General features: G+C 45.0%; 2 protein-coding genes across 7 annotated transcripts in view; both read left to right on the top strand.

The window, feature by feature from the left end:
- Positions 1–31,825: 31,825 nt before the first annotated feature.
- On the top strand, positions 31,826–90,474 carry NMRK1 (nicotinamide riboside kinase 1). 5 transcript variants are annotated; one of them, XM_088464059.1, is made up of 10 exons: positions 31,869–31,905; positions 33,310–33,369; positions 37,452–37,505; positions 43,719–43,809; positions 48,236–48,284; positions 48,603–48,768; positions 63,631–63,702; positions 66,438–66,544; positions 81,629–81,695; positions 90,234–90,474. In XM_088464059.1, exons 2-10 carry the CDS (start codon positions 33,323–33,325, stop codon positions 90,262–90,264), a joined length of 684 nt encoding a protein of 227 aa, XP_088320185.1. In that variant the 5' UTR covers positions 31,869–31,905; positions 33,310–33,322; the 3' UTR covers positions 90,265–90,474. The 5 variants fall into 5 exon arrangements, with proteins under 5 accessions (XP_088320188.1, XP_088320185.1, XP_088320189.1 ...); XM_088464060.1 differs by having other exon boundaries at positions 31,876–31,905; positions 33,288–33,369; XM_088464062.1 differs by lacking the exon at positions 33,310–33,369 and having other exon boundaries at positions 31,826–31,905; positions 37,414–37,505.
- A 22,689-nt stretch (positions 90,475–113,163) lies between these two features.
- The window catches only part of CARNMT1 (carnosine N-methyltransferase 1), a 54,087-nt gene continuing 53,785 nt past the window's right edge, over positions 113,164–113,465 (top strand). For both annotated transcript variants that reach the window (XR_015875824.1, XM_088464048.1), the window contains exon 1: positions 113,164–113,465. This exon is cut by the window's right edge and continues 117 nt beyond it. Coding sequence is in view for 1 of the 2 variants with exons in the window: in XM_088464048.1 (XP_088320174.1) it covers positions 113,353–113,465 (113 nt within the window). In the remaining variant the exon portion in view is untranslated.

The raw sequence follows: 113,465 nt of genomic DNA, 5'->3' as shown, positions 1-113,465 counted from the left end.
CCATCGCTTGGTAATCGCCCGCAGATCGGGCAGTAAAATGTTAAAAACGACCAACGATGCGCGCGCACTGGTCGTTTTTAACATCAATCATCGCCCGGACATTACGGTCAACCTTCGACCACCGTCAGGCTGTCATGTTCGGGGATGATTGATCTGCATACACTGAACGTTCAGTGTATGCACTTCACCCCGCGGGAGGCGACGGCGTCGTAATCATGCTGTCGTCCCCGCATCGTGTAGAGGATGGGCAGCATTACACTCAGGGTCACCAGTCCTTGGTCAACACAAAACAACAAAATGAGTGGTTCAAGCTGTTATACCCCTTTTACATCGCTTTTGGCGGGTCGCATCTGAGATTTGTACATGCGTCGATACCAGGAGCGACCTGCCCGAGACCCTTTTCAGACTGGTGGCCCGTCCTGGCAATAATGCCGGGTCGATGATGTCACCGCCATCATTGCTGAGCCCGCTGTCAGGATGCGGCCTGTGATCGGCTGCTACTCACCCCTACACCGTCATCTTCATGTTTCGAGGCATGTGGATGCCAGGCCTACGTGCGGTTGCGTATTCTCCCCGGAGTCTGCTAGAATCCTCATGTGCGCGTCTTGGTTCCATGGGCGCAGCCATTTTGGTTCAAGTCATCTGACTGCTATCATCCACTGGTAGCCTGCGGTCGGTCAGCTGCTTCATTCAGCCATTGACCAGCTACCTAAGGGTATTTAAGCTTAGTCTTTGGACAGGAAGTTGCCTGTGCAACTTCGCTTCTCCCGTGATCATTTGCTGAGACTGCGTCTTAGGCTGGGAACACACCTAAACAACCGGCAATCGTGCCAATGTTCAGGGCGATTTGCCTTCATCCCTGGACATCGCATAATTGCCGGCACATAGTTGAAAGATTTAATGAAAGACGGAACAATCACTGTTCTGTCCTTCATTAACATGTACAGGCTCACATGCGATAGGGTGTGATTGACTGTGCAGCACAGCCAATCGCACGTTATCGCATGCGACCACGGGTACGCGCAAATTGGTCATACACACTGTACGATATGCCCGATTTGTCGTTGTGATTTGGCTAAATCGGTCAAATCAGGTCGATATCGTGCAGGTGTGTATGCACCCTAAGGCTCAACACACTATCCTCCAGTGTTCTCCATCAAGTTGCTAAACCTCGTGTTTTTCTCTGCTCAGCGTCTGGATTCCCAATTACCATCGCTATTCAGCATCTCATATCAAGTGCTGATTACCATCGGTATTCAGCGTCTCATATCAAGTGCTGTCTACCATCGCTATTCAGCGTCTCATATCAAGTACTGATTACCATCACTATTCAGCATCTCATATCAAGTGCTTATATAGTCATCCCATATTTATCTCTGCGTTTTCTACAGGTACCTGGCCCAGGGGCCGCGACTTGTTCACTTGGTGCAGCGAAACTCATATCCCGCTTGGAGGGGTCACTGGTGAATACCATCAGGAGGACTAGACTCCGCGCCTTTCCACACCTGGGAGACACGTATGAAGAGGACATATATATTGCCTTCCAATTTCTTATCACCCACTGCCGGTCTTAGGGCCTGATTCAGAGCCGCTCGTAAGCGGCCGCTCGCTCGCTCCGAGCGATGTTCGCACATCTGCGCATGCGTATGGGTCGTAATGCGCATGCGCCAACCAGTCATTGTGGTCGGAAATCGTGCGCTCACAAAACAGCGAGGGCCTGCTAATTTGAGTGACAGAATGAGACGTTTGTGGGTGGTAACGGGAAGGTGCTTGAAAACGGGAAGTGGAGATCCGAACGCAGGCGTGCCAAACGGTCAAAACGGGCGTTTAATGGGTGTGCATAATTAACAAAGAAGCGTCATCGACCACGTCACTTGGTTGTCTTTTAGCCTGAACTGCTCGCAGTGATTGCGGGAAGTAAAACTGTGAGCAGTTCAGACGCCTTTCGATGTACTCGATTAATCTAATAAATAGCGGAGATGATGTATGATGCGAACAGCCAGGGGGCGTCTTTACAAAATAGCGAGCGCATGTTTCGTTCGCTTGCTCAGACATAGAGGCGTCAACAGACTTTAATGAGCGAGCGCTCAATTTAAATAGCCGGCCTCTTTTTCTGAACGACCGTTCGCAAATAGCGTCCGGCTCTGAATCAGGCCCTTAGTTCCTGCAGTTGAAGCCATCAAACATCCGGGCTTGACGCCGGCGCGTGCCGGCTCTACTTTGCAGTGAACGGGACCTGTTCACATCGCACCGTGAGCCGGGTTGAACTCATGTTCAACCCTGCTTTTTACCCAGGTTGAAATGCCGGGTCGCTCGACCCGGGTTATTTCAACTGGGCCCTTCACAATGCGCAGTAAGCCAAGGTTGCTGCACGTTCATGTGCAGTAACCCGGGTTATTTGATGGCAGTGTGAAAGGGGTATTAGTGACTAGATACTCTACTGTAGATCCTCTGTATCCACGATGATAATATACAGGTGTTTCTCCATTCCTTTTCAAAAAGAAGAGAACTGAAGAACCACTGTGCATTCTTACACAATAATAGAACCACTTTATGTCCATACTCACCTAAATACGGGGAGAATGTGCATCAAAAGGTTTTGTTACTGTTTCTGAACTCAAATACTGCTGTTATATTGAGTTGTAGTGTACCTTACCCATTGGTTATCCTTTCTGTAAGAATAACACTCACCTGACAAAAAGTGCAGAAGTCCATCAAAAGGTTTATATATTTGCCCATGGTATAAAGCATCAGCCAATCTTACAGATCAGTATATCCACAATGGTCAACAAATTTACAATGGATATCCAAACATAGGAACAAAGCAATGTCTTCATAAAAATGGATTTAAAAATAACCATAAAAAAATTCCACCCAAGGCCAATGGTAATCAACAAATGTCCGGAAGAAGCAGGGGGGTAAAGCACCAGGTGGTTGGAAAAGTATTCACAGATCAGATTACCCATGCCCTTCTCTCACCAATGGTTTTCAGATTCTTAGATCCTTTGAGTATGAGGGGGAGCTGACCGGCATCCATATTTATACCGTTATCTAGGTAGATGATTGGAAATGGAATTGCTTACACCTGAATCTAATACAAAGCCCATACCTATATAAACTAAGCAAACCATACAATAAACAGTGTGCAAATTAAAATACAAATATATTAAAATATTCTAGAAAAAATATATACGTAATTCTTGCATTTCTAATCATATTTAAAATGCATACTGTGGCAATTCATAAATCCGGAGTGGCTCCACCCCTGGCTTAGATGTATATATAATTCATTTTAATGAAAATTAAAGAGATAGTGTACCTGTAAATGTCATCTCCCAACTCCACAAATGATTTGTGCAGCATGGAAGAAAATGGACCATTTTTTTAAATTTACGAAGAGAGACTTCCAATGGGGTTGAAGGTTTCCGAATATTAAATTATATTATTGGGCTACGCATCTCAGTCAGGCTGTAGCATGGTTTTTTTCCTGCTGCCTCTCTAATGGGTGGAATTGGAGACTACTGCTTGTAAGCTTGTTTCTCTTCCCTCTATGCTTGGGATCTCCTCAAACCACTGCCCATTGTCTGTCTCTTCTCACCCAATAGTCAACTTCACTTGCACTGTTTGAGATTACTGTACTCGAAAGTTTCAACTTCTTTCCACTCCTCCCCTCTTACTTTTTTCTGGAGCAACCCATTGTTCACTCTTGGTATGTCTTTTTCCCAAAGGTAAATGTTTTCACCTATCTTCAGCTGGATAGGTGGATCTTCTTGTTTAATTACTAATTTTCTCTCATGGACCTCACTTGCTGTATGTCTACATGGATGGTTAAAACTCCCTTGTTTCCCTCTGTTTGATACCCCACTTTTCTCTTCTGACCTCGGGCAAATTCCCTCCCCCTTCCCCCTCATTTCCTCACCCCTTCCCTTCCTTATCTACATTAGCATTTTTCATCTATGTCTTTGTATTCATTTTCTATTGTTTTTATGCTTATGTACTTGTTATGAAACCCAAAGCCTGGTTCATGTGAACCCCCTAGAACTCAGGCTAGCAAGGTCTTCTGCCAATAATAACCACCCGTTGTTCCCTTAGAACTAGGTGACGTTCACCGGTACTTAGGCGGCCACCTGGACTTATCACTCGGGGTAGTAGGGTGTCATACGAAGAAATTATGGGATTCTCTGGTGAGCGAATCAACCAGAACAGAAGCTGGTCCACAATAGATGTGGCTTTGGAAGCCGCTGGTGGGTCTTGGAGCCGGATGCAGAGGTGAATAAACCGATGTGGCTTTGAGAGCCGATGTGCAGCTTGGAGACAGATGCAGGAGTGAGTAATATTCGATGCGGCTTTTGAGAACCGATGGTGTGGCTTGGAGCAGAATACAGGAATGAGTAGTGGCTTTAAGAACTGGTACACAAGTTTGAGTACCAGTTTGTGCACTGATCAGTGTGCTGAGGGCTTGTTTTAGACCCGCTCGTGAGCGCATTGCACTCGCAAGCGGGTTGATGGTGGGCCAGTGCGCACGCGTGGCGTGCACGAGCCCCGTAGCGAGTGAGTACTTCACTCGCTCCGGGGCTTGCAGCAAAACGGGGCGACTGTCGATGTTGATCGACAGCTCGCCCCGTTTTGTAGGCGGGTAAGGGGGGTAGCTGAACAAACGGAGGCGTTCCCGAAGGAACCCCTGCCATTTGTGGGCGGCCCTACTAACATCACTCTATTAGAGCAGGAAATCCACTCGGGCTTGCGAGACCTGAGACCCTACCCCAGAGTCTCCTCGCAAGCCCGATGATCACGATAATCGCGACCATCTCCTGCCTGCTCGCACTAGCTGTGGGTGGGCACCCACAGCTTAGCAAGTGGACAGGAAAAAATAAATAAAAAATACTCCCCGCCCTGATTCAGAGAGTGTGCTCGCAAAAATAGCGAGCACCTCTGAATCAGGCCCTGAATCCACAAGAGTTGGTACACAAGTTGGTGTACAGGTTAGTGTACAAATTAATGTACTGCATCCTTAAGCGTTGATACCAAAGTTGGTGTACAAGTTTGAGTACAAATTAGTGTACTGCGACTTTAAGAGTCAGTACACAGGTTGGTGTACAAGTTTGTGTACAAATTAGTGTACTGTGGGCCTGATTCAGACCTGGCATCCATCGCTCCAGGTCTCGTACTAAAGGGGGCGTGCTGTCGATGTTGAGTGACAGCACGCCCACTTTGGTGGGCGGGCCGGGTGGGGTGGCTGCCCAGACGGAGGCGTTCCCATGAGAATGCCTACCGTCTGGGGCCGGCCCCACTGACATCACAAGTGATGTCAGTGGGAGAGCTTTCGGCTCTGTTAGAGCCGAAAGCTCTCTGGGGCTTGCGGCAACCCGACCCTACCACAAGGGTCTCGTCGCAAGCCCAATGGTTGCAATGGTCTTGACCATCGCGACCATCTTCCTGGCCACTCGCTATAGCTGTGGATGGTCAAAAAAAAAAAAAAACGGGCCCTGATTCAGAGTGAGTGCAAGTTTTGTGTACTAGTTAGTGTACAGTGGTATGACTTTGAGAGCCAGTGGCAGCATAGACGCTGCTGATGCGGCAAATGAGCCGTTGGAGAGGCTGGAGAGCCGGTGGCAGCACGGATGCTGATGCGGCTAAGGAGACGTAGGAGAGACTGCTGAACTGGTGGCAGCACAGATGCTGTTGATGTGGCTAAGGAGCCGTTGGAGAGGCTGGAGAGATGGTACTAAGATGACTCCGCTGGAACACACTTCCATGAGGCAATACAGATAGCTGGTAATGCGGCTGGTAAAGCCTAGAAACAGGAAATCCATCATCTTAAAGAATTCTATATAGTGGCAGCACAGATGCTGCTGATGCAGCTAAGGAGCCATAGGAGACACTGGTGAGCTGGTGGCAGCACAGAGACAGCTGATGCGGCAAGGAGCCATTGGAGAGGCTGATGAGCTGGCGGCAGCACGGACAGTGCTGATGTGGCTAAGGAGCCGTAGGAGAGGCTGATGAACTGAGTGAACCGGAACAACAGTGTCATGAGAAGGTAAACTGCCAGAGAGAGACAAGTGGTGGCCGCGACTTGTAACAGTACTGCTAATTTGAAAATGCAAATTCCACGATGGGAATGGGAGTTCAGTCCATTTGGGTGGAAAATCCATATCATATAGTATTGTTGTCCATTCAACAGAACTCCCAGCCTCACAGTCAAGCCTAGAAATGAGAAATCCATCATCTTAAAGAACTCTTTCCGGGTAGGACCACTTTTAATTGTGCAGATCCACTCTTGTACAGTTTGTCTCTCCTGAGAACAAAAGTATCAGTCATGGGTACTAACATCACACTACCAGTCTTTGGAATGCAAACCGCAAAGTGCTTAATCGGCAGTGGAACGCAAACCGCAAATAGGGCTCCAGCATAAATAAATCACCTAACCATGTAAAAAATACAATAAAAACAAGAGTTACTGTAGGCCAAAATCACAGGTTAATACTTCTCACAATAAACATTTCTTACAGAATATACTGTATTTTGTTACAAGAATCACTTTGTTTCAAAATCAATGTTTAACCCCTTATTAGACAATGAGCCTGATTCAGCAAGGATCGCAATTGCAAAGCTGCAGGCAGGCAGCTTTGCAATTGCGATCCTTGTAATAATGCTTGCGAGCCCAGGACACTGCGTTGATCAATGTAGATCCTGGGCTAGCCACTTCTGGAAAACAGACAGGGTGTACATGCCCCCGTTCCCAAGAACGGCAACAGACCCCCATCCCCACCCCTTAAATGCCCCTGCCTGTCAATCAGGCAGAGGCATGCAAGGGTTTGCGTGCAACTACGCAGGACCCATTGTGTACACTCGCAGAATGGGGCCTGTGCATGCACAGATTCCCAGTTGCGTTCACTGCTGAATCAGGCCCGATGTTTTTTAATTCATATACAGCAGGTAAAATAAGTATTAAACACATCAACATATTTCTCAGTAAATATATTTGTAATGGGGATATTGTAATGAAATTTTCACCAAATGTCAGCAACAACCCATGCAATCCACACCAATCCACACATGCAAACCATAGATGTCCATAAATTAAGTTATGTGAAATGACAAAGGGAAAAGTATTGAATGCTTACTGAAATTAATTTAATACTTCGTACAAAAGCCCCCCCTGGTAATTCCCCCATAGTAATGTCCCATTCAGCAGTGCATCTATAGTAATGCCCCCTGAGGTAATGCCCCTGTAGTAGTGCCCATATAGTAATGCCCGTGTTGTAGTGCCCTCATAGTAATGCACCTGTAGTGCCCACATGGTAATGGCCCATATTGTAATGTCCCTGTAGTGCCCTTATTTTAATGCCCCTGTAGTGCCCTTATTGTAATGCCCCTGTAGTGCCCATATAGTAATGCCCCTGCAGTGCCACTTTTTATGCACACACAAAAAGAAAAAAGAAAAAACCTTAAACCCTGCTCCTGCGTCCGCCGCTGTCCGGTCTGCCCAGCTGCTCCTCGGAACTATGGGAGAGACGTCATGACGTCTCTCCCATAGTGCCTGGGCCATGGGGAGAGCGGGAATCTGGAGTTCAGGAGAGAACTCCAGCCTCCGGCCACCACAGCGCTGCAGGGAAGGAGCTGGGCGCCCACTGATAATAAAATCTTAGAGGGCATCCGACTGGGAACCTCCCTGCAGTGCCGGGCTGGAGGACACTGGTACTGGGTGCAGCGGTGCACCCAAAGAACGTACACCTCCAGACCCCCCCTAGTTGCAGCCCTGTTGGTAATGACAGTTTCAAGACGCCTCCTGTATGGGGAAACTAGTCGCATTCATTGCTCAGGTGTGATTTTGGCCCATTCTTCCACACAAACAGTCTTCAAATCTTGAAGGTTCCGTGGGCCTCTTCTATGAACTCTGGGCCTGATTCATTGTTACTCGATGTTACCGATTGTTTAATACACTTCCTGGAGATGACGTATTTTACGAAAGGAAAGCGGGCGTCTTGTGTCAGGCCGGTGGGCGGCAAAATACATATCGCGATCGCACGGCAAGACATAGTAGGCATGTGCATGTCTTGCTAGCGAGCGCAGGATTTTCATACTTTGACAGCTGACGGCTGCGTGTGAACACATCCTAGCGAGCGGGTCTGAATCATGCCCTCTGATCTTTAGTTATTTCCATAGATTTTCAATTGGATTCAATTTAGATGATTGGCTGGGGCATTCTAGCAGCTTTATTTTCTTTCTCTGAAACCAAATGACAGTGTCCTTGGCTATGTGTTTGGGATCATTGTCTTGCTGAAATGTCCACCCTCACTTCATCTTCAGCATCCTGGTAAATGGCAGCAGATTTTTAGCAAGAATGTCTTGGTACATTTTTCCATTCATCCTTCCTTCAATTACATGAAGTATGATGAAAAACAGCCCCACACCATGATGTTTCCACTTCCAAACTTCACTGTTGGTATGGTGTTTTTGGGGTGATGCGCAGCGCCATTTCTCCTCCAAACATGGTGTGTATTATGACATCCAAAGGGTTTGATTCAGACCCATTCGCTAGATGCGGCCGCTCACTCCCTGCGTATGTAAATTCATCTAAGTGACATCAAGGCAGTCAATACTGACTGATGGATGCCCATTCTTGCCTAATCAATACTTGGAGTTTGTCAGAATTTGTGGGTTTTTGTTTGTCCACCCGCCTCTTGAGGATTGACAACAAGTTCTCAATGGGATTAAGGTCTGGGGAGTTTCCTGGCCATGGACCCAAAATTTTGATGTTTTGTTCCCCCAGCCACTTAGTTATCACTTTTGCCTTATGGCAAGGTGCTCCATCATGCTGGAAAAGGCATTGTTCGTCACCAAACTGTTCTTGGATGGTTGAGAAACGTTGCTCTTGGAGGATGTTTTGGTACCATTCTTTATTCATGGCTGTGTTCTTAGGCAAAATTGTGAGTGAGCCCACTCCCTTGGCTGAGAAGCAACCCCACACATAAATGGTCTCAGGATGCTTTACTGTAGGTATGACACAGGACTGATGGTAGCGCTCACTTTTCCTTTTCCGGACAAGCATTTTTCCAGATGCCCCAAACAATCTGAAAGGGGATTCACCAGAGAAAATAGTCTGTCCCTGATGTTTTTCCTTGAGAGAAGTGGCTTCATTGCTGCCCTTCTTGACACCAGGCCATCCTCCAAAAGTATTCGCCTCACACCTGCCTGCTGCCATTCCTGAGCAAGCTCTGCACTGGTGGTGCCCCGATCCCACAGCTGAATCAACTTTAGATGGTCCTGGTTCTTGCTGGACGTTCTTGGGCGCCCTGTAGCCTTCTTTACAACTATTGAACCTCTCTCCTTGAAGTTCTTGATGACCCGATAAATGGTTGATTTAGGTGCAATCTTACTAGCAGCAATATCCTTGCCTGTGAAGCCCTTTTTGTGCAAAGCAATGATGACTACACATGTTTCCTTGCAGCTAAGCATGGTTAACAGAGGAAGAAAAATTATTTCAAGCTCCACCCTCCTTTTAAAGCTTCCAATCTGTTATTCTAACTCAATCAGCATGACAGAGTGATCTCCAGCCTTGTTCTCGTCAACACTCTCACCTGTGTTAACAAGAGAATCACTGACATGATATCAGCTGGTACTTTTGTGGCAGGACTGAAATGCAGTGAATTTTTTTGGGGGGGATTAAGGGCCTGATTCAGGTTGGTTCACAAGGCTGTGTTTGCACGCACCCTGCTCGCTGCTAAAATATGCTAATGAATGCAATCGCAGCTCTATACCAAGTTGCCCACCACTGTATAAAGCTGCCCACTTCCCATGACATGACAAGTCAGCGGTAACATTGAGTAACATCGGTACCATCCGCACAGTTGTGGTAGACCTGACCCTACTGCAGAAACTGCTAAACTTCCTGTCACCATCTAGACCTCTGCCAGCATAAGCTGTAACAGGGGCTTAATTATGCATGCCCCTGTAACAACGTTTTAACACCCAGGCACACCTACGTTTCTCTGACCACCCCCCGTCACCACTCTCAAATGGTTACTTCCTGTCAATCACCATGTGAAGGCCCTGCGTGCTTAATGCAATCGCTTTCCGATCGCAGTGGCCGGTTCGCACACGTGCAATGCGTCTAATATGCATGCGCAGAATGCAAACATCGGCAGCCTTGCGATCCAACCTGAATCAGGCCCTAAGTTCATTGTCATGGCAAAGAGGAACTTTGCAATTAATTGCAATTCATGTGATCACTCTTCATGACATTCTGGAGTATATGCATATTGCCATCATAACAACTGAAGCAGCAGACTTTGTGAAAACCAATACTTGTGTCATTCTCAAAATTTTTGGCCATGGTTGTAGTCTCTGGGAGACTCCGAAATACTTAGGTAGTAACCAGGGCTCCAGAAGAGTGGGTGGTCCTCCTGGATCCATCAAGGGGATAATTCATTTAGATGCTAATTTTCCATATTGTCTTGTCGAATATATTTCCACATAAACGTTAATGTCAGTGTTGGGGGGAAAGCCAGACAGTGTCAAATACCTGTGACAAATATCACAGTGAAATTATTAATGCACTTATTTTTGCTTGCACCTACTAGGGTGGTGACATTTTTTCATTATGAAACTTCAGGTGAAAATATAGAACAGCCAATAGTTGCCTCCTTTAAAAAAAATATTTAAAAATTAAGTTTTATTATAAAATAAAGCAAATCTAGGCAATCGCTTATCCCATGCATTATTATTATTATTATTATTATTATTATTATTACCATTTATTTATATGGCGCCACAAATGTTCCGCAGCGCCTTACAAAGTACATAAACAAGTTGTAGACAAGCGACTTACAGAACAATACAATACAGGACCAGGACATGGATTATATATATTGCTACATTAGTGACCATAACCCCCAGATAAGTAACAGAGCATAAGCAACCAAGTGTTAGGTGCCCTAGTGGTGAGTAAGAAGTAGATGAAACTAAAGTAGGGAGAAGCACAAGAGGGTAGAGGGCCCTGCTTGTAAGAGCTTACATTCTAAAGGGGAGGGAAAGACAAACAGGAGTGACACAGATGGGGTAGATGGGGAGGAAGGAGCATGTATCAGGGAGTTAGAATGATAGCTGGAAGGTTTTGATGAAGTCTTGAGAGCCCGTTTGAAGGTTTGCAAAGAGGTGGAGAGTCTGATGGGGAGTGGGAGAGAGTTCCAGAGGTGGGGAGCAGTGCGGGCAACATCTTGAGGGTGGGAGTGGAAGGAAGTAATCAGCTGGCATGAAAGCGGCGTGCATTAGTTGAACGAAGAGAGCGGAGAGGAGAGTGAAGGGAGATGAGATCAGAGATGTATATGGGGGAAGATTGGGTGAGGGCTTTGTAAGCGAGCGTGAGAACCTTAAATTGGGTTTTAAAAGGGAAGGGGAGCCAGTGGAGGGCTTGTAGGAGAGAGGAGGCAGATGTAGAGCGTTTGGAGAGGAAGATAAGCCGTGCAGCAGCATTAAGGTTAGACTGGAGAGAAGAGAGATGGGATTTGGGGAGGCCAGATAGGAGGAGGTTACAGTACTCCAATATGGAGATGACCAGTGAGTGTATGAGGGTTTTTGTAGCATCCTGGATGAGATAGGGTCTGATCTTAGAAATATTTTTGAAATGGAAACGACAGGACTGTGAGAGGTTCTGGATATGTGGTTTGAAGGAGAGGGATGAGTCTAGGATAACTCCAAGACAGTGCACCTTGGGACTAGATGAGATAGTTATTCCATCAATTGATAAAGAAATAGTGGGAAGTGAGGTTATGTGGGAGGGTGGGAAGATGATCAGCTCTGTCTTAGACATATAAAGTTTAAGAAATCGCTGAGACATCCAGGAAGAGATAGCAGAGAGACAGTTGGAGATACGAGTCAGAAGAGAGGGGGAGAGATCAGGGGAGGAAAGGTAGATTTGAGTATCATCAGCATAGAGATGATAATGGAGGTCAAAAGAGCTGATGAGTTCACCTAGAGAGGAAGTATAGAGGGAGAATAGGAGAGGTCCAAGAACAGAACCTTGGGGAACACCTACTGTAAGAGGCTGTTGGGGGGAAGAGGAGTCATGAGAGGAAACTGAGAAAGATCGGTCAGAGAGGTAGGACGACAGCCAGGAGAGGGCAGTGGGCCTGATTCAGAGCCGGACGCTCTGACTAGAGCGCTTGCTCTGAATCAGGGCCCTCCTACCTAAAAATGGAGCGGCCTCCTGGCCGCTGGCATAGCTGTGGTGACCACCCACAGCTTATGCGAACGGCCAAAAAGATGGTGACCATCGCGACCAACGGGCTTGCAATGAGACCCTGTGGTAGTGTCTTGCTGCCGCAAGCCCAGGAGTGCTTTTGGCTCTATCAGAGCCAAAAGCACTCCCACTGACATCACTAGTGATGTCAGTGGGGCCGGACCCAAACGGTAGGCATTCCCATGGGAATGCCTCCATCTGGGCAGCAACGCCCCCGGCACGCCCACCAAAGGGGGGTGCTGTCACTCACCATCGACAGCACGTCCCCTTTGGTGCGAGACCCATAGCGACAGCTTGGCTGTCGCTATGCGGGTCTCGCGCATGCGCACGATGGAGCTACCTCCATCGTGCGCATGAGCATTATGGCACCATCGACCCACTTGCGAGCGCTTAGCGCTTGCGAGCGGGTCTGAATTAGGCCCTGTGTCACGTAGACCAAGGGAGTGAAGGATATGCAGCAGGAGAGGGTGGTCCACAGTGTCAAAAGCAGCAGAGAGATCAAGGAGAATGAGAAGAGAGTATTGGCCCTTGGATTTGGCAGCAAGGAGGTCGTTGCTGACTTTCGTGAGGGCAGTTTCAGTGGAGTGGAGAGAACGGAAGCCTGACTGAAAAGGGTCAAGTGGGAGGATAAAAAAGCGGTAAGGCATTTGTAGACAATCCGTTCAAGGAGTTTGGAGGCAAAAGGGAAGAGAGAGATGGGTCGGTAGTTAGAAAGAAGGTTAGGATTAAGGGTAGGTTTTTTAAGAATGGGGGAGACAAGGGCATGCTTGAATGCAGAAGGAACAGTGCCTGATGGGAGGGAGAGGTTAATGAGGTGGGCAAGATGGGAGCAGGCAGAAAGAGAGAGGAAGCAGAGGAGGCGGGAGGGGATAGGATCAAGAGGGGAGGTGGAAGGGGGGAAGGCCATGACTTCCTCTCCAGATACAGGGGAGAAGGATGTTATAGTTGGTAAAGTTGATTGGGAAGGGTGATCTGGGAAAGGAGGAGGTGGAGAGCTGGGGGACTGGTTGGATATGATGTCCTGACGTATGGAATCAATTTTAGATGTAAATTAGGTAGCAAAGTCAAGGGCAGAGAGCAAGGAGGGGAGGGGAGGAGGGGGGTGCATAAGAATAGTCATGTCTGTGTAATGAGTAAATGAAGATGGGTGTTAAGCTGGGTACTCACCTGAAAGATATATCTGCAGATGATGGTTGTTCATACTCAGTGAACAGCTATCACTGCCATCTGGCCAAGGGTTCCATCAAGCCCCCTCTCCCCGGAAGCCTGTGCAGCAAGTGTACAGGCGTCATCTAACCTCCCGTACACACAGCATGATGTGCAGACTAATTGCTGGACAAAATCTCTGCAGTTCTGGGAAAGGCTATTCAATTAAATAACCTTTTTCCTGCACCCAAAAATGGAGACTCATGTGCTGAAACACACTGATACCACGTAAACTACGGAATCAATGGGTTTTTACCCTGCGCGCAAGCCTGATTTGGTGTTTTTTTCCAATGCAGGGACTCACAAGCCAGGTAATCCCCACTAATTGAATAGCTCCGGCGTGGCATAAACCCCACGGCTAATTGAATACCCCCATAATGTTTGCTTCATCTATACTAGAAGGTTCAGCAAACCTGTTGCTAAAGTCATACGTTAGAGTTAAGGTGGGAGTAAAAAATTCTGCATGTTTTATTTAATGTAGAGGTTCACAAACTCCATCATGAGGTACTAATTAAGTCACCTGTGCTCAATCATGGATATCCATAAAACCTGGACTATAATGGCGGAGTTTGAAAACCTCTGATTTAAGGTATGATAAATACTCCTCTTACATCTATGTTGGTTCTTGTTCACTTGCTATTTTATTCCCTTATCACATACCAGACATCAGATTTATTTTATTATTAATGCATACACTCTGAATTTCCGGCAGCACATCATGCTAAATTGAAATTCCTAGTAATACCCCTTTTACACCAGAGCAAAAACCTGGGTTATTGCTGGGTCTACCCGGGTCGCAGCTCAGTGTAAAAGGGACCCTGAATAAGAACCCAGGTCAAGTGACTCCGCAACCAACCCAGGTAGCTACCAGGGTCGGATCCAGGGTGTACCTGGGTAATGGGTCAGTGTAAACGGCGCAACCTTGATTATCCAACCTGGGTCATGGCTAAAAAGAGCTGATTGGTGGTTGTGGAGCAGTCACCTCCCACTTTTTATGACCTCACAAGTTTAGCAGGGCAGACCCAGGTTCAGTGTGAATGGGGCTGACCTGAGAATAACCCAGATCAATGGTGCTGTGTAAACGGTGTCTGACCTGGGTCTAACCTGGGTTGGAACCATGTCTGAAAACCCAGGTCGGACCTGGGTGTTTGGTGGAAAAGAGGTATAAGTTTCTCCTCATCCACATTTGATTGTAAGCAGTCATGCATGCTCTTTGTTTTTTTAAAGTGTGTCTGTTGTTTTTTGTTGTGATATGCTCAACGTGAGTGCTGCATTGTCAATAGAAACCACTCATGCCTGGCTTCAGTTATCAAAGTTTATTATGACAATTTGCCAAAGACATTACCATTTATTTATGGGATTTTTCTTCTTTCAAACATCACATTAAACCTACCCATGTCCCTCACATAGGACATAGGAGCTCATTCAGACCTGCTTCTTTCAAACCCAGGTTATGCAAATTCAGCTAAGTGACGGCACGGCAGGCAATCGCACGGCAAGGCATAAGCATGCCCACTATGTCTTGGTGTGCGATCACTTTGTGTATCCAGACGCCCATCAGCCTGTCTTAAGATGCCCACTTGCGCACGTCATCTCCAGGAAGTGTTTGTTACCATAGGTACATCGGGTATTGTCAGAAGCGAACGCAGCACTTGAAGTTGACTATACCCTACCTCAAGCACTGCAATCACTACAGTGTGAAATACAATCAGGTGACGTGTACTATGACGCTGCCTGTTAACTATGCACGCCTGCGTTTGCATGTCTACTCCCCCGTTTCTAGTAGCCAGCCCCTGTCACCACCCGCAAACGGCTTCTCCTGTCACTCACTCTGCTGGGCAGTCTATGCGCAACGAGCAATCGCTTCCCAATCTCTAGCTCTGGTTCATGTACTGCGATGCGTAAGCATGTGCAGAATGCCATCATCGGCCAGCTACAAGCAAACGCTTCTTAGTGTCCGGGTCTGAATCAGGTCCATAGTTTAATGCATTATACACACCTTGAGTTGTACAAGAACTACCGACCATGAAGTAAAAAATATAATGTGAAGTCTTTGAAACATTATACACTGATGAAAAGCTAATTGAATTGTCCTGCAAGTGTGTGTCCCAAAGTGTATTAATGAAATTCCCTGCAATAAATGTTTGTGCCACCAGATGGCACTTTATGGGATTTGTGTTATGCATGTTGGTTGAATAAAAAGTATGCAGCATGCAAACTGTTCGGCAGTGTCTGTGATCTAAGCAGAGATAACTTTAAATCCCTTGCAGTACAAACACAAACAGATAGGTGTCTAGCACTGAACTGTATGTAATTCCAGATAAATTAAATGGAAAAAATGTGGTGTGTTCTGTGCTCCCTTTCTCATCTAGATGCATAACTAGACAGCCGGGACATTAATCCCCCAGATAAAATGTGGACCAGCACTAGGATTATCAGCAGTGGTCTGGTACATCCATCTGGAAAAGGGCTGCGATAAAAAAAAATGCCCTCCTGTATGACAGGGAAGATGCTCTGGCTGAGGTCCCTGTCCCCTTTTGAAGAGGATGATAGAATAATAAAAGCAGGTATCTATTTTTCTTTGGCCTAACATTTAAGTCTAAATTGGTAGCATGTGTTAAAAAACAAAAATCATCTACAATTAATTTCACACTATCCAATTCCTTAAAGCTTCTGGGGTCTAGGTGGTACCCAAGTCCCTAGCAAGCCGGGTGTGATGTGTTCCCCTATTTATCAGACACAATGGCAGACACTTATCAGGTACAATGCTATTTTATTATGAAGGGGAAACAAAAACACTTGACTGTGACATGTTACAGCAACACATTATCTCAATCCCACTTTCTGCAAGAGGAATTTGATACAATATTTACAAAACTATAACAAATTCTTACAAGATTTTAGTTCAGAAAAGAAAGCAACTAACAGGCCCTATGCAGAAGACCACTTACAAATATTCATTACATTCATTTCTTTACACTCAGTTTACAGCAATTACAGTCCAGCGCTGAAGGAGCAAGGAGGAATTGCGCAAAGTCCTTTGCAGTGGTAATTTATAAGCAAGTACAGTCCTTTGCAGTGGTAAGGATAAGCAAGCATGTCCATTAGAAGAAACCAACAGCATTTAACATTGAGTACATTTCTTTGCAAGAAATCGGTATGATTTACCGCCGGACCCATGCCCGGTGGTTGGAATCCTGAAAGCGGCATCCCGGCAGAGGAGGAAATCCCAATCGTCCAAGGTAAGTATTCTCTAACCTAATTCTACCCTCTAACCCTAACCCCCTCTTAGGGGTGCCTACCCCTAACCTTCCCCCTCAGTGCCTAACCCTAATCCCCCCTCTAAGTGCCAAAACCTAACCCCCCCTTCCCCGCCACCTAAACCTAAGTCCCCAGGTGGGGTGCCTAACCCTAAGTCCCCCCCCCAGGAACCCTAAATCTAACCCTCCCCGCCCGGCGTCCCTTCGATCGGGATGCCGGGCGCCGGTCTCCCAGCATCGGTAAAATGACAGGCGTCTAGATTTAGATTCCTGTCATTTAACCCTCGCCAGGATTAAGCAGTCGGGAAGCTGGCTATCGGGATTAGGTCTGCCGGCTTCCCGACTGCATACCCTTTGCAATACCCTTAAGTTTGGACTTCCAATAAGCTTTTAAGCATAACTATAATAGCACAGTACAAATAGCAGTCTCTCACCCAACGTTATACAGGTACAGTAAGCCACTGAAAAGTTAAATAATAAGCAGCCAGTATCATATTCAGGGAATTCCATTAAGCAGTGTTGGAAAGCACAAAACAGTCCTGGACACATATACAGACACAAATTAATTAGCATCTCTAAATAACACCGGGAGCCCAACCTAAAATAACAGGGTGTAGCCACCGCTGGTCAATACCTAAAGATTATGCACTAAACTGGGCTACCAGCACTATATGGGTCCTACCCGTGGGGATTTTTTAACTCCCACCCTGCCGCTACACCGGGGGCCTCTGGATTTCCCCCACTAGCTGGCATATAGAAAATAAACCAGGGGAGCTCACCACTTGCTGAGGTGCTTCTGCCACCTGGGTATTTGAGCACTGTTCGGGATGCTAGGCACTGCACCGGGCTGCGCTCCGTGACCTGAGTACTGGTTTCTGGGGTCCTTGGATCTGGGTGCTTGTCCTTCCTGCCTGATCAACTGCCATATGTCTGACCACCTGACACTGGTCATGTGACCTCTTCAGCCACTGCAGAGGCTGCTGGGATTTGTGGTCTGTCTGTGTAATGTCTGTCACATGCAGTGTACAGTGTCAGATGTAATACCTCACATAGCGGTGTATTACACACAGGGCCTGATTCAGTCCCACTCGCAAGCGCTGAGCACTCGCAAGCGGGTCGATGGTGGCCCAGTGCGAGACCCGGATAGCGATGGGCAAGCCGTCGCTCCGCGTCTCGTACCAAAGGGGGCGTGCTGTCGATGTTGAGTGACAGCACGCCCCCTTTGGTGGGTGGGCCGGGGGCGTGGCTGGCCAGAAGGAGGCTTTCCCATGGGAACGCCTACCGTCTGGGGCCGGCCCCACTGACATCACAAGTGATGTCAGTGGGAGTGCTTTCGGCTCTGGTAGAGCCGAAAGCACTCTAGGGCTTGCGGCAATGAGACCCTACCACAAGGGTCTCGTCACAAGCCAGATGGTCACGATGGTCTTGACCATCGCGATCATCTTCCTGGCCGCTTGCTATAGCTGTGGGTGGTCACAGCTATAGCGAGCTCTGCTCCTGAACTTCCCATTTAATATATGATTGCAGTCACCTGTGTTTAAACATTATTCTCATCCATTAACTAGTTCAACACAGGTGACTGCAATCATATATTAAGTGGAGATGTAGTTAATAGCCCGGTGATCGGGATGTCGGCTGCCACAATCCCGACGCTGGAATCCCGACATTACTGGGGATGCTGACATCGAAATCCCGGCAGCTGGCATCCAATCGCAAGGAGACCGGGGCAAAGTAAGTATTAGGGACCCCATGGGTACTTAGGGTTGAGCTGGCCACACACTAAACCAACTTACATCCAACCAGCCAACTTGTGTGAAAATCTGGAAACGTATGGGAGTAAATGATGATCAGCAATTTGCTCCTAAATGCCAGAAAACAGATGAAAATGGTCATTCAGACAAGTTTGCTAAATGTTTGATCTAAACTATTTGTTCAAACAACAGTTTTGGTTCATTTTCCAGCGCTTGGGAGCAAATTGCTGATTGTATACCTTACCAGATTTTCATTCCAACCAATCAACTAGTTGGCTGGTTGGACAGATAATCTTTAGATGTGTGGCCAGTTTTAGGCTGCGGTAGGGGGGAAGTTAGGCTCCAGACAGGGGGGGTTAGGTTCAGGCACCACCGGGGGGAGGTTAGAGTTAGGCACTAAGGGGGAGGGTTAGGTTTAGGCACTTACCAGTAGAGTTAGGGTGCAGGGCAGGGAGGGTTAGTGTTAGGGTACAAAAAAGGAGGGTTAGGGGTTAAATAGGACAGGGGAACATTACTTACCATTCCCCTGTCGGGAATCAAACCATCGGTATGCCGCTGTCAGTGTACTGACAGCCGGCATCTCCTCCGTCTGTATTTCATACCGATTCCATTAAGTGGGAAGTGCAGGAGCAGAGCACTGTGTATCTGGTGGAAGGGGTATGTTGAAGGGTCTACTATCACATTTATCCAACTTCACATGTATGTGTAATTGTAGGAAAGAGTCAAGTGATGGTGAGGACCAACAGCACCAGTTTGTTTGAAAGAGAGAGTCACTCCTTCACTGCTAGCCAGTTACAGCACTTGTGACTGGCTAGCGGTGACTTTTGACAGTTACCTCCACTCAGACCACACATGCTGCCGATTTAAGTGATTTAAAATTAAGTTTTTAAAATATTTTATTTTCAACATCTGGCAACTGCAGTTCTCACAGTGATGTAATATTTGCAGTAGGGGTTAAAGTGGGCCGGAACAGGGCAGAACTGCTTTCCATTAGTTCTATTTGGAGATGGAACCAGTTCTGCCTCCTCCAGCCCATGTAACCCGGCCTGTTAGCACTGCGCCGCAGGGAATTGCCGGGTGCTCGCTGAGATTTTGTTACCAGCATACGCCCTGGCTCCTTCCCCGCAGTGGCAGCCTGAGGCTGAAGTTCTCTCCTGAGCTCAGGCTTCCGTCTCCCAAGAGTGCACTATGGGAGAGACGTCATGATGTCTCTCCCATAGTTCCGATGAGCGGCAGACAGCAGCGGACTCAAGAGCGGGGCTTAAGGTAAGTATTGCTTTTTTTTAAGTAAGGGGCATGCCTTCTGAGGTTATTACTACAGGGGGCATTACTATTGGGGGCACTAGGGGGCTTTACTACTGGTGTATTACTACTGGGGACACTGCATAAGGCGCACCACTACTGGGGGCATTGCATAAAGGGCACTACTGCAGTGGGCATTACTGTGTGTCATAACATGAATAAGGGACACTATTATGTGGTGTAATGTGAATCAGGGGCACTGTGGCCCTGATTCAGACCAGCTCGCTGCCGGAGGCAGCTCGCAGGTCTGAAGTGCGTTTTTTTTTTTGACCGGCCACAGTTTTAGCGAGCGGCCAGGTGATGGTCGCGATGGTCCCGGCCAATCGGGCTTGCGACAAGACCCTTGTGGTAGGGTCTCATCTGCCGCCAGCCTCAGTGAGCTTCCGGCTCTAATAGAGCTGGAAGCTCACTACTGAAATCACTCATGATGTCAGTAGGGCCGCCCCAAACGGCAGGCGTTCCTTCGGGAACGCCTCCGTTTGGCAAGCCACCCCCCGACCTGCCTGCAAAATGGGGCGAGCAGTCGATCAACATCGACAGCCACCCGTTTGCAGCGAGCCCCAGAGTGAGTGAATTTCTCACTCGCTCCGGGGCTCGAGCAGTGTGCACGCCAAGCGTGCACACTGCCCGGCCATGGACCCGCTTGCGAGCACTATGCACTTGCGAGCGGGTCTAAATCAGGCCCTATGTACGGTGTAATGTGAATAAGATTGTGCTACTGTGAGGCGTAAATTGAATTGGGGATACTATTGTGTGACCACGTCTCTTTCTTTTAAGACCACGCCACGTCTATAGGACCACTTTAAGCACTGATTTGCAGTATTTCAATCTCAAATCAGGTTGAACGGTATATATATATATATATATATATTATATATACATATAATCAAAATTAAATGCACTTTGATTTTAGGTTGTGATCTTCTTTACCTGACTGAACAATAAGATATAATATTTTACAACCATTGAAGAATCATAGACAATAGAAATATTGCAAAATTATACCCAGTTTCCAGGTTCCTAATTAGACTGTGGACCTGATTCAGACCCGCTTGCTACATGCATTCGCTCGCACCCCGGGTATGCAAATCCAATGCACACCCAGCAAGGCAGGCGATCGCACGGAAAGAAATAGCACGCCCACTATGTCTTGGCATGCAATATCTTTGTGTATGCAGATGCCCACCAGCCATTCATAAGACACCCACTTGCGCACGTCATCTCCTGGAAGTGCATGTAACCATTGGTACATCGAGCGCCATCGGATGCGATAGCAGCGCTTGAGGTTGACTATACCCTGCCGCAAGCACTGTGATCACTTCAGTCTGAAATACAACCAAATGACACTGCCTCTTAATTATGCACGCCTTTGAAACGACATTCACACCTCCACTCCCCCGTTTCTAGTGGCCTGCCCCTGTTACCACCCACAAACGGCCTCTCCTGTCACTCATTCAGCTGGGCTGTCAATGCCGGGCGAGTGAATGCTTCCCGATCTTTCGCAGTGGTTCACGCACACGCATTGCAATGCATGCGCAGATTGCAAATGTCGGCCAGTTACGAGCGTTCGCATCCTAGCGAGCGTGACTGAATCAAATCCAGTGTGCAAGAACTTATTTTTACATCATAAAACCCAAGCAGCACAATGTATCCATGCACTGTTATAGCTGCATTATCCGTTAAGAAGGGATGTAGTTATGTGAGCGGCGGCCACAAGGCCGCCGGTCACAAGCCAGGCAGCGGAATGCCTGCTAGGGATTTATGATAGGCGTCGAAATACCGATGCCTATTGTAATCCCGACGCCGGAACACCGAGGATGGCATCCCAAACGAAGGTAAATCCGGGGCGCCCTTAGCGTTAGCCGCGCAGGGGGGTTAGGATTAGTGAGTCTAGCAGGGTTGGCGTTAGGTTTTGGGGGGAGATTAGGGCTAGGTACCCCTAGGGGGGAGGGTTAGGGTTAGGCACTTCCCCCGGGAGGGTTAGGTTTAGGGAGCGGTAAGGTGGGGTTAGGCACCCCCGGGGGTAGGTTAGGGTTAGGCACTAGGGGGGGAGGTTAGGGTTAGGCGCCACTAAGTGAGGGTTAGGGTTAGGGGGGGACAGGGGAGGTTAGGGTACTTACCTGCCTCTGTCGGGATCTTGATCCTGTCGGGCATCCGCTGTAGGGATTTTAATCCCATTACGTTAAGAAGCTATTTCCAGAGATATTGGCTTCCCAAGGCTTCAGCCACCATCTTTGCTCAGTGATTCAATTTTGCTTAACAAAAATTTATTTTCTGACAAAAAAGTAAGTACCTTGTTAGGCATATTGTAAATATTATACAATAAATGACAGTTGTTGCAGATAAAATATTTTAAAAATGTCATTTTAAAACAATAAATCGGTAGCACTACCATCTGATTGGAGATACTTCAGTTTGACAAAGGGCCTAATTCAGTAAGGATTGCTATTGTGAATGCAATAGCGATTACACACGCAGTTTCGACTGCTTTAGTATGCTAATCCATCGCTATGCCGCCGCAGCACAACAGCAAAACCATCGGTACAATCGAGTACCATCACAGCCTCACACACTTGCACAAGGTCAAATCTTACTCGGGAATTGCTAACTTCAGTGCACGCTATGAGTCCTCAGGCTGCGTATGCCATCGCAGTGCATAATTTATGTACACCCCTGCAACTGCGTTCAAACGCACTGGCAAGCCTGCATTTAGCCGACCACTCCCCACGTCATCACCCACAAATGATACTTTCTGTCACTCGCACTGCGATGGGTCTGCGTAGTCATTGCGATTGCAGTGGCTGATTTGTGCACGTGCACTGTGATGCATGCGCAGTGGGTAGCGATCAGCCGATTGTGCGTATTTGCAGTTTCGATCCAAGCTGAATCAGGCCCAAAGTCCACAGCAGTGGACAAAACGCGTAGCTGGATAAACCCTAAGTGCACCCCTCAAGTGCAGCTTCAAGCAATTTGCAGCACTGGAACTTTGGGTGTACTCTACGTGGTCTCATGGACCTGTAACCTACAGCAGAGTTGCCCACCCTCCCGCATTCTGAGGGAGCCTCCCGAATTAAGGTGAGAGCTCCCGCTACCCCGCAAAGTAGCCTGAATCCCCCGCATTCCCACTGCCCTGTATAAAAATCCAGATTGCGCATGCGCGAGTCCGGAGGTGAAGGGGACTGGGCCTGAGCTTGACTGCGTCAAGACTCAGGGGCGTACTTGCCATCGGTCACGGGTACAGGGAGTCAGGAGTGCAGTTGCTACTGTGCCCAGAGATGCCTCCCCGTGCACCCAGCTCACTCACTTGCCAGCCAGTGATAACAGAAGACGGAGGACTGAAGAGTTGCATGAGACTGTGGGCCTTATTCAAACCCAGGCGCAAGCGCTGAGCGCTCGCAACCCGCTCGATGTTTGCTCACTGGGCATGTGCACGTCGGAGCCGGCTCTGACGTGTGCAAGCGCGAGACCCGGCTAGCGACGGGCGCTCCGTCGCTACGGGTCTCGCACCAAAGGGGGCAAGCTGTCGATGGTGATTGACAGCTCGCCCCGTTTGGGAGGCGGGCAGGGGGGGTGGCTGGCCAAACGGAGGCGTTCCCGACGGAACGCTTGCCATTTGGGGGCAGCCCCACTGACATCAGCAATGATGTCAGTGGGGAGCTTCCTGCTCGATCAGAGCAGGAAGCTCCCTGGGGCTTGCGCCTGCCGAGACCCAACCTTAGGGTCTCGTCGCAAGCCCCAATGGTCGCGATGGTCCTGACCATCAACCTGGTCGCTCGCTAGAGCTGTGGGTGGTAACCCACAGCTTAGCTAGTGACCAGGAGGCCGCACTTCACACAAGCGGCCGCCCTCATTCAGAGCGACCGCATGTATCTAACGATCGACTCTGAATGAGGGCCTGTGAGTGTCAGAGCTGCGTGCGGAGCATTCTACAGACATCTGCAATCTCCCTGAAAGTGGTTTTCAAAGGTAGGCAAATATGACCTGAAGTACCCGCGGAATCGGCGACAACTCTGTGGATCTCCATTTAAGATGCAGACAAGGACTACTGACAGTGAGGACTTTAAAACTAACTATAAAGGGTATATTTACTAAAGCTTCTAACACAGACAAGTGGTGATGTTGCCCATAGCAACCAATCAAATTCTAGCTATCATTTCTCTTCTGCATTATAAAAAATTATAAATAGAATCTGATTGGTTGCTATAGGCAACACCACCACTTGTCTGTTTTAGAAGTTTTAGTAAATCTACCCCTAATCTATCGTACATAGGGCCTGATTCATCACGGATCGCAGTTGCAAAGACGCACTCAATCGGTCGATTGTTGCTTTCTGCGTATACATTGAGGTGCATGAACTAGCAATTGCGATGGGAACTGCGTCTGCAGAGACTACGCAGACCCAGAGCAGAGTGATTGAGAGGAAGTACCTTTTGTTGGTGTCCTTATGTCTGGCTGCGATCGCAATGTGAATGTACACATTTACATAGCACCGCTGATATTAGCAACTGCATTGCGTGCGTGTAAGCAGAATAGCGATCCACAGTGAATCAGGCCCATACTCAATACATCAACTTGTTAACTGCTATTAACAACATTTAACATCTCCCTGCAGTACTAACATAAGACTGCTTAATAATAATAACATAATAATTGGACTACCTACCGCAGGTAACCTGCATTTGCGTTTTTCAATAATAAAGAAACTGCTTCTGTTGCACTTTACAAATATGGATCATTTCCTGCTCGTTTATAAGGATTAATTTAACATGTGTTGTTAGTAGTGGGGCAGATTTAAAATGTGCAGAGAGATTTAGATTTGGAAAAGATGTGCCCAAATTGAAATCTAAATTGCAGTCTTGTATATAAAATTCAATTGTCTGTATGGTTGTCTGTCTGGTTATGCATTTGGACATTGCTGCACTGATTGGGATGAAACCAGTACAGGGTGGTCCAGTTGGATTCTGGCCATGCTTACAGGGGTTAGGGTCCCGGTCGGACCTCCTATTGGTGTAAGCTGGACAGAACTTTGACCCGGGGAGCTTTTTCTGGGCGTTCCACTGGATGGATTCCCCTCATAAAGTGATTGACAGAATGTGGCCATTTGTGGGTGGAGATGGGGGATGGTCAGAGAAACGCAGGTATGCCTGTGCGTTTGGACGCCGTTACAGGAGCATGCATAATTAAGCCCCTGCGACAGAAGACGCAGCTCGAGTACTAGATGAACACAGGAAGCGGCCAAAATCCTGAGTGAGGTCAGGTCAACCACTATTATGGTACACGATATTACCGATGTTTACTCAATATGGCGAGGTATTGTGGATTCAATATAGTCAAGTTGGTACTGAGCACTATCGGAGTAGGAATGTTAAGATACTAAAAATAAATTGAATAAGGAGTAGCAATAAATATAATAAAAATAAATATAAAAAAAATTAAATAAAATAAAATAAAAAATGAAACAATGTGGGAAAACCAAAATAAATTACACTAAAAGGAAGCATATACTGTAAAACGTCACTGTTTATAGGGCAAATTATATGTGTAAGCAATGTTTTATAGCCTTTATAGGAAAATTTGGGGTGCAAAAATTTGGGACTCGGGTTAGGTGAAAGTTCGCTTGGTAGAAGTCCGCAAGTATATGGTATTGATAGAAGTTACTGTATATGATTCCTTTTATTGTATTTTCATTTGCTTTTCCCATATTGTCTCATTTTTTTTAATTTTTTTTAGATTTAATTTTATTTATATTTATTTTTTTCTACTCCTTATTCAATTTATTTTATATTATCTTAACATTCCTACTCCGATAGCGCTCAGTACCAACTTGACTATTTTGAATCTTAATTTTACATAGCTGCTCTAAACACACAAGCACAGCAATACTGTTTCTTTGTACCATGAGGTATTGTGGATGTAAGTAAAGGTAAGGTGGCGGCATTATGTAGTGCTGGACATCTGTATTTTGAGCAGTGGCGGAATTGCAATTGCATCATTAGTATTTTTTTGCAGCGGCCGGGTGCGTACGTATGCAAACTTGCGTTCAATGCTGAATCTGGCCCTTAATAACTTGAAGATTTAAACCCGGGCAACGCCGGGTACTTCAGCTACTGTAACAATAAAGCTGTCCAGCATTTATGGGCTACAAGCAAAAGCATATTTACTACACATGCACAAAAAAATTTATGTATTTGCATCCCTTGCCATACTTGCCAACTTCTTTGATGTCCTTCCCTATATCATTAGGGCCCGCCCCGTCACTGCAAACTGCAGTGAATCGCGGGCCTGCGGGGAAGGTTGGGGCTAAATGATGCAGTTTTGCATCATTTAGCCCTGCCCTCTCCATACGGAGCTGTGATTCCCGGCAAAAATCTCCCCATCCTACCCACTACAGTAGAAAGTGGGTGGGATGCGGGAGATCGGGACACTTTTTTGGGGGAGCGGAGGAGTACACGAGAATTTGGGAGCCTCCCACAACTTTCGGGAGAGTAGGTAAGTATGCCCCTTGCATTGCAACATGGTTTGTTCAGGTACACAGTTACTTGCCCTATCTTACTCTATTCACAAATTTGAAATAGGACCTTAAGATGGGTACATGGGCATAAATAATATAGGTGTCTAACCCCCTTTTTCCACTAAAGGGACACCAGGTATCTAACTCCTATGATTTCAAATGTCGTCTATAGTGTACCCATCCTTACCTCCCGTTAAGTGGTAGACATACTGCTAATTCAGTGCCTCCACCCAAGTATAAGTATATAGTGAGGGGCTACTTGGGGAACCATATATATATACATATATATATATATATATATATATATATATACAATTTGCTTAGTCCCTTTGTCTGGAACGCTCTTTGAATTTGAATCTCATAGACTAATTAAGATATTAATGTGATTCTTTGGCAATGGATTTCAATCAGCAATAAATTACAGAATTTGTAATAAACTGTATAAAATTTGATGAAAAAAAAACATAAACAAAAACCATAATAAATTCTTTGGTATAGCTAACCTTAAAATGTCAAGAAAACTACAAGATCACAGAGCCGGCATAGTGACCCGGGGGAAGCGGGATAGGATTGACCGCCGCCGGCTGCTGTTCTCACGCATTACTAGTGGTCTGTGCTCTCGCATGGACCCGGTGCCCTAGCCATGTGCGGACACGGTTTACATTCTGCCCAGTTCAGCTACTGATTGGCCGCTGCGTGACATAACAATTATATAATGAGGGAGGGCGCACGGGCGGCACAACAGGTGAGGCTGTTGCCGTAGGGGGCGCTCTTCCCTCACCTACTTTCTCCAACACTTTGTTTTCAGACTCGCAACTCCCAGCCAATCAGCACCTGGTTTGCACCTCGAAAGCAACACCTCTTTTCTCTGCTTTCCACGACAGCTGCCGCCTGCCGCTGAATGGTGGGAGGCTGGGAGACAGTGAGGCGGAATAAGAGTGCATTATCACTTGCATTAATGGGAGCTCAACTTGCAATACCCCTGGAAATGGTCCATTTTGCTTAGATATCACTTACTCCATAATCTGAGTACTGCTCCTTGGATGATAAAGTTTTTATGATATTATAAGTGGTGTAACTAGGGTATTTGAAGCCCAGGGCAAGTTAAAATACGGAGCCCCCTGCCCCAAGCATGTGAATGCTGAAAAAGTGGGTGTGGCCCCTGAAAAATGGGGACGTGTCAACATGACACACCACCATTTCTCGAGAGTCTAGGAACATTCCTTTCCATTCCATATGCACCTTAATGCCCCTAGTAGTAGTGCCCCCTATGCAGTGCCCACTGTAGTAGTGCCCATTATGCAATGTCCCCAGTAGCAGTACCCCTTATGCAATGCCCCCTGTAGTAATATCCCTTATGCAGTGCCCCCAGTAGTAGGGCCCCTTATGCAATGCACCCTGTTGTAGTGCCCCTTATGCAGTGCCCCCTTATACAGTTCCCTCAGTAGTGCCCCTTATGCAGTGTCCCTTATACAGTGCCACTTATGCAGTGCCCCCAGCAGTGGTTCCCCCTATGCAGTGCCCCCAGTAGTTCCCTTTATACAGTGCCCCCAGTATTGCCACCACTAGTGCCCCTATACAGTGCCCCAGAAGTGGTCCCCACTATGCAGTGCCCCCCAGAAGTGATACACCCTATGCAGTGCCCCCAGTCAGTTGTGCCCCTTATACAGTGCCACTTACATATATAACACAAAAACACACACAAAACTCTTACATGAATCTGCTCCTGTGCCCGCCGCCGTCCGCTCCTCCGTTCTCCTGCTCGGCACTACGGGAGAGACGTCATGATGTCTCTCCCATAAACCACTGCAGGAGCCTGAAGGCAGAGCTCATGAGTGAGCTCTAGCACAGCTTCGGCCATGAGTTCAGCAGCCAATGAGTCTGTCTGACTCTGTGGCTGCTAAAACAAACACACCACCGCTGGGTAGTACACTCACTGTATTATCCGGTGCCGGCGGCGGTGTCTGTTTTACTGTAACCACTTACTAATGCCACTGACCTGTACCAGGGCCGGCGGCGCCCTGCACCCCCCTACCCCTACCCCCTGTGCCGACTGCGTCCAGGGCACGTGCTCCGTCCGGACCCCATCCCTAGTTACGCAACTGACTGTTATAGATCAGCAGATTCAACGACAATAACTTGCGTAGCAATTGATTTTATGTCATAACAATTTAACATTTATTTTTAGTATATATCCCTACTAATAACGAGAAATATAGCTACTTAAGATATTCCTATACTAATATGGTGTTTACTCTATGTTTTACAATATTATTACTTACACCTTTAATTATATTATAGAAATAAGAGTATATTACAAATTATCTTCTGGTACCAGAAGAACACATAACGGCTGTATTTATATATGCATATTTAGTTTAAACTTCAAAGGGTGTTCTAGTCTCTAGAGTAGTTGAAAGTTCACAAGTCATGTATCTCCAATAAATATATAGCTATATATTAAATGGTACTGATCCTGAGGGTTCCAATTTGGGGCTGTATTCAATTAGAAGCGAAAAGCCGAGATCAGCAAAAAAGTATTGTCGATTGCGACTTTTTGCCTGTCGGAAACTTAGGGGGTCATTCAGACCCACTCGCGAGCGGCAGTCCGCTCGCAAGTGGGTCGATGTTCCCCACTGCGAGCCAAAATCACTCCTGGCCTTGCGGTTGAGAAACCTGACCACAGGGTTTCTCTCGCAAGTCCGATGGTCGCGATGGTCAAAACCATCGCGACCATCTTGTTGGACGCTCGTATATGCTGTGGGTGGTGACCCACAGCTATACGAGCGTCCAGGAGGACGCTCCATTTTAATGGAGGTGGGCCCTGATTCAGAGCGAGCGCTCTGGTCAGAGCGTCCGGCTCTGAATCAGGGCCTTATTTCCATAATCAATTCCATCCGCTTTTCGCGTACGCGGACAGTCAATGCAATGTAATAGGCGAAAAAGATTTGCCTCTGAATAGCAGGAGAAAAGAAGTGCAACATTTTTATTTTGGGGTGCAAAGGTGGGGAAACCACTCAGAACCCTTGCGACAGCGTGTCGCCGTTTTCGCGTCTTTTGGAATTGAATAGGGCAAATAGCTGGTACGTGCATAAGTTTCCGAGGCTAAAATACGCGATGTAGGTGAAAAGTCTGGCATGCAAAACTTTATTGCGGGTGCGAAACTAATTAAATACCGCCCTTAGTTGTTAAAATGTAGCAATTGCTTCAACTGGCCACTAGATGGGAGTGTTGCTTGTCTTATAAACATTGGCAGTCAGAACTATAATGAAGATTTCACTCTGGACGAAGTCTTTGGTAATTTTAATAAACTGACTATTAGTTTGTACATCTTCTTTATGCATACGGAGAGCAAGTACTATACTGCATTGTTTCATATGGCTGCTAGTATTTAGTGCCCTGCATTTCGGAAGTTTTCTTACCCTGCAGACTATCAGTTCCTTCTAATTGGCTGCCGGTCAGGCACTCCAACTGCCACTCCTCTTCCCCAGCTCATTACACTGGAGCTGTCTGTAGGCAAGTATGCCTCTGATACTGTGGTCATTGTCTATGTGAGTGCAATGCATGCAGGAGCGTATCTATAATGGGTGCAGGGTGTGCGGTGCACACGGGCCCCTGGGTCCAGGGAAGCCCGCACCGCACACCCTACACCCTTATTATCTAATACCTACCTCCCGCATCGGGTGTCTCAGCTCTGCACAAATGCTAGAAAATGGCCGGCGTTTTGCGCATGTGCAGTGAGGAAATCACCGGGTAAATGGCGTGGCTGCACATGCACAGACTAGTCCCCAAAGTCTACTGATGCTGCAGTCGCTGGTCAGCCGCGTCAGTCTGCTGCCGGCTGCCGAGGAGAGACGAGGGGGCCCCAGACGGGGAAAGCACAAGGGCCCCCTCCTCTCAATACGCCCCTGCATACATGAGTTTACTCACTGTTAGCTGGGCGCTGCTGCCGCTGCTAACTTGTCCACCAAGTGCCTCTCTCAGCTTCCTATCTGCCCTCTCTATGACTGCTGCTGGGCTGTCCTGTAGGGAACTGCCACTGGCTGCTCCGCCTCCTACACTGCAGGCACGCCCCCTCTCCTGCAACACAGCCTTACAGCTGCTGGCATGTGCTACGACTCCGCCCCCTCAAAGCTTTGTTTTTGGCACATCCTAGTAACCAGGTAGCTTCCTTATCACCCAGGCTCTCCCTGTGCTGCACCATCGCCGCGACCACTGCAGCAATGCTCTCCATTCTGTCAGCGGTAAGCTCCTCTACTGACAGCCACCACTAATGCCTCCTCTCCGGCTCCACCCCCTTGCTCCCAGCAGCCCACCACGGTCACGCTGCCAGGGTCACAATGAGGTGGGCACTTAACGAGCGGAACGCTAGACTGGCTGCCAATGACCGCCGGCAACTCTTCTATACCCCTAGCTCTGGTGCCATGTGACCCGTCTTTGGCAACGCAACTCTTTTACTGCAACTGCCAGTCAAAAAAGACTGTAATATTTTAAACATAGCCTGTGACATGGCAGTTACTGTGTCTCTTAACACTGCTTAGTAATAGACCCCTCAGTGAGGAGACGGTGCATGGATGCAGTAATTACTCTCTCTTCATAAACTGAGTTATGCATGATATCCATCAACACAAAAACACCTTAACTAATATATGACATATCCACCGACGAGGGTAATAATATTCAATATCAAATCATATACCTGTGCCATCAAGATTTTTTCAATATAAAACTCCTAACGAGTATTTTTATATGTGACTGACAGTTTTCTACATTGCACAGAGAGATTCTAGTAACAAGTAACGGGTCATTGTTAATTCATTTCGACACAGTTATCCTTGAAAGGAATATAAGCCAAACTGTATCCATTATTTGTGACTTTTTATTATTGTTGTATGTGTATATACTTTTATCTGTGGGATTGTAGCAATAAATGTGTTTATAGTGAATATTTTGTTTGGGTTATAACAGGATTGCGCAGCCAGTTTTTTTATTTAATGAAAATATCTTTAGCCACTGTAGCCTATGGGCTACACTATGCAAAATTTACCAGGGGGGTCTTCCTGCCAGTGGCCGACGCACTTGTGTGGTCAGTAGACTGCTCATACACAGGAGTCCCGATGGAGGCGTGAATTAGACTGCTTATGCAGTCACTCACTCTGAGCACATCACAGAGACTGTCACTGCATGTGCTATTTGATACATTTGGGTAGTATTATAACATACTGCAATGCGAGTTGGAGCGCTAATATCGCCCCCAGATCGCATTGAGAATGTGATTATTGATAAATGGACCCCTAAATCTGCAGCCACTGTGTAACACTGGGGAAAAGCATATATTATGCATGTTTTCATTTGGTAAGATGGAGAACATCTATGTTAAACTATTTAATTTTCTGTTTTACGCTGCCCATATAAATCTGAGAATGAACTCCGTACAAAATAATTGTTGTATGTGAAACATACTCTGAGTTTATCTTTATAGAATGCTTGTTTATGTATCAGGTTCTCTGATAAGCTAATCCCCTCCTCTCAGCAGCTTGTACTGAGCCACATGACCATGTGTAACTGTCCGGCCTCTTAAACCCAGCTGACAACAGGGAAGAAGAGCATTACTACTGCAGGACCTCACATAAGGTAAACAGTACATTCATTCCCTATTGTAATATGTAATATTGTTATGCAAAGTCTAGCCCCTGCAGCTGTTACAGATAGCAAATCAGTCCTGCTAGTTTATTGATTGTTGCTTTCTGATAGGGGCTTATAGCTTAGCATTGCATAAATGTTATCTTATATCAATGAGTGAGAGGAAAAACAGGAGACCACAGCATGTCTGGAGGAAAAAGTAATACAATGATGAACAATATTCACTCTCTTATAAATATTCAATGGTTATAGGTCCTCATTCAGACCTGGTCGCAACCGGGTCAATGTCTAAGCCCTGCGCACGAGCAGCGGCCGAACTGCGCGTGTGCAAGCCCCGGAGCGAGAGAGAATTTCTCTCGCTCCGGAGTTCACTACAAAAGGGGCGGCTGTCGATGGTGATCGACAGCTCGACCCGTTTTGTAGGCGTGGCGGGGGGGGTGGTTTCATTCACAAACGGAGGCGTTCCTTAAGGAACGCCTGCCGTTTTGTGGGCGGCCACACTGACATCAACAGTGATGTCAGTGGGGAGCTTCCTGCTCGATTAGAGCAGGAAGCTCCCTGGGGCTTGCGGTTGCCGAGACCCAACCTTAGGGTCTTGTCGCAAGCCCCGATGGTCGTGACCATCGCGACCATCAACCTGGTCGGTCGCTAAAGCTTTTTGTGGTAACCCACAGCTTAGCTAGCGACCAGGAGGCCGCACTTAAAAAACAAGCGGCCGACCTTATTCAGAGCAAGCGCTCGCTTCTTGCGACTGCCTCTGAATGAGGGCCATACAGTTAAATAGAGAACTAACTTTAGATTTTGTATAGTAGCTGCTTGATAGCTCCCTGGAGACCAGGGCTCAGATCCCTGACTGCCTTTTAAACACATAACTGGCTAATATTAAACCTGATTCAGTATTATTTTATTAACAAATATGCAAATTACTTAATAAAATGATACTAAATGGAATACATGGCTGTTGTTACATAATGTTATAATTTAAAAGATCCACAATTTCTGGGACATTTTTGGAATAAGGTAATTGTATACAGTTTTTAAAAAAAATCTTTATGGCATGAAATGTCAATATATTAAGCGAGAAAGCGTGTCTGGCTGACTGTCTGTTTGTCCTTTATGCACAATCAGAGTTTTGGACCCTGCTAAATGCAAATTTGGCATGGTGGTATAGTTTGACCAGGAATAGGTTTTTTCCTAGGTTTGAACTTCATAGGGGCACACACTGTCACACAATCCCTAACAATGGGGACACTCTTAAATTACACAGGTTCCGATGCTGGCTCCAGTGGAAATTGGCAGTCTGCCAAAACCTGTGAGAAAGTATCCTTTTAACCTAAAACTTTAACTAGATGACTATTTCATATTAAATCCAGAGTCTCTGTCTTTGCATGGAAGGGCAGGAATCAGTATGATCAAATCCCGTCAGCTGAAGCTCGGCAGTGAAGATCCCGACAGGTACCTATTTTTTCTATTTACTAACCTAATCCCCCCCCTGCAACTCTAACCCTCCCTTAGGGGTGCCTAACCCTAACCTCCCCCCCAAGTGCCTCACCCTAACCCCCCTCTATGTGACTAAACCTAACCCCCCTTCCCTGCAGCCTAACCCTAAGTTTTCCGGGGGGGTGCCTAACCCTACCCTCCCCGCGGGGGTGCCTAAACCTAAACCCCCCTTCCCCATGTCTGACCCTAACCTCCTGGGGGGTGCCTAACCCTAAGTCCCCGCAGGGATTTTTAACACTTGACTCCATTCCTGAAGAAGAATTTGTGATCTGCGATCTCACTGCAAAGCCAGCACACTGTGATTGTCGTCACTGCCATGGCTGTGGGATTCAGCAACGCTGTATTATAAGCAGAGGGTAAGAGCAGAATTATTCACCCCTCCCCTCACTCCAGATAACAGCGGCTCAGAAAACAGGAGGTTGAGCATTGCACTGGGACCTTTAAGTGTGTGGTCTGCTGTCCTCCCTCCCTACATTATTAAACAAGTTGTAGCAGCTAGCAACGGCTCTGAGAATAGAAGGTCGAGTACAACGCTGGGACCTCTAAGTGTGTGGCCCGCCACCCTCCCTCCCTTCATTAATAACAAGTTGTCCATAGAGGTTGATACACAGCGCTAAAGACTAAGGAATAAACACAGCGAAGTGCTCCCCCTCTTGTTATCCTTAAATTGCCACTGGATAAAAAATTACCTGCGTGAATCTACTAAATATCGGCACCACTTATCAGTGATTGTGTAAATTTGGCAGTGTGATCTCTTAATGTCATTTTAAAGGGGAAATGAGGACTCAAGTGACTGTTTTTTATGCACAGAAACTTTTCTCCCTGTATTAATAATCAGCAGAGCCGGAGCTTATTAATCAATTATTTTGAGATGCTCATTGTATTGTTATTATATCTATTAATTGTTTTTCTACTTTTGTATTATTAAAATTATATATCAATTGCGCTCGGTGCAACTTCTTTGCATGATTATATCCATGTGAGCAAACAGTGGGGTCTTCAACCCGGTCAATGCCGAGTATCCCAGCTAGTAATAAACATATATATATATATATATATATATATATACATATATATATACACATATATGCACACACACAGAAGATGTAAAAAAAAACTATATAAAAGCTAATTTTACCTATACTTTTTGCAGTACTTCACAATGACAGAAGCAGGGGGTGGGTGATCCTGTGGATCACATCATAAGGCCCCATGCCCTGCCCAGTTTACCCAGAAAATGACATATGAACACTACTGTGGGAGGGATATTCTTAACTGGGGCACTACTGTAGAGGCATATAGTTAAATAATTAATTACTGTGGGCCGAGGTTATATTATGAAGTGTTGATCTACTGTGAGACATTGTAATATGTTGCTAATATCCTTGAGAGACATTTGTATTTTCTTATTTCCCTTTCATAAAATATATGCATATAAATGTCCCGGCACTCCAATAGCCCCAAGCTGGGCGAATACCTTGCTCCAGGTGCCCTCGATGAGGCGGAGATCACTCCCCTGTATTCAATCCACAGCAGACAAAGCGGCACTCAGGAGACTTTATACTGGGGTGAAACAACGTGTTTTAATTCGACGTTTCGAGGTACGGAGACCCCGTCTTCAGGAACACACAGAATATATATTTTTTTTTTTATTAAAAACTAGTAAATATTTTTCTATTACCATACAATTTACAAACAATGCTGGAGGTGGAGGGGGAGCGCTCCAAAAATTCTCACACAGGGTGCTAGTAGACCTGGGGTCAGCTCTGGGACAACCAATGACAAGGTGCATTCTCTTGATTATAGCTTGTGTCTGACCCAGTAGCTTTGTTTCCTGCAAGGGGGCCCAGGCAATCAGGTAATAACCGGGGAATTGGGGAACAGGATGCAGAAATATTGTAACATGTATCTAGTGTTCACTCTAGGTCAAGTGCCTGAAAGGGGGCATGGCCAAGAGAAAAGGGGGCCTTTCTTTAAGACACGCCCCCTTTTCATCACTCTCGGGGGCATGCTTGGCACTCCCGGATATGCTGGGCTACCCCCAAGCTCACCCTTATCAGTGAATAGATGCCGGACGCATGTGCCCAGCATCTATTCACCGGCAGTGATCGCTTCACCGCAGTTTCCCCACTGGCTGAACACTACGGCCCACGGGTGGGGATGGTACCTGGCAGGCTGTTTTAGCGGGGAGCCACCAAAAGGGGCATGGCGCATTGTGCCTTTTTGAAATCGGGCAGGGCGTGGTGCCCCACTAAAACAGTCTAGCGGGAACGCTATGTATACACTTGAAAGAGTTCTGCTACACTTGATTAATAGTAATTGCTGACCGTCCCTCTGGAGTCCCAGGATCCCCGTGTATAGCCGCACATAGCGGGTACTGACCCATACATGCTTACTGAAGTGTAGGCTCTTCTCCCGCATTCTGCCCACTTCACTAGGAAGTGGGCAGAATAAGGAGAATTTTCTTGTAGACCGGCGGGTCCGCGAGTAGGGGACGTGACCTAAAGACGCGATTCTATGAGAATCGCATAATTTGGCCCCGCCCTTATTTAAATATGCGCCATTCACAGCAAATTGTCGCAAGGGGGCGGGGCTTCATGAGGCGACCCGTCCGCCCCCAACACCTCCCACCTGCTTCTCCTTCCCTGTGCTTTTCCCGCGGAGGAAAAGGCAAATGTCGGCAAGTATGTCCTAAAGCACATGTCCAACTAATATAAAAGGCATGGAAACGCATTGCTTGGTTAAATAAAGCGCATGAGTAATGTTACAATAGATTTTGCTGAAAGTATTAGATGTTTGCATTTTCAGCATATGTGGTCCTGAAATGTAAATGTGCTTGTGATAGCTATAAGGCCATTCGCAAAATAAAATTGTTATGCGTTGTGGACAAACTAAATGAGACAAGAAGTATCTATATTGCTCATTCTGTATCTCTCTTAGCAATTCCTAGGAATCCTTCCCATGTGCATATTTACAACTGAACTTTGAGTGGTTTCATAGCTTGTGACCTTGAAGTAAGATAAAGAGCATATGGTGGTAAAGCTCACACAGTTTCAAGTTTAACTGAGTGAAATTAAACTCATGGTATTTATTACACATCTTCTGGAAGATATGTTACAATTTGAAATTTTTGCTACATATTTTCTTTATTCTCCATCTCTAGGGAGTGTTTTCAGGATCAGCATCCTGGAAAATAGTTTTATATCGTATGCTATTCTCTTTGCATTGTTTTATAAACTTTTTCCTTTTGTGTCCTTTAGGTAGCTTCCCTCGAAATGCCATGCCAGTATCTCAGACCCGATGCCTGCATCCGAAGACGCAGGATCAGATCAATATAGCGACCATTGGTTGCGATGTTTGCAGCAACGCCCATCTGAGTAAGCCTAAGCTTACTCAGAATGGCCTCCTCATTTGCGCTGCCGAGACCAGTAAATGTGGTCGTTAGATGCAGACACTGACCCCAGCACTCCCAGAAAACATGGACAATGCCCCCCGTTTTTGAGAACACTGCCCAGCGCTGCCCCTAATCGGCCGCAGTCTGTGAATCGGCCTGTATCTTAGGGGGCCCTGCGAGCAATTTTGCAGGACCTGTTCTCTACATGCGCAGTCTTCCTGCCATCGGAGATGTATGCAAACCATCGGGTTTGCGCACATATTTGAATCATGCCCTAAGTTCATACATGCAAATAAAATAAACAGTAGCTGTGTTTCTTCATATTCTATGCAGCTCAAAAGTGGGCCTTACTGACTATGGAACACTAATATGTATAGAATTGCTAAATTTGTCAAAATGGTTCTATAGCGCAAACCTATTTTTCTCATGTAGTGAATTTTCTCAGCGAACACTTAAACTCAATTGAATAAGGATTGTGTAGGTCTACAATATTTATTATGTGTTGTAATACTTTTGGTAGGTGTACTTGCTACTTCCATTAATAATGTATTTTGGAACTATATGCTAATATTGTTTTGTTTTATTGCATATGAAAACATTTTTAGGAAATGATAAATATCTACAGTGTACATATTTTACACAGAAGTGAAATCCGGGAAGGACGAGCCATGAAAACGTTCATTGTTGGAATTGGAGGGTAAGTTTATACTAAGTGAAACTATGTACTGTGGCAGAGAGACTCAGGTGCCACAGCTCAAGGTGTTAAAAGGCAGCCCAGAACCTGGGAGAACCCATTGTTTCAGGCTGACAACCTGGGTGTAGCTCATAATCAGGGTTTTCCTGGGAGCAGGGCATGGGATCCACCTCAATCACTTTGTGAAGTAACTTCTCTATTTAGCTGAGCTGTATGTTTAAAGTAAACCAGTGCTCCTGATGCCAGCAAGTGGCCTGGTGATACTAGAGCTGTGGAAACTGAGCTAGTGTTAGGGAATCTGTATCAGACAGCATGACTGCTCCAGAGCACTGGAGTGGGTGTAAAGAACCAACAGGCTGTTCATTGCATGTAACTGCTGGAAATAAAAGTCACCTACAGCTTGTAACACTACCGGTGTCCATGCTGTGTATTAAGCCAGGTGGTGCAGCATGTGTTATTGAGGCAAAAGTCTAAAAGGGAAAGTCTTTTTGTTTTGTTTTGTTTTGTTGCATGTATATTAAAAGAGGGTTCTGCTGGTAATAAGTGGTGAATGGTGAATATCACTACTACATGATTAACGACGCCAAACTTAAATTTACCAGCAGTCCTCAGGCAGATATGGAGGAAATTTTACGAACCCTTGCCAATTTAGCTGTGGGTCAGCAGGTACATTAGACACAGATGCAGACACACTTAACTAGTTAACTGCCCTTGCCCAGGCTCAGCTGGAATGTAACCAGCTCCCCGGGGAGACTTCTGGCTCCACCCCCAACAGTGATGGCTGTAGCTTTATGCAGCTCCTGTGATGTGCAGCTGTTTCTGCCTACAATGACCCTTTGTGGGTCTCCAGCACCGGAGCAGAACCACCACCAGTGAGGGGAACTTCCTTGCTGTACATGGGGAGGTTTCTAACCTCCTCCATGCCCGGCAAACAGCAGCGCCAGGAAAGGGAGAGGCGCCATTCCAAGATGGTGACCGTTTCGTCTCTGCACTCCTAGCACTCAGCTCCCCCTCTCCTCACTCTCCTATTACTGCTGCTGAAAAGGTTTTGGATGCTCCTGTACCTACTTTGGCCACCTTTGCAGATTTTGTACAGGCTATTAAAGATACAATGGCAATTGACAGAGAGGGCGAGATGTAATAGGGTGCGAGTTTTGGAAAAGTGTGAGTTTTACACAAAACTCGCACATTTTGTAATCCAGACCAATACAAAAGCGTACGAGAACATGCAAACTCGCATTTTTCAGAGCTCGCACATTTCAAATTCGCATCCATATGTTTTCACCATTTTGGACATACAACTCGCCCAATGTAATAGGGTGCGAGTTCAAAATTTGCACATAAAACATTACCATTATCTCTCCAAAAAATAGACCTAGGTGACACTGGAGAGTTGTATGTGACAATTTATAAATGTTTATGAAAAAATGGAAATTGCATTACATAAACATATATAAATACATTTTTAAAAATGTAATTACTCATATTTATGTACATTTTTATAAGTGTCTAAATACCATTATCCAAACCCATAAGCTGTAATGTTTCACAGAATTAATGTACCTACACATCTGTACAATTTTCATATATTTCAAAATATACTTAAAAATCTAAGTTTAGTTTAGAAAGAAAGACAGAGGCGAATTTCATTTAACTTGCTTTACTAAACTAGTAATATATGTGAAAAATGATCACAAAACATTTTTATTACAAAAATTACTGTGAGGCAGATGAGCCTCTACCCCTCCCTGCCCCTTTAGGTGCACCTCCCCGTGTACGGGCACTACGCCTCGGGGGACTGAGTGGTGAGGTCGTTTGGGGACTGGTGGTTTGTGAACTGGGTGTCGATGTTGATGGCGCTTCCCTAAGGGCCCTTTGTGCCACCTGCTCCCTTTGTAATGCCACAAAGGCCTGTGTTTGCTCCTGTATGGCAGCATTTTGGTCTTCGGATGCCTGTGTTTGCTCCCGTATGGCAGTACTTTGGTCTCTGGTGGCCTGTGTTAGCTCCACCAGATGCCTACTCAAGTTGCTGGCCATACGGGTGCGGGTCCCCTCGGCTACTGCAGAGGTCCTATTCAGCTCCCTGAGCTGGTGTGTGATGCTGTCCATTTGTATTTTTTGATGTTCCATGAACTGCATCTAGTGTTCTCGAAAGCTGTGCAGGGACCGAGCTAGCTCATCTGCACTGGGGTGGGTGGGTGGCAGTGCTGTCTGCTGTGTGGGTGGCTGGTGCTGCTGGGTAGGTGGGATGTTGCCACAGGACTCAGAGGAATTGTGGCCTCAGACTCCTCCTCCTCAGACGTATAGGACACCAGGCCAAAATGTCTGCCTGGCCCTTTGCCGCTGGTGGCGTGGAGGCACATAAACTCCTGATGGTCCTGAAATTGAAAAATTGAAATTAGAAATATAGTATAACTAAAATGTTTAAAAGTGTAACTGAAGTAATTTTGGAGAACTAACAATGTTTGCGTTTAAAATATCTATGCTTGAAGACAGGTGCATTCAGTAGTGCCTGCACTAAAGTCGCACAACGGGTGTATCTGCTTGCGAAATGCTACGTTACTGTGTCAGCGCTTATTGTAACATTTTGCATGAAGATACACCCTCAGTCGCACAGAGAATATAGGCATGCCGCATATCATTGGAATCAGCAGAAGTTGCTTGTGCAAACATTTTTTTACTTAAAATTGTCCGATAAAAATGGTCTGCACTATATAGTCACCCTACGGCACGGCAAAATTATAAGGCCTGTTTAACATGCATCTAATTGAGGGATAAATACAATAAAAATAAAATGAGCATTGTATAAAACCGGATGGCACCATTAAAAATAACAATAAAATCTCATCACCCTGAGGGGAATTGAAGGGATAAAAACATAAAAACAAGAAGGTAAGCAGTGGCGTAACTACTGCCCCCGCAGCCCCTGCGGTGGCTTGGAGGCGCTGGGTAGCTTGGGGGCGATGGGGGGCAGTAGCAGTAACTACGGAGGGTGCATGGTGTGAGTGTGTTACCAGCGGGCGCCCGGCTCCTATTCAAACCAGCTGGAGGACGGAGCTCCCTCCATCTTCCGGGTCCCGCAGAGCACTATGGGAGTGACGTAATGACGTCACTCCCATAGTGCCGAGGAGCGGACGCCGGGGTATGGACGGCAGCAGCACTGGAGCGGGGATAAAGGTAAGTGTTTGTGTTTTTTACTTTTGTGTGTGTGTGCGCGGAGGGGGGGAGCAACTACAGGCGGCTAACTACAGGGGGCTAACTACAGGTGGCTAACTACAGGGGGCTAACTACAGGGGGCTAACTACAGGCGGCTAACTACAGGGGGCTAACTACAGGGGGCTAACTACAGGAGGCTAACTACAGGCGGCTAACTACAGGGGGCTAACTACAGGCGGCTAACTACTAGAAGGGGCACTACAGGGGGCTAACTACTAGAAGGGGCACTACAGGTGGCCCTGCATAATGGGCACTACTACAGGGGGCACTACTATAGGGAGCATTGCATAAGGGGCACTACTACAAGGGGCATTGCATAAGGGGCACTACTACAGGGGGCATTGCATAATGGGCACTACTACAGGGGACATTGCATAATGGGCACTACTACAGGGGACATTGCATAAGGGGCACTACTACAGGGGGCATTGCATAATGGGCACTACTACAGGGGGCATGGCATAATGGGCACTACTACAGGGGACGTTGCAAAAGGGGGACTACTACAGGGGGCATTGCATAAGGGGCACTACTACAGGGGGCATTGCATAAGGGGCACTAGTATAGGGGGCATTGCATTTTGGGGCACAACTACAGGGGGCACTGTATAAGGGGCACTAATTTGATACACAGTTTACAGGTTATAAACTATGTTCCCAATAATCTGGTTCTACACGGACATAAAAACTGTGCAACCTGTCTTGAGCTGAGGTGACGGACTGGCAGGAGCAGAAAGGAGGGTTGGTGAAGTAGATCTGTCAGGGTGGGATGTAATGGGCATTACTGTTTGGCATAATGTGTATTTGGCATTACTGTGTGCACAATGTGCTATTAGGGGCATTACTGTGTGGCATAATGTGTAAGGGGCATTACTGTGTGGCATAATGTGTTGTATGTGGCATTACAGTGTGGCATAATGTGAAATAGGGGCATTACAGCATGGCATAAATTTGTTATAAGCGCTTTACTGTATGTCATTATGTGTTATATGTGGCATTATTGTGCGGGATGTGTAAGGGGCATTGCTGTGTGGCATAATGTGTTGTAAGGGGCACTCCGGTGTGGCATAATGTGTTGTAAGGGGCATTCCGGTGTGGCACACTGTGTTATAAGTGGCATTACTTAGTGTGTCATAATGTGTAAGGCACGTTGCTGTATCATGTAACCACACACCTTAAACGTAGTCTTTGGGTGTGTTTGATCTTTGGGTGGGGGGAGGGCACCTGGAACTTTTTTGGCATGGGGGAGCAAAATTTATAGTTACGCCACTGAAGGTAAGAACATAAAAACCACTGTGTTTGAGCTTTGAGCTTTTATGTTCTTACCTTCTTGTTTTTATGTTTTTATCCCTTCAATTCCTCTCAGGGTGATGATATTTTATTGTTATTTTAAACGGTGCTATCTGGTTTTACACAATGCTCATGCTATTTTTATTGTATTTAATTGTATTTATTGTATTTATCCCTTAATTAGATTATGCATTTTGCACCTTATTTCATATGCGTATATCTATGAAGTAATATGTATTGTGTAACTCTCTTAATTTGTTCTCTCTATTGTTGACCAAAGGGTGATATACTGTTTAGGTATTTGATTTCCCCACCTTTACCTCATACCAATGGTCCCATTGGATGAGTGATATAAGTTGGGGGGTTGACTAAGATTCGGGTCTTACCTTTTAAACTCTGTTACTAAACAAATTGTTACATTTTTGATGTTCCACATGACATGGAATTAGACAAATGTTCTATAGAATAGTGAAAACATCATCAATGTCCATCCAGTGGTTCTCGAGATTAGCCCTAACAAACAGACAGATATACTATGTATAGATATGTGAGGGTATTTGAGTGGTGGTAGGCAAAATTTTGCCTAGGGCGCTGTTATGGAATCGGCATGATATACCGCCGGACGTCAGCCCGGCGGATGAAATACAGACGCCGGAAGGCCGGCAGATGGATATCCCGACAAGGTAAGGACAGAGGCTATTCCTAACCCTCCCCCCCAACCCTCCCTTAGGGGTGCCTAACCTCCCCCTCTAGTGCCTAACCCTCTCCCCCCTCTACTGCCTAAACCTAACCCCCCCTCCCCGCACCCTAAACCTAACCCTCCCGGGGGGGTGCCTGACCCTAACCCCCCTTCCCCTAGCCTAACCCTAACCCTCCCGGGGGGGTGCATAACTCTAGCCCCCCTCATGCGCAGCAATTTGCTCCCGACGCCCGGCTTACCTACGATCGGTATGCCGGGGGTCAGGATTTCAGCGTGGGGCTAATGATAGGCATCAGGATTTAGACGCCTATCATTAGTCCCATGCCTGGATTTCACTGTCGGGAAGCCGGCGGTCCGCATTTGGCCTGTCGGCCTCCTGACTACATACCCACTGTGATACCTTGCACCGACCCTGCATGCAACTGTATTTCCCAAAGTTCTGACTGGAGATGGAAGGGAGTACTTACAGTACTAAACAATTGAAAATAAAATACAGTGCCACATGATAGCCAATTATTAAATTCAATAATTGTACATATTCTTTGAAAAAATGTTTTATAAACTATAGTAGGTAATCAAAATAATCAATGCACAAAGCCAAAATAATAGAGGGGGCTGTAAGGGGATGTGAAAAGAGTGGAATATGGTTTTGTTTTGTTTTCCACATTCTGCATAATTTTTCTTAGTATGTAATAAAATGATATACAGTACAATCTTCCTCTATACAGTATGGTTACCATATTTCTAGTGTTTATATATTTGCATTTTTAACATATTTATATTTTACCAATTTTTTATGTTCAGCTGGAATTTTTTTTCCATTAATAATACAGTCAATTATTATTCTTTTGCACTTTATTACTTTATTCTTTATTGCCTAACTGCTTATGAAATATACAGGTGTGTTTTAATATTTGTTACCTTTTATTTAATTACTATTGTTTTATTCTTGATTCTAGTAAGCTGTTATGAACACAAACCTAAATTTGTATTGTATTCTTATTGCGGAAGCGTGACAAATGGTGGGAAAACAACACTTGCTGACCAGCTTCTGAAAATACTTCCTAATTGCAGCATCATCAGCCAGGATGACTACTTCAAGGTATTGATGGCATTGCTACTGGTAGCAAAATGTCCAATTTTCATTAATATTACTACGGTGGTCCAAAAAGTAATGCCTAAATGCTCATAACTCTGAAATAATATGCAACATTTATTTGAAACTTTGTCAGTTTGTAGTTTAATATGTCTGCTAGCTATATATGTATTTTTGTTTAGGTAGTCCAAGAAATACCATGGCAGAAAAGAAATACACCCACGCTCGGTTTTACCCATATCATACATGGTACCAGCAGCATGGCAATATTAATGCCATAAATGTATACAAAACAGAAAAACTTTTGCCATCGGCGCTAATAATAATATACTACAAATTTATGTGTGTGCAGCAAATAAAACAAAGGGGATTTTGTCATGATTTGATCAAAGCATTTAAGCCTGCAGCCCAGCAACTCGCCAGGGATCCCTGGCATGGGCTGACTAGTGGTCAGGGCTGATGCTGCGGCTGGGGGGCTCCCCTGGCTGTGGCATCAGTCCCCCATTAGAAAGGGTCTAGGGCTGGTTCTGTGAATTACAGGGAGACTCTATGCAATTTTTTCCCTGTACTTAGTCAACCAGGACTGGGTTTGCAAAGTCCGGGGCTGGTTCTGTTTTGGGGGTGGACCTCACGCAGTGGCGGGCTGGGCCGGGGGGCAGGGTGCCCCCCGGGCCACAGCGTCATGCGGGCCGCGGGCCACGGTGCAGACTGTGTCACTGTGACACAGACTGCACCGCGTGTGTAGCACTGACCGGACGGAGTTCGGTCAGCGCTACACAAGTGACAAACACACAGCCGCCGGCTCCGGCAGCTGTGTGTTTGTTGTAAGCAGCAGCCAATGAGAGTCTGTCAGACTCTCATTAGCTGCTGCTGCGCCCACTGCAGGAGCCGCTCCATCTTCAGGCTCCTGCAGTGGGCAATGGGAGAGGCGTCATAACGTCATATGACGTCTCTCCCATAATGCACAGCGGCGCGGCCCGGGAAGGACAGACAGAGGAGCGGATGGCGATGGCGGGAGCGGGGATTCAGGTAAGTGTTTGTTTTTATTTTTACTATGTGTGTCTACTAGGGGGGGGGGGCTGGCACTACAAGGGGGGAGACCACTACTGGGGGCACCACAAGGGGGGAACCACTACTGGAGGCACTGCAAGGGGGGGACTACTACTAATGGGGGCAATACAAGGGGGGGACTACTACTACTGGGGGCACTACAAGGGAGGGACTACTGGGGGCACTACAAAGGGGGAATCACTACTGGGGGCACTACAAGAGGGAGGGACTACTACTGGGGGCATTACAAAGGGGAACCACTACTGGGGGCACTACAAAGGGGGGACTACTACTACTATGGGCACTACAAGGGGAGGGGACAACTACTAGGGGCACTACATAGGGGGGAGGGGACTACTACTAGGGGCACTACATAGGGTGGAGGGGACTTCCACTGGGGGCACTGCATCGAAGGACCACTGCTGGGGGCTCTATAAAAAGGGCAATACTGGGGGTACTGCATAGGGGGGAGATTACAACTGGGGCCACTATTTAAGGGGCACTGCATAAGGGTTACCACTATTGGGGGCACTGCATGGGGTATGGACTGCTACTGGGGGCACTATATAAGGAGCACTGCATAAGGGGTACCACTACTGGGGTCACTATATAAGGGGCTTACTACTGGGGGCACAAGGGTCACTGCACAGGGGGGACCACTACTGGGGGCACTGTATAAGGGGCACTGCATAGGGGGGATCACTACTGGGGGCACTACTGGAGGCCTGCATAAGGACGTCCTCTCTTGGGGCACAGGGGGGCACTGCATATGGGCACCAAGACGGAGCTGTCCCTAATCTTTATTTTTACTTTATATTAATCCCATATGGCCAGCCTCCTCCCTGGAACACTTGAGGGGGGGGTGCCGTAGCACGCACGTTCTTCGGGCACCCAGGCTACACACTACTCCTCTGCCAGGGCCGCCTGCATGCATTTGCCCCCCAGGCTAAAAGTTGCCAGCCAGCCCCTGACCTCACGTCAATTTTTTTTAACATTTAACTCTTTATTTGCTTTTTACAGTCAGATACATGCAGGCATCTCACTGATTTGTCACCATCTGTATTGGTCCGTGTCACTGAATGTCTTTCTGCCATTTCAGCTTGGATGTCATCTCGCCACCTCAAACTTAATATTTCTAAAACAGAATTAATTATATTTCCATTGGCACATAACAGTTACCAACCTGATCTCTCTATCACTGTTGATAACTCAACAATCCACCCTGCCCCACAACCTGGCAGCCTAGGTGTCATCCTTGTTCCCCACATACAATCTTTCTCAAAATCATGTTACATACATATCCAAAGTTCTACCATATCTCACACAAGACACTGCAAAAACTGTAATCTGGGTACTCATTATTTCCCGCATTGACTATTGCAATAGTCTCCTTACTGGTCTTCCCAAAATCAGGCTCTCGCCACAATAATCCATTATGAATGCAGCTGCAAGGCTGATTTTCCTCGCTAAGCGTTCATCGTCTGCTGTTCCACTCTGTCAGTCCCTCCATTGGTTATTGGTTTTCTACTGTATTCAATACAAAATACTTTTATTTACACATAAGGCTATTAAACAAACCACACCAACATACTTCACTCATCTCAAAATATCTCCCAACCTGACCTCTCAGCTCAGCACAAGATCTGCTTCTCTCATCCCCACACATTACTTGCTCCCATTCAGTTACAGGACTTTTTTTGAGCTGCACCCATTCTGTGGAATGCCCTCCCATGCACAGTAAGACTTTCCTCTAGTCTCCAAACCTTCAAGCATTCCCTGAAAACTCACCTCTTCAGACAAGCTTACCAGATTCCAGAACCGCCCACATAACCTCCATATCTAATTACATCCCCTCTTACAGTCCACATATAACCTGACACTCAGGACCTCATTCAGAGTCGGACAAAGCGGCCACACGGTCGTACGCCACCGATGTTCTCTATAGTGCGCATGCGTAAAGTTTGCAATGTGCGTGCGCAAACTAGCGGCTACGATCATAAAAAATTTCTCTCTCCTTGAACACCGCCAGGTCGGTAGTTTGAGTGACAGATTGCAGTGTTTGTGGGTGGTAACATGGGAAGGTGCTTGAAAACGGGGGGGGTGGAGATCCGAACGCAGGCGTGCCTCATTATGCGAACGGCGTTTTATGGGAGTGCATAATTAACAAAGTAGTGTCATGGCACACGTGACAGGGGAGGTTTTACACTGACATCATCGTAGAGCTTAAGAGAGGGTCAGGTCAACCTTTAGCTCTACGACCAGTTCCGATGGCATACGATGCTCGCGATTAATCCTTATGTAGCCGGAGATGACGCACTATGCGTACGAGATGTGGGCGTATTTTTAGCATCCAGCTAACGGTCAGCTAACGATCCGACCTTAGGGACGCAACATGCGTGTGCATCATTTGCATATCCGGCCCCTTTTTCAATACGACCGTGCGGCCGCTTCAACCGACTCTGAATGAGGTCCTTAGTCATTCTTTCACATCCTCCTGACATTTGGCCGACATTCCTGTGTGACTGGATCATGCAGCCCTCCAAGAAATTGCATTCTGGCTGGATCAAAATTCAATCTATAGCACCTACACTTGTGTATCAATGCCTATCTCCCTATAGATTGTAAGCTTGCGAGCAGGGCCTTCCTACCTCTGTCTGTCTTTACCCAGATTTGCTCTATTAATGTTTCTAATTGTGAAGCGCAATGGAATATGTTGCGCTATATAAGAAACTGTTAATAAATAAATACAGGATAGAGTGCACCTTCTCTGTAAGAATCTAGGATCAGTTTTGGATACAAAGCCGGGGCAATCCTCAGAGCTAGGAACTGAACATGGAATGATCTCCAAGAGATGGGTAGAGGAAGTTGGGGCAGACTATTGTGAAACTGCAGCACAGAGAGTTTTTTTTAGAGCCATGACTGGCTTTTTATTATGGTCCAATACACCCAGGTCTAGGTGCATCTTAAACTTTAGACCTTCAGAGTCCTGGCACATTGGCAGCTTAGTTTTATTAGAGACTAATGATGTCAGGGACTCTGATGAACTACTGTAGCCTAATGGCCTTCTGGACTGTATAAAATGAGGAGACTGCTGCATCGGGATCAGGATTATATGAGCGTACAGTGATTGAGTGTAAGCTCTGCTTTGCTGTAATGCACGTCAAGCCATGTCCTCTTTTATAATTAGTGTTTGATGTACTTTTGACGTACACCATAAAATATGACTGATTAATTAACCTACATGCTTATGCAGTTAACATTTGTGTTCAATGTTGCCTCTTTGTTCACTTTAAAATATATATATATATATATATATATTATATTGTCTACAAATGAAATACATTTTTTACCCTTTTTTCTTATATATTTTTTTGTTGTCTAGCCAGAGGCAGAAGTTGCAACAGATGAAAGGGGATTTAAACAGTTTGATGGTAAGCAATTTACTGTATATAGTGCATTTTATTGTTACAGAAGTACAAATATCAATGTAACAACTACTTTTATTTAATATTTATACATTATTTTGAGCACCATTTAAACCTATTTCTCAGTGAAATATCACAGACATAACAATCTGATAACCGGGGCCTGCAACGTGCTACCACCCAGAACTGCTCCACTGTAGTGTTGGGACAGACTACCTGGAGCGCCAGTTAGTATACTGGGGAGGGAAGGGGTAGAGCGGTGTGGGCTAAGCTGCCAGGTCCAATTACTAGTGTATATTGTTAATGTACATGTATCTCTTGCAGTACTTGAGGCCTTGGATATGGACTCAATGATGTCGGCTATACTTTCTTGGATTACACAGCATAACGAAAGTGTGGTCTTAAGTGAGGAATTAAAAATAATGCCAAATAAAGAGGAAAATACAGTACACTTTTTAATAGTTGAAGGTTTTCTTCTTTATCAGGACAAGTAAGTATGATGTAGTCACCATTAGTTGTAAATGCAGTATCTTCTATATGTCTTGCAGTCTGTTCATCAGTCTATGGGCCTGATTCAGAGCCGTTCGCTATTTGCGGTCGTTCGTTCAAAAACAAGGGGTGGCTATTCAAATGATCCCTTCGCAAATTGCAGTCTGTTCCCACCTCTAAGTCTGAACGAGCGCGCAAAACATACGCTCGTTTATTTGATAAAAACGCCCCCTGGCCGCTCGCACCATACGTCATGTCCGCTATTTATTAGATTAATCGAGTACATCGTAGAGCGTATGAACTGCTCGCTATTCTTGTGGTTGGTTTTTTCAACCGCTATTTTGCGAGCAGTTCTGAGTTAAAAAAAACCAAGTGACGTGGTCAATGACGCTGCTGTATTAATTATGCACTCCCTTAAAACGCCCATTTTGACCTTTAAGCACGCCTGCGTTCGAATTCCACTCCCCCGTTTTCAAGCACCTTCCCCTGTTACCACCCACATACGCCTCATTCTGTCACTCAAAATAGCAGGCACTCGCTATATAGCGTACAAACGATTTTCGGCCGCACTGACTGGTTCGCGCATGCATACTAAAAACCGTACGCATGCGCAGATGTGCGAACATCGCTCGGAACGAGCGTACTGCCGCTAGCGAGCGGCTCTGAATGAGGGCCTATGTGTGGACAAAAGCAGGCACTTCAATGTATTTATCCATAATTAAAAAATACGGAACTACAATTTTTGATCAATTTTATGGTATTGATTTGTAAAAATCTTTAAAAAATTATTTTATTTTTACTACCGCAGTATTTGTATCTCTTTACTAGTTCAACTATGAAACACACCACAACATGAATTCAGCTACATCTCCAGGGAGTTTGATAGGGGCAGAGCAGTTTACCAGAACTGTGCTACCTCTTGCTCTAATTGGTTGATTGCCATTGCCATCCAATAATCGGTGTGCTACTGTGGCCTCACACTGCATGTTTGTGCCTCAGAATCAGGCAGAGGATCCTGCCCAGCCATTCCATTGTGCTTAAAGATTATTCAGAGTGTCTGAGCAGGATCCACTGTCTGTCTATTGGCCTCCGGTTACATCTATATGGGGTGCAGATCCTTAGTGGTTATATGCTCTGCCACATGCACCTTTCAGATGCATGCTAAACTCTTTTTGAGTAGTTCAGTTATTTGGCAGCCGTTGCTAGATGACTCCTGTGACCATTTATGAATGGACTAATGTTACAAACCCGTCATACGCTGCATCCCCAGCTGTTGTGCTCAGTGTTGGCAGGTTTTTTTCCCCCTCTCTACCTCCACTTCCCATCTCTCCCTCCCTTTGGGCTCTATTTATTAACATTATTTTTACTAAAATAAAGTGAAAAAGGGTGTTTTCACATCCTTTTCACATTATTTTTGTTTCATCTAAAGTTACTAAAGGGCAATTGGAGTAGAATTCGTAAAATTCTACTCCAACCCCTAAGTATCACTTATTTTTAGTATGCAGATCGCATTTCCCATAAGTGTAATGGGAAATGTGATATGACCAAAGTTACTAAAAATAAATTGTGAAAAAATGACGGGGGAAGCCCTGTTACAATAACGCCACCTGGAGGTTATCCAGGGTCTCCCCTGGTTACGGACTCCTGCTCCACTTTGACGGGCAGAGCAGAGCCCGGAGCCTGTCCCAGTGATCAGCTGTGTGGTCTAAACACCCCACATGCTGATCACTGCAAGAAAAAGTAAAAAAAAACAAGTAAAAAAAAAAACAAACTTACCTGACTCCAGGTAACGGTGATCCGGGCTCCGGTGATGTCCTCTCTCCGGTCAGCTGATCTCCCATGCTGCACTGCGGCCCGGTCATCACCTGACAGGGTCCCAGTGCAGTATGGGATGTCAGCTGACCGGAGGACATGGAGGACATCACCGGAGCCCGGATCATGCAGGTAACTGTAATTAAGGGAGAGGGGGGATCGCAGGGGGGTCTGCGATTGCGGGGGGCAGGGCTTGGTGACTGGGGCGGGGCTTAGCGCTGGGGGGGGTAGCAGTGGCGGGCGGTCAGCGCATGCGCGGGGCACGTCACAGTATTTTTTAGCGAAAATACCGTGATATGGCTCCGGAGAGGATTCGCAGGGACAGAGCTTTCTCGCAAGCTCTGTCCCTGCAAGGGATTTCTAGTAAATCACACTACAATCGGCATTACCAATGCGGATTGTAGTAAATAGAGCCCTTTGGGCCTGATTCAGAGCCGCTCGTAAGCGGCTGCTCGTTCGTTCCGAGCGATGTTTGCACAACTGCGCATGCATACGGATCGTAATACGCATGCGCGAACCAGTTAGTGCGGCCGAAAATCGTTTGTTCGCTAAATAGCGAATGCCTGCTATTGTGAGTGACAGGAGGAGGCGTATGTGGGTGGTAACAGGGGAAGGTGCTTGAAAACGGGGAGTGGAGATCCGAACACAGGCGTGCTTAAAGGTCAAAACGGGCGTTTTATGGGTGTGCATAATTAATACAGCAGCGTCATTAACCACGTCACTGGGTTATTTTATAGTCAGAACTGCTCGCAAGATTGCGGTAGGAAAGACCAACCACAAGAATAGCGTGCAGTTCATACGCTGGTCGATGTACTCGATTAATCTAATAAATAGCGGACATGACGTAGGATGCGAGCGGCCAGGGGGCGTAGTTTTCCAAAAAACGACCGCATGTTTTGTACGCTCGTTCAGACCTAGAGGCGTGAACAGACCGCAAAGAGCGAACGGTTCATTTGAATAGCCACCCCTTTTTTCTGAACGAGGGAGTGCAAATAGCGTCCGGCTCTGAATCAGGCCCTTTGTCTCTCTCTGTCTGTCTTATCCCTACTGTTTTTCCCTGTACGCCCCTCTCTTTCTCTGGGGGGTAAATTTACTAAAGCGAGAGTTTTATCAGATTCTAGCTATTACCTAGAAGGTGCTAGTTAAATGTTAAGTAGAATCTGATTGGTTGCTATGGTCAATATCTCCACTTCTAAAAACTCTCACTTTAGTAAATATAACCCTGGGTGTGGATTGATAGACAGTATCTAGATAGACAATTCAATAGATAGACACCAAAAGTTAGACAGGCAGTAAGTTAACAGGGACAAAATTTTGACAATGTAAATGGTCGACATGGACTTCGATCGCCAGGGTCTAAGGCCCTCATTCAGAGCCGCTCGTAAGCAGCCGCTCGTTCGTTATGAGCGATGTTCGCACAACTGCGCACGCGTACGGATTTTAATACGCATGCGCGAACCAGTCAGTGCGGACGAAAATCGTTTGTTCGCTATATAGCGAATGCCTGCTACTTTGAGTGACAGGAGGAGGCGTATGTGGGTGGTAACAGGGGAAGGTGCTTGAAAACGGGGAGTGGAATTCAGAACGCAGGCGTGCTTAAAGGTCAAAATGGGCGTTTTAAGGGAGTGCATAATTAATACAGCAGCGTCATTGACCACGTCACTTGGTTTTTTTTAAATCTGAACTGCCCGCAAAATAGCGGTTGAAAAAACCAACCACAAGAATAGCGAGCAGTTCATACGCTGTTCGATGTACTCGATTAATCTAATAAATAGCGGACATGCCGTATGGTGCGAGCGGTCAGGGGGCCTATTTTTCAAAATTACAACCGCAAGTTTTGCTCGCTCGTTCAGACTTAGAGACGTGAACAGACCGCAAAGTGCGAACGGTTCGTTTGAATAGCCACCCCTTTTTATAAAACGAACGACCGCAAATAGCGAGCGGCTCTGAATCAGGCCCTAAAGGTCAACATACAAATGGTCAACACAGAAAAGGTTGATAATACTTTTTGTTATTTTAACCCTTCACCCAATGCCTACACCCTACCCCTCCCCCTAGTGTCTAACCCTAACTCTCACCCTGGTGCCTAACCTTAACCCTCCCCCTAATGCCCAACTCTAACCGTTCCCTTCCACAGCCTAACCCTAACCCTCCGCCAAATGCCTAATCCTAAACCTAACTCTAAAATAATGAAAAAGCATTTGAATGTCAACCATTTGCATGTCGACCTTTTGCACTGTTGACCATTTAATGGTCAACCTTTTAACACTGTCAACCTATTCACTGTCTACCTTCTGGTGTCCATCTAGTTATATCTAGTTACTGTCTATCTACTATCTGGGTACTCTTTCTCCCTTTCCCCTGTATTTCTCTGTTCCCCCTGTGTCTTTATCCCTACCCTCCTCCGTGTCTCTTTCTCCTCTAGACCCACTATGTCTATTTCCATACGCTGTGTCTTTTTTTTACAGCTCTCTGTGTACCCCCCTTCCCTGTGTCGCTTACCCTCTGTGACAGTCACTCCTCTCATCCTTCCTGTGACTCTTTCACTACCCCCCATGTCTCTATCTCCCACCTCTTTTTTTGTCTCTCTCTTTCTCTCTCTCTCTCTCTCTCTCTCTCTCTCTCTCTCTCTCTCTCTCTCTCTCTCTCTCTCCTATAGTACCACCTTGTGTATGTGCCCAGATCTGAGTGCATGCCTATCACTTCCACACCCTCTCTACGCACTTTATATCCATGGTGCAGAATGGGAAATTGACTTCTCTTAAGTACACAGCTGAGTGTATTCAGCCATCCTCCATGATGCAGATCCACATAAATCAGGGAACTTATAAAACTTTCACAGCCAAAGCCCTCTCGTTTCTATATCTCCCTCCCCCTATCTCTGTCTCTTACTCTTTTTTCTGTCTATCCTCCTTAAATCCACATCTGTATCTGTTCTCCACTTTCCAGCTTCTGACCCCTCTCCTCTCACATTACTGACCCCTCAACACAGACCCCCCTCTCCCCTGACAGCACAGAGCCCCTCTCAGCACAGACCTCCTCTTTCCTCACATCACTGACCCCTCTCAGCACTGACCCTCTCCCCTCTCAGCTCAGGCCGCTCTCCCCTTACAGCACAGACCCCTCTCCCCTCCCAATCTTTCTTCATGCATTTCTCGCTCGCATGATGTGTATGCAAATTGCGTAGGCAGTGCTGTTGCACAGCAATGCATTAACACGCCCAGTATTTCTTAGAGAGCTATCACATAGTGTATGCAGACACCCACCAGCCTGTTTTAAGACGCCCACTTGAGCACGTCATGTCCAGAAAGTGTATGCAACCATCGGTACATCGGGTAACATCGGTTGCTATCGCAGCACTTGAGGTTGACCATACCCTGCTGCAAGCACTGCGAGCACTTCAGTGTAAAAACAAGCCGGTGACATGTACTATGATGCTGTCTTTTAATTATGCACACCTCTATAACGCCATTGAGATCAGTGGCGGACAGGGCCGGGGGGCAGGGTGTCTGTCAGACTCTCATTAGCTGCTGCTGCACCCACTGCAGGAGCCGCTCCATCTTCCGGCTCCCGCAGTGGGTAATGGGAGAGGCGTCATGACATCATATGACGTTTCTCCCATAATGCAGAGCGGCCCGGCCCGGGAGGACAGATGGCGGCGGCGAGAGCGGGGATTCAGGCAAGTATTTTTTTTATTTTGTTTTTCATATTACGTGTGTCTACTGGGGGGGGTGTCTGGCACTATGGGGGGAACTATAAAGGGGGGGACTACTACTACTGGGGGCACTACAAGGAGGGTGGGGGACTACAACTACTGGGGGCACTACAAGGGGGGGACTACTACTACTGGGGACACTATAAGGGGACTACTAATACTACTACTGGGGGCACTACAAGGGGGGTGGGGGACTACTACTACTGGGGACACTACAAGGGTGCGGGACTACTACTACTGGGGACACTACAAAGGGGGGACTACTACTACTGGGGACACTACAAAGGGGGGACTACTACTACTGGGGGCACTACAAAGGGGGGGACTACTACAAGGGGCACTACAAGGGGAGGGGACTACTACTAGGGGCACTGCATAGGGGGGAGGGGACTACTACTAGGGGCACTACATGGGGGGAGGGGACTACCACTGGGGGCACTGCATCGAGGGACCACTGCTAGGGGCTCTATGTAAAGGGCAATACTGGGGGTACTGGATAGGGGGGAGACTACAACTGGGGCCACTATTTAAGGGGCATTGCATAAGGGTTACCACTATTGGGGGCACTGCATGGGGGGTGGACTGCTACAGGGGGCACTATATAAGGGGGTACCACTATTAGGGGCACTATATAAGGGGCTTACTACTGGGGGCACAAGGGGCACTGCACAGGGGGGACCACTACTGGGGGCACTATATAAGGGGCTTACTACTGGGGCACAAGGGGCACTGCATAGGGGGGATCACTACTGGGGGCACTACTGGAAGCCTGCATAAGGGTGTTCTCTCCTGAGGCACACGGGGGCACTGCATATGGGCACTACGACAGGGGGCTGCCCTAATCTTTATTTTTACCTTACATTAATCCCATATGGACCCGCCTCCTCCATGGAACACTTGAGGGGAGGGGGCGCCGTAGCACGCATATTCTTCGGGCACTCTGGCTACACGCTACTCCTCTGCCAGGGCCGCCTGCATGCATTTGCCTCCCAGGCTAAAAGTTGCCAGCCAGCCCCTGATTGAGATGCTCAGACATGCCTGCGTTTGCACCTCCACTCCCCCCGTTTTTAATGGCCAGCCCCTGTTACCACCTACATACGGCTTCCCCTCTCACTCACTCTGCTGGGCTTTCTATGTGCAGAGAGCGAATGCATTGTGAACTTTCGCTAAGGTATGCGCACGCGCACTGTGATGCATCCACACTGCATACCATCGGCAGCAGTGAGAGTATGCATCTTAGCGAGCGGGTCTGAATGAGCTTCTAAATTCTGACCTGATCAGCGCTGCCGGACGAATCCCATTGCAGGCAGCTCTCTCCGGACCGGGCGGCACAGGTCCGGAGAGAGGCCCTAGGCATCCGCCTAGGTTGCCTAGTGGTAAATCCTGCCCTGGAAACACGGCGTACATGACCTGTGATGTCACGCCCCTGCACCTGCATAGGTGACGGCCCAGGCACGCCTGAGACTCCCAGAAAGCTCAGCGCTGCCCAGTCCACAGTAAGGCGGATCTGACAGCGCCGCAGACCTAACAACCGCAGCACAGTGGTTGAAAGATGCTGCTGTAGACTGTTATGGGCATGAAGCCCATTGACCCATTCACCCCTTGCAGGATATTTTAAAATAAAATATAAATGTTGCAAAGAGGGAAGAATGTCTGTAAATGTATTTACCTCAGTAAGTGGTATGTATAATAATATAATCAACTGGAACACTTTATTGAATTACCCCCCTATAGGACTAGAATAGGAGTTATCAAGTCAGATGCAGCTGTTTAGAAATCTTAAAGTAAGAATAACAATATTCAGTTGAAGAATTAACTGAAATTAACTCTATAATAACTTTAATATAAGCTCTGGGGCTAATGTAGAGTTGAACCATACCGAGTGTAGGCATCTTCTGGTTTATGAGTTCTTACCATTTAAGTTCTATCTCCACTTGTGGCTGAATGGGTGTTATTGGCTGGTAACAGGGTGTTCAGTGAGGTGTGTAGATGGAACATCGGGCTGTGTTGTGTGTACGCAGAGGTCAGTCTGATTTCAGACTGATCTCTTGAGCCTAGGATAGCGCTGGTGTAAGTGCCCACTGATAGTGATGACAGCTATGAAATCAAGTGAATGGATAGATTAGGTGCCATTTCATGGAGATGCATAGAAGATTTCATAACCCAGAATATTCACATTTTCCGTGCACGCAAGGCAAGTTTAGTTATGGCCAATTTGCATGCAGCTCTAAATCAGCCCCTCTGTAAAGATGGCAGATACGTACTGTATTCGTACATTGATGGACATGGTATATTTTAAAAATAAATTGGTAATAGATCAAATTCACAATTGGCATTTAATAAAAAAAATACCCTGGCACAAACCTGTACACAGGCATTTGATAGAATTGATTGGTTGACCTGGACCATTTCAGATCTCCAACGGTACTGGGTAGTGTTGCCCACTGTCCTCCCTCATATCTCTTTTGTGCATTGAAGCATTAACCAGGAGTAAGGGCAAATCTGGATATTGTTAGTCCTGAGATTGGAGGTGCTGAGTATAAATTGACACTGTTTGCCGTTGACCTTGTGACTGAGATCTCTTATCCCTCCATTTTCTTGCCAAACTTATCCTAAGAATTTAAAAAATTTGAGCAACTATCTACCTTTAAAATAAACTGCACACAATCTGCAGCCTTGATCTTGGGAACCCCTGACCACATAACATCTGGACTGAAGCAAGCTTTTTCACTCTTGTGGCAGTTGTCACAACTGAAATAACGAGACAGACTCAGGACCTGTTTAAGGCCAACTTTGAGCATCTACTCCTTAAATTAACTGGGTGGCGCAAACTAAATATTTATTGGCAGAGCCAATGTTATTAAGATGAATACCCTTCCATAAAATGTTGTATTTGCTTCAAGCCCTCCTTATTCTTATCCAATCTAAATTCTTCAGAAAGGTCAGAGGCCTGATAAGAAACTTCCTTCCATGCATCTCCCCACCCCATTTCTCCAACTCTGAATTGCTGGAAAAAACTTAGTCAATTTCAACACATTTCCTCTGTCGCCCTCCCTGCCCTTCCTCAGCTTCCATTCCATCCTAGCATGTTTTTTTGTTTGTTTGGTAGACTGTAAGTAGGGTCTAGCGACCTCACTCCCAGCAGGGGATAGAGGTGGCCATTAGTGTGTGTGTGTGTATATCAGAAACCCCCTCCTTACCATGCTCCAAGCTGCCCGATCCCCGCTGTGGATGTGTGAGAGGAGGGGAGCAATGTATGCCTGTATGCTGCTGGGATGGAGAGCCGACGGCCGTCCTGTGAGCTCAGTCTGTATCCTCTGTATGTCCTCCAGATTGTGGGAGCTCAGAAAGCTGCTGCCCCCTGTATCCTCCCACTCAACCTTCCTGGCTGCAACCAATACTGAGTTTGTGCCAATAGACAAATACATACATATCGAGGGTGGTGGTGTGTGGAGGGGAGCACCTCAGAGACGGGCCCCAAGACTTCTATTGCCTGGGTGCAGGGCCGGCGCCACCATTAGGCAGCTTTAGGTAGTTGCCTAGGTACGCCGGCCACCAGACAGCGCCGCACACCTCCCATAATGACAGATAGACCATGTGTAAAGTCCAAGCGGTGTCCGTGGCATTTGTAAAGCAGCCGCGGCCACCGCTTTGTCAGTAATTGAGATAGTGTGCAGTGGCAGTGCTGCATGCTGTCTCCTCACTCCTCGGCCCCCGCAGCCACAGCGTCAGCCCTGTGTTTGGCCTGGTTCTACTGTGTCACCGTAAGCGCTGACGTCAAATGCCAATGAATCAATCCCCTGCCCCCTAGGCTGCCTCTGTACTTCCCCTTTTGCTCAAGGAGAAGGGAATGGATGCAGCCCAGGCTTAAGGCCTGGCTAGGAACAACAGCTGCCTGCAGTGGAATATAATAAGTATGTAATATTATATATAATATATATTAACAAGCAGTGTATGTGTGTCTACAGCACCATTATACTTGCTGACTCACAACACACATTTATTTATTTTTTGGTGGGGCAATACGCTGAAGTTCTGTCTAGGGTGCCGGGGAACCTTGCACCGGCCCTGTATGGGTGCCAGTAACCAGGCACCTGGATTAGATGTATGAGGGGTGGCTGTGGCGATGCACCTCGGGACCCCTAGTAACAAGCCAGAAGGAAGTGCTGAGGCTGTGGCACAGCTTGATAGCAGCGGCTGCATACAGGGCTGGATTATAGGCGGGGCAGGTGCGGCGGTCATCCAGGGGCCCCGGCCACTCTGGAGGCCTCTCCCTGGCCAGCTCCCGTCAGCATCACTCATACAGCACAGTCAGTCTGTCACTGATGCAACAGTTTCTCTCTCTCTCTCTCTCTCTCTCTCTCTCTCTTGTGTATGAGCCTTTAGACTGACTGGATAACATGAGTGCACACAAGTTCAAAGAAAAACAAAAGATATATATATATATATATACACATATGTATAGATAGAAATATAGATATAGCTTTATCTATAAATATACAGTATATACAGTCAGGTGCATAAATATTGGGACATTGACAGAATTTTCATATTTTGGACTCTATTCACCACCATAATGGCTTTGAAATGAAACAAACAAGATGTGCTTTAACTGCAGACTTTCAGATTTAATTTGAGGGTAATTACATCCAAATCAGGTGAACGGTGTAGAAATTACAACGGTTTCTGTATGTGCCTCCCACTTTTTAAGGGGCCAAAAGTAATGGGACAAACTAAACAATCCAAAATCTAACTTTCACTTTTTAATACTTTGTTGCAAATCCTTTGCAGGCAATTACAGCCTGAAGTCTGGAACGCATAGACATCACCAGACGCTGGGTTTCATTCCTGGTGATGCTCTGCCAGGCCTCTACTGCAAATGTCTTCAGTTCCTGCTTGTTCTTGGGGCATTTTCCCTTCAGTTTTGTCTTCATCAAGTGAAATGCATGCTCAATCGGATTCAGGTCAGGGGATTGACTTGGCCATTGCATAACATTCCACTTTTTAGCCTTAAAAAACTCTTTGGTTTCTTTTGCAGTATGCTTTGGGTCATTGTCCATCTGCACTGTAAAGCGCCGTCCAATGAGTTCTGAAGTATTTGACTGAATATGAGCATATAATATTGCCCGAAACACTTCAGAATTCATTCTGCTGCTTTTGTCAGCAGTCACATCATCAATAAATACAAGGGAACCAGTTCTATTGGCAGCCATACATGCCCACGCCATGACACTACCACCACCATGCTTTACTGATGAGGTGGTATGTTTTGGATAATGAGCAGTTCCTTTCCTTCTCCATACTCTTCTCTCCCATCACTCTGGTACAAGTTGGTCTTTGTCTCTTCTGTCCATAGGATGTTGCTCCAGAACTGTAATGGCTTTTTTAGATGTTGTTTGGCAAACTCTAATCTGGTCTTCCTGTTTTTGAGGCTCACCAATGGTTTACATCGTGTGGTGAACCCTCTATATTAACTCTTGTGAAGTCTTCTCTTGATTGTTGACTTTGACACATATACACCTACCTCCTGGAGAGTGTTCTTGATTTGGCCAAATGTTGTGAAGGGGTTTTTCTTCACCAGGGAAATAATTCTTCTGTCATCCACCACAGTTGTGGTCTTCCGGGTCTTTTGGTGTTGCTGAGCTCTCCAATGCATTCTTTCTTTTTAAGAATGTTTGAAACAGTTGATTTGGCCACACCTAATGTTTTTGCTATCTCTCTGATGGGTTTGTTTTGATTTTTCAGCCTAATGATAGCTTGCTTCACTGATAGTGACAGCTCTTTGGATCTCATATTGAGTGTCGACAGCAACTGATTCCAAATGCAAATGTCACACCTAGAATCAACTCCAGACCTTTTACCTGCTTAATTGATAATGAAATAACAGGGAATAGCCCACAACTGTCCATGAAATAGCTTTTGAGTTGATAGTCCCATTACTTTTGGCCTCTTAAAAAGTGGGAGGCACATATAGAAACCGTTGTAATTCCTACACCGTTCACCTGATTTGGATGTAATTACCCTCAAATGAAACCTGAAAGTCTGCAGTTAAAGCACATCTTGTTTGTTTCATTTCAAAGCCATTGTGGTGGTGAATAGAGGCCAAAATCTGAAAATTCTGTCAATGTCCCAATATTTATGCACCTGACTGTGTATATATATATATATATATATATATATATATATATATACATACAAGGAGGTTCCAAAGTAGTGGCATTCACAGGACTTTGTAAAGCATCAAAGACGTGGTATAATGACACCTAACACACAACCGGTACCTCCGTGTGCATTATATATATCAATTGATATATCTATCTTATGTATCTATATATCCCTCCATTCAAAATCCTGCGTTTGCCCCTGGCAGTATATTAGAGCATATCCGCTATGCTGCTGAGAGTCGGTTCCCAGCAGTGTTGCGTACTTGATGTAGTATGCTGTGACCTTGCCGGTCAGTGGAGAGTCCAGAGGCAAGGTAAGGGGTATAATAGTCACTGCGTGAGGCCGTACAAATTTAATATATGGGGCCCCCACAACTTAGTTGCCCTGGAGATCCCACAAACCTTAATCCAGCCCTTGCGAAATATGATCAGACCCGCAGCTGCCGCCAGTGCACTGTAAAGGAGGATGTCTCGTACAGAGACATCCTTCAGTTTCCTGATTGATTCAGTTGCGCCCTCCAGGGACCGGCACCCTTAGGCAGCTGCCTAATCGTAGCGCTATCCCTGACTGTAAGTTCCACTACAGCAGGGACTGATGACAGTGCTTAAACATCATCTGTAAAGTGCTGCATAATACATTGGCACTAGATAAAGAATAACAGTGCAAGGGTGGTTCATTAAGTAAGGAAACAAGAATTCTCATGTGTGTAATGTTCCTTATCTCATTCTAATTTCCCACCAAGCCAGAACAGGTAACCACTGCGCCTCATATCAGCCATATTGCCCCAACATTATTTGTAAGATGGAGGGGCTGGCAAAAACATGGTTAAACATTGAGGTGCATAGTGTGATCAGATTTCTGCGTCTAAAGGGCACATCAACAGCTGAAATTCATCGCCAACTTGTCAATGGTGATAACGTCATGTCACTGAAACAGGTTTGGATTTGGCGCACTGCCTTTGTTCAAGATGAGCAGCGATCTAACTGGCCAAGCACGTCCACCGCAGATGAGAATTTGTGCCACATTGAAGGGCTGATTCAGGAGGACAGACACATTCGAGTTAGTGACATTGCTGATGAACTGAATATCTCAGTGGGTACTGTGCCCAACATCATTCATGAGCAACTGGGGTACAGGAAAAAGTGTTCACGCTGGCTATCGAAGCAACTCACAGAAGTTCACAAAACCATTAGGATGGAATTGTGTCTCTTGCACTTGACGCGGTACCATGAGGAGGGAGTGCAGTTCCTGCAGTGTATTGTTACAGGCGATGAAACGTGGGTGCATAATGTTACACTGGAGATGAAACAAGCATCCATGACATGGAAACACACACCAGGGCCCACCTCCAAAATAATTCCAAACAACTCCATCAGCAAAGAAGGTAATGACAACTGTGTTTGGACCATAAGGGTGTGCTTCTTGTTGATTTCTTCACCAAGGGAGATACTGGAAATGCTGACCCCTACTGTGACACATTGAGCCGGTTGCGGAGGGCAATTAGACGAAAAGACCTAGGTTGTTGCAAACATGCATGGTATTGCTGCTTGATAATGCCAGGCCACACTCAGCAAACTACACTCGTGAGTATTTATGGTGCTACCATTGGGATGTACCGGACCATCCTCCCTACAGCCCTGACCTGAAACCGAGTGATTTCCATCTCTTTGGACCATTAAAGAAGCACCTGGGTGGAAGGCGATTCGCAACCGTCTGTAAAGTTTAGCAAGCCGCCATGTCCTTATTTATTGATTCACCCACGAATAATAATGTTCTTTTATTTTCCAGTTTTACATTTGTTGTAGCATGCAATATAATATAATTTCAAGACATCTGCCATCTCTAGCTGTTCATTCACTCTCAGAGACTAGTCGCTTTGTGCTGCAAACACTAGATAGTTTTATTGTCATTACTTAGCTGTTCAATTTGTCTATAGCCTAAGAAGTCATTCACAGACTAATGGGTGAATTTAATTAGTTATGTGACTTGCAGAGGGGGGAAAAACTCTGGGTTTCACATCCAGAGCTATTCAATTATTCCAAATTTCCCCACATGGTAGACCCTGGATTAACACGCGCTAACCCATAGATTCCACGCAAAGTGCTGAAATCTATGGGTTTTCCCACATCTTAATTGCAGAGTATGCATTTTAGCACTGATTTAATCCACCTTCTGGAGATTACCACGTGGGTTTCCCACAGCTAATTGAATCAGGCAGCGCGTTCAGTTAGCTGTGGAGTAAACCCTGCACCTAATTGAATTACCCCTCATAGGACTAGAATAGGAGTTATCAAGTCAGATGCGGCTGCTTTGCAAGTCTGGCAAAAATGCAGTGACCGTATAAAAAAAAACATTCTAAATCATTAAAGCAGGAAAAAATTATTATCTTCACTTTTTGGGCCTGACTCAGAGGTGCCTGTAAATCTGTACACAGCCTTTCTGCAAAAATATGCTAATGATGTCTTGTATACAGAAACGCCCACCTCCAGCATCAAGAGGAGTCTCCGGGAACATCGGTCGCACAGTGAACATCTGAGTAACCCTAATGTTCGTCTCACCTAAGACATTGTGGCCACTTTAGCAGCATACGGATTCGCTCAGGCTCTCTAGGGCACGCAAAGAAAACAGCCCCTGCATTTTTGTAGCGACCCTCCACTACTTCCTCCAAACGCTGACTGCCTATCGCTCACTTTGTGAAAAAATCCTCAGTCCGACTGCCATTTCAAACCCATCGCCGTGAATACGCAATGTGGCTTTGGCGCATACACAGTAGGCAAAAATTGCTCCACTGCTTCCTCCTTTGAATCATTCTCCATATTTTGTAAATCGAATTGCAGAACCCTTAAAAGTATCAACTCCCCACCCCCACAAAAGAAAAAATTATTATAATATAAATTGAATGATTCTTTTTAAAATGCAAATTTGGCCATATCAGATAGCTTTTAATGATAATTAATCTGGTTTAGCTAATCAATAAATTATTAGGAATATCAGTAAAATATAGGCTTGTAAATGTATTGCTGAATGTTTTATTGTTTTTTTTTAATAAAATCTAAAAAGACAAAGATAATTTGGTTATGTTACCAAACCTTTATCAGTGTGATAGATACTAGTGATTTTGAAGCGATGGGCATTTGGTGCATGGTTAAAAACATTGGTCTATTATTTCAGGAACTTGGACAAAGTGTTTAATAGAAGATATTTTCTAACTGTCCCATATGACGAATGTAAGAGACGAAGGAGGTAAGTAGAGCAGATCGTTATCATATAGAGTTACACCCATATATATTATGCCAGTAGCATTTTAAATGAGTTGCACGCAAACAGCTTAATATGTTATGCTAATGTATCTGGCACTAGAAGTTGATACTAGTTTAAAATTGTTGTGAAAACCAAGAATAATAGTCTGATGTCTGGGAGCCCTGCCATTTGGAGATACCTCCCAACACCCATTATAATGGATCATTGTGATGGCGTGGCTGGAAGAGGGTACAGCAGTTAATTGGCTGGTTGCAATCAGTACTATCAATTCAAAACATGTCATCAGCAAAGGAGTTTGTTGATCTTTTTCAAAAATGAGTTATTCTAGAAGTGTCTACGGGATAGTATTTCCCAGGTTTTAAGTCCCCACAAGTCTGATTGTTGGAGGGAGTCAGCTTCAACCCTTTCACTGTTGAGTAAAGGCACACATCCACTAGAAGACAGGCAAACGTCTGCACGATTACGACATTGTAATCGTGCAGTTGTTTGTCAGTCTGTGATGTGCCTACACTGAACGTTCAGTCGTTCAGTATAGGCACATCAATAATCTGCAAACATGCTGAACCTGACGTTATCGTCAGCTTGTACAACATATTTGTCCAATGATAGATGTCTAAACGACCTGGGGGAGCGCGCATCGCTGGTCGTTTTAGACCTTTTTCTTATCGATTTTCAAATGATTTGCAAATGATTATTGAACGATTGAACGATAACGATATTGTTATCATTCAATCGCTCACTTTAATCGTCTAGTGGATGTGTGCCATACGAGTGGGGCACATACTTCACATATACATAAAGACCGCTGCAGACAATCCCCACTCGTCCTCCTCAGCAATGGGCAACCGAAATTAAAAAAAAAACACAATCACCTGTTCATTACTGGTTCACACAACTGGACTTGAGCACTGTGTTCAGCTGTGGCCACGCATCAGAAAGTGTCTTCATCGCACGCATGGGCAACAAAGTCACGTTTGTGAGAAATATCATAATTTTCTAAATGGTAATATGATGGGACTTTCAATTCCTATATTTCTCTCCGATGCTGGCACCTACAAATATGGGTTACCCCTAATTTTAAAGCGAGATTCCCATGCCCCAGTACATTGATCACATTACATCTGTGATATTATACCCTGACTTACCGTTTATATGTGTTACATTGTAATCAACTGTTATTTCACTTTATTTACCTGTGATAATGTATATGCTTTATGCTAGTTTTTAAACAACCATTAAATGGTATCTTTTTGAGTATCCACATGGTTCCTTGGATTATAATTTAATATAACATATCATCCTTTTTTTTTAAGTACTTTGCGCTGTTCCCAGGTTTTTTAGTATATGGTGACTACCCTGTTTTTAAACAGAAGCAAATAAGTATTTCTTATTATTTTTTACATCTGAATATTTTCAATTGCTTGTAACAAATTCTGGAGTGACTTTTTGGTAGCGCCTTCATTCTCTTATCACTATTCTCGTATCACTAGCATCATAAGCAGTGGATAAGTGCTAGTAATATCATCCAAATTTACTTTACAGTATTGATGTTGCGAGTGATGAGTCCATGTACGGTCAGTGTCTTTAATCTCATGGCACCTTTCCTTGCTGTGCTCTCCAGTTCTCACTTTTAGGTAATTTAACACATCACCCTCACAAATTTGGTCACAGTTATGTGTATAATTGATTGCTGAATGTAAGAGCTGGCTGCCCTACTGTTGCCATCTTCTACAGGAAGGCTGGGTACACATTAGAATATATATCATTCGATTATTCATTTTGAGATGGCTCTGAACTATTTATCGAGCACATCGTCTAATGTGTACCTGCGATTGCGCCCTCCCGTGGGTCGCATACAATATCGTGTGATTGGCCCTGCTGCATGAGGTATCATTCCATCGTTCATTGCATCAGGTAATGTGTAACGGCAATCGTGCATGGTCCGGTGCGAAGGTAAATTGCCCCGACCATCGGCAAGATTGCTGGGTCGTCTAATGAGTACCCGGCTTTAGGCTGTTGCCATGACTCGCACAGATCCACCTTGTGCATGGCACCAACCCTGCTGTTTAGCAGGAAATAGAGTATATGATCATCTTGTGTTCCTTTTCATCTGCTGCATCTTTCCTCCAGTCACACTCACTTGTCTCCCTCACATGTGTGAAGGGAACTGCTGCCACAATTTGGTTGTACTTGAGATAAATCCAATAATTCATTTACTTTGGGGATACCCAGTGTATTTTTAATAGTTACAAAAAGCTGGGCCCCAGTGTATTTTTAATACTTACAAAAAGCTGGGCCAATATTGATTCAGGACATCTGCTTTGGTCTCCTTGTTCTTGAGTCAGGCCTTGTCTACCATAGTCCATTCCTTGTGCTAGGTAAAATTAAGTAAAATATTACTGAGTTTATAGTCCTTTTGCTGTTTATGAAGTTAGTATACAAAAAATAGGCAAAACAAAGGGTAGGAGAAAAAGATGGCTAAATTAGACCTTGTCTAGAATTGTGACATTTAGCCTTAAACACACTCAACTTTTCGGCTGCTGTTTTTGTAGATATAGATCTGCAGTAATTAAATCACAGTTGCCAAAGCAGGAATTGAAAAACTATGTACTGTAGGTATAGGGTTGTATATACAGTATGTATTGTTTAGACGAGAGCTTTTAGGACCTGTGCTGGTAAGTTCTTCTAGATAAATAATAAAGCTGTCCTTTCAATAGCACACGGGTTTATGAACCTCCTGATCCTCCAGGATATTTCGACGGACATGTGTGGCCCAAGTATATAAAAAACAAGGAAGAAATGGATAAAGTTCAAAATGAAATAGGTACAGAACTTATTTTTTACTCAAACGGTAAAGTTTCAGGTATAGCATATAGACATAGGGATAAATTTACTAAGCGGTGGCTTACGGGATCCGGCGATTCTCTGCAGTGTTGATCCCAAAATGTAAAGCTGTAACAACACTAACCAGTTAACTGGCATGGTCACATGGATAGCTACAGCAGGCAGCTGGGCTTTCACTGACACAGTTGCATCCCATGAGGAATTCCGTTCTGCTTCTCTGGACCCTGGAAGTGATGTAGCGGTCTATTACTGTTGAATTCATACCACAGAAGGCACTCTGGGGCGCATTCACCTGTGAGAGGAGAGGAACTTAGGGAGGTACTGTTACAATGAGGCCTATGGACATAATATAGCTGCTTTTTCAAAAATATTTAAATCCATTTTTCAAAATACATTATAAATGTAATTAAATAAATCAAATTGTGTGTAATATTATTTTCAGTGTCAAAGCTGCCAAGAATCTTACAAGTCACCGCTTAGTAATTCTAGCCCATATCAGTGCATTAAGGCTATGAATGTGAATGTCTGCTCGTGTAGTGGTGCATATTTTTAACAATAACATGTTAACAATGTCAACGGTTCATTTTTAAATCAAATAAAAATGCATTTCTCGCTTTTAAAATAGACTTCATAACTGTAACTATATGCATGCTGCTGCTAGTTACGTAATGACCCATACTTGCTACTTACAGATTTTCTTCTGTAAATGTAAATAACATTAACTTATCTTCATTTAAATAAACTCAGCCTTTCAACAATTTGTATTTTAAATATATTGCATGTTCCCCAGCTTCATTAGGTGCATCCATTTGTCTCTGTTGTGTCGGTCGATATGCATAGGCTTCACATATGTTTGTTCAGTGATCAAACATTTTTGTATAAAAAATGATTTTGCAGAATGCAGTGTGCACATGCTGATGTCACATACATACGTTCCTGTATCCCTGCCCATTCTGTTACAGTATGTACCCTGCTAATATACTAATTCTCTTTGCCTGACCCAACTAGTCCCTTAGCTACCTGCTCTGACTCTTCTCTTTAGGAATGGGCCTGTTTGCCTCTCTCATCTCCCGTAGTTCATTAATTGTTGTCCCATGCTATTGCTCTGCCAAGGCAGCTAAGGCCTGTGAGCTGTAAATGTATTCTATAGAGGAGGGAAACTGACCTTCTACATACAGACTACCATCCACTTCCACAATCTGACTCATTTAGGGGCTGATGCAGGGGGAATAATACAGTAGATGGCATAGTGTATTTTGTATTTTGTTTGAATTAGCAATGCGTACACTGAGAACAGTGTGCACATGTCACAAACCGGACTAACAAAACTTGTTTATGCACCAAGCGGTGCTGCTATATAGAAGTACTTCATGCACCAGTAGCTGCAGGTCATGTTCCCAGTTTCAAGAACCACTTATTTGGTTGTTCACTTTCATATGGAGCCTGCTTCTCCGGGACATGGGGCTGCCATTTTGCTCAGAGTCAGCTGATCACGTTTCCTCTAGTCTTGCTCCAGATTTCCAGCACATGACTCCTGAATCCAATTCACAGACAGGACGCCTATATAAGTCTCTCCCTAGTCATGACTCATTGCCAGTACAACTTCTGATGACTCCTACCTGTTATTCCTGACTGCAGATTCCAGAGTTTGGCTCCACAGCGTGTCTTCCATGATCAGTACCAGCAGGTCCTGATGCATTCTGCATCCTATCCTGTGTTTACCAACGACCCTTAGGTAAACTATAATGGATCTGCACTATCCATTCCACTTAGTGGCATACGTTCATTCTAGACACCCGAAGGTGAGGTATAATTTGGTGCCCCCCATCACAGCCGCTGACACTGTAATGTAGCATTTCGCATGCAGATACACCCGCAGTTGCACACAGAATATAGGCATGCCACAGATCACTTTAATCAGCAGAAGCTGGTGTGCACCGTGCGAATAAGATGCTCGGTTCTACAGAGTCACTCTGCGCTCCTGTGTTATGTGTTGCGCAGAGAATAGATGTATGTGGACACATCTGTATGCATTAGTCGCAGATAAGATAGTGACCTGTATGGTGCAATTAGCATGAGGCTCAGAGTCCTCCTGATGAAGGTGAAAGCCACCTGTTGTGGGGTGGATAGCCCTCCTGATACCCCTGATGGAGGGAAAAACCACCAGATGTTGTGGCTTTGAGGAGTCTAAATCAAGATACTGTAAGACTGCCACTGTGGTGCGACTTCAAATCACAAAATGCCCAGTCGCTGGTGCCCCCTTGTAGTGCCCCCAGTAGTAGTAGTAGTAGTCCCCTTACAGTGCCCCCAGTAGTAGTAGTCCCCAGTAGTAGTCCCCTCCCCTTGTAGTGCCCCCAGCAGTAGTCCACACTTGTAGTGCCCCCAGTAGTTGTAGTCCCACACCCCCCTTGTAATGCCCCCAGTAGTAGTAGTCCCCCCTTTGTAGTGCCCCCAGTAGTGCCAGACACCCCTCCCCCAGTAGACACACGTAATATAAAAAACAAAATAAAAAAAAAACACTTACCTGAATCCCCGCTCCCGCCACCGCCATCTGCTCCTCCATCTGTCCTCCCGGGCCGGGCCGCTCTGCATTATGGGAGAGACGTCATATGACATCATGACGTCTCTCCCATTGCCCACTGTGGGAGTCGGAAGATGGATGCAGTGGGTGCAGCAGCAGCTAATGAGAGTCTGATAGACTCTCATTGGCTGCTGCTTACAACAAACACACAGCTGCCGGAGCCGGCGGCTGTGTGTTTGTCAGTGTAGCGCTGGCCGAACTCCGTCTGGTCAGCGCTACACACGCGGTGCAGTCTGTGTCACAGTGGCACATGGCACCCTGCCCCGCGGCCCAGCCCGCCACTGAGCCTAACCCTAACCCTCCCCCCCCAGCATCTCTACCCCTAGTTCCTAATACCATCTGGATGCCGGCAGTTGGGATTCTGACTGGTGTTGGGATTCCAATGCCAGCATTCTGAGCACCGGCATCCCGACCAACGGGATGCCAACTACATCCCGTTCACACTGCTCAAGCAACTGATTCTACTCCTGAGTTTTCTACTGATCCGTCCGCTCAAGCCATGCTATATTCTGAAGTAGTAATAGTATTCTAATACATTCCTACTTCTGTGTTTTTAATTATGTTTTCATTGTATGAAGAGAAATCTGCTCAGACATCGCAGTTTTGGCCACACACCCTCCAACCATAATCATATCCCTACTTCGGAACCGCAAATCAAATCACAGATCCTGACAGCACACATGCAGATTTGTGTTATTCTGCCACTTACGCCTGCCAACACTTGGATGGGCAGGACATTACTTAGTAGAGTAAGGTAGAGTTCATGGAATAAAATGTACAGTATGTACGTCTGAGAAAGTCACATTATTTGCTGGTGGGCAGGTTCAATTACAAGATGACGACTATGATAGACTCCTGCACTAGTGCGCTGCTTGTCATTGTCTTATTGCTCCACTGATCTGGATTCTTTGTTGCTCGGAAGCAGATTATGCTTTTGTGAAGACGATGATGATTTTTTTAGAGTTAAACCAGACAGCCGGACGCTCTTTGTGAGCGCTCACTCTGAATCAGCGCATTTTTTTTCTTTTACCCCCCGCCTCCAGGCCACTCGCTAAGCTGTGGTTGACCACTCACAGCTTTAGTGGGCGGCCTGGCGATGGTCGCGATTATCGCGACCATCGGGCTTGCGACGAGACCCTTGTGGTAGGATCTCGTCCTCCGCAAGCCCCAGTGAACTTCCTGCTCTATTAGAGCAGGAAGTTCACTACTGACATCACTGGGGCTCGCTCTCCATTTTTCCAGCCACCCCCCCTGCACGCCTACAAAACGGGGCGAGCTGTTAATCACAATCGACAGCCGCCCCGTCTTGTAGTGAGTCCCGCAGCGAGTGAAAATTCACTCGCTACGGAGCTCACGCACATGCGCACTGCCCGGCCATCAACACACTTGCGAGCACTATATTCCAACATCACGAAACCAGAAAATGATAAAAAAAACTCCACACTAGAAGAAGAGGCTCGAGAGGAGGAAAGCATAAGAAACAGAAGAAGGAACTAACAGAGGGCCTGATTCAGACCCGGTCGCTCTGACAGAGCGCTCGCTCTGGATCAGGGCCGGGTCAACATCGACAGCTTTGTTGCGAGACCCGGAGTGACGGAGTGCCCGTCGCTAGCCAGGTCTCGCGCATGCACATAACGGAGCCGGCTCCGTCGTGTGCATGCGCTGTGGGCCACCATCGACCCGGTTGCGAGCATTCAGCGCTTGCGACCGGGTCTGAATCAGGCCCAGAATCCAAAATGACTAATTTAAATTTAAGTAAAAGAATCCTCACACAATCAAAAACATCAATATTAGAAAAAGGATTGAAGTTCGCTCCGCAGTCTACACAATATTTGACCTGTTCATTGATGTTCAAAAGTTGAGAGAAAATTATGCATTAAAAAATTCTACTCTAAAGAGACAACGACAAGGTCCATTCTAAAAGAAGGAAGCTACAATCACACAAAATTCAAACCATCATTTAATCCAACATACTGTGAAGGTCCGCATATAGAGACCTTCCAAAAATGTATGGAAAAAGATATCTCTGCCTTACCAGACAACCAAAAAATCAAGAGTAACTTATCAGAGGCTGAAAGAAGAAGTTGAAAAGAATTGAAAAAGGACATGTCAATCATCATTAAACCAGCTAATAAAGACAGGGGGGATTTGTACTCATGGACAAAGAAAAATATAAACAAAAAGCGAAAAGGCTGTTAGGAGATACAGACACGTACGAATGATTAAAATGTGATCCAACCTCAAGATTTGCAAAGGAACTATAAGCAACTTTTGGTGAAGGTATGGACCTAGGAATTATTATTAAAAAAGAATATGAGTTTATTTGGGAAAAAGATCAAAAGATCCCAACATTTTATTTTCTCCCGAAAATTCATAAAGACCTAAACAATTCTCCCTGGACGTCTGATAATATCGGGATTGAATTCAATTACAGCCAAATTGTCAAAATACATAGAAATTTTTTTTTGCAAGACCTAGGGGTAAATTTACGAAAAATCGTGTTTGGTAGAGTTTTGCCATTTTTAAACTCGATTTGACTCGCTGAAACTTGGGTGATTTTAGGCTTCTGAAATACTAAAATTTACCAAGAATCGTGTTTTGCTGAGTGTGTTTTCCGATGGTGTATCTGATCGAGATTACCCACCCGAGTTTGCAGTGTCTGACTGCAGCCAAACTCTCCCGAACAAGCAGCCTGCACATATCAGTGAGATATGTGTAGGCTGCTTGTGTGTTATACCTGTAAAACAAGGGTTAATTTAAAAAAAAAAAAACAGCCCCCCCCCCCCAAAAAAAAGCATAACCAGCCCCGGGCGCCTCAGCCAGTCCTGGTTCCTAAAAATACAGGGAAAAAAACAGGTAGGGTTCCCCCATATTTTAGGAACCAGCACTGGGCTGCTGAGCCAGTCCTGGTTTTAAAAAGGGGGAAAATAGGGGTTCCCCTATTTTTAAAACCAACACTGGGCTCAAATCCAGCCAGGGTGTAATGCCACAGCCAGGGGACCCTTTCACTGGTTCACCCCGGCCAAAGCATTATCACCCCAAGCCAGTCAGCCCAAACTGGGGATCTCAGGGGAGGTGGGGACCGCCCCCTTTCTCCCAAGCACCCCAGACTTAAGCTGAAGCCCGGGGCTTTTCCCCCGCACCCCTGGAGCGGTGGGTGCAGGGGTAATAGTGGTGAAAATAGAGTAAAACTATTGTTTTTTACAATGGAACTATAGGTGCCAGCATGCCTGCTTTTTGGCACTTGTGGAACTACAAGTGCCAGCAGACAGCCAGCACCCATACCCCCGCTGTAAAATAGATAGTTAATAAATCACAAGACACACCATAGTAAGTAAAATTTTATTACATACCTATTACACTCACACATACTTACCTACTGCCTGCTGTTTTGTCCTCTTGACAAGTAGAAATCCACAGGTGTACCTGTTAAATAAGTGAAAATAGAAAAATCTCTACCAAACTCACCCGAGTTTGTCTTTAGTAAATTTGCGAGTTGAAAAAAATGCCTAAACTCACCCGAGATTGCAATATTGACAAAACATGATTCTTTTTTTTTTTTTTTTTTTTTGAGTAATTTTTTTTATTAAGAAATTTTGCATATACAAAAAACAAGAACATTAAAAAAAATTTTTTACCAGCAACATATACAATTATTAATGACATAAAGAAACAAATTGCTATACAATCACATAAAATATGTGAAATAATATCAAATATATGGAACAAGTGGAAATTTGCATATCATTAATATACCAGAAACATTGTCACATCCCAGACCTGTTATATAGAACTCTGACAGATTAACTTGGGGAAGCATATCTTGAATCTAGCCAACCGGCCCAAATCTTTTCATATTTAGATTCTGCATTTCGGATTATATACATATAACGTTCATGTTGCACAGTTAGTGCAACCAAGGACACCCAAGCCTGGAAGTCAGGACCAATAGGGGCCATCCAAAGTCTTGCTATACAAACTTTAGCGAATACACATAAATTTATCGCACATTGCAATTTATATTTATCTAAAATATCATCGTCTATAATCCCAAGGCAACAGAATCTTGGTTTAAGAATAGAATGAGGAATACCGGTATCAGATACCGCACTGAGGACCCGACTCCAAAATAATTGCACCTTAGGACATTCCCATAGCATATGCCAAAAGGTTCCAGAGGCTGTACCACACTTTGGGCAAACATCCGAAGCCCTCCCTCCAAACTTCACCAACCGGGCTGGTGTGAAATAGGTTCTACGAAGTAGAAATAGCTGAATCTGCTGGAATCGAATAGAGGCAGTAGATACACGAGGACAAACAAGTGCTCCACTCCACTCGTCATCAATGAGACCACCCAACTCCAATTCCCCACACTGTTTCAAATGAGACAAATTAGAAGCATGATGATATGATATAAAAAATGAATATAAACAGGAGAGTGTCCGTTTAGGGCCTAAATGTACAAGAAAAGATTTTAAGGGGGAGTGTTGCAATGAGAGAGTCTTACTAGCAAATTGAGTATTCAGTGCATGGCGAAGCTGTAAATACCTAAAAAAATAAGTAGATGGGAGTTTAAATTCGTCCACCAGCTGAATAAAAGATTTAAGAATCCCATCTTGATACAGCTGATTAATCGTAATAATACCTTTACTACCCCAAATCTCTCTGGCATTAAGAGAAGAAAGTTCTGACAGCTGTCGGGAGCCCCAAAGAGATGTATCTGGGTCAATCTCGCTAAATTGTATTAGTGCATGAGCAGCACGCCAAATTCTCAAAGCCTGCAAAACTAAAGGGGGACCGTTACGAGTGAGCGAAGCACTAAGGATAGCTTGTAGGGGTGTATGTCCCGCTAACACCTGAGAAACTAACAGAGCCGGAAGGGAGTCAACTGAACCGTCCTGCACCCACAGCCGCAGATGAGCCAGTTGCGCTGCATAATAATAGTATTGAAAATGGGGAGTGCTAATCCTCCTGAAGTCCTTGACCTAGTAAGTACATCCAACTTTATTCGAGACCGTTTATCTAACCAAATCAGGGAATAAATTATACTGTTCAGTTTCCGAAACAATAATTTAGGAAGATAAATTGGGGCTTGTTGAAAAATATATAAAAATTTAGGTTGCACTATCATTTTAATTATCATCCTGTTACTGTCAGGGGAAGTTTGCGCCAGATTTTAATCCTATCTTTCAAATATGAAAACAGAGGCAAAATATTCAGACGAGAATAATCCTCCATAATATTAGACACCCAAATACCCAAATATTTAAAGGAGTCAACCCAACGTAGAGGTAGGGAAATGAATGGGTTAACAGGAAGGCGTCCTCTAAGGGGGAGAATGGAGAATTTGTCCCAATTAATGGCAAGGCCAGAATAATTACTAAACCTGTATATCACCTGCAGAACCAGGGGCATAGCAGTCACGTAGTTCCGGAGGAATAATAGCATGTCATCTGCATATAAAGCTATTGTATCCATCCTGTTACCCAGAGTAAGGCCAGCGATATCAGGATGTGTACGCAGAAGACACGCCAGTGGCTCAATAGCTAAAGCAAATAGGCTCGGAGACAAGGGACATCCCTGCCTAGTACCTCTGGACAATGCAAATGAGGGCAAAATGAAACCATTCACAGAGATACGAGCAGTTGGCCTGTAATACAGCAACTGAACCCATCTCAGAAATACTGGACCCACACCCATACATCTCATGACCTCCCATAGGAAGGGCCACTCCACTGAATCAAATGCTTTTGCTGCATCTAGAGAGACTACTACAGAGGAGGACCCTCCACCATGAGAAGCCTGGAGATGAGAATAAAGACGCCTGATATTAATAGATGTCGACTGTCCCGGCATAAAGCCAGTTTGATCCGGATGTACAATCTGAGCAATAACCTGATTAAGACGGATTGATAGAATTTTAGCGAGTATTTTTGCATCCGTGGATATTAATGAAATAGGACGGTATGCATCGGGAAATTTAGGGTCCTTCCCAGATTTTGGTATCACAATAATGATGGCTTCAGACATGGAAGCTGGAAACACACCTTTATCATATAGATTATTAAAGAGTTCTAAAAGTTGCGGTATAAATAGACCAGCATGTTTCTTGTAAACCTCCAAGGGGATACCATCAGAACCAGGAGACTTACCACCTGGGAAGGAGTTGATAGCAATCTCGACCTCTTCTAGTGTAAGCGGGGCATCTAAAAAGGACCTTTCCTCATGAGCCAAATGTGGGAGACCAATTGCTGCTACATAGGACATCAGATCAGCCGGAGTGCAAGACAGTCTAGAGCTATAAATATTTTTATAAAAGTTAAGAAAGGTGTCAGCAATGTCAGAGGTGTTGGAAACCAGTAACCCATCTGCAGTAAATATTTCATGGACAGCTGTGGAGGGACGGTCAGCATAGACTAAGTGAGCTAAAAAACTGCCCGTTTTATCTGCAGACATATAGTGAGAGTGAGACTGGAACAACAGCCGGCGGGTATTCCTATCAGTAAGATGGGTAGTCCAAGCAGACTGAGCCGCCAACCATCGGATTCGAGTCTCTTCAAGCCTATTTTGTAAATATTCAGACTCCAGTAAACGGCAAGTATTCTCAAGTTCAACCTCCTTCTCTCTATAATACTTTTTAAGGTCAGCAACTCGTTTAAGCAAAGTCCCTCGCATAAAGGCCTTAAATGCATCCCAAATTACTTCAATTGGAGCAGAACCAGCATTATCAGTAAAAAAACTCCTCCAAGCCGCTTCAAGTTCCGAACCTGCCCCCATCTGCAGAAGCCAGGAGGGATGTAACTTCCATAATATCTGCCCTCATAGACCATTCAGGTCCACATTCAATATAAGGGGAGAATGATCTGATATACCCCTTGTCTTATACTCCGCACCAGGTATTTTGGGAATCAAACTAGGGGAGACTAGAGCCAAATCAATTCTGGAGAACGAGCAATAAGAGGAGGAAAAACAGGAATATTGTTGTGTCCCTGGATGCTTCATCTTCCAGGCATCTACCCATCCCAAACCAGCCACAAATTTAGCAAATCCACTCTCACCCCCCACTAGACCAGTCGTATGGACCTCACGCCATTTATCCAAAAGGGGATTCAGATAGTTGTTAAAATCACCTAAACAGATCACGGGGGTGGCAGGAGACAAAGCAATAAATTCTGCTGCTTTTTTTAACACCTCATATGAGAATGGAGGGGGTATATAAACAGCAAGTAAAAAAATAGGGACAGTGTGAACCTTACAATCAAGAAAGACATAGCGCCCATAAGGGTCAATCCTAACGGCGTTACATACAAACGGTACCGATTTTTTGATAAGGACAGAGACCCCCCTTGAGGACGAAGTGTGTGAGGCGTGATATGCCCACCCCACCCAGGGACGTTTAAGAGATAAAATCCTGCTTCCAATCAAATGAGTCTCAGTAACACAGGAGATGTCAGGATCATATTGTTTAAGCATTTTCAACACTAAGGATCTTTTTATTCTGTCATTGAGTCCCCTCACATTCCACGTAAGTAGTCGTAATATAATAAAAATAGAAAATATCTAAGGAAATGGGAATAGAGATATAGCAAATTTCCAAGCGAAAAATAAAAAATGTGTGACCTGACAGCCAGCATATACATAATAGACAGAGAAAAGCAAAAAAAATAAAATAAAACAAACAAAACAAAAAACAAAAAATAAAACTTAACATTCTAAACAAACCTAGCCAACCCCCCTCCCTGTATACCCCTCCGAACCTAGGCATACTTGGATCCCAAAATTGCAACTACCTAAAACTAAAATAACATAAACCAATTAAATTCCCTACAAGTAACAGGGGCAATGAACAAAAATAGCCACCAATACATGGGAGCTCTCCATTAGATACTGTGACAGTGAAAGCATTCAACTTTTTGTATATAGAGGAAATTACATAGACTACCCTCCTACCCCAAGGCAATCGGGGACCTCCAAGATAAACATACAATAATAGACAATATACTTGCAGAGTTGTCGCCTGTGGAATCAAACAGATAGTTATAATCTGAAAAGAAATTACAGATAATGACACGAAGTGGATATTATATCAGAGGTATTTCAATCAGGAGCTAGCTGTCCATTGCCCGTGGCATAGCGATCCAGCCAGACAGCCGCCTCACGTGGAGAAGTAAAGAAGTGGGTTTCCCCGTCAGCAACCACACGCAACTTTGAAGGAAATAGCATGGCATATGAGAGGTTCAAGTCCCGCAGTCTGCGTTTAATGGGAAGAAATTTAGCCCTATCTTTCTGGACCTCTACCGCAAAATCCGGAAACACTGAAATGCGCACTCCGTTTCGTTCTAGCGGACCTTTAGTACGGGCCAGCCGTAATACAGTGTCCCGATCCTTATAATGCAGGAATTTAGCGATGAACGTGCGAGGCGGAGTACCAGGAGGCAGAGGTCTAGATGGAATTCGGTGCGCCCGCTCAACTGCAAATTGAGAAGAAAAGGACTCCCTGCCATAAGTAGTTGAAAGCCACGTCTCAAGGAAGGATTCAGGCGAGGAACCCTCCTCTTTTTCGGGTAACCCAACGAATCGTATATTGTTGCGACGAAGTCTTCCTTCCATGTCAGACAGCTTGCTTTGCATAACGGACATCTGTTGACACATATTAGAGACACGTTCCTGTAAAGGACCATGCGAGTCTTCCAGTGAAGAGATACGAGTTTCAGCTTCCTCCATACGCTCACGGATGCGTTGCAGATCTTGACGGAGCAAAGAGACGTCACATTGCATCTTTTCAATTTTATCTGATGAATGTTTGCCATTTACTGTAACGGCATCCAAAACTTGTTGTAAGGTAACTTCAGGAGGTGTCGCATCTGTAGAACTTTGAGAGCTCTCTAATGGTGCATCTTTGGATGCAGATGGAGGTTGCGGCGTAGTGGAGCGTGCAAACCGCTCCAATTTAGCAGCCGCGGCTGCCTGACCAGTTTTACCCATAATATGGGAAAAAACTGGATTGCACTGTCAGTACTGAAGCTAGTATTAAGGAAATGCACACAGTATTAAATATGGCTGCCAAGCAGTGTGGGCCTCTACAGGGTGTAATAGAGAGATGTACCTGTAGCCTGTGATGTGGGGAGAGGCAGTTCTTCTATGCAGCACCTGCTAGTTGCCAGCTGTATAAAATGCGGCTGAGTGAGAAGTCACAACAGGAGGGATTCACCCGGGGAGAGGACAGCAGGCTCAGCAGTGGTGGGAGAGAATGTCTTCCCCAGAGTCTGGAGTCACGTGGGCGGCAGCTACTTCAGCAGGCCGCTGAGGTTAATATAAGCAGGAGTGTAGGAGGCCAAGCAGGGGAGCCCCATCCGCAGCAACAATGAGGGAATACGTTCCACTTCAGGTCCGGAGACACATGGGAGACAGCCGCCGCTGCAGGAGATCGCGGGCCACGCCGCCCGCCGGACGCGGCCACAGGACAGCAGAGCCGCCTCCGAGGGGATGCCAGCCGCTGCAGCAGTGAGGAGAGACAGTCTCCTCCCGGTCCCGGATGTGCGCGGGCGGCAAAACACTGCGAGTCGGCCGCGAAGGAGGTCCGGAGACACGTGGGAGACAGCAGCTGCTGCAGGAGATCGCGGGCCACGCCGCCTGCCGGATGCGGCCACAGGACAGCGGAGCCGCTCCCGAGGGGACGTCAGCCGCCGCAGCAGAGAGGAGAGACAGCCTCCCCCTGGTCCAGGATGCACATGGGCGGCACAACACTGCGAGCCGGCTGTGAAGGAGGCCACAGACAAGGGGACAGCTCCCGGGCAGACGGTAACACCAACAGTCTTCACAGGTAGGTCATTAGGGGCACGGAAGGCTGTCAAGTCGACTGGTTCCACCAGGTCAGTCACAGTGAGCAGGATTTATATAGCACGGATAAATGGCAGGAGAGCTCAGATAAGAAGCTCCCTACTCCATTGCAGCCGTGGCCACGCCCCCGACCAAACATGATTCTTAGTATATTTACCCCCTAGTATCCAAACAAAGAAGTTACTTGAAGGATACTATAAGTATATTACAGGTCTTAGATAATTTAGTCTGGAAAGAAAGCTATACTGTGGGAACAAGCAACGTCAAGTCAACTATGTACCTGCAATACTCACGAGACTGGATGTGAAAATACCAGATACTTCCTCTCAGCAATGACTGACATAAGAAACCAACAAATAAATGTAATTATGGAAAACATCAAATTTATTTTAACGCATAACTGTTTTTGGTACGAAGGAAGATTTTATCTCCAGAAAAGTGGGACTGCGATAAAGACTTCCTTCCAGTTATTTGAACTTGTTCATGTCAAAATAGGAAAACGACTGCATATGGGAACACAACAGGTACAGGGGGAACATAATTTGCTGGAAACTATATATTGATGACGTCTTCTTTGTATGGGATGGCTCATATGAAGATATAAAAAAATGAATTAACTATATAAATAGTAACAAGATCAATCTGGAATTCACAATTACAAGTAAGGAAAATGTAACATTTCATGATCTGGAGATTTATATGAAGGAAAATAAAATTAATTCTAGGACTCATATAAATGAAGTGAATGGAAACAATGTCCTACCGTTTTCAAGTAATCATCACAGAAATTGGATCAGGAACATACTAGCGGGCCAAATTAGAAGGATCAAACATAATTGTACAAAATAATCTACCTATAATTTACAGAGTGAAAAACTAAAAACAAATTTCATCAATAAGGGATACTAGCCAAAATATCTGGAACTACAGTTAGAGAAAGTGAAACAACTGGAAAGAAGGGACCTGATTACATACAAACAGAAAAACATAACAAAAAAAATTACCTTTTGTTCATAACGCAATTTACCAGAAACAACAACGCCATAGAAAATCTAGTGAAAAAGCACTGGCATATTCTAAAACTCGACGCAAATCTGAATCCTTAAATTCCAGAAAATCCTCAGATCATTTATAGAAGAGCCAGGAATATAAAACAGGAGTTAGTAAAGAGCTTTATCCCTTTAGAAGATAAACCCCAATCCTCGAATAAAGGCCACCATTTCTGTCTCAACCGTGCAGCATGCAATAAACATACTACTAATTAATCAGTTTTTTCTACAGGTGCCACATATATATTATTGATCCATAGCTACTTACTACATATAGTGCTCACTTTTGTTTATGTTTCAATTACCATTTTAATTGAGCTGTTTCAAAGTATACATTGGCGTGCTTCTGCATTATATATTTTGTTGTGAGCACATGTTTACACCATTTGTGTTTTCAGTAATAGAGAGGGTTTTGAAGTTTAGTTCATGTCTTATAACATAAGTGTGTGTTGCACATAAAATGGTTCACAGCGTGGGCACAGGTGGCACATACTGTTAGTGTCTGTGACGCGTGCCTGGCCCAAACTAAACGCACGTGTTACAGTAGCTGGACAGAACACATCTTGAGCTTTGCATATTTACAGAAATATGCTATTTTTGTAACCAACTCTTCATTAGCCCCTTAATCTTCAAAACAACAACAAAATTGTCTTTCCTGCCAATGTTTAGAGGACTGGTGCATTCACCTTCCAGCTTTCCAGTAGCTATTTCCTGTGAAAGTTGTACTGGCAGACAAAGCAGAGAGTATTATTGCATACAACTTTCTATTGACACAACAAAGAAAGAAAGAAAAATGGTCAAACTGTTAAAAAGCTTTAAATAACATTACAGCTGCATCAGCAATCTCCCATAGACATAATGTAGCAAGCTGTATGTATCCCATGTGGAGTTATGCAGGAATTCTCACATTTGAGACATTTTGCTTGTGTAGGACTTTTAACTTCTGGATAAGCAGCATATATAGAGTACATATTGCACTTGATAAATTATGGGCCTGATTCAGTATTGATCGCAACTGCGATCGCAATAGCGATTACACACGCAGTCTCACTGTGAAGATATGTTTATGTCTGCGACCGCTATGCCATTGCAGCACAACATAAGGACGCCCACCTTACCTTACACACATGTGTAATATTTAGCAAATCTGCGAAAACATTGGTAACAACGAGTACAATCACAGCCTCACGCACACTTGCACAAGGTCAGACCTTACTCAGAAATTTGCTCATTGCACGCAGTAAAAGCCCAAGCTGCATATGGCGTTTATGCATGCCCCTGCAACGGCATTCAAATGCACTGGGTCGCCTGTGTTTTGCCAACCACCCCCCTGTCACTACCCCCAAACGATACTTCCTGTCAATCACTCTGTGATGGGTCTGCGTAGTCACTGCGATCGCAAACCCAATCACAGCGTAGTCACTGCGATCGCAAACCCAGTTGCAGTGGAGTGTTTGCGCACTGCGATGCATATGCAGAATGCAACAATTGTCTGATAGCGTGCGTAATCGCAGTTGCGATCGCTGCTGAATCAGGCAGTATGTCTTAAATCGCCATCCAGCACTGACGCTAATATTCTGTCATCTGCTTTTAGTTTTCTTAGATGGTACTAAGCCAAAAGAAGAAATTCTATCTGTTGTTCATTCCGACATTATGACTTGGTAAGTCACTGATAGAAACATAATATTTAATTTAACTGTGCTTTAAATGTTTTTATATATATAAATGATAAGGAGAGGGCAATCGTGAGAATGGTTTCAAAAAATAATTTACTAATAACAAGTCTCATGTACATCAAGGTTTGAAATTGAATACATATGTATCACCCGGTTCCCAGTCCTCAAACAGCCGTCTGTAGGACCTCCTGGGTATCACTGCCTCTGGAACAAGCAGGAGACGTCAGATAGCCGCTCCCAACGCGTTTCGATGATGACTTCGTCAGGGGGTGTGGCTAACCCTTCTATCAGCTCCCTTTTATACCAGCCGCATCTCAGGTGTTACATTTATAATTAGTATCTAATCACATAAAAATTACCTTATAAAACATCACATATTCCTAGAAAACATTTGACATAAAATATATCACATTGGCAATAATTTACATTAGCAATAATTTATAAAACACATAAAAAAAAACTAAGAACAACCATTAGATCTAAATGATTCGTTATTATAATAAATAGTATACAACTATCACTAATCTTTAATTGAAAATGTTCAACACACAATAGAGTAACAATCATCTCAGATCTAAACAGATATCTTTTAGTTATATACTAAAAACACAGCATCACAATAGTGCTGATATTATATATTTAAAAACGACATTAAATAGGCAAATAATTTTGTTTCAATTAAATAATAAAATAACGTACACATATATATATACACATATAAATACATATACAAATATAGATACACATGTACGTAATATTTAGCTTTATGAAAACTACACAATCAGCTCCCAATATTTCTAGAGAAAGCCGAATATAGACAATATTAAACCACAATATATTTCAAATGTTTAACATATTAACTAGACCAATATGTTAAACATTTTAAAACATTTTATATATATATATATATATATATATAAACAACAGGCTGGCACTCAATTGTAAAAACAGTTCATCATGCCTGGGTGCCTCCAGACCAAAGTATTGTATGTAGACACAATTATAGTGGCACTAACAGGACTTCTTGAAAATAATATGGATGGTGTAATAACACCTAAACACCAACCAGTATCCTTCTGTGGTCAACGTTTCTTTTTAATTTAAAAAATTTCCTCAGTACAAGGAAATTTTTTTAAGAAATATAAAACTTTTTATTACCAATCAGAATCCTATTTCAATTAAATAAACGAAGTCCTAGTTAACTTTGGCATAACCCCGCTCTTTATGTGCACATTAGGCCATTCTTACCTACTCTAATGGAATGTCCAGGAGACTCCTGAGTTTTTTGGTAGTTCTCGGACCCCTGGAAGACTGGGTGGATCTCACACATCCCGCCACCTTCCTAGTAAAGTGGGCATGATGGGGAGAGTAATACCAGGAATTGTGGATCTGTAGGGAGGAGACGGGTCCATCATGATTTGAATTGTGTCAATTTGGCCCACCTCCTCTTCTTAGACCTGCGATTGTGTGATTATGCCACGATAGAGGTGGGGTTTAATGACGCAATAGCCAGACTCCGCACTCTGTGTCTAGCTGTAACTCCTCTCTGGGTTTCTCCTGGAGAGTATTTAAAAAATCGGACAGTAAGATAGGGGCCCAATTATCTTGTTAAGCAGCAGGATACAGTTGTAATTCCCCTTTTAGTAATGGACCATTTCATGAAATGTCCCATATGTAACACTGTAGAAAAAATCTGTAACTGTGTATCTTTTGAGTTTTCAACATAGGTTGACAAATGAAATTACAGCTCTTTCTCATAGCTTTTCTTTAAAAAAAATTACAGGCTCTTAATACAAAGATTGAATTATCAAGTAGTTTCCTATATGTTTCGTACGTGACACGGAATGGTTCACTATACAAAATGTTGCAGTGCTGTTCATCAATGATGGGTATAATAGACAAACTGGAATGGTTTACCATGGAATTTACTGTCTGTATAGGGATTGCAAATATGATGTCCTGCACAGTGGAGCAGGTATCAGTATAAATATCTATGAGATTTATCTCAGTCCAGTGGATGTTACTGAGGCAGCTTTCCCTCAGATGCAGACAGATCAGCATACTGTAGGTCTAAAATGTATAGACTCAGTTGTCTCTCTCTCTCTCCTTGTAGCTGAGGGTGTCAACAGGATCACGATTTTAAACTCTCTCTCTCCACCCCCTTTTTTTTTAGGCCCTTCCCCAGAATGTCACACTCTTAATGGAATAAATTATTTGCTATTTCCTAATTATTTGATGAGGCTGTGCGAGATCTGTTATGTGTGAGACCCCCAGTGTGTGTGTGAGATCCCTGTCATGTGTGAGACCACCGATGTGTGTGTGTGTGTGAGCAGGGCCGGCCCAAGCCTACATTTTTTGGTAAGCGAATATAGATTTTGGCGCCCTTTATATGTATGATAATTGTGCGATTTAAATTTATCTTAAATATTGGTCCCGAACTTCAGGCACACTTGATATTAATAATTGTATAGTTTGTAATAATCTAGTTCTATCTAAAAGTATAGTAACCAGGCTAACCTGGACGATATCGACCAGGTTCGCCTGCATGCACAGGTGATGGTTGATATCATCGTACCGTGTGTACACACCTTTAGGCTGTAAAAAAAAAAATAACTCCATGAGAGAGACAGTGTGAACCATAGGAGTGGCCAAATCAACAGTGTGGCACATTCTAAGAAATGAACAAAGCACTGGTCATCTTGCAACACAGAAAGGGCTGGACATCCATGGAAGACAGCAATGGTGGATGAACGCAGTAGCCTTTACATGGTAAGTGATCGCGCGGAGTGAAAAAAATTGTGGGTCCCAGGCAGGGCCGTAGCTAGGGTAGTGCGGTCGGTGCCATCGCACAGGGCACCACAGGTCAGGGGGTGCTGTTTGGGCCTGTCAAATTTCTGTTTATAATCATTCTCACTTGTAGCTTCCTCTTATTTCATCCCCAACATCTTCTGGCCTCCCCTATCTCTTCCCATGAGACCATGGCCCTTTTTTGGGTGCATTATGTCCCTTTGAAAAATGAGGGGGGCGCCAATGCTCTTTCTGGCACAGGGCACCAAAAAGTCTATTTACAGCACTGGTCCCAGGGACCCCTCACTTTAAGAAATTAAAGGTTCTAACCCACTGCTTATATGTCCATCACATATTAAGGGGGGGGGTGAGGGCAGACAGCAGTTGCGACAGTGTTTGGGGGCAAAGAGGGGGCTAGGAGCAGGCAGAACTGGTGGTAGGAAGGTGGTAAGAGTAGATAGCTGCTAGGGCAGTACTGGGGTGCAAGGAGGGTGTTAGGGGCAGTGCTGGGGGCTAGGAAGGGAGGGCAGCACTGGGGGTAGGGAGGGAGCAAGTGTAGATAGCAGTTGGGTGCACACAATGTGCACTGTGACAGCATGCCCACCTCCCTTACAAAATGTGTCAGCATTGCTCCTTTACACACACAGAATGTGATAGCATCCTCACCCAATACACACATATCCCCTTACACATACAGACTGCGACAGATACACACACACACACACAAAATGAGTGACAGCATGCCCACCCCCTACATACAATGTGTGACACCATATCCCCTTACACATACACAATGCGACAGATACATGTCCCCTTACACACACACACACACAATGAGTAACAGTATGCCCTCCCCCTACATACACACAGTATTCTGGAAGGGTAGTGTCTAAATCCCCTTCACGGAGAGGACCCTGACATCATCAGCCAGTGTCCAGCGTCATTCCCTACCTTCCAAGTGGGCATAGAGGGGGACTATAACCATGTGGCGAGCATAGCGAGCCCACGAGGGGACATCTTTCTTGATTTATTGGGGACATCTTAATTGTTTAGCTGTCTTTCATGGGCATGAACTGCACTTCCACCCTCACTCACGTCACTTCCAGGTCCCCAGCAAGATGGGGAAATAAACTCTACCATTCTGGAAGTAGTATGACAGTATGCCCTACCCCTACAACGTTTATCACAGTGATATAAACTCTTTTATGGCCACAATTTACAGAACCAATAGGAGAACTCTTGTCAAGGCAGCCGGGTGATGCTGGCAGGTGCATTAAGGGCGGCTGAGCTTGCCACTTTGCCAGATCAGTGTGAAGAAGACATAAACACTTGTATGTGTGCAGAAAAAAAAAAAAAATATATATTTAGATTTATACACACACACAGTGTATATATAATGTATACCTCAGATTTTTGTTTGTTAAAGCCCAAAAATGGGGCATGGCCTCACTACAGCTATATCTATATATACTGTGGATTGGTATGGAATCCCAGCTGCCGCATGGCCGGCAGTTCGATTCCCGCCAGCGGCAGCCCGACACCGCTGGAAATCCTGATCGTCCCTAAGGTAAGTATAAACTAACCTAACCCTACCCCCTAACCCTCCCTTAGGGGTGCCTAACCCTAACCTCCCCCCCAAGTGCCTAACCCTAATCCCCCCTCTAAGTGCCTAACCCTAACCCTCCCTTCCCCGCTGCGTAAACCCAAGTCCCCTGGGGGGTGCCTAACCCTAAACTCCCCCTGGGGGTGCCTAACCCTATCCCCCCGGGTGCCCTAAACCTAACCCTCCCCCCCCCGCGGCTGTCCGCTTGCGGTTCCCGGCATCCCTTCGATCAGGATGCCGGGCGCCGGTCTCCTGGCGTCGGGTAAATGACATGCGTCTAGATATAGACACCGGTCATTTATCCCACGCCGGGATAAAGCAGCCAGGAAGCCGGCTGTCAGTATTAAGGCAGCCGGTTTTCCGACTGCATACCTATACTGTAGATATATCTATTATATATCCTCACAAAAAAGAATTTGACCCTTGGCTACCATATTTATCTAATTATATGGCTTAAACATGCTAATGGTGTACTGTATATCTATAAATCCACACCATTAGCATGATTAAGCCCTATAATTAGATATAGCTATATGATAGCCTAGGGTCAAGATATTTTTGGTGAGGATATATATCAATAAAACCCACAACATTAGCATGTTTAAGCCCAGCCCCAGGCCAGCACCTCTTCACTTGATATGTCTGTATTTTACTGTGACACACACTGTCAGTCTGACACTGACAGTGTTATATGATCTTACCAGCAGGCAGCCCTTGAACATGAGGGATGTGGCTAACCTTCCCGAATCGCTGCATTGTGCCATCGATGGTAATTACTGGGAACCATCGATTGTAGCCATCGATTGACTCCCAATCAGTGTCAGTGTCATTACATATGCTTTTTCTCTATCCTGCCTGCTGCTCGCTACTGGGTTACAGCTCGGGTCACATGGTACAATGACGTCGCCAGTGAACACGGTCAGCTGACTTGAGGCAGCAAGCTAAGTTACCGCTCTGTGTCGCGTCCCATATGTATAATCCCACCCCCATCTCCCCGCCACTCGGAGCCGCTGCGCCTGTACGCACCCCCTGTGCTGCGGTGTGCGGGGACTGATGGAAGGGGAAAGCGAGTCTCTCCGGCCCACAGTGTATATGTGCACCCAGTGCCGGCTCCCGCTGGGGGAGTCATAAATCAGCATGGTCGCGGCCGCGGCGCCCTTTACTATGTGGCGCCCTACGCGGCCGCGTACCATGCGTAATTATAGAACCGGCCCTGTGTGTGAGATCCCTGTCATGTGAGAGTGCTTGTGAGGCCCACTGTCAGTAGTGTGTAAGACCGCATTAGGCATGTGTGTGAGACCTGTCAGGTGTGTGTGTCCCAATCACTGTCAGGAGTGTGGAGCATGTGGCAGCCAGGCACAGCAGACAGAGAAGTGGCTGGAACTCTTCGGTGAGTGCCTGGTGTTCTATGACTGCATCTCTTTTTTTTTGTTAATTCACAATAGGTTGCAAGGTCCGCATAAATTTTTTCAGCCAAATCCCACACCCAATTGAACTCCAATATCCTCTTTACATTGATGACACCCAGATCTACCTCTCCTCCTCTGTACTCTCCTCCTCTCTCCTCACTTGTGTCTACAACTGCCACTTTGCTATTTCCTCCGCTTTCTTAAACTTAACTTGTCTAAGACTGAGCTGATCATCTTCCCTCCATCCTGAGTCCCCTCTCCTCCCTCAATTTCACTATCACTATCCATGAACAACCTCACTATCTCATCTATCCTGCAAGTCTACTCCACTCCAACCTCTCCTTCAAACTACACACTCAGGGTCTAATTCAGCAGTGCACACAAGTGCACTGCTGAACTCAGATTCCCGATTATTAGCAATCTGAGTGTGCAGAATGCGTCTCGCTAACACGCACGCTAGCCCTTGAATGCCTTTGCCTAATTGACAGTCAAAGGCATTTAAGGGGTGGTGCGGGGGCGGAGCTGGGCGCCATCCCCGGAAACTGCCCCGTTTTCCGGGAGTGGCAAGCCCAGGATCTGCGTTGATCAACGCAGTATCCAGGGCTCGCAAACCAGCCAGGCTGAGTAAGCTGAGACTTACTCAGAAGGCCAGTGCCCGGTGCTGTCTATCATCGCAACCATCGACCACCAATGGTCGTGATGGTGATCCCAGCTGGGGTGTCATACACCTCCTGCTGCATTTACATTATTGCAAGGATGCATTTGCATAGCTTTTCTTGCTGAATCAGGGCCTCAGTTCCTCTCCCATAGGGAGATTTATCAAATCATGGAGAAAGATAAAGTTGAGATAGAGATAAATTATCAATCCATCATTGATACTGTCATTTTACAGGCTGTGCTAGAAAACTTACACAAGCTGATTGTTTATCTTTCTCCACTTTATCTCTCTCCAAGATTTGATCAATTTCCTTCAACCCCCATATTGTTGCTTTCACCTTCGCAATATCTCCAGGTTCAGACCCTTTCTCAACCCTAGAGGCAACAAAGACCTTCATTCACTCACTGGTCATCTCTAGATGGGACTACTGCAACTTCCTCTTTTCTGGCCTTCCTAGCATCCACTTCTTTTCACTCCAGTTTGTCCTCAGTGTTTCTGCTCAGCTCGTCCTCCTCACCAATTAACTGCTTCTGTCTCCCCTTCAATTTAAACTCCTCAAACTGTCCTATAAAGCCCTCACCTAATTCAATCCCCCCACATTTCTGACCTCATCTACTTCCACAATGTCACCCACCCACTTCGTCCAACCGTTGACTGCCATCTCTGCTCCCAACTGATTACCTCCTCCCACACCCACCTCCAGGATTTTGCCCATGCTGCTCCCCATCACTGGATCTCTCTCCACCAATTAACTCTCTACTTTCAATCAAAGCTTCAAATGAGCTCTAAAAACACACTTCTTTATTAAAGCGTTCCAGCTCTCATCCTAACTTACCCATCCGTGCTTCTTCCTCACTGTCTCTCCCCCGTGTCACCCTTGTCTATCTGACCCTCCACTTTAGAGTGTAAGATCTCATGATCCCTCTTGTGCTCCTCCCCCCAGATACATTGGCACCAAACCTTTAGGCTCAACAGGCATCCGCTACCTCTGTGGGTACTGTGGTTCCATATGAAACAATGTCTATATAGCTTGTATCCCATGTTCTGAAATGTTTTGTACTGTAAGTCTTTTGCATTTTTTGTCATATGCAGAAGGCAGCAGTGAGCGCCTTATGCTTGGGTAATCTTTGAAACTATTATCATGTTTTTTACAGCTGCGTGCCATGCGGAAACGCAGCTACGTTCGTATTAGCGTCCATCTTTGAATCAGGTCCATAGATCGAAGGCTCCACTGGGCAAGGTGTTTGAGAGTGTTACAATATTCTTTGTAAGTGCTGCGGAATACAGTATGTGTGCACTAACTAAATAATTGGTAATAAACTCTAATGGGTAAAAAGATTTTGGCCACAGTCCCATTTACTGTGGTGTAAGCCCTTATTTTGCCACACCACTTACAGGCCACAACATCCTCTCCATGAGCCTACCCTTGCACAGAGACACCTAAATACTCTACACCAATTCACATATCTTCAATAAAACTACACCTCTCTCTTATAACTATGCTCTTCTGTCCTTATTTGGCTAATTCATTATACAAAAAACACTTATTCAGCTAAAGACTATGCAACTCCAGCCACCACAAACCTTAAATGAGGCACACCAAACAGGTTTGCTACCTGCAAGAGTGATCCATCCCCGCTTCAAGAGTGCTCCATCACTGCTGCAAGAGTGCTCCACCGCTGCTGCACACACTGAAAGAATTTTTGCTCCAAATCCAACTTCTTCGATTATAAATTCTCAGCGGCGCAGAGAGAAAGGGGTGGAGGGGGCTTATACCAATTACTTGAGTCTCTTGAGAGGGCCCAGGCTAGCTGCTGAGGGGGGCAAATGTCCCCCTATGCAGCACGTGGTGCTACTTGCCGGAACGTGTATTTTGTCTACCTTGTGTGTCCATATTTTATGTCTTGTATCACAATTATTTCTAGTTTTGCAACGCTGTGGTACCTAACAAATAATGTAATACTACATATACAAAAATACTAATATCTCACATTCATTTAACGTCTTGTCAAAACTAATGCTGTCATTATAAAGTGTTTAATATTAATTTCCTCTACTTTTTTCAGTTCATCAATGTACACCCCAAGGAGTCTTTAGGAGACTGAAGGTCTGTATCATCTAAGGAGCAAAATGCACAAGTCACATGTAAACTATTCTATAATAAGATGCTAAGTTTTCAGTTACTCTTGAAGCAAACCATAACCGTATGAGTCAATAACATCATCACATTATTAACACTATATTATATGCTATGCGACTATATGTAACATGTAGCCCAAGCTTTACACAAACAGTATGATTACCATTGTGTGCAATAGTATAATAAAGTATATCATGTTTCAAAGTGTTGTTTGTATAAATGACAATAAAAACTGTATATATCAAGAAAGATGTACTTTCTGATACACATTACGGGATGCTCATAAAAATTTCACAGGGAAGTATTTTCTAAGAATTAATGGAAATAAATAGCAATGATCTAGGGGTAACTTACTAATGTTCGATTTTCATTTTGAGTGATTTGGCATTCGGTTTGCATTCAATTTGTATTCGATTTTGCATTTGGGTATTTACTAAAGGCCAAATTGAATGTAAAATTGAATTTCAAATCGAATTTTAGTCAAATCGAGCTCAAATCAAACATCGGACAAACATTGGTACTTTATACATAGACCAACACACAAATCCCTTATTTACTAGTGATAGATCGGAACCAATCTATTGTAATTAATGACCAGCCCAAGTTCATTTGTGTATGTCAGACCCTTGCATTACTGAGATCTCAGGAGACAGAATCCACACACAGTCAGTTTGGTGTTCAAGATTCGTCTAACTGTATTACAGAAAAGCATACAACTTTATAGGCGTATCTACAAAGAGGTTGATCTCAAAAATGCAGAATTACAGAAAATACAGGCATTCATTGTTCTACAAGGTTAGTATAGGGAGTTCATAAATCTCTCCTTGTTCCTCATTATCCCTTATCTTAGAATACATACATGGGAGGCAAGGCTACATTGTCTACTCATATCTATTTGGCTATACTGCTGATTAACTGCACATTTCAAGACTTGGCCTTGAGGGTTAGTAAGAAAATCCTGCTCAACAGTTTTATTAAAGCTTATGAATAACTTCTTCTTAAAGACACACCATCCTGTTACAAAATGGAGTCTTATGTGGATAGCTTAATAACAGTAACAATAATAATTTTCCCATCTTTTATTCATAACTTTATCCTATACTATCTACCTAAGAGGAACACGATCTTGCTATACTAATTATAGGTTAATTTATGCACAAGTCCCATCTACAGGAACATATACATAGGATTACGCACTGTTCCATTCCCCATAAAGCAAGTCCACGGTCCTCAGTCTCTAATTGTCTTTTATTCAGTCCATCTTGTCATGAATATTCAGGGAAATGATGATAGTCTTGCATTGTCCACATGTTTGTTTGTCATCCTCAATGAGGCTGGTTCCACAAATGGTACAACTTGGAATGTTGTCTTAGGCACAGATGCTATCATAGACTTGAGTCATCATCAAGGCCTTTAGTGTATTTTCCTTAGAGAAACAATAGTCAAGTATAAGTAACTTCTCAATCTGAAAAATTGTAAATTTTATAGCAATCTAAATGATTACAAACAAAGCAAAACCTTTATCAATAATTGAAAGAATTCCTGATATCCATCTACTAAATTCATTAAACCATATAGCTGGGTTTAATTTGGAAAACCATTCATTATCATCAAGATCATACTCTGGCTTACCATGTGTTTTCCTAGACTGGTCTTTCAGGGGGTCATTCAGACCCACTCGCGAGCGCAGGACGCTTGCAAGCGGGTCGATGTTCCCCCAATGCGCATGTGCACGACGGAGGGAGCTCAGTCGTGCGCATGCGCGAGACCCGAATAATGAAGGCCAAGCCGTCGTTATGGGTCTCGCACTAAAGGGGGCGTGCTGTCGATGGTGACTGACAGCACGCCCCCTTTAGTGGGCGTGCCGGGGGCGTGGTTGCCAGACGGAGGCGTTCCCATGGGAACGCCTACCATCTGAGTCCGGCCCCACTGACATCACTAGTGATGTCAGTGGGAGTGATTTTGGCTCTGATAGAGCCAAAATCACTCCAGGGCTTGCGGCAACGAGACCCTACCACAAGGGTCTCATCGCAAGCCCAAAGGTCGCGATGGTCTTGACCATCGCGACCATCTTTTTGGCCGCTCGCATATGCTGTGGGTGGTCCAGGAGGCCGCTCCATTTATAAGGTAGGAGGGCACTGATTCAGAGCGAGCACTCTGGTCAGAGCGTCCGGCTCTGAATCAGGCCCTCAGTTCCTTGATTTTCTTCCTGTGTCCATGTATCAAGTCAGAAAAGTTAGCAGCAAAAGACATTACAGCAGGCTAGTCTCACTATGAGACTCATATCTTATAAAGTAGCTGTAATGTACTCAAGGATCAGTCTAAACTGTCCAATAACCTTTACATTACTTTGCAGTTCATTAGAGATCATTTTAAGCACATCAAATATTTCATTTGCAACATTATCAAACAATTTGGCTTAAAGCTTCTATATTGTGAACATACTATACATTGAGTCTAGATATTGTTACTGCTTCATTAACTATATATGCAGCTTAATACTTGTGATAACAACTCAAAGTTCTAAAGCTAAAATTAAACTTATAACAAAGCAAAGTAAAATATACATTTCCACAAGCCTTTTTCAGACTTTGGGACTAGGAACATGTATCTATTCATAATATCAAATTACTCCAACTCCCCTTGAAAGAAGACTTTGCAATCGGAGACATATATTCAGGTGTCCTTCCCATGAATTTCACTGAAATAAATGTACTCATCAGGATTTGGAATAAATTTTCAAATCTGGGCTCAATAGCCTTCCTGGTATATTTCCAAATTATCATCCAATCTCCTGGTAGTAAACAGTGGATACCTGTATCAAGATAAAGGACTGGAATAGAAGAAAACACCTGACTATGTATTTTAGTTAATTGTTTCTGTAATAATACAACATATCTGCAGATGACCTTAATCTTCATTTTTTAACACACTGGAGAAAATAATTTTCTTAATTATCTTAATTACCTTGGCCATTGTCTTTGCATCTGCCATCCAACATGCCTACCCTCCGGGCTGGTGACTGATGAGGCTCGTACAAGAGGACATCACATTCAGAACATTTGGGCATTGGTATAAAATCAATTAGTATCCTCTGTAAGGAGCACTGAGTCTGGGGAGCACTTTTCAAAGGGGTTGGGACAGTTTTACCTGGATAGTCCAATGCACATTTTAGGCATCCTGTTTCAAAGGCCTGTGCTGTCTGTGCAAAACCTGGAGCTATCCAATTATGGTTGGTGATAGCCACCATTGTGTCCTTCCCCATGTGCACCTCATGATGTATCATTTGGGCCATAACTGGGTAATGTGTTTTTGGTAGACCTAAACGTTGAGCTTCCCCCCATTTACCATTTATCTTCAGCCCCTAGCCTTGCTTTTCTCAGTCTCTGGAGCTTGTACCTGGAGCTTTGTGAGGGTACTTAAGTCAATCTTGGGGGCGGGATCTACCACATAAGTGGGTGGCTCTTGGGAGCAGTGACTTATGGCAGCAGCACGTGCGGCCTGGTCTACCAGTCTATTGTCTTCAGCTTCAGGTGTAGTCTCTCAAGTGTACCCTCATTTTTATCACTACAAGCCTTTGGGATAACTGCAATGCAGTAGACAGTGCTCTGACGTAGCCAACATATCTTGTGTATGGAACTCCATCTTCAAAATAAACATTTGAAAAGTTAAATAAGGACAATGATTCCTGCTTCATTAGTTCAATACAATCATGATCAGGAAAATAAAAAGTTTGTATATTTTCAGTGTCCTCCTTGACACTATCACTATTTACTTGTATATTATAACTATACTCTCCCATCTTTTGAAACTTGTGAAAGTAATGATGACGCAGGGTTTCAACATTGTAACTTTAAGAGTGACATTACTTGTACAACAAAGCTACTTCGTATTTCATAAGTTTAACAACAGATAAATGCTTTCTTTAAGCTTTCGATTTTATAGCTACATGTGATACTATAAGAGTTAAGGGGTGTCCTAACACTATGTCAGCACTTAGGGCTTCATTCAGAGGCGGCCATACGGTCTACGACCGCACGGCCGCCTCGATGTTTGTCCAGTGCGCATGCGCACGAGGGAGCCGGCTCCTTCGTGCGCATGCGTGAGATCCGCTATGACCGACAGCGCCGGACGTAGCGGGCCTCTTTCCAAAGGGGGCGAGCTGTCGATGTTGATTGACAGCTCGCCCCGTTTAGAAAGCGGGCCGGGGGGGTGGCAGCCCAAACGGAGGCGTTCCCATGGGAATGCCTGCCGTTTGGGGGAGGCCCCACTGACATCACTAGTGATGTCAGTGGAGAGCTTCCGGCTCTGACAGAGCCAGAAGCTCTCCGGGGCTTACGACAAGTGAGACCCTACCCTAGGGTCTCGTCGTAAGCCCCGATGGTCGCAATGGTCTATGACCATCACGACCATCACCCTAGCGGTCATTAGAGCTGTGGGTGTAAACCCACAGCCTAACGACCGAAACAGAGGCGGCCGGTCAGGATGCAAGCGGCCGCCCAGTTTCTGAGCGACCGCTTGCAACCTCTAACCGCCTCTGAATGAGGGCCTTAGTGTCTAGGTGACAAGAGTTTCCATGTGATTGTTCAATGACCCCCTAAACATGTGATTGTTCAATGACCCCCTAAACAATGACCCCTGACAAGAGTTTCCATGTGAAACACTAACGGTACCTAATCTGGACACCTTGTTGAATAACATACCACCCACCTCATAGATTTTACTGTCTTTAGTCCCTAACAAAAGAAGCAGTATGTTTAGTCTAAACTTCCACAAGGGTGTGCTGCAAGTTGTAATGTTAAGATTGGCTGTTTGCCAGTGCAATCATAATCGTTATACGATATGTGGACGATTTAGTGTTAATTCAGAGCTAAATCATGACTAAACAGTATAAACGGCTTACTATAATCAGGTAAAACCAATGCTGATGCATTCATAATAACTTGTTTTACAACATAATAAATTTCAATTAATTCATATGTTAATGCAAGGGGATCCTGTTGTATCAATCCCTTGTTTGCATTATACAAAAGTTACAATTTATTTACATACAGTATTCATTCCCTACAATATGTAAATAAGCTCAAAAAGGCTTTAAGTTGTTTGACATCAGCTTTCTGAATTACACTAAGACAAAACTTACAAAGAAAGACAGTGTGATATACGATGTCCTAAAAAAATATTTTTTGTCTGTATGGATTGCAATTTATCTTTAAATACTTTATAATTTTGTTTTACTTGTGCAGAATACTCAGTAATACTATTGTTTTGTGCAAATAATTTAGCTCTGAATTAACACTAAATTGTCCACATACCGTATAACGATTATGATTCCACTTGCAGCACACCCTTGTGGAAGTTTAGACTAAACATACTGCTTCTTTTGTTAGGGACTAAAGACAGTAAAATCTACGAGGTGGGTGGTATGTCATTCAACAAAGTGTCCAGATTAGGTACCGTTAGTGTATTAAACCTGTAACCTTCTACCTATTTGGTTACTTGATTTGATCTGAAAGGGTATTGTTTAACTGGCCACACATGTTAGCTTTAAGTTTAATTTAAATGGGCAGTAACCTTATATCTATTTTACCCTGTGCCCATAACATTTCAGGGACTTTAGCAAAACGTCTCATTTCAGTATAGACTTTCAGTGTTGACAACATGAATGAGATCTCTTGATGCGTGTTACTTGTAATAAAGGCTATTCTTCTAAGAAGTCTTGGTTTGGAAGCTAAAATCGCTTCCCCATCTTTGTATGTTATTGTAGCATTTAATGCTGACAATAGATCTGCCTGTAAAAGATTAGGGTAGGCAGTCATCTGAGACTATTACACCATTATTTACAATAATCTGCAATGGATTTGTCTTTGTAAATCTGTATTTGACCATCCAGGCTAGTGGCTGGGACTACAGAGGAGGTCAAATGTTCTGGTGAGATTCATTTGAACTGAATAACATCTTTAGTAGCCCCAGATAGATATAATATATTGCGGGACTCTATGACTGGTCATATTGAGAGGTAGTTGATTCTGGGAGCTATCTTCCTATGCTTTGTCTGTGTGTTCTATTCTAATACACATACACATGGGTTTACTGAGATGAGGACAATCCTTATGTTATTAATGTTACCTTCTTAATAATTGTTAAATTTTAACACTTGTTGTAAACACTTCAATGCTACAATACAACTTACTCAATATGGGTAACATATATGTAAATAAGAATAGCTTAATAAATCCTTGTACAGGATTAAGGAAAAGGTGGACAGCATTACTTACATTGTCCCCGTAATACCATAATCATACAACACTCATACATTTTTATGTACTATCGCTAGAACAAAGGTCAGTAGCAAAAAATAAAAACACTTTTTGCAACAAAACAAAGGCTCATATTAAAATAAAAACAATTGTGATTTGGTCGCTGGCCTGTGGAATGACAAAACTCAGCATACACGGAGATTCTTCACTGAGCCTTTTGTGAACAATTATGTCATACTTTCAAATATTTGAATATCTCATTAATATATTTATGTGTAATTGAATATACACCATAATTTATGTATCTTCTACGTTAACTACTTCTTAAACTCACTAATTTTCATTTATGGACTTTAACATTTTGTTTACTTTTTGGCAAGTTATCAGACATTTTCATTCTGAAAGTCCTTTGCATTGCAAGCGCACAAACTGCTGAAATTTCAACTACTTCTGAACACTCACTCCCCCTCCCTTCAGAATGTCTTAAAGGGAGATTGTCAGATCTCAGACACACAATAGCAAAACGTCAGCATCTGATTCAAAATCAATTTCTTTTAAAACTCAACCATTACATTGTATGGGCGTCCCCAAACATGTTGGATTAAACTGAAATATTTCAACACATTTCTGAAATCTACCTTTTGCAATTTTTGCATGCACTTATCTTTACATTTAGAATTATAAACAACTTAGCACTCTCCACAATTTAATCGAGGATGTTCACATTTTTATGTATTTTTCTTATTCTAATTTTTGGTATCTTTTCTGGGTTCAGTATACTGTATGATACCTTCAGTTTACAAACTCTATAATTTACAGCACCACAATTCCAAATCATCACATGCTTTACAGTCAATATTGGGCATACAGTAGCTACTTATTTTTAACAATATTCTTTACTGAACAATTTAGACCTACTGTCCTTACAGATGTTACTTCAAAATAATCTTTAAGGTACATACAATTAATTTCTTATTCCCTTTCTTGTGAATCATTCTTTAACAAGATCTGGTTTAACACTTTTAGCTAATTCAAAGTTACTCTTTATGCAGGAGCCATGTAATTTATGTATGTTGTAATTTTAATTGGATTAAGTGTGCCATTTCCATTCCTCCTGTCACCCCAGGACCTAAAACTATATGTATAATATCCATGGGGATCTGACAGCTGGACAGATGTTTAATTTCCGCAATACCCATTTCTGCGGGTTTCACCAAACCTTTTTTTGCGGGTTTCACCAAACTCCGCTCTGTGTGGGTTTACTAAACCCTGTTCTGTGGGTTTTACAAAAACCCTGGTCGGTAGGTTTTACAAAAACCCTGGTCGGTGGGTTTTACAAAAACCCTGGTCAGTGGGTTTTACAAAAACCCTGTCTGTGGGCTTTACAAAAACCCTGTCTGTGGGTTTTACAAAACCCCTGGTCCTTCTGTTACTAAAGTGGGTCTCCTTAGTAGTTCTGGGCACACTATTACCGTACCTTTGGGATATAAATTGATTGGCAAAGTTGTTATAAACAAATCCCAATACTATAGTCTGGAGATAATCTCCATCAATATGGCAACCTACCAACAAATAAAATGTACTTCTATGTCTGTTCACTCTGGAAGTTTAAAGATCACAAGATGTATCAAGGGACAATACTTACGCTAATCAGGGAAACAAATTATTAGACTGCTAAACACAATAACACATTTACATTTCTCATATGTAAATCTATAAGGATTATTATCTGTATACATTTTTAAAAGTTCATTGGACATGTAATTTCATAAAATAAAACCCAAAACAAAAACAAGAATCTGAGATAAACAGATTTCTGTATATGAATCCCTAGACAGACACGGGAATTCCCCAAAACAGTGCAGTCCAAGTTAAGTAGAAAACTACTGATCCCGGGATTAAAGTTAGAATTCACTGTTCTGGTCACTCCCGACGTGTCCGTCCACGGATCAGTGCAAGAAATCTCGGTGAAAGGACCTCCAAGTGATGGATCAGAACCAATCTATTGTATTTAATCACCAGCCCAAGTTCATTCGTGTATGTCAGACCCTTGCATTACTGAAATCTCAGGAGACAGAATCCACAAACAGGGCCTGATTCAGAGCCGCTCGTAAGCGTTCACACAACTGCGCATGCGTATGGGTCGTAATGCGCATGCGCCAACCAGTCATTGCGGTCGGAAATCGAGCGCTCGTAAAACAGCGAGTGCCTGCTAATTTGAGTGACAGGATGAGGTGTTTGTGGATGGTAACAGGGAAAGGTGCTTGAAAACGGGGAGTGGTGATCCGAACGCAGGCATGCCAAACGGTCAAAACGGGCGTTTTAAGGGTGGGCATAATTAACAAAGCAGCGTCATCGACCACGTCACTTGGTTGTTTCTTAGCCTGAACTGTTCGCATGATTGCGGTAGGAAAATCCAACCACAAGCACTGCGAGCAGTTCAGATGCCTTTCGATGTACTCGATTAATCTAATAAATAGCGGAGATGATGTAGGATGCGAGCGGCAGGGGGCGTCTTTACAAAATAGCGAGCGCATGTTTCTTTCGCTCGCTCAGACATAGAGGCGTCAACAGACCGCAAAGAGCAAGCACTCAATTTAAATATCCGGCCCCTTTTTCTGAACGAGCGAGCGCAAATAGCGTCCCACTCTGAATCAGGCCCACAGTCAGTTTGGTGTTCAAGATTCGTCTAACTGTATTACAGAAAAGCATACAACTTTATAGGTGTATTTACAAAGAGGTTGATCTCAAAATGTTATATGCAGAATTACAGAAAATACAGGCATGACAGAACCTTGTTCAACAAGGTTAGTATTGGGAGTTCATAAATCTCTCCTTGTTCCTCATTATCCCTTATCTTAGTATACATACATGGAAGCCAAGGCTACATTGGCTACTCATATCTATTTGGCTATACTGCTGATTAACTGCACATTTGAAGACTTAGCCTTGAGGGTTAGTAAGAAAATCCTGCTCAACAGTTTTATTAAAGCTTATGAATAACTTCTTCTTAAAGAATCACCATCCTGTTACAAAATGGAGTCTTATGTGGATAGTTTAATAACAGATTCATCACTATCATTCAATTTGAAATCAAACACAAAATCAAACTTCAAATCGAACTTGAAATCCCCAAATGAATAGACCTGCTTCATGCTTTTGATTTGAGTATGAGCAGGTCGAATTGATAGATACATGCAGACATCAGTGACATGCCTGCATGTACTGTATTTGACTGTAAAAAGCAAACAAATAGTTAAATGTAAAAAAAAATTACGTGAGGTACCCCCCCAAAGCACAACCTGCCCTGGACTTTCGAAAGCCAGTCCTGGTTGTTTAAGCACAGGGCAAAATACATAGGGTTCCACTGTACTTTATACAACCAGCACTGGGTTCTGGGAACCAGTCCTGGTTCTGGACTTACAGGGAAAAAATCGCGTAGGGCACCAGACCCTTTCTAGCGGGGGGCTGATACCACAGCCAGGGGAGCCCTATCACCGGGCCCCCCAGCCACAACATCAGTCCTGATCACTAGTCGGTCCAGGCCAGGGATCCCTGGGGAGTTGGGGTCCTCCCCAATAAAGGGGTCCCCCTCTCCAGGGCACCCCTAGCCTAGGTTTATAGCCCAGGGCTATCCCCACCACCCCTGGGCAGTGGGTGGCGGGTTGATAGTGTAGGTGTAGTGTAAAATTAGAGTATGTAAAACATTGTCTTTACAGTAGAACTGCAGGTCCCAGCAAGCCTTCCCCGCATGTTGGTACTTGGAGTACCAGCATGCGGGTCAATAAGGGCCCACTGGTACCTGTAGTTCACCTGTAAAGAAATGTTGTAAAAAACACAAGACAATAAAAAACACAAGATGATAGAGTGCAACAAAGTGCTGCCTATAGCTGGAAACACACCATACAATGGTGTGACCCAGTGATGTGCCAAGTGATGTAACGATAGCTTGCATGCGCCACCCACACTACACGATCCATTACAATGGTGCAATGTATCATAACATGCTGCATGTAACAGCAATGCGTTGTTCACGACATCGTCCTGACGTGCAGCACAGCTGATAAGATGATGCAATGAACGATACATATATTGTGTACACTATATTGTTCCAATCTGCATCAGGACAATATATCGCACGATACATCATATAGTGTGTACCCAGCTTAACAGGCATATTTAGCAATACTCTTCAATGTATCAATTCAATACAATGATAAGCAGCTCAGTAGCAATTCAGCTACAATGACACAATGAATACGATACTGTTAAATTGGATGGATATCACATTCACGCACTGTACAGTATTTGCATGTTCGCACAACCAGTATTTTTAACATCACATACAGTATATACTGTACAGTAAGCTCTTAGAACGGGATGCAAATCAGTACACATATTGTACATACAGTAACTGTACAGTAGTGAAGTTGCCCGAGTTGTTATCACGGTATAACCAATACTGTAGATTAATGAGATGCAGGCACAGCTTTCACTGAGATGGGATGAATTATTCTCTAATGGTGGGTACTGTGTACAATATTTGGACAGGAAGAAAATTTTTTGTATTATTAAAAACAGCAGTGGGTTGGTGGAGTGCACAAAGATGAAGATGAGCCCGCTATGTGCAGTTTTTAATATACAGCTGGCTTGTGGGCTAGTGGTTAGGTGATCGCTTTGCAACAATGCTGGTCCCGGGTTCGAGCCCTGGAAAAGAATATTTTTTTTTTGGCACTGTTGGCTCTGGACACTATAGTGAAACTGCTGTAGTAGTGTTGTTGTTTAAAAGTCTGCTTAAAAGTAAGACATTACAAACTGATTGTGCATTTAAAAAGTGCAAACTTGCATCAATGTCTGCGCTGTGGTGGCTGTCAGCTCTGAGGGGTTGCAATGGGATTTCTTGCGCATGCCCAGTGGAGGGGTTGCAATGACAATGGAATCTGTGGCGCATGCCCAGTGGAGCCAAGCCATATGCCATGGCATATGGAAGATGCCCAACTGCGCATGCCCAGTTGACTGTATTACTACAGTACAGTATGCTGTTGAATCTTCACACTTGCACCACTCTGCGCTGTCCTAGACTTATACACAATAGTCATTTCATGACTCAGAAACTGCTACAGTAGTGGGCTCTGTTTGAGAGGGAAGTCTCTGTATTACAAACTGTGCGTTTAAAGCACAAACTTGCATCATTGTCGATGCTGTTCCAGCCATGGACTATATAGTGATTTCTCATGACCAGCAACTGGTAGTGGGATCTGTTTGAGAGAGAGGTCTCTGTATTACAAACTGACTGTGCGTTTAAAGCACAAAATAGCATCAATTTCGATGCTGTTCTAGACTTGGACACTATGGTGATTTTAAAAGTTCAGTAACTGGTAGTGGGTTCTGTTTGAGAGAGAGGTCTCTGCATTACAAACTGACTGTGCATTTGAACCGCAAACTTGTGTCAATGTCAGCACGGTTGGCGCTATGGTGGTTGTCAGCCAGCTCCAAAGGGTTACAAATGGAATCTCTGGTGCATGCCCAGTGGAGGGGTTGCAATGACAATGGAATCTGTGGCGTATGCCCAGTGGAGCCAAATCATACGGCATGTATTGCTATGCCATGGCGTATGGAAGATGCCCAACTGCGCATGCCCAGTTGTCTGTATTACTACAGTACAGTATGCTGTTGAATCTTCACACTTACGTCACTCTGTGCTGTCCCAGACTTGTACACAATAGTCATTTCATGACTTCAGAAACTGCTACAGTAGTGGGCTCTGTTTGAGAGGGAAGTCTGTATTACAAACTGACTGTGCATTTGAACTGCAAACTTGCGTCAATGTCAGCAAGGTTGGTGCTGTGGTGGCTGTCAGCCAGCTCCGAGGGGTTACGAATGGGATTTCTGGCGCATGCCCAGTGAGTCGGGAGTCACACAGTGCATCAGGTCCCTTCCCCCAAAGCAAGCAAGAGACCTCTCATTCATTACCATAATAAAGGACGCTTTGTTAATCCATTTACTGTCAGTCAGCTTTGCTCTTGTGTTCTGAAAAGGCTACAAATAGTGACCATTGCCAAGGACACCATCCCCCATCTGCTAGGGCAACTAGTGTGCCGCTATGAATGTGTCAGTCCTGTATATTAAAAACTGATGGTGCGGTTGAATTTGCACTCTTGCGCCACTCTCTGCGCTGTCCCAGGCTTGGACACAATAGTGAGTTCAGTAACTGGTAGTGGGCTCTGTATGATAGAGAGCTCTCTGTATTACAAACTGACTGTGCGTTTAAAGCGCAAACTTGCGTTAATGTCGATGCTGTTCCAGCCTTGGACCCTATAGTGATTTCTCATGACCAGTAACTAGTAGTGGGCTGTTTGAGAGAGAGGTCTCTTCATTACAAACTGACTGTGCATTTAAACCGCAAACTTGTGTCAATGTCAGCACGGTTGGCGCTGTGGTGGCTGTCAGCCAGCTCCGAGGGGTTAGAAATGGCATCTCTGGTGCATGCCCAGTGGGTCGGGAGTCACACACAGTACATCAGGTCCCTTCCCCCAAAGCAAGCAAGGGCCTCTCATTGCCATAATAAATGACACTCTGTAAATCCATTTACTGTAAGCAGTCAGCTCAAGGTCTGCCCTTAAATGTATGTCGCTGCATTTTGTACAAAACAAACAATACAATGTCTAGTGCATTGTGGTTTCATTTAAAATACAACTGGGTGGCATAGAGTAGTATACAGTAGAAATGGCAGGTGGTTGGAAGTTGAGGAGAGTCTACTGTACTGGAGTAAACTTACTTAATACTGAACTTCAATTGCTCTATACTGTACACCACCAAGTGATTTCTGTGAGACATTGTAGCCTTCCAGGCTTCGATCCCGTGATGCCCACACTGCTTTAACACTACAGTACACCACAGACGTCTGCCGTTTCGAGTGGCACACTTAGCGTTGTGCTTCGTGCGTCACTGGCTGTAAAATGGCGACTAGGAGAGCACGGCATTTCTCTCCAGGTGAACTCTTTCTCCTGGTTAAGTGGCGAGACCAAAGTTTTGCCGCTAACCAGGAGAAAGAGCGTGCCTACAGGAGAGCATGGAGAGAGACAGGCCTCGGCTACGCCTAATAAGGAGGCGTCTCAGGCGCAGTAAGTACAGTATTGCTGTACAATCACATGAATTACAGGAAAACCAATGTCCTGTTGTCATTAATAGCCAATAGAATGAAACAAGCAGCAATACTGTAATTTCTAATGCCTGGTGCCCTGTCAGCTACTATTGAATCCAAATACAGTACATTGAGAGATGAATAGAATCAAACTATGGTATGTATACACCTTATTCGTTATGTCCTTTAATAAAAATGCCATCCTGTGCAAATGCCAAATAAATTATCTTTGAGAGTGATAGAGATGTATTGTGTTAATACACCAGATTGATGAACAGCACATGCATCTTTCTCTGCCTTTAGGGCCTGATTCAGAGTTGGAAGTGCTGAGACTGCTCGTGTGTCTATTGCTGGAGTCACAGCTGCAATGATATGGAAATGCTAGTATCAGCTTTCCCCTGGTAGAGTAACCTGTGTCTGAATGTGCCAGGACTGAGACTCCCACTTGTAGTCTCTCTTCACACTGTAATACTGCCGGTGATTGTTTTGACGCCTACCATACTCGCACCATCCACACTTGTTGTGTTGCTTGCTTGTGTTTGTCCACATATTTTATGATTGGCAGCCACCAGAATGTCTTTTGTCTATCACATTGACCATAGATAATTTAATTTGATCATGGTCCACCAACTCACTTCATCCAGTTTGGTCTAATAAATTATAGTTGATTGTCAGTGCTCCATTGTAGTTTTTTATTTTATCTTGCTGTCATGACATTTGACAGGATTACAACTCTTTTTCTTTTTTCATATCTATCTCCTATGAAGAGGAGTCACTAGGAGGTAGTGACAAGCCTTTTAATGGCCTTTTATGTATTAACTCTCCTCAATAGGAGTGTATCTGTGTCAGAAGCAGGTATTATTATTATTATTAATATTTTTATTATTAGTATCTGCAATGTCTAACAATGTACAGTATATAAACAGTTGGGCAGAGCAAGAAAACAGTGACTTACAGAACAAAACAATGCAGGACAAGTACATGGTATATAAACATTGTTGCCCCAGCGGTCATAACACTTAAATAAGTAGCAGGGTGGCAGAAATCAAGGATTAGGTGTCATTGTAAGAGTATATAGTAGTGTAAGTTTGTGAAGGAAAAGCACATGGCAGAAGAGGGCCCTGCTCATGAGAGCTTACATTCTAAAGGGGAGGGGCAGATAGACGGGTGACACAGATGGGGCAGACAATGAGCATGGGACAGAGGGTTAGGTTGAGAGATGGATGGTTTGGGTGAAGAAATGGGTCTTGAGGGCCCGTTTGAACTTTTGTAGACAGGTGGAGAGACTTACAGGAAGAGGGAGAGAATACCAGAGGTAGGGAGAAGCTCCGGCAAAGTCTTGGAGGCGGGAGTGTGAGGAAGTAATCAGTTGGCAGGAAACACAGCATTCATTTATAGAGCGAAGAGGGTGGGCAGGAGATAGTCAAAGATGTAAATGGGAGAGGAATAGGTGTGGGCTTTGTAAGTGTGAGAAGCTATTGGGTTCTATAGGAGAAGGGGAGGCAGTGTAGGGCTTGTAGGAGAGTAGAGGAAGATGAGCCAGGAAACAGCATTGATGACAGATTGGAGTGGAGAGAGGTGGGAGTCAGGGAGGCCAGATAGGAGGTTACAGTAGTCCAATCTGGAGATGACCAGTGAATGGATGAGGGTCTTAGTAGCATCCAGGGTGAGAACGGGTCTGATCCTGGAAATATTTTTGAGCTGGAAACAGCAGGACTTGCGAAGGTACTGAATGTGTGCGGTTTAAAGGAGAGGAAGGAGTCAAGGATAACTCAAGACAGCGCACTTGGGGGCTAGAGGAGATGTTTTTTTCTGTCAATAGCTAATGAAATTGTGGGAAATTAGGTTATGTGGGAGGGTGGGAAGATGATTAGTTCAGTCTTAGACATGTTAAGTTTAAGTAAGCGCTGGGACATCCAGGAAGAGATAGCAAAGAGACAGTTGGAGATATGAGTGAGGAGAGAGGGGTAGAGATGAGGGGAGGCAAAGCCGATCTGAGTATCATCAGCATACAGATGACATGGAGGCCAAAAGAGCCGAGGAGCTCACCTATAGAGGACGTATAGAGGGAGAATAGGAGTGGTCCAAGAACAGAATCTTGGGGACACCTAAGTGTGTGTGGGGGTGGAACCATGGAAGGAGACAGAGAAGTAGCGGTCAGAAAGACAGGCAGACAGCTAGGAGAGGGCAGTATCATGTAGACCAAGGGAGTGAAAGATTTGGAGGAGGAGAGGGTGGTCCACTGTGCAAAATGCAGCAGAGAGGAGGAGAAGAATGAGCAGAGAGTGATGGCCCTTGGACTTTGTAGCAAGGAGGTCATTGGAGACTTTCGCCAGGGCAGTTTCAGTGGAGTGAAGAGGATGGAAGCCAGACTGAAAATGGTCAAGCAGGGAGTGGGAGGAAAGAAAGGATGTTGTAAACAAAACACTCAAGGAGTTTGGAGCCAAAAGGTGATGGGAGAGATGAGTTGGTAGTTGGAGAGAGTGTTGGTATCAAGGGTAGTTTTTTTAAGAATGGGGGAGACAAGGGCATGCTTGAATGCAGAGGGACAGAACATGATGAGAGGAAGAGATTGAGATGGTGTACAAGATAATAACAGGCAGGAGAGAGGTAGCACAGGAGGGAGAGAGGGGATAGGGTCAAGGGGGGAGGTGGAGAGTGGGAAGATCGAATGAAAGCCATGACTTCATCTCCAGATACGGGGGAAAAAGAAGTCATCTTTGGTAAGATGGATAGGCTGGCAAAAAAGGGTGCGGGATGCTGAAGGTCTGGTGGGATAATAATGAGCGGGATGGTGGTCTAGCGCACCTTATGCAAATGATGTGGACTTCAAAGAAAAAGTGTGCTTCTGCCCTGGGGGATGTCTGACCTCATCCAACGAAAAGCAATATGGAAAATAGCCAGTGGCTGCGCACAACCCTTATACTAAATTGATGTATGGGAGAGTAACGTCTGAAGAGATCTAGCGGCGTCCCGCTAGTCTCAATAAACAGTACCTTTGAATCAGTCTTTGTGCGCATTGCCTGGGAGGATTCTTCTTATGGTCCAGGGACATCCAGCTGGAGCCGACAGAGGGGATCTCTCTGTGCTGCGGTGCACTGTGCCGCACACTCACGGACACTGTCCCTGCAACCAGGGTCAGGACCGCGAGCGCGCCCAAAGTGCGCCAGCAAGGGGACGTGACAGCGGTCTTGGCTCAAACGAGCCGGGGGCCGTGGACGATGACCCGCAACAGAGGATACTTACCCGGAGGGGCTCCGCTTCCTGTCCCTTCTCCTTGTCCTGTTGATAGCGGGCTTGTGGCGGTCTCCTTTCTTAGCGATGGCTTGATGATCGGGTGTCTCAGCGGTGGGTGGATATAGGCGGTCCGGCACTGTGATGAATATAGTCTAAGGGTGTCAATCTCCAACGCGTTTCGACCTGCGTTGTCTTCTTCTGCGAGCATGTAGTATTGGCTGTATGGTTTGAAGGAGTTAAATACAGCTGCATTCCTTCTGATAGGTTAGAGATGACGTCAGTATTCCTTGATTGGCCCTATGTTACCACAGTGATAGACAGGGGCTTCCAGGTATTGTATCTAGATAGGCCCTGGGTTGCCATGGTGATAAGTCATGCTGTTTATGCTTGCTAGTGCTATCCAATAGAGATAATGGATTGCATTATGTATAAAATGATTTTATAGAATATGGACTGAGACACCCGATCATCAAGCCATCGGTAAGAAAGGAGACTGCCACAAGCCTTGAGACTAGCGGGACGCCGCTAGATCTCTTCAGACGTTACTCTCCCATCATTTTCCCCTTCATATTGGATTACAGACTGCCAGTAGGAAGATACAGGTGGATAAATGGCATATGTGACTTTCTTGTTCTTTAAGTTTTTGTCTATCAATATTTAAATCTATATATGTTTATTGAACACTACCATTGAATTCATTTATGTGCTTGATATCCTCAACAGGACATCTGTTTTTCATTCACATATATGACCATTATTATTTACCATTGTTTAATGTAATCAATGATTGATTAGAACCTTTGGTATTTAGGACCTTGTTATTAGCAGCATTAAACACGATTCCTTTATGAATTTCCTTATGTTTTTTGACATCTCATTAGCATACATCAATTTAGTATAAGGGTTGTGCGCAGCCACTGGCTATTTTCTATATTGGTGGGCAGGGGCGGATTGGGGATTAAAAGTGGCCCTGGAAAAATCTGTGGAAGTGGCCTCATGTAGGCGGCACCAAATTAACTGTAGGCGGAGCCAACAGCAAAGTAGGTGGGATTAGAGATCTGTGCATGTGCAGGTCTCTTTCTGCAAGATTGCTCACTGTGTCCCAAACGCCGTATCATGATTGACATGCTGCTGGGGGGTTGTCGGCCCCGTTTTCTGGGTGTGCCAAAGCCAAATGCCTGCCTCCTTGGACACAGCTTTACTGGCCCCGGCAGCGTAATTTTGCTAAACACCGTGAGTAATCTGAGGGTTACTCAGATGTCCGATGGTCACGCAATTGTTCTGATGCTGCCTCCTTGGATGCCAGAATAATAAATCAGACTTAACAGACCCAACAGATCGTGCAGTGTCAGCCTTTCATGCTGACCCACTCTATCTAATGTAAGTTACATCCATTGACATTGGTTAAATCAAGCCTTTGATTAGGTCGACGTTTCAGTTCTTAATCAGAACCATTCTCAATACCAATTGTAATGGCTAATAGAGAACAACAGTCATGTTCACAATGTATCTGAGACAGGAGAAAAACAGCATACAGTGAAAGCCGCACATCCTAGGAAATACGTCCTCAAAGCAGCGTGCAAAGCATATTATATATATATAGATAGATAGATAGATAGATAGATAGATAGATAGATAGATAGATAGAGGAAAAAAGGATGGCACTCCATAGACTGATTAATTTCTTTTAAAACTGCTGTCCCTGACGAAGGGGGAACCCCGAAACGTCTATGTGTGCATGTTAGTGCTTGTGTATTTGTATATGTATATGAGTGTCTGTATGTACCAATGTATATGTCTATCTGGTAACTGTATATGGATAGCTGTATACGAATAACAGACAGCCATATAGATACACATTTGTACATACTTACAACATACACACACTCATATCTGTATACAGATATACATAGGCACATACAGTACATGCACACACAGACACCCAAATATCCATATCCACATATACATAGGTACATACAGACACTAATATACATATACGGGCATATGGGGCAGCACAAATGGTGTAATGGTTAGCATTACTGCCTCACAGCACTGAGGTCATGGGTTCGATTCCCACCATGGCCTTAACTGTGTGGAGTTTGTATATTCTCCCTGTGCTTGCGTGGGTTTCCTCCGGGTACTCCGGTTTCCTCCCACACGCCAAAAAAATATACTGGTAGGTTAATTGGCTCCCAACAAAACAAAATTAACCCTAGTGTGTATGTGTGTGAGCATGTGATAGGGAACATAGATTGTAAGCTCGACTGGGGCAGGGACTGATGTGAGTGGCCAAATATTCACTGTAAAGCACTGCGGAATATGTGTGTGCTATATAAATAACTGGTAATAATAATATACAAAATACACAGGTACAAACATGCACACATACATGCTCATATATCCATATAGTTACCAGATACACATAGGTACATACAGACACATACATATATAAATACACAGGTATATACATACAGTCACACATACATATACAGATACACACATGCACTCATTTTGGTACACATATCTATAAACAGAAACAAGATACACATAAACATACTGTAGGTACATATATACAGATACATACACAAATATACAGACAGGAACTAGACATATACATAGCTACATATATGCACACATACACTCATATCCATTCATATACAGTTACAAATTGGCATAAGAGTACGTACCACAGTGACTGCCTTACAATACAAGTCCAGCATCCGGCTCCTAGAGGAGGGAAGGAGAGAGCAGGGGAGGACTGCTGGCTGGGAACAGGCACCTGCGCTCAGGGACACAGGCACAGCGGAGCTCTCACACACTGCTCGGTAAGCCTCAGTGACAGGCAGCCTATGCTGAGCAGTGTGTGAAGATGAGGCACAGCACAGTGGGGATTGGAATAGCGGACGGCAGCGGCTAATAAGAACCGCTGCTGCTGTCAATTCTATGTGATAGGAAGATATTTTTTAAGAGACATTATCAACGGCCCCTCCAGAGGCCGGCAGGCTGCTAGTGGCTGTGAAGGCACAGACTGATGTATGCACTACAGGTCAGCAGGGTTGCTGATAGGTGCCGGGCCGCCGGCGGGCTGTCAATTATCCAAGAAGGCCCTGATTAGTGACGTGGTGGGCTGTATCAAGTGCAAAAGACACGCTACAGGGGGCGGAGCCACTCGCAGGTTGGGGCTGTCAATCATACAAGGCCCAGCCCGAGTGATGCGCTACTGGGGAGTGGAGACAGGCGGCCCCATAATCTGGTCGGCAAACCGGGAAACATCCCGCTGACTTTAATGGCCAATCCGCCCCTGTTGGTGGGATATGATGTTGACGTATGGAGTCAATTTTAGGGGTGAAGCAGGTGGCAAAGTCAGGGGCAGAGATTCAGGAGGGTGCGGGCAGAGAATTGAGTTGAAGGTGGCAAAGAGACGCCAGGGAGTTTGAGGACTGGGAGGAGATGAGGTTCTTGAAATATAATTGTTTAGAAAGGGGAAAGGGCAGCACTGTAGGATGAGAGCATAAACTTGAAATGTAGGAAGTCTGCCTTAGAGTGAGATTTCCTCCACTGTCGCTCGGGTGTACATGAACATTTTTGTAGGTATTTGGTGCATTTAGAATGCCAGGGTTGAGGTGTAGGTCTGCGATCGTGAGTAGTGATTGCCGGAGTAAGGGAGTCAATGTATAGGGAAGCGGCTTATTGAGTGCAAGAGAGAGAGAGGGGAGAGTCAATCATGGAGGATAAGGGAATGATGTTGATAGTCTCAATGTTACGTTTAGTGATAGTAGCCTTAGGAGACAGAGGTGGAGAAGGTGATAGTCAGAAAGGGGGAATGGGGAAGAGATATCACAACAGTGAGAGAAAACCAGACTACTAAGTGAATGTCACTTTACAGTTAGGAGCTGATTGGTTGGTACTTTATCTGTCTCCACTTCAAGTGATTGCAAGCATACACAGGCCTCACACTTGCACAAAAGTGATCATCTATTGCTCTTCAATTGATAGTCGAGGGTTTTTCACAATCTGTAATTAACGATCGATGGTGACCCACTGATGGTTAGGCTAAGCACATGTGCAGACAGAGGCCCTGATTCAGAGCCGGACGCTCTGACAGAGCGCTCGCTCTGAACCAGGGCCGTCCTTCTTGTTTTTCAGAGCGGCCTCCTGGCCGCTCGCATAACTGTGGGTGACCACCCACAGCTATAGCGAGCGGCCAGAAAGATGGTCGCGATGGTCAAGACCATCGCGACCATCGGGCTTTTAACGAGACCCTTGTGGCAGGGTCTTGTTGCCGCAAGCCCCAGAGTGCTTTCAGCTCTAACAGAGCCGAAAGCACTCCCACTGACTTCACTTGTGATGTCAGTGGGGCTGGCCCCAGACGGGCAGCCACGCCCCCTGCCCGCCCACCAAAGGGGGCGTGCTGTCACTCAACATCGACAGCACACCCCCTTTGGTACGAGACCCGGAGCGACGGCTTGCCCGTCGCTATCCGGGTCTCACGCATGCGCACGATGGAGCCGGCTCCGTCATGCGCATGTGCACTGGGCCACCATCGACCCGCTTGCGAACGCATAGCACTCGCGAGCTAGTCTGAATCAGGCCCAGAGTCCGCAGATCACCATCAGGGATCAACCACTGATGTTTTAACATTGGTAGCATCCCATCAATGGTGAAATCACTCCTCATTGTCATTAGACGATCGATGGTCGAAGGCCAGCCCTATTCCACACAGAGGGCCTATTTCAGAGATGCACGCTAAGGCCCTGATTCAGAGCCGCTTGCTGCCGCTGCCCGCACGCTGGGATTGTGGGCATTTTTTTTTTTATCTCTGGCCGCTCGCAAAGCTGTGGGAGACCACCCACAGTTTGTGTGAGAGGCCAGGAGACCATCGCGATAATCGACCTTGCAACAAGACCCTACGGTAGGGTCTAGGTGCCTAAAAGAGCAGGAAGTCCACTACTGACATCAGTAGTGATGTCAGTAAGACCTCCCTACAAACGCCAGGCGTTCCTAAGGGAATGCCTGCGTTTGTCCACCCACCCCCCTTACTCGCCCACAAAACAGGGCAAGCTGTCACTCACCATCGACAGCTGCCCCGTCTTGTTGCGAGCCCTGTAGCGACTGAACTTCAGTCGCTCGGCGGAGCTCGCGCACGCCAGACACGGCGCATGCGCAGTGCCTAAACATCGGGCTGCTTGCGAGCGGCTCTGAATCAGGGCCTAAGTGTATGTAATCCCGAGTTCACAAGGTTGAGCGATTATTTGTTACTGCGCAAAATATTCTGGAAACCCATCAGTGTAAGCACAAATGCAGTTGCATACGGCATCGCTGGAATCAGAACTGGCATGGGAAAACCATGGCCATTTTTAGGTGGTGACTATGAGGTGTCTTGAAATTAATACAAAAAAATCAGTTGCTACATTCTCATACGCAAAGCCGCAGCCAAAGAGGCCACGTTCAGATGTAGACACTATACCTGCCACAGGACTGATCCAAGTGTCGATGGTGCACCAATGGTGGATTGTTCAGAGCCACCGGTGGTGCTGCAGCGTGCACAGGCATTGAAAGTTGCACATTCCGGCACGCTAATACACAAGGGGTAGGCTGAAACTAGCATTTGCATATAATTGCCACGGCTACGCAAAAACACACAGCCGCAGTGGCAACGTCGAGTTCCTCCAAATCAAAACCAGAGCAGGCTTTCACACAGCTTCATCTCATTCAGAGCAGTGTAAGTGAAAGGCTAATCTCCATCCTAGCTTTATTCTAATTGTCTAGCAGTAAACCCATATTTTTCCTTTCGCTGAGGCTTGCACCATTTTGTGAGGGGAAAAGATACTCTTTAAAGTCATGAATCGCTAAGTACAGGTAGAACGAATGTTACTAAATAAACAGAATAAAAGACATTTGTCAGTGCAATCTGTGAAATAAAAAATGAAAAATAAGGATCTATTCAGTAACTACATTTTCTAGCACAATTATTTTAAAACTTTGAAGTGACCCTAAAAAATAGGGACCACTGGCACTGATCATTATGGATCCACATTGTCGTGTGCAATGTATTCATATTACATTTGAAAGTCCACTGATTATGTGCCAGAAGAAATTGGTCATACATTCTTGAGCTGTATAGACGCAGCCAGTGGCTAAAAATAGTTTGCCAGTACTTAATATGGTATCACCAAGTGTTCGCTCAGTAAGTTATAAAGGCACCCTTTTTTGACGTCATAACCAGGCTGCCTGCTATACTGAGAAGAATACGGGTTCACGTTAATAATCGGTGCTGTCAGCCCCATATAGTGCCTGGGCTAGGTCACGTCACGTGGTGCTCATTGTTCCGGCTTCCAGGCACCGGGCGGTGTGTCCTCCTTACCAGGCCGGCAGCAGCGTGTGCAGAGTCTGCCCTGGACATCATGCTAGCCAACAGCAGAGGGCGGCGGCGGGGAAGAGACCCAGAGGAGCTAGAGGTCTGTGCGCCGGGTACCCATACGAAGGAGGGATGTGCACTCTCCGGGAAGGAGGAGGA

This window comes from Taudactylus pleione, unplaced genomic scaffold (genome assembly GCF_031769625.1).
Source record: "Taudactylus pleione unplaced genomic scaffold, aTauple2 ptg001573l, whole genome shotgun sequence".
NCBI classification, from domain to species: Eukaryota; Metazoa; Chordata; class Amphibia; order Anura; family Myobatrachidae; genus Taudactylus; species Taudactylus pleione.
This window is presented reverse-complemented; position numbering and strand designations above follow the sequence as displayed.

Coding starts and splice junctions, on each gene's coding strand:
- NMRK1 (XM_088464059.1), top strand. CDS start 33,323: ATGATCAAATCCCGTCAGCTGAAGCTCGGCAGTGAAGATCCCGACAG. Junction 37,506..43,718: donor TTCATTGTTGGAATTGGAGG/GTAAGTTTATAC, acceptor TTATTGCGGAAG/CGTGACAAATGGTGGGAAAA. Junction 81,696..90,233: donor CATTCCGACATTATGACTTG/GTAAGTCACTGA, acceptor TACTTTTTTCAG/TTCATCAATGTACACCCCAA.